We start from the raw sequence: 144,179 nt of genomic DNA on the forward strand, positions 1-144,179 counted from the left end.
GTATTTAAGCTGAACCTCTTCCTCAGAGTTTTGCAAAGGAAAACTTGGTTCTTAGCATTTCTGCCTGACTGCATCCCTTACATGGCTGGCCAGGGTCATACCAAGTGAGTGCTGGACAAAAAAAAGAGATATTAAAATTAGCTCAGGAGCTCCAGCTACACTTTCAGTAAGGAAGTAAAAAAATAGAAACAGGGAGCAAGAAATTTCGTTCTTGTTAAGTTTATTGGCATGTTTCTTTACAGAAGAGGTCTGCCTACGTACTAGAATGCAGACCTCTGGGAAAAAAACAGTAGAAGTGCTCCATTTAAGAAAGCTACAAATGCAAGAACAAGGAAAAGAGGGCAGAACAAAGTTGTCAAGTTTCCATTCCAGGAAATCCAGACTAGTGACAGTAAGGGGGAAGGGGGGAAGGCGGTGTTTAGCCATCAAGAATGCTAAACCACAACCTATATGGAGTTTATTCTACAGGAGTCAGACATCTCATGTTAGATTCCTCTTTACATTTTCCACAGTTAATCATGAAAAGGGGTAAAAGGCAAACAAAGTGATAATTCTGAAAGCCGTATTTAATTTTTGAAGTCCAATAATCCAGTGTGCAAGGTTATGCAAATCCTTTGAAATATTTTAGCTACAAAGAAGCCAGACAATATTTCTCTAGGAGATGAAACTTTTTGGCTCTTAAAATCAATACAAATGTTTACATAATTCTTGCTTCTACTGTACAGAATACTGCCTCTATCTGGACTTGTGTTGCTAGCACACTGCATTCCACAAGTGTCCTGTTCACTTCCTAAACAACCTGTGTTTCAGTACTTAAACATGTAATTCAAGAATTTTACACTAATTTATACATTTTAATTGGTTGCATATATTAACATGTACTATAAGATTTTTCCTAAAGAAGCCATTACATAATACGTGGATACTGTAAAAAGATCTGATTAGTTAAAAGTAACAAGCATTAACAGATACATACAAAACTCAGCCTAGTTGGACCGAGTGCTGAGTCTGCAATGAGCTATGAGTAATCAGCCTTTCCAGTTGCCGCCTTCACAGGGGAAACACAAGACAATTAAAGGTAAAATTGTTACAGATTATCTGTACAGTTTCTTTCCATTGGACACCTGGAAGTAGCTTAAGTTCCAAACATATAGGAGTTTCCTTCTTTAAACTAGAGGCGAAAGGTCTGCTACCATGAAATAATGTGATGGGATGTAGGGGCATTGATGGAGTCGTGGAGAGGAATGAATGGGCTTACAAGTTGTTCATGATAAATGCGTGATTTTGGCCGCTGAAAATGGGATCTTGTTTCTTTTTACACAGGAGAGGGGCCATGTATGTTTGAAGGCCTAAGTGTGATATCGGTTTGTGAAGGTCTGTGCTAACCCCTCCAGCCCCACCTCAGCAGCTGCAGCTCTCCGCAGAAGCCTTTGCTCTATCATTCTTGTCTAGTTTGATAGGTTCAGGAAATTCATTGTAAAGCTCCACTTCGGTTTCCTATCAAGAAAGAAGGAAGATGTCACCAACTACAGTTCAGCCCTTAGTTCAATTAAATAAGCATCTACTGGCGGGAGGGTGAGGGTAGCATAGTACCATTCAAGTATCACTTCCAATGTTTGCCTCCCAAGTCCCATTGCCCAAAGGAAGCAACACCAAGCCTTTCCTAGCTTGGATGGAACCGAGGTATTATCATTTATGTTTAAAAGCCAAGCGCAGCCCACCCTACGGTGCCATGGACTGCAGAACAAAAAGCTTTCTCCAAGTGTTGATTATTAAAAAGGCACCACTGCCTATGGGATGTACACTCATCCCACTATCGCCTTGGAGAGCAGGGTTTTGTAATGTTTCAAAATCCTGCTTAACTGGAAAATAAGTTGGAAAAAATGTCAGGGCGTACAGAGGCACCAGTGCCTCTGTCACCTGTCTCCAGCCATCACTAGTTTGACCTTGCATACAAAATTATGACTGGACTGCTACAGAAAGGACACTAAATAGAACTCATACCTGTTTAAGTGCATTTCGTGCAATTGTCTGGAAAGCTTGTTCCACATTAATGGCCTCCTTGGCACTGGTTTCAAAGTAAGGGATATTGTTTTTGCTGTAGCACCAAGCCTGTGCTCGTTTTGTAGTAACCTGTAACAGAGGCAGGACCTTTTAAGCTCTACAGTTACGGAGAGTCAAGTTCAGCTTACATACTGAAAACAATGCAGTGATTACTCGAAGCCAACATGGATTTGTCAAGAACAAATCCTGCCAGATGAATCTGATCTCACTTTTGGATCAGGTAACCTCCCTTGTGGACCATGGGAATGCTGTAGACATCATATACCTCGACTTCAGCAAAGCTTTTGACAAAGTGCCCCATGATACCTGGATTAGCAAACTAGCTCAAAGTGGGCTAGATGAAGCAACGATCAGGTGGATCCACAGTTGGCTACAGAATCGGACTCAAAGAGTGCTTATCAAGGGGATCTCCTCAAACTGGGGAGAGGTAACAAGCGGGGTACCACAGGGCTCAGTCCTGGGCCCAGTGCTCTTCAACATTTTTTATTAATGACTTGGAGGAGGAGTTGGTACAGGGAATGCTGATCAAATCTGCAGATGACACAAAATTGGGTGGGATAGCTAATACCCTGGAAGACAGGAACAAAATTCAAAGTGATCTTGATAGGCTGGAGTGCCGGGCAGAAAACAGAATGAAATTTAATAGGAATAAATGCCAAGTTCTGCACCTAGGAAAAAGAAACCTAATGCACAGTGACAAGATGGGGGATAGCTCAACAATACTAGAAATGAGACAGATCTTGGAATTGTTGTCGATCACAAGCTGAATATGAGCCAACAATGTGATGTGGCTACAAAAAAGGCAAATGCTATTTGGGGCTGCATTAATAGAAGTATTGTAATGAAGAAGCTCTTTTGAGTGAACGATACTGACTCCATTTTGAGACAGCCAAAAAACCAGGGGTCTTCATCCCCAGCCTCAGCAAAGGTGGGAGAAAGGCACATGAATGGGGTTGAGAGCAATATGCAAGATTAGATCAAGCAATTCAGTTTCTAATGGACTTCTTAAAATGCATTCCCCAAAGGCAAAGGTTGGGGGTCAAAACTCAGCAAAACATGAATGTTCTGGATTGCAAGAGTGATATCTGGTAATTTGCCTAGTTAACTACCTGCAATATGCTCCCATTGTTGAATGTCAGCCTTGGCACCTGTCTTTTAAGACAGTCATTAACATGTAAAGTAATCTTTTGTTAAAAGAGTAAATAGGACTTTTGTTTCCAGCAAATACACACATCATCCCCAAACACCCTCTTTTGTTATATGGGATGGAAGGCCAACTCAGTCTTTATCCCATAGCAGGCAGCACCATTTCCAGTGCCTATGAGCAGCATCTGGCTCATCAGAGTTGTGATGTCACTGCCTTTCTCTGCACTGTATAAGAAGCCTCAGGTTGGGGCACCTCTTCCCAGAAGTGGGGGGCCATGCTGCCGAAATTACTAGGTGCCTCACCCCTCCAGGGGTATGGTGCCACACTGCAGCTGAAATCACTCACAGTCTCTCCTCCCAGGGGAAAGGCTCCATGCTGAAATCGCTAAGCTCTTAGCTTGCCAGAGCGAGGGGCCAACAGTGAGTGCTTTGCCTCCCCAGTCAAAACTCTGCTTTCCTTCCTCTTCACCTGAGACCAGGAATTGCAAGGTGCACTGGTTCCTGTCTGCAGGAAAGGGCTTCAGCCCAATGAAAGGTATAATTGTTTTTAGAAGGTCTTAATACAAGTTGTAGCCTCCACCCCTTCTTTCCCTTCTGTGTGCATGTGTGTGCGCACGTGCAACGTGCACTGCAAGCCTCAGATAGAGCGACTCCTTCCCACAGTCTTGAAAACTACTTTTAGGCCTAGAGCTCAGCTTCACCAAGAACACAGCTAATTTCCCCACCAAAGCATAACCTGGTGAAGGATGGAGCATCCTCAATCGGTCTTAATTGTTAAATCCATTTGCTCAGCTAATTCCCCCAAAACTAGCTTGTGCATTTGAATCTTTTTTGTACAGAGGTCTAACTAGTGCACATATAGCTTCCAAATCCCAGGAAGTACTAGTTCCCCTCTACTCAGCACTGGTTAGGCCTCATCTGGAGTACTGTGTCCAGTTCTGGGTGCCACACTTTAAGAAGGATGCAGATAAACTGGAGAAGGTTCAGAAGAAGGCAATGAAGATGATCAGGGGACTGGAAACAAAGCCCTATGAAGAGAGACTGAAAGAACTGGGCACGTTTAGCCTTGAGAAGAGAAGACTGAGGGGAGATATGATAGCGCTCTTCAAGTCCTTGAAAGGTTGTCACAGGGAGGAAGGCCAGGATCTCTCCTCGATCATCCCACAGTGCAGGACACGGAATGATGGGCTCAAATTACAGGAAGCCAGATTCTCGCTGGACATCAGGAAAAACTTCCTGACTGTTAGGGCAATACGACAATGGAACCAATGACCTAGGGAGGTAGTGGGCTCTCCCACACTGTAAGCATTCAAGATGAATCTGGACAGCTGTCTGTCAGGGATGCTTTGACTGGGACTTCTGCATCGAGCAGGGTGTTGGACTTTACGGTCTTATAGGCCCCTTCCAACCCTACTATTCTATGATTCTATATACCTACCAACCATCTTTTGCTCAATGACAAAACGCAGGGGAACTCACTACTCAAACTGTAGAGCCCAATAGTTTTTGTTAGTTTCCAGCAATCCTTTGACACCAAGAGCTCGTTTCCAAGGCTACATTGTTCCATCTCCATTCTCGGAAACAGCACATACTTCTGCAGACAATTCAATGCAGCATTCTTAAAAGACTCAGGCTAAAAATACTGTTCTTGTAACTTAGACCCACCCGTTGGTGGAGGCTTCAGATTTTTTGCTCTGATAAGGATTCTAGTTCAAAACAGTATTCCATCAGCTTACTTGTCTGTTTTCTAGGTCAATCTTGTTTCCCAGCACAACAAAAGGAAAGTTCTCAGGATCCCGCGGACTGGCTTGAATGAGGAACTCGTCTCGCCAGCTGTCCAGAGTTTTAAATGTGTTGGGAGCCGTTACATCGAACACCAGCACGCAGCAGTCTGCTCCTCTGTAGAAGGCAACTCCCAGAGACTGAAACCGTTCCTGTCCTGCTGTATCCCATATCTGCAGAGGTCACAGAAGAACATATCACTTAAGGGCAGTTCAATTACTCAGATCAGAGTTAACCATGCTAACTCAATTTTCCAATTACCATGAAAACTGCCTGTGTTTGCATCCTTCCAATTGCAATTAACAAGTCAGTACCCTATCTTTTGAAAGCATACCCCTACTTTAGGGCAAGTTCTCAAGACAATCACTGATTGAGTGCATTCAGGTGAGGCAGGACACCCAGAATTATGAACTCTCACTGAACTTGGGAAGGGGGAATTGCAGAAATGCAGTGAACACTTCATGTAATTCATTCCATTTCTATACTGCCCCACAGGCAAAGCTCTCTGGGCGGTTCACAAAAATTAAAAACCATTAAAATACATTATATAAAGTATAAAACCATTCACGTAATGACACAGAACCAGTAGAGCGCGCACACAACACATATCTAAAACAATTTAAAACAATCAGCCAGAGACAATGAAAGAGAAAAGCCAGGGATATCCCTGGCAAGATGCTAGCTGTGGAGAAGCTTGGACTCCCAAGCAAGGTATCCTGCTGCTTTCCAAGTGTCAAGGCCCAGTGTGGCTGGAAGGACAAATCCTGGCTGTCATCCCTATCATGCCAAGCCTCAGAGCATCACCAAAACTCCAACCCTCTCCCTTGAGGAAGCAGCATCGTTGATAGCGTCACCAATGCTGCCTTGAGTTGTTGTTGTTGTTGTTGTTTAGAGAAATCAGAATAGCAAGTAGAAATACCTAAATGTAAGCACAATATGTGGATCTCTGCGAGTTGCAGAAATGCTACAGGTACGATGTTCTTACCTGCATTGTGACTAGCCTATCATCCACCATCACCTCCTTTGTCAGGAAGTCTGCTCCTATTGTAGCTTTGTACTGGTTACTGAATTTCTTGTTCACATACTGATTCATAAGAGATGTCTTTCCCACCCTATGGGAAGAGGAAACATCATGAGAATAGTTGGACAAATTAGAGATTATGTTCCATCTAAGCCTACACTTTTGTGCACAAACTAAATAAAAATACACAGGTTCTCATGCATCAGTTTCTGAAGTGTTTTAATCCTTATGACTAACTGAAGGCTTAAGGTCTAAGCCTTAAGCATACTCCTTATGCTTTGATTTCAACTCATGTAAACAGATCGGCCTCAAATTCACCCCTCTAGAACAGGGGTGAGCAGAAAGCTGATCTCCAGATGTTCTGGACCAACTCCCAGCATTCCTGATCACTGGCCATGCTGGCAGGGGCTTCTGGGAGTAGGGGCCCAAAATATCTAGAGATTGACCTTCTGCCCATCCCTGCTCTAGGAGTGAGAGACTGAATTGGGGTCAGGAATAAGCTATTCCACAACAAGTCATGCAGAAGTACAAAGGCTCCCACTGTAACTAAGGGCCATCTAGACCAGCACTTTTAAGTATGTAGATTGGCTGAATAGATTAAGTCTTCCACATTTTGTTAAGGTGATGCTATCCACCATGTCTGGCAAATAAAAATGGGTCATATCATGCCAAGTTAAGTCCATGTTCATAGAAGGTGATTTAACAGCCAGTGATGCCAGATGATTTATGAACCAGCCTCTCTACATTTCTCTATTAGGCTACATTTAATTATGTTACTATCTTCAGATACTAAGGTGAGCTCTTCCATAAGTCCAGAATCCTGATCTGGCCCAAATAATTGGTAGACTACACTGATTGTTCTTTGCAGCTTTTAATACCCTATAACCAAAGGAAGCAATCCAGAGACAGAATAGCTTTGGTCTTCAGTTACAGCTTCCCTCCAGCTATAGGATCTTATATCCTGCCATTTATCTACTACGCTTGGAAAGGGAGTTTTATCTGGTACACTGTTTTGTCTCAGTGTGGCTGCTGCTGCACAGATAAATACGTGCACCCAACCAATGGGTGCAGGAAGGTTCAACATATTTTCTTCTACTGATGAAGCAAACCTGGTGTGAAGTCAATTAGCAATATTTGCTATTTCACAACTGTGATTTAAGCTGCAAATGCCTTTTGCAGAGATGTACTCCAAGACTGCTAGAGCATCAAAAGCCTGAGCCAAGTGACATCAGATTTGTTTATTAGGAGTAGAATTGGGGTCAGATTACATTCCAGGCAACTAATCTGGGACCATGTTTCTACTGACAGTAGGCGTAGGCTAGCTTTACTCAAAAGAAAATATCAGTCTGCTTTGTGCAGTTATTTAGCATGCCATGACTCTATGGCAGCATGGTTTGTACAATACCTTTTAATGCCTTGAGAGCTGGTGCAGCTTTAGGTTTGAATTATATTTCCGCTCCGTCTCTTGCAGGAAGTTCCAAAATGCCTAAGTGCATTTATCATGCCATGTGTGGATGAAGCAGTTAGAACTGCTTAGCTATCATAACACAGGTAGGATGTTTTAACATCTTATTCAGCACTGAAGGCCCCAGATGGGCAACACTGTTTTGTTGTTTACACATTTGATTCTAGAGATTTATACTATAATTTAAATACACAGCCCTAAAATTCCCCTGGTTTTGTGGTGTTTTAAGGAGTGTACTCATGTGCTTTATATGATTAGAGCAGGGTGGGCAACATGCAGCCCGCACCACCCCGTGGTGTGGTACCAGCCAAATTCGGGGCAACCTCCAAAAAAGTTTAATTTATTATATTGGGGGGATGAAAATGGTGTCCATATGGAGCGCCAAATGGGCCAAGCTAAATTTGACCCTTTGGGCACTCTGTAGCAGCTATAGATGCCATTTTCTTTTTTTCAAAATATAAAATAGTAGTTGCTTTTGGGTTGCCCCCAAACTGCAACCCGGAGCGGGGGGACAGGCTTTGGACCTCCTGAAGTTGCCTACCCCTAGATTAGAGGCTCAAAGTATCCCAGCAGCTATAGGCTGCCTCATTTCAAGTTGGAAGATAAGTTTTAAAAACATTTTTAGCAGCTGGCTGGCCACTGTGTGGAACAGAATGTTGGACTAGATGGATGTTTGGCCTTATCCAGCATGCCTCTTCTTACATTGTATGTTCTTAATGCAAGCAGATATGTAGGCCAAGTTGTCTCCCTTTACCCTTGGTCACAATTCAGTTGCGACAATAGTTTACGTTTCAGTAAATGTTACCCTTCGTGTTTTGCATGGCTCATTGGAATGCAATGCAGTATGGACAACTATTTAAATCTTAGTGCCAGCAAAGCAGGTAGTACCGTAAGGAGTTTCATAGGCAAGACACATAGGCAGGTCCTTGCCCCAAAGCATACAACAATCCCAAATATATGCATTTCAAGTGAGCCTTGTCAGGCACACCAATTATTGTTACTATTTGATACAGCACAGACATGTTCAGGCACCACTTACCCTGAGTCTCCAAGGATGATGACTTTGAGTAATACTTTCTTTCTAGAAGTCATTTTCAAGAGTTTAGATGGACTGTTCAAGTGCACTTACTGGAGAAAGAAATTAAAACATTAAAAAATCATATCCTGCAGTTTATTAGCTGCTCAGTCATTTCAAAACACAGGAGACTTGATTAGCATGCCATGTGCTTGCAAGCTAGGTAAGATATTGCCTAATCAAAATACAAGCCTATTCTACCTGTAGGATTGGGTCCACTCTAAGGATAGAAGTGAGAGGGCCCACCTGGATACTATGGTGCTTAAAATCCAGAAAGTGCTTATTAACCTTAAATACCACAGAAAGAAAAAAAGCATCAGGGCAGGGAGGGAAAAATCCCAATAAGCATCACTACATGGAGGGCAAGAACCATTTCAATATAAGATGCTAGACTGCCACATGCAATCCAGCATTAAAGGCATCCTAATACTTAAAGCTGTACATGTAAAAGCTATTTTACTGTTTCATAGTAACCGCCAACTGTCTATATGCACAGAACTGCCTCACTTGTCTCTGTATTGCTGGTTTATGCTATGATATGTATTATAGCTTTAGTCCTTATTTAGGCTTCAGATTAACTTCAAAAGATTATTCCCTGCAAAAGAATAAATTTTACTCCTGTTCCTATGGATGAATCATGCATTACTGACCAGAGTTTAGATTATGGAGCAAGGACTATTGTTCAAAAGTTCTCATTTCCAAAAAAGAGCACTCATAAGAACCATGGCACAAGTTTAGAAAGCAGTCTGGCTGTCCCAATATTTGTGGATGGGGAAGAGAAGAACACAGCCCATCGAAGTTCATGTTCATAGATATCATTCTCAGTCACAAGCTCCATTAATCCATACTGCAATCCGTCAAGGTACTGTATGGTATTCTAGCCTGCTGTTCCTAATGGCAGGGTAAATGCAATGCCGTGGAATGTTCAAACATTCCAAGCACTAGAGAATAAAATAGCCAGCATGGAAGCTTTTGCAAAGTCCTTTCCCAAGGGAAGCAAAAGGAACCAGAATTAAAGCCTCACACTTGGTGCAGAGACAAGCAACCTGGTGACTTCCAGATGTTTGGCCATGGTGGGAGTTGTGGCACAATCAAGGAGTATGGGAGTTGCAGTCCAAAACATCTGGAGGGAATCAGGCTGCCTACCCTTGCTATGTTGTTGATTGTGGTTTGCAAGTATGTAGAGAAGAATGCTAGGCAGTGAAGGATGGTGGGTGGGAGGCAGTGTGTCTAAAGGAAGAATAAGTTCTTTAAACACTGAGCAATGAAGGCACAGAGCCAAAAAACAGCCAGTGGGCCAACAGCTAGTTAGGACAGTGTCACCTGTAAGAAAAGTATATTAAGCCGCTATAAGGTTCAGCTGCTTTGTCAGAATGGCGACTGACACCAACAGCTTATTATATCTAAGTATTGCTTGCTGTGCAGAAGCAGAACAGGAAAATATTGCAAGGCAGAAGGAAGTTATTCGCTCTACAAGTCTCTAGATGCAATTAATAAACCATCTATTGCTAAACTGCAACTCCAGCTTGACAGCAACCTCTTAAGAAGCACAGCAGCTTCATTTAAAAAACAGCAACACTAAGAGAATGGTTAACCACTGGGCTTAACACCAGCTAGCATTTGTACCAAGTTCCGTAGAATTTACCATTTCTGACACTCAAAGGAACTAGGCATTGTGCAATAGACTTGTAGGTTGTCCCTGCCTAAAGAGGCTTACAGTATAGAAAAATTCCCACTAAGCTCACTGCAATCGCCATAGGCCAGGGCATCTTGCTTAACACCAAGAGTGCACGTAGATGGGCACTCGAATTCAACAACATGGAAGAAAATATCAAGCTACAATTCAACCATTTCTGCAATAACTCAATATGCAAACATACTTAATTGCAAAAGCATTGTGTTCCCTTTGTTGTACAATTTTTCTTCCATATTTGCCGCACTTTGACAAACCTAATGTAGCTCTTATCTCAAGATCTAGGAGCTTAGCCAAGCCCAATAAGTGGATCATATTTTATAAAAGCACCTAAAGTTTCTACAAATTTACTTGTTCCATCTCTAGCTTTTTGGCAACTACTTTGCAGGCTTCCCACTCCTGTTAGATCACCTGCCTTCCAATCTGGTGCCCGCTGGATGTGTTTAATTACAATTTCCGTCATCCCCAGCCAGGCAACGCATCCAGAGGGCACCAGGTTGGGAAAGGGTGGGTCAGGTCTTTAAACCCAATGCAGTCAAGCAGTATGAGCAGTGCACTATCACAGCTGGTATGCTGACATGGTCAAGCATTACTGCCAGAAAACAGAAGACTAGAAGCAACATACAGTATACCAGATGGTTAAATGTCATGTAGAAACCACACCTACATCCCTAGTGGCAGGTACTACCTTTGTAATCTTGACACAGCAAAACAGCCAAGGAATTTGGTCAAATGGTAGTAGCCCAGGCCTCTTGCTCACTATTCATTCTACTGTAACACCAGGTCTGCATAACATTCAGGTTTGCTCAGTAGCTATTCTATTAGATGCCTAAATTCAGTTTAATGGCAATTTCAGGTATTGCCCATTCATTTTTCCTACCACAAAATGCACCTGAGTTAATATGCCCTACAGGTAGAAGGGTTAAAATGTTAAATGGTTGCTCGTTATTCAGTTCAAACAGTAGGCGAGGCTCACACACAGCACAGATGAATACCACCATTGACAAAGAGTTTTGAGTCACTTGTGCTAAAGACTAAATAGGCCCATGTGTGACACAATTTGGAGTCAGTTGTCTAAAAATGGCTGCCTTGTGCTATGTATAGCCTTTGTCACTACTATAGTCCAAGCACTGTTACCACTGAAGCATGACTAAGGATTCCTGAAGGCTCACATGCTTCATGGACACCATCCACAGAGCAAGGGACTCCCAAGATTACATTTCAGTTCCAGGCTCTATGGGTCACTTTATATGAAGTCTCCTTTAACTGCCACAAATCAAATCTCTGATAAAAATCTCACCAGCATAAGAGTGAAGTCAGACTTTTAACTACTATCCAGGTTCTAGTTTTAGGTCAATATGGATTCCGCTTTTCCCAGAGGCCAGAAATGTTTGAAAATAGTCACAGTGAAGGCCAAAGCAATAATGGGTACTTAAATTATATAGCCTGCAATATAGTCATGAAGATTTTTACAGCAAAACCAACTGTGTTATACTTTAAAACACTCAAGATACCTTTATACCAATTAGTACAGAATGAGGGGATAAGTAATGAAATGCATGTTCGGGTAAATACCTGGTATTTTAAGTTCTCTCTGGTAGTCATCACCACTATAGGAATACTATGAATTCACATCATGTTTTCCACTGCAATGGAATCAACTGTCACACTATTAAGTCAGATGTCAGATACTTCTCTAGATTAGGAATGGGGAAATGGGGCCCCTCCAGATTACAGCTCACATCATAGCAGACTACTGGCCATGCAGGTCGTAACTGAGACTCAAACAACATCTGGAGGGCCACAGGTTCCCCACCCCTGCTCTAAGTATTTGGCTTTTGAGGAAAAAAGCAGGACACAAGTTCACAAGGCATCTTTAGCCATTCTTGCTACTTTTGTCTACAACAGCAGCACTTCACCACACAGAGCATCCTTTCAGACCTATAGGTGTACCTTGCAAAGCACTATCATTGCTTTATAGTGGTATAATGGGAAAAGGTTCTTAAGAGCTGGGAGAGGGATTTACAAGCTACTTCTGATCTCTGCCAGATAGTATCTAAATCTCTAGAGCCCTCACTGAAAGCAGCTACTAAGTCCTGCCTCCTCAATTCATAGTGTGTTCCAAATTGTGCATGTTCTACATCTGCCAGAACTGTGAAGCATTTTTGCCGTTTCATAGAATTATAGAGCTGGAAGGGACCTCAAAGGTAATCTAGCTCAATCCCCTACTAAGGCAGGAAATCTGCTGCTACAGCACCCCTGATAGCAGTCTCTGCTTTAAAAACTCTAATGGAGAGCCCATATTCTGAGGCAGTGTGTTCCACTGTCAAACAGCTCATACCCACAAAAGGCCCTTCCTAATGTTTAGTTGAAATCCCCTTTATTACAAAGGTACGTTCTTCGCTTGCACAACTTCCTTAACACTAAAGCTGCAATGAAGAACCATTGCTTGCACTAGTAATTAACTGGTACGTAACTTTTATCCAAAATATTGACACCCTCAGTTTATGGTGCCAGGTATAGGAATCTAGGAAGGTAAACATAGGTCTTTCAACCCCTTTAAATGCCAAGCCAGCTACACTAAATTGCAGAAAGAATATTAGAAGCATTAATGGATATACACAAACATGAATACAGAAGTATATTAGTCCTAAATAGAGTAGACCCAATGAAATGGGACAAGTTAGTTATGACAAACTTAATCCCATTCATTTCAACTGGTGTACATCAAGTAGGACTAAGATTGGATACAATCTACAGTTTGCAATAGTTCACCATTATATTTAGATCTCATGATTTTAAGCGACTGCATTTGCTAAAGTTACACCCCAACCTTTGTCACCAACTTCTAGCAAGGCTCAAAATGCTAGATACGTATTTAAGCCTCCCAGTTAACAGTTCATTTACATCCATTATTCTTCAAGTGTCAAACATACCAAGTAGTCAGGCGTTAGTCAAATGTTTTAGATCCCATAAATAAATACCCTTTTTGTAAGGAAAGGGTCATACAACTGTCCCTTGAACACCTGACATGAAAAAATCTGGGCTGATAAAAGTAGATACAGGAGTGCTACTGTTAAGTGCCAAGACCTAAGCAATCCTAAAATAGGTTGAACAGCAGGTGCTCATGTTCAGCTGTGCTTGTCAAACTCACTTGGTCTGAGCTAAAATGTATGCTTCGGTGCAGTCGGTACAGGTAGAAGCAGTTTACCATACACTGAAGTGTAAATAGATCAGGCTTAGGGATAAACTTTGGATCCGACTTGAAGGCCTAGAGAAATCTAAGGCAGGAGTCTCCAATGCGGCACCAACAATGCAGCACTGAAGTTAAAAAGCCCATGACTCCCAAGTGTCTTCTCAGTAGCATTGAGCAGCAAGTGATTTCATCAATTTTCAAGTAGCCAATGATGCTACCAAGTATTCTACTGCTGACTTATACATTTGTATAAGCATTCCATTACACTGCTGCCAAGTGCAGTCTTTTTTTTTTTTTTTAAGATGTGGGCATCAGGCCAGCCAATTGCCCATCTGGAGGAGTCTGGAAGAAATTTAGTACCATCCACAGTACATTGATCCAGCAGATCTACCTCTACTGCATGTGATGAGAATGTGTGATTACAATTCAAACATGAGCAAAACCTTGCCAAATGTTAACCAAGCTATACTAGTTAAGGCTATCCCTGCCGCACTCTTCTAGAGTATCTCGACCCACCAGTGACATGGGGAGTAGTAGATGTATTTACCCACAGATATCTAGAGCTTTCAGTTCTGTTATGGGTAGCAGGGAGGATACTACTCTAGACACTGAAGCATGGGAGTATTTATGTCTGTTGCTCTGGTTTCCCTTCACTTTTGCTAGACCCACACCATGCTACAGAAAGAAGATTGCTCTTTCAGCATTGAGGCAGAAATTCACCTTTCCACTGGGGAGTTATTTTGTCACAAAATCTAGCAAACTGTGGTAGGTTTGTACTTTTCTTCGGAGACTGGGATTATAAAGGGAGGAGCTAAGGTAGAGAGAGGCTACTTTGAAGTACCTGTGCTGCTTTGAGGATGAGAACCAAGGTTAAAGGAACTGCATTTCACTTTACACATATTAAGCAAGTTCCTACTGCTAACTTCACTTCTTTCTAGCTGTATGTCTTCCCCTCCTGTTTGTGCCTTCTGGTGTCCATAGGAACAGTACTGGGCTCAAGGCTGCACAGTCAGATTATAGCATCATGTGTGGGCTCAGGGTGCTTAATCACTTGCCCTCCCATACTGAGAAAATGCTCCATGTCTGCTTTCTCCCATAAGAATTAGGAGTCTTGCTTTGCAGTAAATATCTTTAGAGATGTGAACTGTACTGAGTTTACAATACAATGGTTCTTTTGGATGCAGATAGGACAAAGCCACACTTAGAGGGCAAGGGGTACTTTACCCATGAACATCCCTTCACAAATCAAACAGCAGATTAATAGCTGAAAGGAGCAGTCTGCTTCTTGGGACTGGACTTGGCTTTACAGTCTTGTGCTGACCACTTCAACTGCTGCCAGACCATGAAGATCTTTAGAATGGTTATTTCACAAGATTGCACTTGCTCTGAAACTCAAGTGCAAGACTGCCAGCACATAAGGAGTCAGGCTTCTATGCAGCTGGGGCAACCTGAAGAGTTATCTCTCAATGGATCGTAGGGTTGATCTATCCTCAAGTCCCTCACCTTGCAGGGTGCTTTCCAAGCACAGAACAGATAAGTTACAGCAATATCCAACTTTGGCACCTCAGCCCTGCTTCTCACTGATGTTGCACTCAGCTTCCACTTAAACATGGCCAGTGCTTTCTAGCTTCTGGCCATTTAGTACAAAGCTAGAGGCACATAACAGTAGATAGACTCAAGAAACAATCAAGGTAGAAAGGCCTCCATGAGGACCCCATGATCTTGTTTTCCACACTGCCCATTTACAGAATGAGAGTTTGCACCCACTATCAGGAATACACTTAAGCCCTGATGAATCTGGGCTAAGTAAAAAAAAAAACCTGAGACAAATCGTAACCCCAGTGAGTGTTAAAAGCACCAAGTTCAGACCCCATGAAGCCTTACAACCTTGCCACATAGGGTATCCACAAGATACAGGAGCAGTGTTGAATACGGACAAGTTTTAGATCAAGTCTTATTTCTTTAATATAAAATATTATCATAAGTGAGCAATCTAGTGCAACAGCTTCCTAGACCTAGCCACAACTTCTCTCAGGTATTTGGCATCATGAGTCTCTTGATTGTTTTAAATTGTTGTAGATATGTTGTTGCTGTGTGTGTTATTTGTTCTGTGTCATGTGAATGGTTTTATATTTATATAATGTATTTAATGGTTTTTAATTTTTGTGAACTGCCCAGAGAGCTTTGGCTATGGGGCAGTATAATAAATTAACGAATGAGCTGTTAACTACCTATTTAGAACTAGAAGGACTGAAGCACCCATATTAAGCAATAAGAAAGGCTCCCTAAAAATGCCACCCTATGCATTTTTTTCCAATTGAGAAATGGAAAAAATACATCTGTATCATCTTGTATGATACAGATGTACTTACACATAAGGCTTTTAATACTAAGGCTGTACAAATTTGTATCGAGGGTTTACTAACTCAACTTGACATATATTGAAATATGTTTTCCACTTTCAGGCCTGAAGTAACTCTGAATTAGTCATTCTTAATATGGCAACACTCACGCAAACAGTGCTGCCTTCCCACAAATTTCACAATGTTCAGTAATTTTATGGGTTCTCCTTTAACTTCACAGAAGCCTCCAGAGGTTTTAGTCAATAGGATAATTATGCTACAATTAATTTTTCCAGGGGCAGAAATGGTCTTTTGCCAAATAGCTGATCAGGCTGGTAGGCTTGACCAGACTTGTTAATTTGGACAGCGTGCATTAACAGAACCACTGAAAAAACCTGCCATATTCTTAGCCATTTATGCCTGACACCTTGGTAAGCCACCTTTTACAGAAGAGACAGGCCTTAAACAGCAAGAATGACATCACCCAAGACAGAGCAGTGCTGGGCAAAGCTTTAAGCACAGCAGCTGCATGAACTCTGCATCCTTGCAAGGAAACCCCTCATCAGCAGATATGCTTGCAGCAAGATTGCCAAGGCTGGATAGCCACTGACAACCGGACTCACCATCAAATGCTATACAAGATATTCCTCATGCATGCAAGTGTTTTAACTCTATGCATTTAGCCACTGAACACCACTCAGCTGTGATAAAGTAACGTAGTTTGGCTATGGAACCTGCCTGCCCTGAACTTTCAGAAAACACAAGAAAGAGTATTCTGCTGGCTGAATATTCATCTCCCACCCCCACAGATACAGATTGAAAGAGTTTCAGCATGGGGAAGTGCAGACTGCACAGTTGCAGGGCAGCCATAAAACTCTTGTGTGCCCCAACTCCCAATACATCTGACAATGCACCAGTTGTGTAAAGACTGTGCTTTGATCTTTGAGTACAGTGGGATATTTGTATGTTGCAGAGTGAATCTTATTTTTATTTCTCAAGTTTAGTATCAGAAATGTCTAATATAGGGTGAGTGAATTTGAATTCAGTCATGTTGAACCTATACATGATCTCTTGAAGCTGAATCACTGATCTTATCTAACATTACATTGAAGGCCGCTTTTCTATATAAAGAGTATGCCATGGGAAGAGTATTTCAGGTCAAGCATTATATAGGCACATAAGTCCAGAACAATGTAACATATATGACTGAATTTTAGGGGCCAGGTACTTGCAAGTCATCCCAAGCATTTGGATCTAGCCCCTGGCTCTATATCACTAGCAGGACCCTGCATAATATACATACATGACTTGTTCCTGTTTATGCTCTTTAAATATTTCTATTTAGAGAGTGAAGCAAACTGTAGAGCTTGGATAGCTACTCTTGGCATACAGAAATGAAGGCCTAAAAAATCTGGAAAAATACTTTTGTTCTCCCTCCCACCTCACTTTGAAAAATTGGAAGATGTGGGAATACTCTTATGAAATATTCTTTCAGAATAAGTAAAACAGTTTTAAGACAAGGTTTTACTCAGAGTGTGTAGGATGAAGGTTTTATGTTAGACAATCTACAGGATTAGAGAATGATAATTTCTGTGTATACTGTAGAATTCAATGTATTCCATTATATAATTTAACATCATATCAAAATATGCTTCTAGTCCTCAATATTGTAATTAAATTTACTATATAATTTGCCGTTTCTATTTCAGCTTTTACTCCAACTTCTCAGATGTCAATAATTAAGATACATCTGCTTTGATAGCATAAGGTGCAGCTCTCTAGCATTGGATATTTGCACAATTGTGCTTGTGCACAACTAAAGCCGCAATCCTATACCCACTTATCTGGAAGTAAATTCCACAGAACTCAATGGGGCTTATTCCCAAGTAGACATTTACAGGATTGCACTGCAAAGCATTTATACTTTTCAGACTGCAGTCCTGTGCACTTACCTGGGAGCTTGAAGCTCCATTCTAATCAAACATGCATAGATAAGTAAAAACCTTCTGAACTCAGCTTATATAAACAAATCCTAAGAGGCAGCCAAGAAAAACATTAAAATACAATTGCTTTGTACATTTTATAATTATATGTTAAGCATTTTTCTGAAAACCCCACTTTCCCCATGCACTCAATGTTTCTGAAAGTTTTACATCTCTACTCTTGATTTTCATCTTTTATAAATTGCTCTACACAGTAGTTAACTTAAGAGGAAAGGGTTGGTGAAGTTTAAGGCCCTTAGTGGTCAAAAGGGAAAGAGAAATGGAGTGCACATGGATTTAAGAAGATTACACAAGTTCTTGGAGAATAAGCCCATCAATGACTACTCTATATGATTGCTATATGTTGTTGTTCAGTCGTTCAGTCGTGTCCGACTCTTCGTGACCCCATGGACCATAGCACGCCAGGCCTTCCTGTCCTGCGCTCTCTCCCGGAGCGTGCTCAAGTTCATATTCATTGCATCCGTGATGCTATCTAGCCATCTCATCCTCTGCCGTCCCCTTCTCCTTTTGCCTTCAGTCTTTCCCAGCATCAGGGTCTTTTCCAGGGAGTTTTCTCTTCGCATTAGGTGGCCAAAATATTGGAGCTTCAGCTTCATTATCTGTCCTTCCAATGAGCACTCAGGGTTGATTTCCTTTAGGATGGACTGATTTGACCTCCTTGCAGTCCAGGGCACTCGTAAGAGTCTTCTCCAGCACCACAGTTCGAAAGCATCAATTCTTCGGCACTCAGCCTTCCTTATAGTCCAGCTCTCACAGCCATACATTACTAATGGGAAAACCATAGCTTTGATTAGACGGACCTTTGTCGGCAAGGTGATGTCTCTGCTTCTTACTATGCTGTCTAGGTTTGCCATAGCTTTCCTCCCAAGGAGCAAGCGTCTTTTAATTTCAGGGCTACAGTCACCGTCTGCGGTGATCTTGGAGCCCAAGAAAGTAAAATCTGTCACTGCTTCCATTTCTTCCCCTTCTATATGCCAGGAAGTGATGGGGCCAGATGCCATGATCTTCGTTTTTTTAATGTTGAGTTTCAAACCAGCTTTTGCACTCTCCTCTTTCACCCTCAACAAGAGGCTCTTGAGATCCTCTTCGCTTTCTGCCATTAGGGTGGTATCGTCTGCATATCTGAGGTTGTTGATAATTCTCCCAGCAATCTTAATTCCAACTTGTGATTCATCCAACCCGGCATTTCTCATGATGTACTCTGCATATAAGTTAAATAAGCAGGGTGACAATATGCAGCCTTGTCGTACTCCTTTCCCAATTTTGAACCAATTGGTTGTTCCATGTCTGGTTCTTACTGTTGCTTCTTGACCCTCGTACAGCTTTCTCAGGAGACAGGTAAGGTGGTCTGGTACTCCCATCACTTTAAGAATTTGCCACAGTTTGTTGTGATCCACACAATCAAAGGCTTTAGCGTAGTCAATGAAGCAGAGATAGACGTTTTTCTGGAATTCTCTTGCTTTCTCCATGATGCAGCGAATGTTGGCGATTTGATCTCTAGTTCCTCTGCCTCTTCGAAACCCAGCTTGTACTTCCGGTAGTTCTCGGTTCGCATACTGCTGAAGCCTAGCTTGTAGGATTTTGAGCATCACCTTGCTGGCATGTGAAATGAGCGCAATTGTGCGGTAGTTTGAACACTCTTTGGCGTTGCCCTTCTTTGGAATTGGAATGTAAACTGACCTTTTCCAGTCTTGTGGCCACTGTTGAGTGTTCCAGATTTGTTGGCATATTGAATGCAGCACTTTAACAGCATCATCTTTTAGGATTTTAAATAGCTCGGCTGGAATACTGTCATCTCCGCTAGCTTTGTTGTTACTAATACTTCCTAAGGCCCACTTGACTTCACTCTCTAGGATGTCCAGCTGAAGTTCAGTGACCGCACTATCATGGCTAACAGGGACATTCAGATCTTTCCTGTATAGTTCTTCTGTGTATTCTTGCCACCTCTTCTTAATCTCATCTGCTTCTGTTAGGTCCCTGCCTTCTTTGTCCTTTATCATGCCCGTCTTTGCACAAAACGTTCCCTTGAGATCTCCGATTTTCTTGAAGAGATCTCTAGTCTTTCCCATTCTGTTGTTTTCCTCGATTTCTTTGCATTGTTCATTTAAGAAGGCCTTCTTGTCTCTCCTTGCTATTCTCTGGAACTCTGCATTCAGTTGGGTATATCTTCCCCTTTCTCCCTTGCTTTTCACTTCCCTTCTTTCGTGAGCTACTTGTAAAGCCTCATCAGACAGCCACTTGGCTTTCTTGCATTTCTTTTTCTTTGGGACGGATTTCGTTGCTGCCTCCTGAACAATGTTACGGATCTCCGTCCATAGTTCCTCAGGCACTCTGTCTATCAGGTCTAATCCCTGAAATCTATTCCTCACCTCCACTGTATATTCATCAGGGATATGATTTAGGTCATACCTGAACGGTTTAGTGGTTTTCCCGACGTTCTTCAATTTAAGCCGAAATTTTGCAAGAAGCAGCTCATGATCTGAGCCACAGTCAGCTCCAGGTCTTGTTTTTACTGACTGTATGGAGCTTCTCCATCTTTGGCTGCAAAGGACATAATCAATCTGATTTCGATATTGACCATCTGGTGACGTCCATGTGTAGAGTCGCCTCTTGTGCTGTTGGAAAAGAGTGTTTGCTACGATCAGCATGTTCTCTTGGCAAAACTCTATTAGCTTTTGTCCTGCTTCATTTTGTACACCAAGGCCATGCCTGCCTGTTATCCCGGTGATTTCTTGACTTCCTACTTTAGCATTCCAATCCCCTATGATGAAGAGGACATCTTGTTTTGGTGTTAGTTCTAGAAGGTGTTGTAGGTCTTCATAGAACCCATCAACCTCAGCTTCTTCGGCCTCAGTGGTTGGGGCATAGACTTGAATTACTGTGATGTTGAATAGTTTGCCTTGGATTCGTACTGAGATCATTCTATCATTTTTAAGATTGTACCCCAGTACTGCTTTTCCCACCCTTTTGTTGACTATGAGTGCTACTCCATTTCTTCTAAGGGATTCTTGCCCACAATAGTAGATATGATGGTCACCTGAATTAAATTCGCCCATGCCTGTCCATTTTAGTTCGCTGATTCCCAAGATGTCGATGTTCAATCTTGCCATCTCACGTTTGACCACCTCCAGCTTACCTTGATTCATTGATCTGACATTCCAGGTTCCTAAACAATATTGGTCTTTACAGCATCGGATTTTCTTTTCACCACCAGACACATCCACAGCTGAGTGTCCTTTCGGGTTTGGCCCAGCCGCTTCACTCTTTCTGGTGCTACTTGGAAATACCCTCTGCTCTTCCTCAGTAGTATATTGGACACCTTCCGACCTGAGGGGCTCATCTTCCGGCATCATCTCTTTTAGCCTTGTGATATGTTCCATGGGGTTTTCTTGGCAAGAATACTGGAGTGGGTTGCCATTTCCTTCTCCAGTGGACCACATTTTGTCAGAACTCTCTGCCATGACCTGTCCGTCTTGGGTGGCCCTGCACGGCATAGCTTATGGCTTCACTGAGTTACGCAAGCCCCTTCACCACAACAAGGCAGTGATCCATGAAGGGGATGATTGCTATATACTATCTCCAATATCAGAGACTGCATATCTCTGAATACCAGTTGATGGGAAACAGCAGGAGAGGGCTATTGCCCTCATGCTCTACTTGTGGGCTTCCCATAGGCATCTGTTGGCCACTATGGGAAATGAGATGCTAAGACTAGCTAGGCCTTTTTGGTCTGAACAGGGCTCTTCAGTTTGGGGACAAGGGTGGGATCGAAGCAAGATAGAAAGAATACAGTGTAGAAAGAAGAGAAGTGAAGGGGCAACATTGGAAGAATACCCTTCTAAATAGGATACCTTTTTCACCTATTACACATGAACTACCGATCGAAGGCTTGATTTACATATGCTTCTTTTTGGCAATTTAGATCAGTTGATACAGCTCTCAAGCCATTTAGAACTTTACACAGAGCTCCCTGAACTGGGTGCCAAAACACTATTTTTGCAGTAGCTTAATATGTTGCTGGGTACTCACCCCACTGAGGGCAGGCCACCATGGTTTGCAATCGTAGAAGCTTCTAGAATTTAAGGACAGCCCTACACAGAGTTCAGTACAGTAACCTAGTCTCAAGGTTGGATAGGCCTGGATGACAGCAACTAGCCTGGATCCAATAGCAGGGGTTGGAACCATTCTACTACGTAGAGCTCAAGTAGTACTCTGGGCCACTTTTAGAACATTACTGTCTAGGCACATCAATAAACACCATAGCTGTGAACCTGAGGGCCCAGGGAAGCTAGAGCATAGCTGGTACGGCTATGGTCATCATCACTGCTCCACACTTCAGGTTTCCGTTTCCCTGCATCTCATCTCACACCACAGCCATTCACAGTCACCATAAAACTGCAGCTCTAGTTCAGAAAGTGAAGTAAAGCCAAGCTACATCAGTATATCAGCTGACCCTTAATTCCATACATCAGTTGCCTCAAACATGAGTCTTGAAATGAGGGACAAGTTAGATCACTGAGCTAGACAGAACAATGCTACCTCCTGACCGGAAATAGATCTCCAGGGCAAATATCTTTTATCTTAGTTCTTGCAGGACCTCCACATGGACTCTTTTAGGAGAGAAGCCCAGAGAGCCAACAGGGTTTAACTGCACCTGCAGCTCAAGGTTAGCCATTGAGCTGGTTTGCCCTGACACAACAGCCCACCGTGGATTAATTTACTCACAGGGGCTGACGTATTGTGCCAGGCACTTAGGGGTGCCATTTTTGCATGGTGCCAAGCCTGCTGTGTTGTGCAAACCCATGCAGCTGGGGTTGTTTGAGAGTTAGACAACCCTCAAATAACCCTAAAACAAGTCATAGCTTATTTGAGGGTTATCTAAACCTCAAACAACCCTTGCCACCTGAGTTGGAATGACATGACAACCCACAGCAAGGTGGATGCCTATGGGCACCATGCAAAAATCACCCCTGCCCAGCATGATGTAACAGCCAATGTGAGTAAATTAACCCATGGTAGGCTGTCATGTCATGCAAACCAGCTCTCGTAGTTTCCAGTAGCTTGCAGAACATAAGGCATCTGCAGGCATGTATATCAGTCACAATGGTTCCTCCACACTGCTCTCATCAATTCAATCATATTAGGTTGTTGATCTCCTCCACTACCTGCATCTTGAGATTACTGGAGGTTGTAGCTCCAGCATTCCCCAGATATGTCGCTCCCCCAGATATGTCAGGAAAGCAGCCATACTCATGGATAGCTCACACCTGTAGATAAATGGGCAGACACCAAACAATTATGGGATCTGCTTGAAGGGAAAATAAATAGCACAGGGCTTACTCATAAATCTAAGTAAGAAAAGGATCACATTTTAAAATAGAGGCAGACCAGAAACAGTGGTCCAGTCCTACTCTGTAGGAGATACTACTAAACCAGGAGATATTCCATTATTGGTCAAATTCACAGGTTAATGTTGTGGAAGAAGAGAGTGGAGCAGAGATGCATGAAGGGGCAGAGTGAGAAACATACTGGCATTGTGGAGGATGGAGAAAGACAAGTGCTGGAGAGCCATTGAGCAACAGCACAGACAGCAGAGGTGTAGATGGATTTCTCTAATGGGATATGGAATATGACAAGTCAGCTAGTATTAGGAGGTGTGAATGTTTTTGGAAACTCATCCCAAATGCAATCACTTTGAGGAGATATGTTTCAGCTACCCAACATGGATGACCCTTCTGCAAATTTTGTATAGCATATTGGGCTGCTCATACCTTTTGCTTTCTGCCCAGACAGCAAGTTTAGCAGCATCTTTTAGCTAATCAAAGCTAAAAGGGGTACAAGACAGCATCAGTGTATGGTTAATCAAAAGGAAGGACCTTGATGTAATAGCTGTGGTCCAGCAAATAGCAGATGGACCACCTACAGCTACTTCACGGAAGGCTTCAGGACAGCCGGTTTCCTCTAAGAATCACACTATGGGTTGGCTGCTAGGAATCACAGTCCCCTGTGGAAGGATCCACTTCACTGTGTACCTTCTGAAGCCATCAGAGCCAAGCACATGGCTAGGCTCTGGAACCGAGGATAAATATCCTGCCAACAAGCTAGTACATTTTCATCTTATTCTCAAAGCTGCTTGAGGGTGAGCAGGTCAGAGACAGCACACAGCCTTATCTGCATCCAAGTCAGTCTGAAAACTAATGATCTCAGTTGACAGATGACTCAGCTTCAAGTCAGAATATTTATTTATTTATTTCATTTCTATACCAACCAATAGCCGAAGCTCTCTGGCTTCCAATAAGCATGGATCTCACCTGAGTAGTCGCCTGCATGCTCTGCTCCTATCAACACTCCCTCCATGTTAACAGTAAGACTAAAACTGGCCCAAACAAGGGTGAACCTTCCATATCAAGCATTTTCAAGGACTACTACACCACCAACTCCAGTCAGGCCATTCGTGTCCACAGGATCCAGGGCAATATGGAATCTAACAACTGAGAAGTCATATACAAGTCAAGAGTTAGGTTTCTGGCACAGCCATTTCCCTAGATGAAAGGAGAATTAGGAACACAGGAAGCTACATTATACCAAGTCAGACCCCATCTAGCACAGTATTGTTTTATATTGACTGGCAGCAGCTCTGCATGGTTTCAGATAGAAGTCTTTCCAGCCCTACCTGGGGATGCCAAAGATTGAACCTTCCGCATGCAAAAAAGGTGACCTACCACTGTGTCACCACCCTTCTCCATCAAGTTCTATTCTACGCAAGCATAGGTTCCCAGAATGCTCTATTTGTGCAGTGATGTCTTTGCCCATCCCCAACAGGAAAAGCCTCAGCCAACCCAGACTAGGCATTGCACAGTTCTGAAGAGAGCTGCATTTCTGGCTGTACCAACTGTACTTTCCCCTTGTGAAGACAGCCGGTGCAATCCTATGCATGTTTAGACAGAAAAGAGTCCTAAAACTCCCAGCATAGCTGGCTGGGGAATGCTGGGAGTTGTGGGACCTTTTTCTGTCTAAACATGCACAGAATTGCACCCTTCATTTACATTTTAACATGAGCTGCTTAGGGTTAATGTACACTGTCCATTAGCAGATATTTTGAGCATGGCCTGAATTCAGATGTGCACATGTATAATTTAACAGTGTTGTTACCTTCCACTGTCATCACTGCCCTACACTACGTCAGACCACTGAACCCAGTATTGTCTACTATGACTGGCAGCAGCTCTCCAGCATTTGGCAGGTATATTCTCCATTGCCTGCTAACCAAGACCCTTTTTAACCAGAGACTACAGGAGTTAAACCTGGGACCTTCTGCATGCAGATTATGTGGTGCACCACTGGTCTACTGCACAGCAACAATTCCAATTACAGTCCATGTTTTCTTTAATTTAAATTGTCCTCAGTCTTGCTTAAGAGCTATCAAGTAATGAAGCAAAACCTCAATACCAATGTAAAAATACATTTCCTATCTTACTGAAGTATTGTTTGGCTGCTTGCTGCTACAAGGAAAGATACATCGGATATACAATTGGGTTTTCGCCTTTCTTCTGTGTCAAGAACCATTGGCTAGAAAATATTACAGGCAGGAAAGAAATACCTTAGAGCATCTTTCCATTACTGATACTACATTTCTACACGTTTTGTATTATTGATATTCTACAAGACTGGAAGTTGTTTTGAAATGACTTCATTTAACCATCTGAAAGCTAAAGCCTATTTGTTTCCAAATTATATTGACTAATTCCAGGCCTAGGCACATGACAAGCTTGTTTTCAGAGAAGGTAACTGCTGCAGAGCCCCCACATTTTTGCATATGCCACATTTTCTGGAGTGGGAAGCGACAGGTTGTATTTGCTAGTTCCCTCTACTCGTTTACATTTCTTTGATCTCTTAACATAGACAAATTTTAGTTAACCATCCATGAATTACATCATGTGCTTAATCAGCTGCTGCAATCACAAGGGGAGAAGTATGCTGTTCTTCCCTACTCAGAGGGCATGGCTTTGAACAGGAAAAGTATCTGGACTCCACCTACAAGTCAAGTTTCACTCCCCAGCAGACAAACAAAAGCAAACACACATTCCCAGAATCTACACAGGCTATAAGAGATACTAAATTTATATGAGGGGCATTTGAGAGCTTACAGCCAGGAATGCTTTGACCACTGCACTGAATTTTAAGCTAGTCATTTACAGCTGACTTTCTGTGCCATCAAAGCTACCTCTCAGAAAGTTGCTTACCTTTTACTGTTAGCTAGTATTTGGTAGCCGTTATAGCAAGATCAGTTTAAAACCCAATCCATTTTTGTTCCTGCTATTTGTATTACAGTTTTAAAAGTCAACATGCTTCCATACTACTATGTCATGCTTAGGTATTTAAAGCCTATCAACCAGAGTAGAAAAGTCAGTCTGACAAAATCATACACAGAGACAATAGTAAGATAAAAACAGCTCCACTCAAGGACATCAGTGAGTCAAGTCTTGGAGGCCACCAGTAGCTTTTGAACCATTTGCAGTCTTGATCAGACTAGTGGGTTTTGAAGTACTTATGGGCAACACTCCAGGAGATCACACTTTTGTTTGCCATCTCCCATATCAGTGACCTCATGTTTAGCCAGTAAGATAACACAGACCTGGCCCCATTGGTTTGCCATTCATGCATTTAGAACAAATTCTTGTAACGGATTGCTATACTTAACTGCTCTTGCACATACCGAATTCATTCCACACAGGCAATTCACCATGAGAAGAATTGTCAAGCAATGCACACACACCCTTCCTTAAGAGCTTATGTGCAGCACAATCAATGGCTGGTTACTCAGAAGCCAGACCCACTGTATTCAGTGCAGCTAACTCCCTGATAAGTGTGTTCAGGATTGCAGCATTAAGCCACTAGAAAAGGCAGTATCTTCCAGCCCCCAGCCCCCCCCCCCCCGCTAAAGTATCCGCCTCTCAAGAGATCGTTTGCACGGGGAGAAGACAAGCGAATGATCCGCATTAGACGGTTCCAGGCTCAAACTATGGGAAAAGTTGTGTTTTTAAGCACTCCTTAAAGACAACGCGCTTCGGCATTAACACGAACAGGGTCAACACACCTAAGAAGTCCCAGAAGCTAAGGCGCCTACGAACTGTTCTGCCGGGAGCTACAGGAAGCGTTATTGTTAAGCCAGCAGGGGCGGGGAAAAGAGACCTGGGCTGGGCTTGTAGCTGCTCATCAGCTTTCTCTCCTTTCAGAGCTCCCGCGGGCCAAGTACTGAGTACTACTTACTAAGCGACCCACACCGCACTAACACAGACAGACAGCAGGCTCCATACCCCACATTTCTTTGTTTCGGGGAGGGCGGCGGCGGGAAAAGAGAAAGAAGGAGGAAGCAACTCAAGGACTTCTCCTACCGACCCCCCCCCCCCAGGGGACAGCCCACCACCGGCGCTCTCCTAAAGGGAGCCGCTTCTCTCCCACACACGCGCCTAAGGACCATCATTAAGCGGCTAAGCCACCCTCCCCTCCAAGCCGGCCCCTAAAGGGAACCACCTCCCGCCGGCCCCAAGGAGACCAGGGCGGGGCCCAGACAGCCGCTCCCTCCACCCTCGGCGAACACAGCTCCGGAGAGGGAGAAGCGTCCTCGCTCCGGACGCCGCTGCTTGAGCCGCGCCCTCCGCCCCGACTGCCGCCCAGGTAGCGAGCCGGCCGGCCGCGTCCCCGCCCGCAGGGCCTCACACCCGAGGCCGGGCCCAGTCGCCGACGAGGGAGGCCGCGCTCCCGGACCCCCACCCCGCTCACCGTACAAGAAGACGCGGCCTCGGCTGATGCGCGGACCCCTCGCCGACACGCTGCCACCTCCTTTCTGCTCCGTGCGGCTCCGCTTTAATGGGGCCAAACACCCTCCCCGCTTTCACTTCCGCCTCTCGATCGCCCCCTTCCGGTCACGAGACCCGTCCGGCGTGTTGATGCGCTGACGCGCCGGAGGGCGGGGCTTGAGGCTTCGGGAAGTCTTGCGCTCTAAGCCGAGGTGGCGTCTCTATGGTGTTTGCTCGTGTCGTCGTCTCACGTGACTCCGACGCGGGGGCTGTGATGACTAGCGGGCTGGTGGTGGGGCGTTTCGGGTGGTCTTGCCACGCGATCCTAGCCGCGCTTACTTGGAAGCAAGCCGCAGGCCCCCCGCCCTTTATTTCAGTGGAGCGTAAGCCCCGTTGAACAGAATGGAACTTACTTCCGAGTAAACATGCGTAAGATCGCGCTGGAAGCGCATATTTATTCGGAAGCCCCGTCGATTTCCCAGCGGCTTACTTCCAGTCGGTGCAGTCGATCAACCTTACTGCCCTGCCCATACTTCACCCGCAAAATTCCTGATCTTGCGCCCCCGGGCTGCTGCATTCCCCGTAACCACTGAACTGAAGCAACGTGTCATACACGAAACGCTCAAAGCAGTGACGCAACGGCTGAAAAGACGAGGCGGGGTTTTCTGAGGAGAACAAAGGCGGTAACGACAGCCCAGGGTTGCGTACCCCCTCGAGATCACCTACGGTACGAAGTGCCCCTTAAGTGTCTTCTGCAGGTGATATAGGTCACAGTCCTCCAAACCGAGGACGTATATCAGGTTCTAATTAACATGAAGTTGCCCCATGGAATAGCGTCAGTTGCTTATTATGGTGTGTACAGTTTTAAATAAGTTATTGACTCAGTCTGGGGGTGCTTCCAGGCGAGGCTTTTATTGTGAAATTGCTCTGCCTCATTCATGGAATTTTACAGGAGGTTGAGACACAGTCGTCTTCAATTTATAGCCCTCCCATGTTTTCCCATCCTGTCTTCCCATCTTTTTTCTTACTAGGAAAAAAAGTCAAGGAAGAAAAGATGGAATAGCTGCACGATGCCTTTTGAAATAGTAGCACTAGGAGCCCTCCATTTGGAAGCACCCCAAAAATCAAAGGTTAGACATCGCCAGTGCACCATTACTAGTCCAATGAAATCAGTGGGACTTACTTCCAAATAAATATCCTCAGGGTTGCACTGTTATGAGTGTGTGCAATCACAAAAGGGAGACAGACTAGAAAGCATTATATTGGTGGCAAGAATCTTGATACCAGTGTTAATCTTTTTAATATGCCTTTCCCCACCACCACCCATATTGTCCATAGTTTGTTGAGAACGGTGTCAATTTATTTACAAATTGAAAGCAAACAAATCGCCAGGTCCAGATAGTATTAATCGGAGAGTTGTTAAAGAAGTCAAATGGGAAAATGCTGGTCCTTGAACAAAATTATGTAACATGTCCCTAAGATCAGCATCTGTACCAGAGCACAGCAGGAGGGGCCAATCTAATGCCAGGTTTTTTTTAAAGGGATCCAGAGGGGAACAGGGAGATTACAGGCTGGTTAGCTTAGGGCACAATCCTATGGCCACTAGTCAGTGGCTAGACAGCCATAGGATACGTCCGTTTCCAGGAACTGACCTCCCCCCCCACCGCACTGCCTTGTAGGCAGCACAAAACAGCCCCATGCTCAGAAGAGGAGTGCAGAGCAGCGAAAATGGGGCATTCGTGGGGGCCTTCTGGGGCAGGGAAGGTGGAACTGCTGGTACACACATGTTGTCTGGCAGCCGCCTCCCTCACTCTGCCTTCTCTTGGCTAGACAGCCAAAATCATCTGTCTAGCTGCAAATGCAGGGTGGCTGAAGCGCAGAGGGGAAGATCCCCTCCATGCTTCTCATGCCCTGCATTGGATAGGCAGTTGCCTCCAAGTTCAGAGGCTGCCACCTATCCCGGTCGGATTGCTCCCTCCATGTCTGTTTTCGGTAAACTGGTGGAAAGTGTTATTAAAGACAAAATTATCACGTATATAAAAGTACTGCTGAAAAAGAGTTGACATTGCTTTTACAAAGGCGTGTCTTGTCTCACTAACTTTTTAGAGTTCTTTGAGAGTGTCACAAGTGGATAGGGATCCAGTAGACTTTATTTACTTGGACTTCCAAAAGGCTTTTGACAGAGTCCTTCACCAAAGACTCCTAAGCAAACTTAGGGTGCAATCCTATGGCTGCTAGTCAGCAGCTAGACGGCCATAGCATAGGTCAGTTCCCAGGAACTGACCTCGGAGCCCACAGGATGAAAAAGGGAGTCATCGTGATTCTGCATTTAAAACGGAAGCAGAAAGCCCCATTTTAAATGCAGGATTTTAGGCTGGTGTAGAGATGGTGTAGAGATGTAGAGAGGGCCGCAGCGGCTTAGTGGTTAAGATGCTGAACTGCAGACCGGAAGGTTGGCAGGACAGCAGTTCGAGACCCGAGTGCCACGTGACGGAGTGAGCTCCAGTCTTCAGTCCCAGCTCCTGCCAACCTAGCAGTTCGAAAGCAAGAAATTGCAAGTAGATAAATAGGTACTGCCTCGGCGGGAAAGGTAACAGCGTTCCGTGCACCTCGGTGTTCAGTCATGCCAGCCACATGACCACGGAAGCGTCTTCGGACAGCGCTGGCTCTTTGGCTTAGAAACGGGGATGAGCACCGCACCTTAGAGTCGGACTCGACTGGTTGGGGACACCTTTACCTTTTTAGAGATGCCCTATACCTCCTAAGGTAGGAAATGATTTGTTTACAGAAGGAAACCTTGCTGCAAAACAATCAGATACATTGCTATATATTGCACGATACTATTTTTTTTTAGTAATTCCCACAATAAATAGACTACACAAATTGCAGTGTGGTTCATTTGTCTATATGTACTACTTCCTTGAGGAAAACATATATTAAAGCTGCACTTATTGGGAATAGTAAGCCCCATTGGATTAAGTGGGATTTGCATCTGTGTAAATATGCATAGGATTGGGCTACATAAGTATTTCTTTAGAGAGATGAGGCTGAAGAACTCCAGTGTTCTAACTCTGATTCTGCTATATGACTCACAAGGTCACCTTAGTCAAGGTATTGCAGTTTTCTGTTTATCAATTTCCTTGTTTTTAAATGGAAATAATACTTATTTACCTCCTAGACTGTTGTGAATATTGGCTATAATTTAACATGAGCTGCATAGGATGAGTGGTGTGTGCGTGCGTGCATGTACATACACAGTATCTGACAATCAGGATAGAAGAACAAACACAACACAGAACACTTCAGAGAATGGGTGGTTCCAGGCAAGGCTTTTATTGTGCAATCACCCTACCTCAAACAAGGAATTTTATGAGCAGTCCAGACAATGACATCTTTCATTTGTAACCCTGTCATGTTTTCCCACCACCTCTACCTTTTTTTTAATCATAGCTGCTCAGTTCCTTTTGATGGAAGGACTAGGAGGTGTCTATCTGGAAGCATCCTTACTTACAATAAGGTATAATGTCCAGGGGATGATTCAGAGGCTTCACCGAAAAGTTTTGAGGAGGGACTTAAAGAGAATAAGGGAGGTAGTTACACAAAGGCATTCTGGGAGGCAGTTCCAGGCAGAAGGGGCAGCAAGAGAAAATAGGGGGAGTCATCTCAGGTACCTTTGGATGGCTGAGAGCTTTTCTACACAAGGCTGTTAATCGGCTGTATCTACTTGGGTTGCATTGCAGAACTGATATCCAAGCACTACACGGGGAGCGTTTCCTTTCCTGCTTTTCTTCTACATAACTTCTAGGTGGCACTGTGATGTAGTGGAATAGCACAAATACACAAGAGGAAATTGTGCTTTCTTTTGCTTTCACAATTGAATGTCCCTTTTCCCCTGCTCTAGAGAAATGCACCAAAAGTGCTGGTTAGACACAGAAGCAAAACTGGAGGCTCACAACGTTGTCTAAAAACCCGTAAACCATGGGGCGGGAATGCAGAGCGCAGAAAAATGCCTTGTGTAGAAAAGCCATGACAGTAGTGAAGTCGGAAGAGCGAAAGTTACAGGAAGGGATGTGTTGGGATTTAAGCACAGTAAGATAAGGAGGGGCAAAGCCACAAAGTGCTTTAAAGGTAAAGACAAGATGCTTGTGCAGGATCCAGCAGTGGACAGGAAGCCGGTGATGCGATCTAAGGAATGGAGTCACATGGTCAAAAAAGGATGAGAGAAGTGGATACACTTGACAGCAGAGTGCTGGGTGGATGTGAGTGGATGAAGGTAAGATAATGGCAGAGAAGAAGATGCACACCATTCTGACATGATGTTAACACTGTGGTTGCCTGGACATCATCAGAGGCTTCCACCCCTTCCTGGCAAACAGGCAAAGGCCAGAGGGCCCTCCTCTTCCACAGTACGTGCCAGACTCCCCACTCTGACCTTCCCTACAAGGACAGAGACTTCCCATTGCAATGTTGCAACATGCTGAAGTTACAACTGAACTAAAGTAACCTGAGATTCATTAAACTTCCTGGTAGCCAAGTATAGCAGCTTTAAGAGCCTTGTGAGGGAACCACAGAACTCGTGTCTGTACTGTATAGCAATGACTGTACCATTTGGACATATCATCCTGAATGGAACAAGTTTCCATCTTGGCTGCAACACAGGCATCTCCAACATGAAATGTACAATTTCCAGAACACCTGGGAAATTCGTGATCCCATTCTCCGCACTGCCACCCTGATGCCCAGAAAACATATTTTGGATCAAATCCGCAAGTGGCTAGTTTATTTGCAAAAGATGATCGTAGTTCCCAGTTTCTTACTTGGTATTAGGGGTGGACGAAAGTCACTTACCTGTCCTCGAAGCTTGTTGCGGTGGGGGGGAGGCGCTTCGCTGCTCCCCCCGCGAAATTCAGGCCGGGGAGGAGGCTTCTGGCCTTGCCCGGCCGCGAACTCCAAAGTTTTTTAAAAAAAACAAAAATGCCCCCGTGATAGGCTACGTGACGATTAACGTAGCCTATCACGGCTAGATCTGCAAAGTCAGCCATGATAGGCTACGTAAATTGTCACGTAGCCTATCACGGGTGACTTTAAAAAAACGCGTACGGATAATGGCGGCCCCCATAGGGAGCCGCCATTCCCATTCCTTATTTGGTCACTGTAGTCTATGTAAATCTTTACGTAGACTACGGCGAAAATAAGGGCAACGCTGCGTTGCCCTTATTTTCGCCGTAGTCTACGTAAAGATTTACATAGACTACAGCGACCAAATAAGGAACGCGAACGGCCGCTCCCTATGGGGGCCACCATTTGCGTACGCGCTTTTTTTTTTTTTTTTAGGAAAAAAAAAAAGGAAGGATGGCTGAAGGCTCATGCACCACAATGGAGAGAACAGCTCTAATAGCACCCAATAATAGTCTTCAGAAACATGTAGGAAGAAAGCCAGACTATGAAGCACATGGTCTTCAGTGTCTACATACTAATGCCCAGAGTATTGGAAACAAACAGAACGAACTTGAACTCTTAATACAGGAGGGAAATTATGACTTGATAGGTGTAACTGAAACTTGGTGGGATGACTATCACGACTGGAATACAGCAATTGAAGGACATAACTAGTTCAAAAAGAACAGGAGGAAGGGAGGTGGAGTTGCACTATATGTTAAAAATACATATCTCTGCACAGAAATACAGGAGGATGAGCTTGGTAGCCCCATCGAGAGCATCTGGATCAAAATAAATGGAGCAAAGAATAAAAGGAACCTGGTGGTCAGAGTCTACTACCAGCCACCCAATCAAGGAGGAGACAAGGATGAAACTTTTGAAAAGCAAATAGCCAAGGTTTCAAGCAAGCATGATGTAGTAGTAATGGGGGACTTAAATTTCCCCAATATTTGTTGGGAGACAAATTCTACAAAACATGGCCCCTCCAAGAGATTCCTGACTTGTGTGGCGGATAACTTCCTCCTACAGAAAGTAGAGGAAGGAACTAGAGGATCGGCTATCCTTGACTTGATCCTAACCAACAGAGATGACTTAGTGGATAAAGTAGCAGTTACAGGAACTCTGGGGGAAAGTGACCATGTTATACTTGAGTAAAGTAAAGGTTCTAAAGGAAGCAAAAGCCGAGTGTACCCAAACATGTACCCTGGATTTTAGGAAAGCTGATTTTAATAAACTCAGAACAATGATCAGTAAGGTCCCATGGCAAGTGACTCTAATGTGAAAAGGAGTCCAAGATGGATGGGAGTTTTTAAAAAAGGAAATTCTCAAGGCACAATTACAAACAATTCCAACAAGAAGAAAAGGCGGAAGACAACAGAAGAAGCCAGTGTGGCTTCTGACATCAATCCCTGGGAAACTTCTGGAGCAGATGATAAAGGAATCCATCTGTAAGCACCTTGAAAACAATGCAGTGATTACTCGAAGCCAACATGGATTTGTCAAGAAGAAATCCTACCATAGTAATCTGATCTCATGTTTTGATCAGGTAACCTCCGTTGTGGACAGTGGGAATGCTGTGGACATGATATACCTCAACTTCAGCAAAGCTTTCGACAAAGTGCCCCATGATATCCTGATGAGCAAACTAGCTCGAAGTGGGCTAGATGAAACAACGATCCGGTGGATCCACAGTTGGCCACAGGATCGGATTCAAAGAGTGGTTATCAATGGGATCTTCTCAAACTGGGCCCAGTGCTCTTCAAAATTTTTATTAATGACTTGGAGGAGGAGGTGCAGGAAATGCTGATCAGATTTGCAGATGACACAAAATTGGGCGGGATAGCTAATACCCTGGAAGACAGAAACAAAATTCAAAGTGATCTGGATAGACTGGAGCGCTGGGCAGAAAACCACAGAATGACATTTAATAGGGATAAATGCCAAGTTCTGCACCTAGGAAAAAGAAACCAAATGCACAGTTACAAGATGGGGGATACGTGGCTCAACAACACTACAAGTGAGAGGGATCTTGGAACTGTTGTCGATCACAAGCTGAATATGAGCCAACAATGTGATGTGGCTGCAAAAAAGGCAAATGCTCTTTTGGGCTGCATTAATAGAAGCATAGCTTCCACATCCCAGGAAGTACTAGTTCCCCTCTACTCAGCACTGGTTAGGCCTCATCTGGAGTACTGTGTCCAGTTCTGGGCACCACACTTTAAGAAGGATGCAGACAAACTGGAGAGGGTTCAGAGAAGGGCAACAAAGATGATCAGGGGACTGGAAACAAAGCCCTATGAAGAGAGACTGAAAGAACTGGGCATGTTTTGCCTTGAGAAGAGAAGACTGAGGGGAGATATGATAGCGCTGTTCAAGTCCTTGAAAGGCTGTCACAGAGAGGAAGGCCAGCATCTCTTCTCGATCATCCCAGAGTGTGGGACACGGAATCATGGGCTCAAATTACAGGAAGCCAGATTCCAGCGGAACATCAGGAGAAACTTCCTGACTGTAAGAGCAATACGACAATGGAACCAATGACCTCGGGAGGTAGTGGGCTCTTCCACATTGGAGGCATTCAAGATGAAGCTGCACGGCCATCTGTCAGGGATGCTTTGACTTAGATTCCTGCATTGAGCAGGGGGTTGGACTCGACGGTCTTGCAGGCCCCTTCCAACCCTACTATTCTATGATTCTATGAAGTTTAAAGAATCATAGAATCATAGAATAGTAGGGTTGGAAGGGGCCTACGAGTCAACCCCCTGCTCAATGCAGGAATCCAAATCAGAGCATCCCCTACAGATGGCTGTCCAGCCTCGTCTTGAAGACCACCAGTGTGGGAGAGCCCACCACCTCCCCAGGTAATTGGTTCCATTGTCGTATTGGTCTTACAGTCAGGAAGTTTTTTTGATCTCAAAAAATGAGATCAGATTTGTCTGGCAGGAATTGTTTTTGACAAATCCATGTTGGCTTCGAGTAATCACGGCATTGTTGTCAAGGTGCTTCCAGATGGATTGCTTTATCATCTGCTCCAGAATTTTCCCAGGGATTGATGTCAGACTGACTGGTCTGTAGTTCCCAGGTTCCTCCTTTTTACCCTTTTTGAAGATAGGGACAACGTTAGCCCTCCTCCAGTCATCTGGCACTTCCCCCATCCTCCATGATTTCTCAAAGAGCATAGACAGCGGTTCTGAGAGTTCTTCTGCCAGTTCCTTTATTACTCTAGGATGCAGTTCATCTGGCCCTGGAGATTTGAACTCATTCAAAGTAATTAGGTGTTCCTTGACCATATGCCTATCGATCTCAAGCTGCAATCCTGCCCCTTCAGCCTGTACTTCGCCTTTGCCAGGGGGGTCATAGACCCTCTTTTGGGAGAAGACTGAGCCAAAGTAGGAATTGAGCACCTCTGCCTTTTCTTTGTCATCTGTTATCGTTTTGCCATCCTTATTTAATAGCTGAACTACCATTTCTTTCCTCTGCCTTTTACTATGCACGTAGCTGAAGAAAGCCTTTTTGTTGTTTTTAGCATCCCTTGCTAACCTCAGCTCATTCTCAGCTTTAGCCTTCCTGACGCCATCCCTGCAATTCTGTGCTATCTGCCTGTACTCTTCCTTTGTTACTTGGCCTTCTTTCCACTTTCTATATGTGTCCTTTTTTGTTTTCAGGTCATCCCTAAGCTTTTTGTGAAGCCACATTGGCTTCTTCTGTTGTCTTCTACCTTTTCTTCTTGGTGGAATTGTTTGTGATTGTGCCTTGAGAATTTCCTTTTTTTAAAGCTCCCACCCATCTTGGACTCCTTTTCTCGTTAGCGTCGCTTGCCATGGGACCTCAGGATATCTTCAAGAACCTCAGGATATCTTCATTTAGACCAGCCTTCCCCAACATAGTGTCCACCTGATGCTGCTAGCTGGTGATGATGGGATTTGTAGTTCAACACATCTGGACACCAGGTTGGGGATGTCCAGTTTAGACATAACATAAGCATGTTGCAACAAAGGCTATTTCCAGACATGGGGTTGTATCCAATTTAGTCCTACTTGGAGTAGACCCATTGAAATGAATGGGACTAAAGTTACACTTACATTGGATACAACCCAAGGCATTTATCATGCAATCACCCTGCCTCTTGTGTTACCTTGTGTGAGTGTACTTCATCAGTGGACTATAGTCCACGAAAGCTTATGTCATAATACATATGTTAGCTTTTAAGGTGCTACAGGACTGTGGTTTTTTTGTTGCAGCAGACTAACATGATATGCCCTCTGGAAGCCCCCCGCCCCAACAATCAGTGATAATGAAAAGTAAAGAAAGCAAATGTACAGTTAAGAAAACTGAAATATGAAAAGGCAAGCAAGCCGAGCAATTCTGGCCCATATTGCCATGGTAGCCAGAACTGTACTGTGATGTGATGAGGTAAAGGAATAAAATCTTCTACAAAATTGATAGGACCAGTGGTGAAGTGCAGGCACACATCATGACAATCCCCATAGCCATGACCCCAAGGAGAGACCAAAAATTCAGGGTGCTGTGCTGATCCAGGTCAACAAACCAGCCCTAGCAGTTTTCATCTCCACCAGGAACAAGGAGCAGGTCTTTTATAAAGCTAATGGATCTTAACTGCCCATTCAAGAGTAAGTCACCCCCAAATACTTTGCATTACAACAGGGAGCATGATATTGTTGTTGGGGGAAATTACCGCCCCCTCCACTTCTGCAAAGATTGCAGCTAAGCTCAAAGGAAACAGGGAATCCTGTGTGTGTGTGTGTGTGTGTGTGTGTGTGTGAGATGGCATCAGCGTCCCTGTGAGCCCTGGCTCCACCACACCACCGGATGGGACACCTACCCAACAATCACGTGAGAAATGTGAAAACAACAGAATAATCCTGTACATGCTTACTCAGAAATAAGTCACATTTAGTTCAGTGGAATTTACTCCCAGGCAAGTGGGCAGAGGGCAGCGGCCTTAGTAGAGCAAACAGTAAGAGGGAAATACCTGAATGTAGAAAATGGCAACAAAGGTCCATGGTGTATGCAAGTCTGTTCAATCTAAGGTTCCTGATGCATTTCAAAATCAAAGAAGCAAAGCTAAACCAACAGATGTCTCTGGTAGCGTGCGATCAAAATGAGCTGAGAAATCCAAAGCAGGTTTACTTAGAAGTCCCACTGAGTTCCATGTAGTTTACATCCAAGTAACTGCACAGGATTCTTAATTTTCTACCCACTTATCTGGGAGTAAGGGTCACTGAAATCAATAGGACTTACTTCTGGAGTATGTTTAAAAGTTGGTGGATTGTGCCCCACAGAACCAGACTTGGCTTTATAAGTAAACCTCCAAGTTTTATTTAAACAAAGGCTTCTCTACAGAGCTCTCTCAGGCTGTGGCCTCTCTCTCCTCAGGCCAGAAGCAGTGGCTGTTGCCCTCATCTGCTTCGTGGCTCCTCCCAGGAAACACCCCACTAAGCCAAGTGCAGAAGTTCTTTCATATAGTTAGCATGTATAGGAGTAGCATGTATAGGATTGCACTGTCAAAAAGTGTGTTCATCTCAGGCGAGCAGCTCTCAGCCCAAGTCTCTGTGAGCGCTTACAAAACAGAATGAACTGTGAACGGAGGGCACACCCATCCAGTCGTCTTGACACGGACAAATCTAGGTTGGTGTGTGACCTACAGAAGTAGCTCCTGTGTCGTGTTGCATCCTCAAATTCCTGTGTCATTACAGAAAACTGCCTTTTCCTTTTAGCAACTTTCCCTCCACTTTTTCTCCATGCAGAAGGGAAACCTCACTCATTCAGTCTAGAAACACTGATGTGGAACACAAAACAAAAAAAGGGTTTTCATCGGCTCTGGTTGTAAGATTCTCATTATTCTGACAAATCAGAACTTGTGCCATATAGGGGCTGGGACTGAAGATTTTTGCAGGACTTTGTTTGCCATATCTTTTGTTCTTCAACTTTGAATTGAGTTACCAAACAAATATTACTATTGGCTGACTAAGAATGTAGCCATGCTGTCATTGGTGGAGATTTCAAAACCTCAAAAAGCACCCCTATAAGCAGAGGATGAGACTTCTATGCCATTGCAGATGACAGACCAAAAAGACTCCTCAACTTGTTACTACTTTAAATAGCAATAAGGTATTAAAGTGGAAGATTGCTTTCTTCTTTGCTCCTGAAATCAGGTTTTCCATTTGTTTCTATACTTTTTGGATCAATTATATATACTTAAGAAGCTTGATCCTATGTAGATTTACTTAGAAGTAAGCCCCTGTGAGTTCAATGGGATTTACTCCCAAGTAACTGCCTGCCTGCCTGTATGTTTCCAAGCCCAATTCAAGATGCTTGTTTTATCGTTCATGGCTTGGGACTGTAATACCTGATGGAGTGTGTCTCTTGATATTAAGCTACCTGCACACTATGCCCATTATCTGAGTCCCTCTTCCAGGTGTCTCCTCTGAGGGAGGTTTGGAGGATGGCGACAAGGAGTGGGTCTTCCCGGTTGTCCCCCCCCCCATTGTGGAATGCTCTCCTCTCTGAGGTCTGCCTGGTGCCAACATTGGGTGTTTCTACATTAAGCAACCCCCTCCCCCGCCCCGCAAAAATCCACATCCTTCTTGGAGCTTTCCGTTTCTTTGTGGGATTAGGAAGGGCTCCTTTACATGGCAGACACATGGTTTGAACTGAGGGAGTGCCTCCTTCCTTCCCTGGCATGCGTGCAAAGGAGCAGGGTGTGTGTGCGCGTGCGTGTGCTTGTTTTCATAGCTTAACTTCTGCTGTACTCTTTTCTCGCTGACCCCAGGAAACTTCTGACTTACTTCTGAGTAGACATAAAATGTAAGAATGTGCCATTAGTCTGCAATGTATGTGGGAGTAGACCCCACTGAATGCAGTGGGACTTACTTCTGGGTAGGCATAAGATTGCCCTGTAAGTCTGCAACCCTCAGCACACTTAGTTGGGAGTAAGCCCCATTGAACTTAATGGGGAATCAACAGAGGACGTTGCTTCTGAGCTTGGTGGGGTGGAGGATCAGATGTGTCTCCCTTCATTGTAGGGAGGCATTTTACCTTCTTCTCCCTCCAACTGAGAAATGCGCTCAAACGTTTACATGGCAGACACCTGGGAATCGAAGAAAGTCCTTCCTCAGCAAGATTTGAATGGAGGTAGGACTTGCAATTGGTGGGTGATTCTTGCCCTCGCATCTGTCACATTCTGCTCCTGCATGCCCCGCTCCCATCCTCAATGCCTTCATCATCATCCTGACCATGCATGCCCCCAGTAACTGAAAACAAATGCCCACAGCAAGCGGACAGAGCAGTTTCTCCCACTATTGGAGAATTTGACGGGGAGGTCATGGCGCTCCTGTTCCATGGGCTAGAAAAAAATCACATTTATTGCATTTGGGGAAAGCATGGGATAAGCTGGGGGAAATTGTGGGAGACACCCTGGAGGGTAACAGTGTCATCTAAAGAGCCCGCAAACTTCTGTGACAGAGCCATCTCAATAGCAGGGCGAAAGCTCTGTGTGATGAACCCCATTGTTTTGGTACCAGGTTAAGTCTTTCCTCTACTCCCAGGTGATTGGTGACATATGATGGGGCTTTTAATCTCAGCTGGTTTATTGGGTCTGGGTATTTTATTGTAACTTTTTTTTTTTTTTTTGGCTGTTTTAAGTTGTTTTAAAATTTTGTATGTTAAAGATTTCATAGTATGCTTTATTATGGGCTCTCACTCACCTTCGCACACAATGGGTATGTTTACACCACAGAGAAAATGATTTAATAGTCATTTCCTCTTTCCAGGGAACTGAAGTTCTATTACTGGGGCTAGGGACCATTAACAAAATTCTTACCCCCCTTACCCAGGACCCAAGCACAATTACTTGGGGCCCAGTACAAACTTGCCGCATAGGCTTCTCCCACACACATCCCACGATCCCATCCCATAATACAATCTCATCATAAAGGAAAAGTTTCTATTTTAAATCTGAAATCACTTTTTTTTTTTTAACATTTCAGAAATCACACCATGGCCCACACTGGGGCTTTTCTACCATGCCCCCAAACATGCCTCTTTCTCCCCAATTTTGTTTAACATAACAACCAGCATGAAGAAGAGTCCTATAAAGCTTGCTGAGTATTTTGTAACTTTTCAGTTGGTCCTAATAAAGATATCCCGTTGATCTCAACATTTTGTAAATAAAGCTTTGTTTTTCTGGCCTTTTTCATTGCAAAATGATGAATGATCTTTTACATTTTTAGCCACAAGCCTGGTCCTTAAAAAAAAGAAAAAGATTGGATAATGTACAACTACTCCCACTTTTTGTAAACCTTCTTCCAAATATGGTTGTGGCATTACCTGGCTGTCATTTGGTCATGATATTACCTCGCTGTCTTTTAAAAGCATTAAACTGGAGTCCCAGGATGCATCTGTAACTTTTCTTTATCACTTGCTGCATACACAGTTTCTACACTAAAATTATATTCATCTTGTTTTTAGCTACTTCCCTAATTAGTGTATTGCCTGGGCCAGACTGCTGAAAGCCTTTATCTGTTTTGAAAAACAGGATAGGAGGACTGACTATTGTCATTTAGCTCCTTTTAGTACCCTTTGTTTAACCTCCTTACAGTTCTGGCTTTCTGGTTTGTATTTATAGCCAGACATGACAGCATTGTATGTGTGCATGTTTTTGTATGAACTCACACTTACTTTGGGCCTGTATATCCTAACAGCAGTGCTGGCTTCCACTGTCACTGGGATCAATGTTGGTGCTTCGTCCCTCCCACCAGTTGTCTCTCCCTGCTGACTATGTACAAGAAATGCTGGAGCAGGTAGTTCCTGAGAGAGCATTTGATATAGGGAAACTCAAATCTTTCTCTCTCAAAATACAAGTCCTAGTTTAACTGCACTAGCACACTCTATTGGTTCTTGAGAAGGACAGGGACCAGCAATTCACTCTTCAGAATATTGCTTGTTCTGCTTTAACACTGCTTCTGATTGGCTTCAGCAAATCTAACAAGATAAGTATCCTCAAGCAAGACCTACAATTTGGTAATGGGGTTGCAGCGTGGATCTCCAGGTTCCAGTAAAGTGTATGCTCGCCACCCCCCACCGATGCTTAGAACCTGTCCTCACCAACCTAAAGTTCCCATGGTTCTTTGGAGGAAGCCATGACCATTCAAGTGGTATAAGCAGCCCTTGTTACACAAAGTCCTCCCCCACCCCAAAGGCTGTGCTTCTGTTTTAGGGATGTACCATTGCCCATGCTCTCACAAGTACAATATTTTGTAACTGGGGAAATGTGATACTCCCCCACCCCCACACATCTGATAGTTCTTGCTACATGGTAAATGGTTACCCAAGTGTAAATGGACATTTATTAGACATTGTTTCATTTATTAGACATTGTTTCTAATGCTATTAGTGACTAGAAACACCACACCCTCCTCCAAACCTCTGTTATTTTATGAACCTTTCAATGTTTGTTATGTTTCAGTTTTTTTGCTTAATTCTTTGGAGGATGCCTCCTATGCAATTGCTGTACAACTTCCCTTTCTGGGGGTGGGACTGTCACCCGGTGCTTCAGGATGGAAGGCTCTTCACGCCACTAATCAAAAGACATTGTACAGCTATTCCATCTTTTTCTACTTAATGGATTTTTTGCAGAAAGAAACAAGATCGCATAGGATTCTGAATCGCATGGAAGCATATATGCATATAGCTGTATGCGCAGAGGCTTCCCCACAGCACTCGTTCGCACTATATCTGTGGATGCCTATGGGTAGGGCTATGATAGGATGTGACATCAGGGGCTGGGCACTTGGAGCAACTGTGTTCCTGCTCATGTGTTGGTTTTCACTACTTTTTATAACACCTGAATAGGGCTTATGCAATCCTTGCTTCTAAGATTTCTAAAAGTAGAGCTATCAGTGTAGATACTTGACTCAAGACAGCTGATAGTGGGTAATATTCTTTGTATGTGTTTTAATGGGATCTAGGATGGCTCAAGCAGAGATAACTCATTTTTTTTGCATTTCTTCCCCCCTCTCCCCCAAGAAACGTGTTAACAGAAGCAAGCTAAGTCAGTGGGGCTGTTCGCACGTAATGGTGGCAAATTGTGGATTAATTAACCCAAGATTTGGTGTGTCATGTGCTGGGCATGTTCCACAGCCTTTTTGAATAGTCAACCCTGATTGCTGGTAGATTATGTCCACACTTGGACGCTATAGGTTAATCATGGGTTAAACACCCCATAGTTAACCTAACTATTAATTAATAAACAACAACAACAAACTGTAACCTACAATTAACTTATAGCATCAAGGCTTGGAAGTCATACAGCAACCTCAGATTGGTCCAATCGGGGGTTGAATATTCAAAATGGCAGCAGAACGCGCCTGGCACATGCCATTTACTGCCATTAGGTACAAACAAGGTCTGTGTGTATAACAGCCAGTCTGTGGTGGAATGGGGTCTGACCACACAGAGCTGACTTGGCTCTTTGTGGGAAATCTTATAGCATTATGAATTTCCCTACAGATCTGATGGGACAGAAGAATCTATTGGGACTGTTAATGCTGCAAACCCTCATCTTTTGTTCAGTCTGTGTAGGCGTGTGCAAATAAATCTTATAGCAGTGAAATTCCATAAGTCCCCAGGGTTGTCCTAAGAAAACTGAACCGTGAGTAAGTGCTGGAAACCCTGAAACTTCTCACCACTTGGAAGTGGGTTGCACCTGTGTAACAATATGTATTACATATTTTCATTTATTATTTATTTATGTATCATTTAAAATATAATAGAAATATAATCAATATGTAATATATGAGCAGAATTAGTTTGATTCCCATCAAAGAAGCAAACATTATGGAATTGATTTAATGGAAAAATTATGCTTATGACTATAATTAGTTGGCCCACCCATTTCAACCCGTTTTATATATTTTTAAAAAAATGTTCCGATAGTTTTTCCTTAATGATTTGCATATAGCTCAAACAGCTCACCATTCCCCACCCCAACAAGTTAGTTTAGGGTGCAATCCTATGCATGTTTAGACAAGAAAAAAGCCCCACAACTCCCAGCATCCCCATCCAGCCATGCATAGGACGGCAGCCTTAGTGATAGTTTTGCCTTTTCCACTTTGGAAGGTGGGACGCTGTACAATAGAAAATAATAAGCTCCCTGAATACCAAAGTTGTGATTGGGAAAACTAGTTTCAATCCATTGTTGTTGTTGTTCAGTCGTTCAGTCGTGTCCGACTCTTCGTGACCCCATGGACCACAGCACGCCAGGCCTTCCTGTCCTGCGCTCTCTCCCGGAGCGTGCTCAAGTTCATATTCATTGCATCGGTGATGCTATCTAGCCATCTCATCCTCTGCCGTCCCCTTCTCCTTTTGCCTTCAGTCTTTCCCAGCATCAGGGTCTTTTCCAGGGAGTTTTCTCTTCGCATTAGGTGGCCAAAATATTGGAGCTTTAGCTTCATTATCTGTCCTTCCAATGAGCACTCAGGGTTGATTTCCTTTAGGATGGACTGATTTGACCTCCTTGCAGTCCAGGGCACTCGTAAGAGTCTTCTCCAGCACCACAGTTCGAAAGCATCAATTCTTCGGCGCTCAGCCTTCCTTATAGTCCAGCTCTCACAGCCATACATTACTACTGGGAAAACCATAGCTTTGATTCGACGGACCTTTGTCGGCAAGGTGATGTCTCTGCTTCTTACTATGCTGTCTAGGTTGGCCATAGCTTTCCTCCCAAGGAGCAAGCGTCTTTTAATTTCATGGCTACAGTCACCGTCTGCGGTGATCTTGGAGCCCAAGAAAGTAAAATCTGTCACTGCTTCCATTTCTTCCCCTTCTATATGCCAGGAAGTGATGGGGCCAGATGCCATGATCTTCGTTTTTTTAATGTTGAGTTTCAAACCAGCTTCTGCACTCTCCTCTTTCACCCTCAACAAGAGGCTCTTGAGATCCTCTTTGCTTTCTGCCATTAGGGTGGTATCGTCTGCATATCGGAGGTTGTTGATAATTCTCCCAGCAATCTTAATTCCGACCTCTGATTCATCCAACCCGGCATTTCTCATGATGTACTCTGCATATAAGTTCAATCCATACCACTGCCATATATATATATATATATATATATATATACACATACATACACATACATACATATATATATATATTAATTAACTAACTGCATTTTGAGCATCTGGGTTGCTAGTAATATACTGCAATCTGACCCATCCTCTCAGCATTCAATTTGACGTCCCATTTGCACTCAGGCAACCGCAGAGATGCCTCGATCGCCTGAGGCCCGCGCGACGGGAGGGTCAGGCCCCGCGTTGCACGCGCGGCCATCTTGAGCGCGGGTCACTGCCGGGTGTCGCCATCTTGTCTTCCCCTCAGCGTGGGGGGCGCCATCTTGTGCCCTCCTGATGAATGAACGGCGCCGCGAAGGAGTGAGTCCATCCGGTTTGGGCCGCGGCTTCGTCTCTCAGCGTGGTCGGTCATGGAAACCCGCCTCGCCTGCTTTTCCCTCTTTCTCTGCCTGGGGAGCGCCCTGGCGGCCCCGGAGCTGGTCAATGAAGACGTAAAGCGGACGGTGGACCTCGGGACGCACCTGGCCAAAGTGACGGCCGAGCTGAGCCTGGCCAATCCGGCGGGGGGCTCTGGGTCCGCCAGCTCCTTCCTTCTGGCTTTGGACCCCGGCCTGGAGAGCCACCTGGCGTACCTGGGGGTGCAGGTGAGCAGTTGATGGAGCCCCCTCCGCACGCCCCATAACGGCTGTCTCCAGCCCGGATCCCTCCTCCTGCTCTGCACGGAGATGCCGATGCCGGTCTCGCGCTTCTTGGCATTTCTTCGTTCACGCGTCTCCGTTCTGCACCGGCTACGCGATTGTAACGTTTTTGGTGCCTCTGCTAATATTTCTAGCAGTGAGACTTCAGCCCTCTCGCATTGTTCCTCTTTTTCTTCCAGTTTTCGATGGCGATAAGTTTCTCCGCCCAGTGCCGCTTCTTATTGGTGTCGCGTCCCTTCTCGCCCACTTTTCCAGTTTCCAGAACCCCGTTGCTATTGGGACTTGAAAGTATTGTAATGATTCCTCCCCCCCCCCCCCGCCTCAACTGTGTTGGACTGTTGATTTGATTTTTAATTGTGATGGTTGTGGTGTGTTTGGCTCCTGTTGTCTTACGTGTGGAGGGTGGGCTGCAAAATCGCACTTCGTGCGTGAGTGGGAGGAATATATGCCTATAGAGATGCACGAGAGGAAATCTGCATATTGTGACAGAGATGTGGGCTGCGAGCAAACCCATTATTTTATGGATCTACTAAAAACTTCGACTCCTCTGGGCTGACTGTGTAATGCTGTGTAAGCTGGGGACAAAGTGTAACCAAAATATATTACCGTGGGAAAGATGGAGGGCTATCCTAAAATTGTTTGTAAAATCTCCTATGTGGATTTGTCAACGTGTCTATCCAGGTAATGTACTGGGAAGCATTGTCACTTTGTAGCAGTGTTCACCACATCTTAAACACTAACACCAATAGGTACTTAAAAGCCACTTAAGTTCACATGCCAGCAGTCTGTGTATGCAGCTAGGCAAAGGCCTTGCACATGCGTACTATTCTTCCCGGCTGTTGATTCCCCTCAGAGTTGGTGGTGTGGCTCGGCAAATGCTGACACGTAAGCACAAGTGCTTCAATTGGAGAACAACCTAGAGAGAGGGAGGGAGGCGTGGATCTCAAAGCATGTCCATAAAACTACATACGCATGTGCAAGGCCTTTGCCTAGCTGCATACACAGACTGCTGGCATGTGAACTTAAGTGGCTTTTAAGTACCTATTGGTGTTAGTGTTTCCTGGCTAATCATAACAATTGGAAGTGTAGGGTATTTGAAAGCCTTTGTGAAGGGCATTCTTTTAAGCCTTCTGTCTTAACATGTAACAGAAAGTGCTGATGGAAACTTCATCCTGAATCTTTGTTGTTGTTCAGTCGTTCAGTTGTGTTCTACTCTTCATGACCCCATGGACCATAGCACGCCAGGCCTTCCTGTCCTCCGCTCTCTCCCGGAGTGTGCTCAAGTCCATATTCATTGCATCGGTGATGGTATCTAGCCATCTCATCCTCTGCCATCCCCTTCTCCTTTTGTCTTCAATCCTGAATCTTAAATGGCTACAGATATTACATTGGAGTGTCTCTGCTGTTAGGAAGTTGCCTTGCAAAAGGAATAATCAGCGGTTTGCAGATTATTCATTTGCAAGGCAGCTTATTTTTAAAGAATGTGTAAGGAGCTAGGAAACCTAATTAAGCTAGTTCAGCTTATAGGGGAAAATGGATTGTTTAAACAGGAGTGATTCAAGATGGGGGAAGGATATGGCAAGGACAGTGAACAGGGCCTTTGGCACAGTATCATCGAATGGCCAATAGTAAGCTCAGGTTGTCTGAGAAGCGGCACCTAGGTTCCATTCGTCTTCCTATGTTCTGGATTTGTCATGCTATTTACAGCCCTATCATAAGTACTAAGTTGCTCTGAATTCTGTGGGACTTGTAAGTATATGCATAGGATGGCTGCAATTGACTTGCTTTGCTTCATGACTGCTTGCTCATTTTGTAAAATGGAGATATTGCTGGCCTGCAGGTTAGTTGATAATGCTGACTACAGACACTGAAACCTCACTTCACTCTCATACATGGATTCATTGACAGTCCTTCTGCAAGCTATTATTTCCTAGTTGTAGGTCCTGGTAATTTTGATCTACCATAGAGCTGTGGTGAGGTCTGTAAAGTCCTTTGTGCATTAAAAATGCAACTAAATGATTTTTAAAATATTTGGAGTAAATATAGGTAACCCCCATATTGGACCTAAACATGATGTGAAACCAAATACCAAGGATCTCTGCTCCCTTGTCACTTTTCTAATTCCTTATGATCCTTTTTCCTTTTGGCCTGTTTGCCCCAAGAATTAGAATAAAAGTGGGTGTCGCCAAGTGCATTGTCTGTGCTTGTAAGCTTTGGGAGGCTCAGACAACTATTGTCAGAAAAATTAAAACCAGGAGCGAATTCAACAAAGCAAGGTCAAAATTATGCCATGCATCACTTGTCTGTCCAGTTGGTGGCTATCCAAGGAGCTCTTTCAAAAGATTTCCAGTGGGATAGAGCCTTTGAATGAGAACATGCATCTCATAAATATCTGCTCTTCTTATTTGAACCTAGTTTCCTCCTGCAAAATCCCAGGTAGAAGGGGTAGTTGCTTTCCCTTCTTTCCTCCCTGGAGAGCTTGCTGGAAGAAGGTTGGGGGATAGTTTTTCTCCCTTACTCTTGGGATTTCGCAGTAGCGAGTTGCTGCTTGCACCTTCTGCAAATGCCCAGCACAAGGCATACACCCCTTCATTCTCCATGTTCTATGCACATGCCTCCGGATCCTGGGAAGGGAGTGGTGAATGGCAATCACAAGTATTGGGTTTGTCTGGTAATTAGGCCAAAATGTGGGTCTCAGGGGTTTAAGACATTTGTCAGTTGTTATTACATAGCACTGCATGGTTTATGGAATTGGCCAACCGTTTGATAATGATTGGTTGGCTAATTATTGGTATGTGTCTCAAATTAAAATGTATCCTAGCTTCTCTGCTGACTTGCTTTCCACTAGTAGGAATAGGAGTTGTTTAACACTTCTGATTAATTCAGCCAGGTAAGTCTTATATGGGAACTATAACACTGACCAGACTTTAATGTCATCATTTGGAATAGGTAAAAGGTGAGGAAGAAGAGGAGAATACTTTGGAGGTGAAAGAGACAAAAGTAAAAGGTAAAAGGTGAGTCTTGCTATGGGAAACTAAGGGCTAGTTCACCCTCAGGTTTGCCCCCAAATGTACACTCAACAAGGAACTGAACCCAATCCTGATGAGTGTACCCATATGATGCATGTGTTTACTATATTCATACTCTTTAGGTGTACAGTTAAAAAATGTAATTTGTGAAGTAGTCCTAAAACATTGTATTAGTGTCAGATGTTTAATTCCACAAGATTGGAGCTATAGAAAGGCCAATACTATTTACAGATACTATTTTCTTACTGGCTGTCAGTTTTTATTCCTGGAAATCTTTTTAAAAGAAGAAAAATCCAGCCTGATCATTGTGATACAACAAGGTGGTCTCCTGAAACTATAAGGGAGGGGTATGCATCTTGTAGCTCGCCACATGTTGTTGGACTGCAGCTCCCATCAGCCCTAGCCAGCATAGCCGATGGTGAGGGATGGTGGGAGTTGCAGTCCCAACATCTGGAGGGCCACATGTTGCCCACCCCTGCTGTAAGGTGTAGCTATTGATATAGTGATTTGCTTGTTTTTTTAGACATCTAAACCTCCCTATTGCAGGCAGAAAATAATTGTTACTTGGTATTTTTGCATTAGCTTTTAAGTTTAGCTTTCTGGCACTTAAGTCTAACCATTTTATTTTAATCAGCTGAGATCTTAGCTTCTCTAAAATAGCAACTGCTCCTGAGAGTCTGGCACAGCCTTTCCCAATGAGGAGCCCTACAGATGTTCTGGCCTGCAATTCCTATCAGTCCGAGCCAGCATGGCCAATTATCTGGGATTATGGCAGTTGTAGTCCCAAACACCTGGATGTAGAGATGTGCAATTTCCAGTTATGTTGAAGCCATGAAGAAAAAACAGTTTTTTTTCTTGTTTTTTGGGTGTGTGTGTGTGTGTGTGTGGAAATTTTGAGGAAAATTGAAAAATAAGCAATGCTTATTTTTTTAGCACTGCTTACAGATCTGAAGTCACTTTGTTGCTTTAGGACAACCTTCCCCGACCTGGTGCTTTCCAGATATTTTGGACTTCAGCTCCTATCACCCTCCTGGCCACTGGTCAGGAATGCTGAGCATTGTCCAAAACATCTGTAGGGCACCAGGTTGAGGAATGCTGCTTTAGGAATGTAAAGCAGGCTTTATGTTCCTAAAGTTATATTATGTATAACTGGGTTTGCTCATATAATTAGTGTTATATTTGAAAACTTTAAAAAGTCAACTCATTTAGTAAATTTGTAATGTCTGAATAAACTATACTTTAAAATTTTAATATACTAAGCCTGAATAATTTTATGAGCAAACCAAGTTACACAACATATTTAGGTTCCTAATTTATGTTTGACTGGAGGGAACTTCAGCAAGTAGTCCCTGAAACATCTGGATCATCCTAGAAGCCTGAAGAATCAGGAAGAAAGTGAGGCAGAGGAAGACAAGTCCAGAAATACAGGACTCTGTAGAACTAAACCCAAACTGTCAAGCATGTACATTTTCTTCCATATTATGATTTCATGACTCTATTCACATGTTGGGGAATTGAGCATGACTTGGAGCATCCCAAAATGTTTATCAGTAAAAGATACGTTGGATCAATAAGAAATGGAAGAAAAAACTATGCTGAGAATCTTACAGAGAGGACTAAAAAAACATTTTCCCCATGGCTTCATTATTTCCAGACATTTTACATCTCTAGTCTTTCTATAAAAGTCTTATTACATGGGTTTAAAAATAATTTAAGTTGGTGAGCAACAGCTTGGTAACAATATATAAACACCTTGTCCTAAATTCTAATAAAGGGAAAATATTTCATAATCCAAAGCTGTTCAGTTTTTCCATTAAAAAAAAAGAAAAGAAACAACCAAAAACAGTCCTTGGAAAAAAACGGGGAAAAGGTGTTTTTTCCCTGAATTTTCCCGCTTTTTCCCCAGCCTTCACATCTCTACTTGGATGGCATTAGGTGAGGGAAGGCTGGTCTTGACCATGCATTCTAATGCTGATAGCTGTGTGTCCAGTTATTGATATTTTGAATAAAGTTTATTCAGTAAACCCAGACAAGTAGCTCTGAGGTAGGAATGAATGGGTGGTGTAGGTATCCATAATGGGACTCATTCAAAACTGCAGGAGGGATAGGGAGTGGGAGATTAAAAAAAATTAAAGTGAAGATCTCTGTTGAATTTGTGTCCCATGTTTCTGGGTGTCTGTCAAGCCAGCAAGAGCCTGACTGATTTTCTATTTTCCCCCCTCTTTTTAGTGGCAAATTCTTCACAGTGAAATTGCCATCTCCTCTGGCTCCAGGAGCAAAGATCCGCTTATCTGTTGAAACAGTTTTTACACACGTCCTGCAGCCATACCCTACACACATTACCCAGGCAGAGAAGCAATTTGTGGTTTTTGAGGGTAATCATTATTTTTACTCTCCATATCCAACCAAGACCCAAACTACTCGTGTAAAACTTGCCTCAAGAAATGTTGAAAGTTACACCAAACTAGGCAATCCCAGCCGGTCAGAGGATATAATTGAATATGGACCCTTCAAGGATGTACCACCGTACAGTGAGGTAAACTCTTAATCTCAATTTAATGCTCATTGAAGAGGAACAGTGTCTGAAGGGCGTATGTCACTCATATAGAATTAAAATACAATTCAAATAAGCCAGCCAGAAATGTAATTAGTTTAAGGGTGCAATCCTATGGACGCTAGACAGCGGCTAGACAGCCATAGGATTATCCAGTTTTCGGGAACTGACCTCCGAGCCAGTGCTCCAAGGTCAGTTCCCAGAAAATCATCTCCCCACCTCTGTGTAAGAGGCATGGTTTGTCCCTGGCTCTAAGCTCGTGAGAGCAGCGGGGGAAAGGGGCCACTCCTGGGGGTGTGGAGCGGCGGGGATGGCAGAAGCGTCATTATGATGCTTCCTATGCACTGTCTAGCCGCTAATGTGGGGTGGCCAGAGCACAGAGGAGAAGATCCCCTCTGCTCTCCACCTGCCCTGCGTTGGATAGTAGGTTGCCTCCAAGTTCGGACGCAGCCGACTATCCCTATTGGATTGCGCCCTAAAAGAACCTAAAAAAATGAAAGCAGGCTTTTATTTAATGATTTACCTGTTCACCATGGTGACAGTTCCATGCTATGTACCTGGAATTCTATGTAGGTGAGTGAGCAAACTGATGGAGTGTTCTGCCCCTTTTTCACCAGCCCTCTTGGTAGAATGCGGGGATTTTTTAGTCTGAGAGGCTAGGAGCCTGTACTTCCACGTTTTTCCAGTTGGTGACTAAACACACAGAGTTGCCATAATTGTAAGTGAGACGAGCCAACAGTTACAATTATGGCAACTCTCTGTGTTCAAACAATTGCTTTTGGGGGCATTCACCTTAAGAATCTGAGGATTAAGGCTTGTTGTAGGTGAATGCAGATGTAGTCACACCCATGTTCAGTCAAAGTCATTTGTATATGCAGTATGACTACAAAAAAGAGTGGGATTTATGAAACAGTCCTTGCAATGGAGATGGTCACCCTCTTGCCTTTTGTACATCCAAGCTGACAGCTTTTGAAAATAAAAAACTTTGCTTCCCAGGAAGCTGAAAAAAACACTCACTGATTCTTTGGTCATTCACACAGTGCCTGATTATTTTTATAGGGAAAAACATCTCAGAGTTCTGACTATGGATTTAAAATACCCATTTTAACTCTGGGTGCCTCCAGCCTTCATGATGGTGTTTGATAGAGATACTTCTGATTCTAATAATTATCAATTCTCCCATAAAACACCCTACATGGATGTCTGTGAGAACTTTGGCCTAAGACATGGTTGTCCTAGGGTGGGCTGGAACAGGGGAAACAGGAATTTTCTATACTTTGCTTGTCCTCAGTATGTGGAAGATTTCAGCTTGTCATTCCCTCAAAATAGAACAGTGTTAAAAAGGAAGTGGTGCGTTGTGCAGACATTCAAGGTATTAAGGGTATGAGGAAGTGATGTTCTGTAAACATGAAACAACTCTCCTGTGTGTGCTATCTTTGGAGAAATGGTGACACTGCGCTGACCTCTGGGTCTTCATGGAATGAGTGACTGCATGCTAAAATGAGCATAAAGCCCTCAACTGAGTAACCTTTCAGCAAAAAAGCATTTCAGTGTGACTTCCTAATAGGCTGTGCTGTAAATGAAATGGCCTTTTCTACAAATAGGTTGGGGAACTATTAAAAAATGTTCAGTTTGTTCACTATATTTTCCCCCTTCATAGGATATCCTTAAAGTGCATTATGAAAACAACAGCCCATTCCTGACTATCACTAGCATGACACGTGTCATTGAAGTATCTCACTGGGGCAATATTGCTGTAGAAGAGACGGTTGACCTAAAACATACCGGAGCTGTTCTCAAAGGGCCTTTCTCCAGATATGACTACCAGAGACAGCCAGACAGTGGAATCTCTTCTGTGAAATCATTTAAGGTCTGCACTTTCAGACTTACTTTTGTATTTAAAATAGCCTGGTTCTTTTGTTCCACTTCCTCTTAGGCGATGGCATCATATGTAAACAGTTCATCCTTCGCTTGCCGGAATTGGATCAGGCTGTTGGGGTGGGGAAGGGGATAGTGAGGGAGCAATGCCACTGGGCTACTTTGAAGAGATGAGGCATTATTGAGAACTTTCTCTGTCTCCTCCATCCTGATTCCTTTCCCTCCCACGAGGCATCTTATTGCTGATATTGAAGTAGGGGCATAGGGAGGTAGTTTGCATTCTCCACCGTTCTTGTACCCTTCTATTTCCAAGCAAAGACAGAAGATGAGTTGGGAGAGAGGACTCCCAACCCAGTATCTGTAAGGATTACTGGGATAATGTAAGTACAGCATTTTAAAACGGTAACATGTGTTAAGTATTAACAAATGTGTATGCTGCTCATCTTGGACAGCCCCTCACAGGATAATGCAGAACTACTTGATACCTAATACATTTTGCAAAATGTGAAGCAGTGCTGAATAGAGACTTACTGTCTTTTCCTAAGTGAGTTTATTTGCAAGTAAGTCACACTGAGTTCAAGCATGCTTAGAATCCTTAATAGCATAACAAATGAGGGGGGAAGGCTTTATTTAAGTAAGTAAGGATTTATTTATTTATTTGATTTCTATTCCACCTGATAGCCAAAGCTTTCTGGGCTGTTCACAAAAATTAAGGATACGCAAGGCAGGTGTCAGGGAGTACTTGTATGCTATGATGTCATGTCAGTAGGACCTGATGGCATTTATCTAAACACCTGAAGAAGCATTGCCCCGTTTGCCCAATCTTCAGTTGTTTCCTAACCAGCAGAGCAGTGGAGCTTGGAGAAAGATTAGTTTAAACCTCCTCTTCCCACAGTCTCTCTCCTCCTCCCTCCCCCCACTCTTATTTGCTGCCAATTGGGAACTGCTGCTCCAGGTGCCTTGTGGTGGTTGGCCCGTAATGGGAATGGTGAGGGAAGCCTTCGGAAACTGATGCGTCAGAGTGCTCCACCTGCTTTCATAGAATCATAGAATAGTAGGGTTGGAGGGGGCCTACAAGGCCATCGAGTCCAACCCCCTGCTCAATGCAGGAATCCAAGTCAGAGCATCACTGACAAATGGCTGTCCAGCCTCGTCTTGAAGGCCTCCAGTGTGGGAGAGCCCACCACCTCCCCAGGTAATTGGTTCCACTGTCGTATTGCTCTTACAGTCAGGAGGTTTCTCCTGATGTTCAGCCAGAACCTGGCTTCCTGTAACTTGAGCCCATGATTCCGTGTCCTGCACTCTGGGATGATCAAGAAGAGATCCTGGCCTTCTTCTCTGTGACAACCTTTCAAGTACTTGAAGAGTGCTATCATATCTCCCCTCAGTCTTCTCTTCTCAAGGCTAAACATGCCCAGTTCTTTCAGTCTCTCTTCATAGGGCTTTGTTTCCAGTCCCCTGATCATCTTTGTTGCCCTCCTCTGAACCCTCTCCAGTTTGTCTGCATCCTTCTTCAAGTGTGGTGCCCAGAACTGGACACAGTACTCCAGATGAGGCCTAACCAGTGCTGAGTAGAGGGAAACTAGTACTTCCCGGGATTTGGAAGCTATGCTTCTATTAATGCAGCCCAAAATAGCATTTGCCTTTTTTGCAGCCACATCACATTGTTGGCTCATATTCAGCTTGTGATCGACAACAATTCCCAGATCCTTCTCGCTTGTAGTGTTGTTGAGCCACGTATCCCCCATCTTGTAACTGTGCATTTGGTTTCTTTTTCCTAGGTGCAGAACTTGGCATTTATCCCTATTAAATGTCATTCTGTTGTTTTCTGCCCAGCGCTCCAGTCTATCCAGATCACTTTGAATTCTGTTTCTGTCTTCCAAAGTATTAGCTATCCCACCCAATTTTGTGTCATCTGCAAATTTGATCAGCATTCCCTGCACCTCCTCCAAGTCATTAATAAAAATGTTGAAGAGCACTGGGCCCAGGACTGAGCCCTGCGGTACGCCACTCGTTACCTCTCCCCAGTTTGAGAAGGTCCCATTGATAAGCACTCTTTGAGTCTGATTCTGTAGCCAACTGTGGATCCACCGGATCGTTGCTTCATCTAGCCCACTTTGAGCTAGTTTGCTTATCAGGATATCATGGGGCACTTTGTCGAAAGCTTTGCTGAAGTTGAGGTATATGATGTCTACAGCATTCCCACGGTCTACAAGGGAGGTTACTTGATCAAAAAATGAGATCAGATTTGTCTGGCAGGACTTGTTTTTGACAAATCCAGGTTGGCTTCGAGTAATCACTGCATTGTTGTCAAGGTGCTTACAGATGGATTCCTTTATCATCTGCTCCAGAATTTTCCCAGGGATTGATGTCAGACTGACTGGTCTGTAGTTCCCAGGTTCTTCCTTTTTACCCTTTTTGAAGATAGGGACAACGTTAGCCCTCCTCCAGTCATCTGGCACTTCCCCCATCCTCCATGATTTCTCAAAGAGAATAGACAGCGGTTCTGAGAGTTCTTCTACCAGTTCCTTTATGACTCTAGGATGCAGTTCATCTGGCCCTGGAGATTTGAACTCATTCAAAGTAATTAGGTGTTCCTTGACCATATACCTATCGATCTCAAGCTGCAATCCTGCCCCTTCAGCCTGTACTTTGCCTTTGCCAGGGGGGTCATAGACCCTCTTTTGGGGGAAGACTGAGCCAAAGTAGGAATTGAGCACCTCTGCCTTTTCTTTGTCATCTGTTATCGTTTTGCCATCCTTATTTAATAGCTGAACTACCATTTCTTTCCTCTGCCTTTTACTATGCACGTAGCTGAAGAAAGCCTTTTTGTTGTTTTTAGCATCCCTTGCTAACCTCAGCTCATTCTCAGCTTTAGCCTTCCTGATGCCATCCCTGCAATTCTGTGCTATCTGCCTATACTCTTCCTTTGTTACTTGGCCTTCTTTCCACTTCCTATATATGTCCTTTTTTGTTTTCAGGTCATCCCTAAGCTTTTTGTGAAGCCACATTGGCGTCTTCTGTTGTCTTCCACCTTTTCTTCTTGTTGGAATTGTTTGTGATTGTGCCTTGAGAATTTCCTTTTTTAAAAGCTCCCACCCATCTTGGACTCCTTTTCTCGTTAGCGTCGCTTGCCATGGGACCTTACTGATCATTGTTCTGAGTTTATTAAAATCAGCTTTCCTAAAATCCAGGGTACGCGTTTGACTACACTCAGCTTTTGCTTCCCTTAGAACCAAGAACTCAAGTACAACTTGGTCACTTTCCCCCAGAGTTCCTGTAACTGCTACTTTAACCACTAAGTCATCTCTGTTGGTTAGGATCAAGTCAAGGATAGCCGATCCTCTAGTTCCTTCCTCTACTTTCTGTAGGTGGAAGTTATCCGCCACACAAGTCAGGAATTTCCTGGAGGGGCCATGTTTTGCAGAATTTGTCTCCCAATAAATATCAGGGAAATTGAAATCCCCCATTACTACTACATCATGCTTCCTTAAAACATTGGCTATTTGCTTTTCAAAACTTTCATCCTTGTCTTCTCCTTGATTGGGTGGCCGGTAGTAGACTCCAACCACCAGGTTCCTTTTATTCTTTGCTCCATTTATTTTGATCCAGATGCTCTCGATGGGGCTACCAAGCTCCTCCTGTATTTCTGTGCAGAGATGTGTATTTTTCACATACAGTGCAACCCCACCTCCCTTTCTGTTCCTCCTGTTCTTTGAACAAGTTATATCCTTCAATTGCTGTATTCCAGTCATGAGAGTCATCCCACCAAGTCTCACTTTGAGGTGGTGGCTCCCAGCAAAGCAGGCTTCCCACGACCTTCACCTTTCTCTGATGGCACAGGACTTCAGAGCGGCGGTGGGGTCTTGGCCGGTCCTTGGCAGGCCAGATAGGAAGGCTTCACTGTTCAGAAATGGCTCACAGGCTAAAGGTTCCCCATCCCTGCCCATAAAGATTTGGGAAAAATCTTCTTCTCCCATATTCACGTGAACCTTAAGATCCTCTTTGGAGGCCATGTGCCAAGTGAAGTGAAGCAGGCAACTTCCGCAGAGAAGGCCTTCTTGGTTGTAGCATACCAGTTAGAAAATAGCCTCTCCAGAGAGGCTAACTGGCTACTGTCTTTATGTTCTTTTTCGTGCCAGGTGAAGACCTTTATTCACCTAGGCTTCTTAAAAACTCCTTGGGCACTCACAAGTTTTAGTATGGCTTTGAATCCGAACTGCTAATTGTTTTGTGCTGATTCTATTAGAAGGGAAATTTTGTTTTTATGTTGCATTTTTCTTTTCCTAATTATAGTATTTTGTATTTTTAACATTTTATTTTATCTTTATCCGTAAGCCACCCAGAGAATATTTGTTGATGCTGTCTGCATAAATTTAATAAATCAAGGCAAGTCTACTTATACTGTGGCCTCTGCCCCTGTATAATGGAGGGATGGAGATTGCAGTTCTTAGTGTGAATTGATGATACCAATAGTAATAACTGGGTTATTTGCTACTCACCCTGGGCTTTTGGGGGGGTGAAAATGTACTAAGTGTTCATTGTCTTTCTTTTCCTAGACTATCCTCCCTGCTGCTGCTCAAGATGTATATTACAGAGATGAAATTGGCAACATATCTACCAGTCACCTTCTCATTCTGGATGACTCTGTAGAAATGGAGATTCGCCCTCGTTTCCCACTATTTGGTGGTTGGAAGACACACTATATCATTGGTTATAATCTGCCTAGCTATGAATACCTCTTTAATCTTGGTAGGTTCCCTGTCAGAGTATTAGCATCTGGAACATTGTGTGTATTTTTAAATTTTTATTATCAATTTTATTACATTTATATCCTGCCTTTTTTCCTCTTGCAAAGGACGCAAGGCAGCTTGCAAGGTCCTCTTCACCATTTCATCCTTACAACAACCCTGTGAAGTAGGTTAGGCTGAGAGTAAGTGACTGGCCAAAGTCACCCTGTGAGCTTCATGGCCGAATGGGGATTAGAATCCAAATCTTCCTAGTCCCAACACCGTAACCACTATACCACATTGGCTTTCTAAATTAAATGTGAACAACCCAAGTTATAAGGCAGTTCACAGTCTGTATTTCTGTATGGATATTTGGGATTCCCCAAAATCTCAGCTTGTATTATTTAGATAACTCAAATTATCCACTGTTCTATTTAAAAGGTACATCTCTAGTCTTATGTCAGTATTTGAAGAAAAGTGTCTTGCAGTTATGCCTTCCAGGCCTTCAGATTTATTCCTTCTATCCCTCCAGCTCCCCTCCCCTCATTTCCTATTATTCCTTTGCCACCATCCTGTTCCTTTCCCAAAATGTACAAAATGATACATAGTGTATCCAAAATAAATCTGTTTCTGAGGGATTTGAGGGGTAGTTTTGTATTCTGCATAGCTTATATTAGGTGCAGAATTTTAATTGTGTGGATGTCTCTTAACTTAGCTTTACTGTTGGAATTTACCTGCACTTTGCTTACCAAAATGAGTTCCAGTGGAACTTAATGTCTTCTCTGAGTGCAATCGTTTTATCCAACATGGCCTCCATTGCTTGCATGCTGAGATATAGAAAAGTCTCATGCTTGCATGCTGAGATATAGAAAAATTTATGGTAGCCTGTTGTCGCTGTTTCCCAGGTGATCAGTATGCCTTGAAGATGAGATTTGTTGACCATGTATTCGATGAGCAAGTTACAGATTCACTAACTGTAAAGATGATCCTTCCAGAAGGTGCCAAGTAAGTAACAATATGATTGAGAGACTTAATCCAGACACTTGTGTGCTCTTAATTTGTCAGTTATAAAACTGCTTGGGTATGAGGATGCAACATTTTCTGGAAATCAGCCATTCTTAGGTTGCAGCATGGGGGAGGGGTGTTTGAGGTTGCTTTAAAGCACTTATATAGTGTCCATCTCTCTCGGTGTATGTGTACTAGTTATGTTTTGGCGGGGGGGACAATTAATGTTCTTGCATGCAACTGTCTGCAGGAATATCCATGTGGACAGTCCGTATGAAATCAGCCGGGCTCCTGATGAGCTTCACTACACCTATTTGGACACATTTGGCCGCCCAGTCATTGTGGCACATAAGAACAACTTAGTTGAGCAGCACATCCAGGATATTGTGGTAAATATAATCCCATTGTTTGGATAGCATCAGCATTAGAAGCATTGCTCCCATCTTTGCAGCCCAAATTGTTTTGTATTTGTAATGCGTTATATGTCATGTGAATAGCAACAGCCCATGCTTCAGTTGGTAGGCCAGTAAAACGATTGAGTCACACATGTGTTTAGGCCTGGGTCTGATGAACCTGCAAGAAGCTTTCTTTTGTTTTTTAGGAATGTAAACTGGGTAGAGCATCTTGAATAATAATGATTTTCCCTCTGTCTCATTACTTGCCCTCCTTTTTCTAGGTGCACTATACCTTTAACAAGGTCCTGATGTTGCAGGAACCTCTGCTAGTAGTTGGAGCCTTCTACATCCTATTCTTTACAGTGATCCTTTATGTGAGGCTGGACTTCTCTATCACCAAGGTACCTCAATACAGGCTTGTGAGGGAGGATATGACAGGAGGGTTCATCTCACCATTTTTCGTGGGATAACTCTTATTTAGGTGTTAAATAGCCTTGCACTGATGGTGTTGGAATACTAGATTTGTTGCTATTTTTATGCAAGGTAGTACTTCTAATGTTTTTGTAAAATAAAGCCACATTGGGAGAGCAGGCTACTACACTATATTTATATAAGTGGTGTTCTGAGGATATTTAATAGTAGATAGAGAAATATATATTAAATAAATTGTTTGAATCAGTAAATGAGCATATTTACAGTTCTGTTAAGGCTGACTTTCCTCCTTACAGAGGACTGCTCAGATCCAAATTAGCCAAAGTTCTTTAATCTGTGGTAGTGATCTTTTAATAGTGCTTTCAGTCCTAGTTTGGCTCAGTGGATATCTTGATCTATTCTTGAATAGCACTCTATTGTGAGCAAATGGGACTCCTGTCTGCTCCTAATTTTTCTACTTTGCTCCTGGCAATTTATTTGGTAAAACCTGTTAATTCTGTGTGATGCTGCTGTGCCACATCCAGCCTAGTGGGAAAAGGACTGAGCTGTGAACTATGAATTATTACAAGGACTACTGAGAGAAGATGTGAAGCACTTTGAACACTTAAAATGCACTATATAAATTAATAATAATAATAATAATAATAATATATTGAGTCTTTGCTCCTGGTAAACCTTCCTGTTCTTGCAGGATCCAGCAGCAGAAGCTAGGATGAAAGTTGCCTGCATTACAGAGCAAGTTCTTACTGGAGTGAATAAGAGATTATGTCTATACCGCCTTTTTGACGAAGCTGTGAATAAGTACAAGCAGTCACGGGATATTTCCACCCTGAACAGTGGCAAAAAATCTCTGGAGACTGAACATAAAGCCTTAACCAGTGAAATAGCCTCATTGCAATCCAAGCTGAAGGCAGAGGGCTCTGACCTATGTGACAAAGTAAGATCCTGTTGCCTGTGTTAGGTTTTGCTTCTACTTGCTCTAAACTGCTGATTTCAAATTATAACTTCTTCTGTTATATCATTCCAAAGACAAATGTCTTTCTGCTTCACCCAGGAAACAGAGTTAATTTTGGGTGCATTTTGTTTTTAATCCTCAGTTGATAGTTAGGGTCAACTGACAATGCTTAAAAAATACATAAAACTTTTATGTAACTCTTCCACTATTCCATGTTCCAAATATTCCTCAACCATGATGAAGTTTTTATTGCTGTGTGGTGTTCCAGGATCCAGCCCCTAAATCTAATGAAAAACTGATGAGCTTACTTTCATAGCTTTGAGGGTCAATTGGAACAACTGAGAACTGAAAACTATGCACACAAAGCACTTTAAAGTGACCCCACAAAACACTGTTTGATTTTTTAGTCAGTCTTCATATCTACAGAGTACTTAAACCAGAACTTGTTCTTTCCATTTCCTATGAGAACGGACCACAGAGGGTAAAAACAATATGTTGTCTATTTTCTTAATATCATACAAATGGTGTTAGGAGTCTGTAATACCCCTCAGGTTTATAAAACCCATTTACAAATCTGAATTTAAAAAATTTAGCTAGAACTTCCCTTGTAACCCAACAAAACTGGTTTTGTTTTTAAATTATGGCTGTTTGCGATATTCATGTTGTCCCCAGTTTGTGATACTCTCCTACAGTGCTTTGTGCCATATGCAAACATATAACATAGCCATCCCATTGGCTAGGACACATTGGCCTGGATTCACTATCTCATTCTGCCAAGCTCTTCCCTCAGTGAGAGGATGTGAGTGAGCCCTGAAGGCAGAAATCTTGCCCAAAACATTAATCTTGTAATGCTAAATAGGGAGCACATTAGGCCCCTCTCTAGCTGCATTAAGCCTTTTGGCTATCATTTGTCTAGCATGGGCACTGCTTTGAAATGAAATGTTTTCTATACACTGCTTCTCGCCATTGGCAAGTGAAGCTTATTAGGCATCCCTTCCTAATGATTTTAAGTTGCATTGATACCCTGACACAGCAGGTGGTATTTACTATGCTTTGAGAGGGAACCTGCACCCACTACAGGGTGTTCAGTGGACCTGCCTGAACATCATGTTGAACATAGCTGTCCTGAAAGAGGCCTAACTGCTGAAGAAGCTGGTCACTTCTGCCAGTATATGGAGGCATAACTTGTAAACTGGAGGGCTATTAATTAGTTCTGTTTATTATTTCTGCTGCAGTTAGCGGAGGAGATGGACTCTTTAGTGGAAAGCTCCTGTGAGTAGAGGGCAGGCTTAAACTGTGTTGCTGGGTACCAACATTGTTGCTGTTACATATCTACAAATTCCTCTGTTGCTGCTCTGCTATAAAATCGAAGGGTTACAAGGCACTTTGTGTCTCAAAAACAAAACATGAATGGTATATAGCATAATAACCCACCACTGAGATTATTCTGGAAGTCACATAGACCCTGATACCATGTTCGTCGCAGTGAGTGTTTATATTCAGACCTATTAACTAGTACTGTTACCAGTGTGCGTAGTTTCTAACATCAGCTTATTTTGGGGACATATGGTTGTATCCAATGTTATTCTAACTTAAGTCCCATTCACTTCAACGGGTCTACTCCAAGTACAACTGGATATCGCCCATACTTTCTGTTTTGTTTTTGTCATTGTACAGTTTGGGATGTAACTGTTCGATAAATTCTGCAAATCTGCTGCTGCCCATAGAGGGACCCTATGGGCTCATTCATACTAAGGAATGGTCTCCACTGTAATGTAAAATTCACTTCCCCTGCTCTATTTTTTTTTAATCAATATTGTTTATAAGATTCAGTCCTCCTAACGTTTTGTCCTGTGTTTCTTCAAGGTCAGTGAAATTCAAAAACTTGATGGCCAAGTCAAGGAGCTGGTTCTAAAATCATCTGTGGAGGCAGAACGGCTGGTTGTTGGCAAACTTAAGAAGGATACATACATAGAGAATGAGAAGACCAATTCCAACAAGCGGCAGGAGCTGATCACCAAAATTGACAACATCCTTGATGCACTATAAGTTAGAAGCAAAAAGTTGTGGGGGGGGGGGGTACAAGGCAGTTGAATGGGCATACTGAGCCACACCAAGTTGGGAAGTGGGGATTAGGGAAATATGTCTGACCTACAAAATTGGGGCAAGGGAGAATTCATTTTGGAAATTGCCTTCAACATTTTGGGATTCATTATTTTAGGGCCTGCTTGCTCTGTGATACTGTCTGGAAGAGATGTGTTTATAGCATGTCCTGGACTTAATATAACCATGGTCCTTCCATAAAGCTCAAACAGTTAGTAACATGACTTCAATGGTTCCCTAGTTACCAGTAGGGAAGCATGGACACAGCTCTACTGGCACTGAATGTCTCAATGGGAGAGAATAAATACAACTGACTTGTTCAAAGGTTTGGTGGCGAATCTTTCCTTCTGCCCTACACCTTTGATTTATACTTCTGTATTTTGGAGATGGGTGTGTGGATAAGTAACTTGAACAAAGGATTTTTGTACTATTTGTCGCACAAATTGAGATTCTTACATGTGAACTTTCTGAGCCTCTTGAAACGACAGCATCGGCTAGAGTCCAGTGCAAGCAAAGAGGGTGGGTGACGTTCATTTGCTTATAAGCCTGCACATTTCCTCAGATGGTTTGTTCCTTTTAAAAAAAACAACTTTGTAGGAAATATCAAACTGAAATAAAGGCTTGTGGATGTTCTGCTTCTAGTTTTTAAAATTTCTTGTCTGAGTACCTTAAGCTTTTTGGATTCCTGAGTTGAGGAGTAAGTTAGGTTTGGTTGGCAATCTTTTTATCTCATGCTACCGATTGTGTAAGAATTACTAATCCCTAACTGTTGAGAGTTTTTAAAATGATGGTTGCAGCTGACAACATACTGAATTGTTATGCTCACTGAAGGAATAATCAAATCTTTCTTGGATAAAGGATAGGTGAAGCGCAAGTTCCTTTTGGCCTGTTCAAAGGTGCCCAGGATATGGCCCTGGGTGCTAGATTTGCTTACACGTCTACTGTATATTTTCTCTCAGCCCAGCACTTTTAAAGCTTCTTTGAATGTCAATCCATCTCTGCAAGGCTACAGCATTTTTAAAAAGGTGTAGAGAAACTAATCTCTAGTATAACTCACCACATTAGTATGATAGGATCTAGAAGTAAACTCAATTCTGGAGTCATAATTAAAAATTGAGGAACTGGGAGTAATTACACTAGTCCAGCTCCCATGCCTTCCCTAGTAACCAAAGGCACAAGCAGCCCAGTTGCTTGTAGTACTAGTCTGAACAACCCCCATGACCTTGTACCAGTTACTTACAAAGGGAAATACTTCTAATGCTACTACAGGGCTTATCCACAGAGCTGCAGGTCAATTTATGTAGTATGTTCAGAATTATATATAAAGCAGTGATTCCTAAACTCTGAGCTGGGATATGTTAGTGTGTGCAACAAAGGGACAACAATGTGTCCTGAAGTCGCTATGTATGCATCCACTATCGTATGCCCCTCACAGTGGATTCTCCCCACCACTCCCAAATATATGGGCAAGGCCATTGTCCCAAGGGAGGAAGGATGTGTTCAGATTCCCTATTGCTGCAGCCCAAACTACAGTTCAGAAGTTCCTCCCTGTCACACAGATACTGAAGGTGTTGGCGCTTTGGCTCGGCCTGGATCTGACAGCCTCGAGCAGAAAATACTGGCACAACTTTCTTTCCATTGCCCAGGAAAAGCATATTAATGTTACAAACACCTTTATATAATTCAGAGTGCCTCTTCCTAATTTCTGCAATGTTTTACTCTGTAGGGTAAAAGAGCAGGGCTTCCAGGTAAGCCAGCCCTGAACCCTCTTTAGATATTAAGCACTGGAATGTCCAGATCACTCCAAAAGGCTCATAGTCCTTCCTGTGAAAAACCTAATGGAAGGTGCTGTTGAGAAGCAAAAGTGTTGGTAATACATTACAGGAACCAACTCCTTTGCTCAGATCATTCTCCAGATCCATGCAGGACTTTCTCACTGGCAGTGCTGACTGCTTATGAGAGCATGCCATGATATAGAAAGGGGAAGCGAATGTAACAGCAGTCTAAGCTCCAAATCAGCTAAAATGGAGATTGCAGCCACCTGCAAAATAAATCCCTTTACAACTGCAGACTTGTGTGCTGATCCAGAAATGAATTCCACTGGGGAGTATGGGAGAAGCTTTCGTGTAACTCAGCCATGTCCTGGATGTGAGAGGGGAAAAGGACAGCAACAGTGATTCAGGTTGCTGGATGTGGATCAAGACTTTGTCCTTGTTATAAAGAGAGTTGCAGACGTCTTGGTGACTGTGTGCCCCTACGTATCCTCTGTGCAAGAGTAACTACCAGGAGTAAGGTTTTGTCTTATTTTTGAATGAACCCACACACATTTTTTTGCTTTAGCCAAATCAGCCTCAGTAGCAAGCCATCTTCTTTCATTTTCTTTCAGACATTTTCCCTGCCACAAGTCCACGCTCATCAGGCTCCTCTTAAAGGTGGACACGCCTAGTTTTCATCTCCACTTTCTTGAAGGAGTACTTCTGGTTGGTCCTCTTATCAATCAGAATGTACCATGTCCCCCAGTAGATGCCGTTGGTCACCCTGCTGTAGCATCCATGGTGGTATTTGCCATTAAGGTTGGCTGCCAGGCAAGAGTCAAACCATCAGCCCGCACCATAATATGCACCACAGTTGCCTAGGGGGTAGTTGTCATTGTCACTATCCCAGGTGGTAAAGCATTTGTGATCATGATTGTAGTTGCGGCTGTAGCTCGGAGCGTTGCCTGCACTGCCTTGATATTCCCGGGCTGTGAAGCGATACTGGTGGGCCTCGCTGGCCACTTTGAATTTGCGATAGATGGCGTGCTGCTTGACGCCATACCAGTCCTCCAGCCCTACTTGCAGGGCATGCTGACCCAGGCGGGTTAAGCTGTGGAGGTACTCGTTGCCCAGCCAATGCTCACCTTGTAGGCTGCCAAATCCCTGTTTGTACTCCTGCCACGTGTGGTTGAAGTCCACAGTGCCATCCTGCCAGCGCTGGATTATGGTCCAGCCACCACCGTCTGTCACCATGTCACAGTATGCCTGGTAATACAGAAGATGAGGCTCATCAAGAAGGAGCAGAAGCCTCTAACACTGCCCTCCTCAACATGGTGCTCTCTAGATGTTTTGGACTTCAGCTCCCATCAGGCTCAGCCAGCATAGCCAATGGTGAGGGACGATGGGAGTTGTAGCCTAAAACATCTGGTGGGTACCAGGTTGGGGAAGCCTGTTCTAGCATCCAGAAAAGAAACCCCTTTCTCTGATCTCGCCATGCCATGACATCATATCCTGGGCTGAAGACAGTTTTCTCCTGCCGGTGCTCATTCTGAAGGAATTTTCTTTCTAGCCACATCACATGTTTAAACAGGGTCCTGCTCCCAGGAACCCTGGGAACTGTAGTCTTGTGAGAGGGGTTACGGATCTCCAATAAAGGATTCTCATCTCTCACTAAGCTACAGTTCCCACAACCTTTGCAAAACACACCTAAGTTAGCAATAAGTGGCGCAATTTATTCTTCATAAATGCACTGGGGATGCTGCGATTCTAATGATGCAGTCTTCTATAAAGCACTGCTGCTTTTAATCTGAGTTTTTAAATTCATCCTCCTGAAGGAAGGCTCCAGGGGAGCCTTGCTCAATCACTTAATCACTGATTGCCTTCTGGTGAGCAGTGAAAACATTTCTATTTGGAAAGACACTTGGAGTGAGCTGGTACTGGGCTGCTGCTGGTTGTGCTGTCATTCTGTTCTGATTGTTGTTAATGTGGTCCTTTCTGGGACTGAGAACATGAAATAATAAATGCATCAAATAATTGTTTATTTTATTGCTGCTCCTTTTCATTTGTTACTTTTAATGTGATTTTGATATATCAGAATATTTTGTAAGTTGGATATTTTATGGAAAGGCTAAAGATGAATACACAGTACAATCCTATGCGAGTTTACCTGGAACAAAGTAAGAAAGGAAAGGTTCCTCCTGTGCAAGCACCGAGTCATTGCTAGCTCCTAGAGGGACGCTGCTTTCACTGGCGTTTTCATAAATTGGCAGTAAATGTCAGAGTAAACATGCATAGGATCGCTCGGTAAAAGTTCTACCAATAATGATGCAGAGGAGAATGGATATGTCTGCCCTGGGGACATAATGCAAATCCTATGTATGTGAATGGGTACAACCTAAATGTGTCATAGCACGCAACAGTGGACTAATGAGTTGAATATGTACTGCAGTTGTGCTACCTTGGGTAAGTGGAGACCTACTTGGGTGTGTGTGTGTGTGTGTGTCTTATTTATTTAGGGCACAATCCTATGCATGTTTAGACAAAAAAGTCCTACAACTCCCAGCGTTCCCTAGCCAGCATGGACGTTTTTTTTCTGTCGAAACATGCATAGGATTATGCCTCTAATTAGATACATACCTCAAACTACCTACCTTATCTCAAAGGGTTGCCGGAGAGGAACGGGCTGGATGGTGTACATCTCATTGTCTTGGATGCCCTGTTTGTGGATCTCTGCACAATCTCGGGGGTACACATGCTCGGATTTTTCAGAGTGGTCCACTGGAAGTAGGTGGCATAAAGTGTGATAATAAATAACAGGTGCCTGGCAATGGGAACACCAGATCCTGCCTTTATCACCTGCTTTGCAGGAACCATGCTGTGATATGAGAACACAGTAAAGGGAACCTAGTAACTATTACAGTGATGACACAGGGCAGAGAAGCATCCCATTGACAGGAAGGTAAATACAAAATGCACTGCAAGATCAGCCCCTATGCAACCAAAGCTGAATAGCAGAGTGGTTGGAGAGCAGGTCTGTACCCACTGTTCAGTCTTAGGAAGGGCACTGCTCTCTCCCTCACCTCACTATTGCAGTCTTCCCCAACCTGATGCCCTTCAGATGTGTTGGACTAAAAAGGTAAAAAGTAAAGGTGTCCCCAACCAGACGTGTCCGACTCTAGGGTGCGGTGCTCATCCCCGTTTCTAAGCCGAAGAGCCAGCACTGTCCGAAGACGCTTCCGTGGTTATGTGGCCGGCATGACTGAACACCAAGGTGCACGGAACGCTGTTACCTTTCCCGCTGAGGCGGTACCTATTTATCTACTTGCAATTTCTTGCTTTCGAACTGCTAGGTTGGCAGAAGCTGGGACTGAAGACGGGAGCTCACTCCGTCACGCAGCACTCGGGTCTCGAACTGCTGACCTGCTGACCTTCCGGTCTGCAGTTCAGCGTCTTAACCACTAAGCCACCGCAGTCCCGCAGAGTGTTGGACTACAACTCTCCTAATCCGCAATGACCAGGCTGGATGAGGATGTTGGGAGTTGTCATACAATGCATCTGGAAGGCACTAGGTAGGAGAAGGCTGCACTACTGGTCCAATGATCAAGGGAGGCCTCACCTAAGAGGTAAGCACCATATGGATCAGGCTTATGGGTACTGGACACTACATGCTTGTACTGTATTTCAGCGGCTGGGTTCAGACAACACAATAACCCACACTCAAGGTTTGAGTGGTTTGCTAACCACGAACGGTCCATGAAGAGAACCCATGGTTTGTTGCTGGGTTGTGAACGGTGGGTTGTTCATGGTTAACAAACCATGGCTTGTTAGTGCAGCTGGGTTCAGACAAGTTGATAACCCACAGGTCAACAACAATCCACACTCAAGGGATTATCGTGTTGTGTGCACCCAGTCAATATGATGTCCAATGTGTGGCTGTAAGGCAGGGTTGGGGAATGCAGACTTTGCAAGGCCATGTGAATAGAGCATCATTTCTTTCCTGTGACTATTCCTCCCTTTAAAGCACCATACATATTGATGGTGCTATATAAATAACATAAATCCAAGGAGCATGAGATGACGTAGGTGTATACTAACCCAACAGTGCTGGAGTCTTTTCAGTCTTGTGCTCTTTCCTTAAATCTGAGAAAGTATTTAGAGTCTGTGAGGTTACTGCCAAATGCTTCTTGTGATAAGCCATCATCCACCATTCCCAATAAGTTGTGACTCAGTTATTCTAGTCCTGCCTTCCCCAAACTGAGGGATTATGGGAATTGTATTCCAACACATCTGGAGGGCATCAGGTTGGAGGAAGGCTGAAATAATGTCTTATATACAATATGAGTTCTTACACAGATTTGGTAAATATTTGGAACACAGTATCTTATGTATTTAAACTGCAGAATCTAACTAGTGTGCACTTTACCACTTTGAATGCTGTTGAGATGGGTGAGAATTTATGCAACTCAGTTGCCAGTTTTCTTTTTTTTCTCTTTCGGACAGAGGTTCTGCATGACAGGCAGATATTCAACAAGAGCATCTTTTCTCTGCAGGGAGATGGAGAGCTGCCCCTGCTGAATGTTTGCCTGTAACACAGCTGTTAAAGGCAGAGGCTTTAAACAAGCTATAAATTACCACAGCAGAAGAAGCAAACAATGGGATACCCCTAAGACCATGATGAGATGAATGCTATGACTTGGAATTACAGATATTTTAAGGAAGCATGATGTAGTAGTAATGGGGGACTTCAATTTCCCCGATATTTGTTGGGAGACAAATTCTGCAAAACATGGCCCCTCCAGGAAATTCCTGACTTGAGTGGTGGATTACTTCCTCCTACAGAAAGTAGAGGAAGGAACTAGAGGATCGGCTATCCTTGACTTGATCCTAACCAACAGAGACGACTTAGTGGATAAAGTAGCAGTTACAGGAACTCTGGGGGAATGCGACCATGTTGTACTTCAGTTCTTGGTTTTTTGTTTTTTATTAATTAATTCCATTTGTACCCCGCTTTTCCACAAAAAGTTATGCCCAAAGCGGCTTACAGGAAGATAAAACAAATAAAACCAATAATCAATAGAACAGTTGAAATGTATCAAACACACAATTTCAAGATCTACAATTAAGACAGTTAAAAACAGCAGTCTCAGACTTATACAAAACTTTAAACTACCAAACATTAAAGGCCCATCTAAACAAGTATGTTTTCAGAGCCTGCCTAAATGCAGGCAATTTGGATTTTAAGCACCAAACGTATAATCCTTTCCAGTATAACGTAGAAATCAGCGCTTGTGATTCAAGTTTGAATATTCAGTGCAGGATTCCAGTATCCCCCGGGACTGGACCCAACATGGCTACACAAATATATCTAACAATGCCCTTGACCAGAAGGTCATATAATATATAATGGAAAAATCGAAGACACACAAAAAAAAGAGACCACACATAATCACACAGTCAACTCACAGTAGCACATGATTAGTCCACCCATGGACAGCCACTCAACTGTTACCTTTCTTAGACAGCCGTTCCACTCGTTGAGCCTCAATCTTGTCGCACTTCCGATACACACAGCACTGCTTCTTGGTGTTTGGCCCGCCAAACTTTGGCTTGTCTAGGCAGTTGATGCACTCCCCGCAGTCCTGCAGCTTCAGGCAGCCCTTGCACTTCCCACAGCGTGTCATCCGGTTCTTCTTGCCGTGGTGGTGGTGGTGGGAGAGGGAGACATGGTGGCACACAGGGGGTGGGGCAGCAGTATCTGCCTTCACTTGCTTCTGATGGCCGCTCTCACTCTCGGAGGCCGAGGAAGTCTCCTCTACAGCGGGTGATGCGGCGATCTCCTCCCTCTCCCGCAGTGGCAGAGCACTGAGGCGTGGCACATCCTCTGGCACCATGGCACGGGACTGCCCCAGGGCCACCGAGGCATGCCGACACACGTGCTTGATCCGAGGGCCCTGGACTGGGGACTCCTGGCCCTGCTTCCTGGCCTCTTTTCCATCTTCTCCAGCCACTTTTGAGTTCAGAAGTTCCCTCTTGGTTGGCTGGGACCTTTGGAGCCTCAAATGCCTCTGCCTTGATGCTCTGGCACCCAGGAATAAATTTGAACTGCTTCTGCTGGTTGATCTTGTAGAGCTGTACCTTGGCACAAGTGAGTAGGCTGTATACTTTATCCATGCTTGACAGTTGTGTTATAATGAGCTTTGGCTCCTGCAGAGGGGGCTTCCGTTCATCTGAGCACAGGCTAGCTGGCTCCACCTCGCTCTCTGAACTATCAGCTTCCTCCTCCTCCTCCACTCGGACAGATGGAGGTAGAATCCTTCGGATGGCCACTTTGTGCACTACACCAGGAGAATTGATATCCTCCATGGTGATCAGCTCTTTGTCCTGGGCCTCACACAGTCTAGGAACCTCCGTGAAGAGAGGCAAAGCAAGGTGGTTCATCCTTCCCAATAGCCTCTTCCCGCTGGCTCATATGGGAGCATGGGGACCTCTTGCTGTGGTGCCGGGGGGTTCCTCCTGACCTCAGGGGAAGCTGGCACCAGTTCGGATTCCCCAGGAGACACTGTCAGCGATTCATGGATTTTAAGGTGTGCCAAGCTGGGTGTGAACTGAGGCGCCTGCAGCAGAGGGGTTTGCTTGGCTGGGGGAGAAAGGATTAACGCTGGAGTGCTGGACAAAGGAGATGACTCTTCGCAAGGAAGCTGAAAGAGGGCCTTGCCCATATCCTTGGGGGACAAAGTGGGGCTCAGCGAGGTCCATCGGAACATGGGCTCTCGGAGGATGAAGCGGCGTTTCTCGGGCAGGGCAGGAGCAGAGGAGGTGATGTGGGGCGCACCAGGGGAAGGTGGGGGTGAGAGAGCCCTAGAGGAGCCTGTCTCAGGAGATCCAGGGGCTGGGGAAGTCAGCTGCAGGGGAGCCACCTGCAATGGCACTCCTGGGGCCTCCTGCTTGTCTAGACAAGGCCCTTCAGCTGCAGGGCTCTCCATGGGCTTGGCTGTCTTCTGCGGGATCTCGTCCATAAAGCGGCGCAGGGTGTGAATGAGGCACAACGAGCGGGCACTCACCACGGGCATGATGAACTGATAAATGTTCTTCAGGAAGGTGGCTTTGTGAGCTGGCGCCTCATCGGGGCCAGGGATGCCCAGCGGCTGAGCCAGAGTTGCTTCCTCCCTGGTTTTGGCCGGCAGCTGCTGAATAGCCACCCGCTGGGCCCACTGGGTAGGGGTGAGGGGTGGCTGGCCATGGCCCCGTTTCAAGCACTGTGCCCGTGTGGAATGGGCAATGCTAGCAGGCCCCTCCTCAGAACGGGCTTCTGTCCCATCTCTCTGTGGGCCGGGCTGTTGGAGCCCTTGTTTACAGGATACCCTTCTGGGTGAAGCGGGAATGCCACCGCTTGGCGCCGGAGCCTCTGGTTCCAGCTCAGAGGCCTCTGGCTCCAGAGCCAGAGCTTCTAGTGGTTCTTGGGCAATCACCTCTGGCTTTGGGACAAAAAGCTGCAGCTCTGGCTTTGGGAGAGAAAGTTCTGGTTGTGGCTCCGGATCAGGGGCAAGACCCTCCGGCTGCGACTCTGGAGTAGACGACTCCTCTTTTTGTTTTGGTTCTGGGGCAGATGCATCTGACTCTGATAAGGGGGCCTCTGATTCAGAGACAGACTGGGAGGGAAGGGGGGAGGCTTTCTTCCTTGGCACTACACTCCATTTCCTCTTGCGTCCCCTCCTATGACCAGGGGTCTTTAGCCGGACGTGGGTCACCACCAACTGGCCAGACTTGTGCCGCCTGGCCTTTGAGAAGAATTTCAGGATAAGTGGTGGTTTCTTCAAAGGTTCGGGGGCCGGCGAGGGTGGCCTGACCACTTGGCATGGCGAGGGCGACCGAGTGCTGCTGTTAGGTTCGGGGAGGGAACATGGAGCTTTGGTGCTTGGGCAAGGAGGCCCAGGATGTGTGACAGTTCTCTTTGTGAAGGAGCCCCGTGGCCGGCCTCGTGGTTTGTGGTGGGAGGGTGGGAGAGATGGTGGGTTTTAGGGAATTGGCAGGCTTGGGGCCTGGTTTAGACTGTTCAGGAAGCATCCTGCCAACTTTGGGTCCAGAAGCCGGCAGCCGGCCCATGCTTCCTGGAGGTCTCTTGTTCCTCTGAAGCAGCTCAGCCAAGGCCTTCACCATACGCTCCCGCTGGGATTCCACAGCCTTCTGCTTGGCCAGCCTCTTGGAAAGAGAGTCCTCAGCAAGTGCCCTCTTCTTCCTGCCACGTGCTGGCAGAGCTGCACCTCTTTTAGACCGCAGAGCAGCACGGAGCGAGTTCTGAGATGCATCAACCTCCAAATGGAAGCCTAGGAACTCCTCCGGCTCCTCCTCGCCACCGCTGCTGCCGCTGTCACCCAGCAGGCCCTGCAGGCAGCGCCAGCTCCGGCTGAGGCCCAGGAGGCTCCCCAAGGTGGTGTCCCCCGCTGCTGTGACCCGCTCTTGGTTCTAAGGGAAGCAAAAGCCGAGTGTAGTCAAACGCGTACCGTGGATTTTAGGAAAGCTGATTTTAATAAACTCAAAACAATGATCAGTAAGGTCCCATGGCAAGCGATGCTAACGAGAAAGGGAGTCCAAGATGGGTGGGAGCTTTTAAAAAGGAAATTCTCAAGGCACAATTACAAACCATTCCAACAAGAAGAAAAGGTGGAAGACAACAGAAGAAGCCAATGTGGCTTCACAAAAAGCTTAGGGATGACCTGAAAACATAAAAGGACACATATAGGAAGTGGAATGAAGGCCAAGTAACAAAGGAAGAGTACAGGCAGGTAGCACAGAATTGCAGGGATGGTGTCAGGAAGGCTAAAGCTGAGAACGAGCTGAGGTTAGCGAGGGATGCTAAAAACAACAAAAAGGCTTTCTTCAGCTACGTGCATAGTAAAAGGCAGAGGAAAGAAATGGTTGTTCAGCTATTAAATAAGGATGGCAAAACGATAACAGAGAACAAAGAAAAGGCAGAGGTGCTCAATTCCTACTTTGGCTCAGTCTTCTCCCAAAAGAGGGTCTATGACCCCCCTGGCAAAGGTGAAGTACAGGCTGAAGGGGCAGGATTGCAGCTTGAGATCGATAGGCATATGGTCAAGGAACATCTAATTACTTTGAATGAGTTCAAATCTCCAGGGCCAGATGAACTGCATCCTAGAGTCATAAAGGAACTGGTAGAAGAACTCTCAGAACCGCTGTCTATTCTCTTTGAGAAATCATGGAGGACGGGGGAAGTGCCAGATGACTGGAGGAGGGCTAATGTTGTCCCTATCTTCAAAAAGGGTAAAAAGGAGGAACCTGGAGTCTACAGACCAGTCAGTCTGACATCAATCCCTGGGAAAATTCTGGAGCAGATGATAAAGCAATCCATCTGTAAGCACCTTGACAACAATGCCATGATTACTTGAAGCCAACATGGATTTGTCAAAAACAAGTCCTGCCAGACGAATCTGATCTCATTTTTTGATCAAGTAACCTCCCTCGTAGACCGTGGGAATGCTGTAGACATCATATACCTCGACTTCAGCAAAGCTTCCGAAAAAGTGCCCCATGATATCCTGATGAGCAAACTAGCTCAAAGTGGGCTAGATGAAGCAACGATCCGGTGGATCCACAGTTGGCTACAGAATCGGACTCAAAGAGTGCTTATCAATGGGACCTTCTCAAACTGGGGAATGGTAACGAGTGGGGTACTGCAGGGCTCAGTCCTGGGCCCAGTGCTCTTCAACATTTTTATTAATGACTTGGAGGAGGAGGTGCAGAGAATGCTGATCAAATTTGCAGATGACACAAAATTGGGCGGGATAGCTAATACTCTGGAAGACAGAAACAGAATTCAAAGTGATCTGGATAGACTGGAGCGCTGGGCAGAAAACAACAGAATGACATTTATTAGGGATAAATGCCAAGTTCTGCACCTAGGAAATAGAAACCAAAGGCACAGTTACAAGATGGGGGATATGTGGCTCAACAACACTACAAGTGAGAAGGATCTTGGAATTGTTGTCAATCACAAGCTGAATATGAGCCAACAATGTGATGTGGCTGCAAAAAAGGCAAATGCTCTTTTGGGCTGCATTAATAGAAGCATAGCTTCCAAATCCTGGGAAGTACTAGTTCCCCTCTACTCAGCACTGGTTAGGCCTCATCTGGAGTACTGTGTCCAGTTCTGGGCACCACACTTGAAGAAGGATGCAAACAAGCTGGAGAGGGTTCAGAGGAGGGCAACAAAGATGATCAGGGGACTGGAAACAAAGCCCTATGAAGAGAGACTGAAAGAACTGGGCATGTTTAGCCTTGAGAAGAGAAGACTGAGGGGAGATATGATAGCGCTCTTCAAGTACTTGAAAGGTTGTCACAGAGATGAAGGCCAGGATCTCTTCTTGATCATCCCAGAGTGCAGGACACAGAATAATGGGCTCAAGTTACAGGAAGCCAGATTCCAGCTGAACATCAGGAAAAACTTCCTGACTGTTAGAGCAATACAACAATGGAACCAATGACCTAGGGAGTTGGTGGGCTCCCCCACACTGGAGGCATTCAAGTCAAGGCTGGACAGCCATCTGTCAGGGATGCTCTGACTTCGATTCCTGCATTGAGCAGGGGGTTGGACCCGATGGCCTTGTAGGCCCCTTCCAACCCTACTATTCTATGATTCTATATACAATGAAATAATCAAATTTGTAATTGAAACCAAATTATTCAGGGTGACAAAACCAACCATGAAGCAAAGCCTGTCGTTAATTTTATAAGGTCCAGATTAGAAAAGATAGCAACAGATCATCACTTTGAATATGAGGCTGCCCCAAACAACAATAACTGGGGGCATGGGGTGTACAATTTTAAAGGGGAAAAGGAGCATCTGGATGAGGAGTTGTGAAACCTCCTCTCACAGTCATCCTCCCTGGCACTACTCTCCCAGCTCGGTTTGCTTCTGTTTTCAGAGCCCAGCTGAGAGAATATCAAGCCACAGTCAGGGGAACCTTAATTGATGCATTCCTTTTGTCCTTAAAATCACCTAACCCCAGCTTCTATATGTTTGGGTAGACTTGCATTTAAATAGACAGGCCTGCCACCACTGCACCTGTTCTGGCACTTATAAATTAAACCCGCCCATGAAGGGATTAGGTGGCAAAATACACTTTCAGCTCAACCATGAGGGCTAGAAACCTATGCCATTTAGAAATTAAACCATTAGTTCTCCAGATGGCATTTGCTAGGCACTAGACTGGGTATCGCAGCATATTACTTTTCTCATGGACGGTTATCCTGGATCAGGAAAAAAAATGGCAGGAGGAAGGAAGCTATTTTGGGTAAGCGGAATGCAGTTTCCTGTCAAGAGCCCCTGAAACATGTGTTTAGGGCTCTCTTCACACCTGAGTTTTTTTAGCAGGATCGTTCCTCTTTAATCACTGGTTTTCATGGGAGCTTTAGACGATGCCACTGTTCTCCTGCTGCTATCTCACAACTTCCGCTACCTCTTTCCATGTTATCTGAGAACGGGGAAAACCTGGCATTTTCTGTGATTGCAACGGAAATCACCATTTTCTCCTTGTGTATTTTCCCTAGAGTGCTTTGTCCCGCTTTGTGTGGGCATGCGCTAGGGGCTATTGCTGAGCGGTGTTGAATAACATTGTAATGACAACAAATTTGTGGGAAGGGGGGCAGGTCACTGACTGGGCTTCCAGTGATCATTTCTGCCTCTTCACATTCCACTACAGGCTCCGAGATCCCCTTGAACACAGCAATGCTTACTTATGAGTAAACTCATTAGCTGTAAGGCTTTCCTTTCCTGGGAGTAAGTGCCATTAAAATCTGTGTGGCTTGCTTCTGAGTAGGCACGCACAGGAGTGCATCCCCTTCAGTGCATTTACTTGGAACTTCCTCCTCCCATTGACTTCACTGAGTGCTTCTTCTCCCTTCTGCTCACCAGCTGATGGGCTTTTTTCCTCCCAGGGTGGATGGGGAAGTCTCCCTTCTCAGCCAAGCAGGAGAAAGGCTTGACAGTTAGGATTTCAATGGGTATTAAAAGTGCCTTCTCCCCTGAATAAATTCATCATGCAGAGCTTAGAATGGTCATTTTAATCATTTCCTTTTTGAGTGTGATGTTTTAGATAAGGCAGTAATGCTGAGGGGGTTTTCTATAGTACTCCCTCCCACCTAGCCAGCCAATATCTCTTCTCCTAGCTCACCTTGGAGGGTTGTTGGGAAGCCAGAATAAGGGAGAAGAGCAACAACATGGGGGGGGGGAAGCAAGCCGGGTCTAATGAAGAAGGTGTCCCCCATGAAGCGGTCACGTGAGGGGGGGCTGCTAGGAATGGCTTGGTGCATTGACTGTATATAAGTCCGTTTGTGGATTTCTTATTTCCGTAGTTGGGAACCCGGAAATCGGCATACCCTTCAAACTCAGTAGTGCAAGCAATATACTGCATTTAATTCCATCACACCCTGACATATTTAGCAGAGAAGGACTAGAGGCACCAGCAACCTTGGGGTAAGCCACCGAGAAGATTCTCTCTCCCTTGGAGGAAGGAGAGGACCAGCTCCCATAGCCTGCTGTCCAGATCACTAGAAGGGCTTCCAACTTCCCTTCTGCTGTGGAGGAGTGGAGGGATGGAGTGGAGCCATCAATCATGTTACAGGAACCAATGATCAGGGGAGGGGAGGGGGTATGGAGCCAGAATCTGTCCTGATTGTTCCGTGCAGCTCGGCCCAGCCATGAAAAGATATAATGCGGAGGGAAGCACTATGAGAGATGGCTGTATACAGTGCTAGTGTAAATACCAAAAATGAACTGGAATCAAAACGAATGGTTTGTAGTGGAATAAAATGCTAGATGTGAAGACAGCCTAGTACAATCTCTTACCTTGAGACTCTACTAAAGGATCTTCCTTGGTTTCCAGTGTCTTGAGGTGTCTACTTTCTGAAAAGAAAGGTCACTTGAGTGAGGATTAGGCACACTGTACAAAAGCTTTCCACTCTTGATATTGCATTTAAACCAGAAGATTTAAAAATCTCATAGAAAATGGGTGAGGGAGAGGTCTGATTTAAAAAGCATTGTGGAACTTTTCCAGACTCACCTCTTAGGTTGGTTCTCTTCACGCAGCAGATTGGAATGAGATGTCAGAATGGACCGTAGCATTTTGGCCTAGACACAAGGGACACCACTTTTGCATGCCGTACCATGTAAACAAACAAACAAAAAACCCTCCCTGCAAATAGAAAACTAGCACATCAGGGAGAACGGTTGTAGCCTTTGCCAGCTGTGCAGGCTTTCTACTTGCAGAGAGTTTTTAACATAGGGGAACATTCAAAAACATGATACCCCTACCTGCTGCAGCCTGAAGAAGTGCAATCCATTCTACCACCTCTGTGTGCTACTGCCCCATCCTCCTTTCTTCCCCCACCCCCAATTTTTTATTGTTTTAACAAAACAAAACAAAAACATAACAAAACCAAAAAAAAGAACAAAATAAAAAAATACAACAACATATTCTAAAATCCTCAGTTTCAAATAGTACAATATTCGAGAAGAAAAATAAAAGGGAAAAAATAGGTTACACACACACTTCAGTAAAAGCAGACCAAATATCCAGATATAAGTCCATCTGCAAGTTATGCCTATATATCACTCTTTCAAATGTTGCTAGTGTTATTAAGTCATCAGTCCATTGCATTATAGGCGGTGGGCTTTTATCCTTCCAATATTGTAATATCAGTCTTTTAGCAACCACAGTGGCATGAAAAATCCATTTACGCTGACTATGTGTTACATTCCAAGAAGCAGATAAGTAATTTAAAAGAACATTTACATCAGTAAATATTAAAGAGCGTTCCAACACAAAATGTATCCGTATAATAACTTCCTCCCCAAAAGAGGCAGCCGTTAGGCACTTCCAAACATATGAACAAGAGAAGCATTGACTACATCACACCTCCAACAATTAGCCAAATTTGACAAGCCTTTATTAGAAAGACATTGTGGCGTCCAATAGACCCAAAACAAAAGTTTTTGCTGAATAAGGCGTAACCAAAGATCCACTGAAATGTCTGATGCACACATCAAGATGGCAGTCCATTGATTAAACAAAATAGGACATTCCAATTCCCTATTCCATTCCTGCTGTAAACCACTTGTATCATATTTATTCATTGATAATAAATGTTTGTAAACATTAATTGTAGGTCGATATATCTGATCAGCTTCAGTAAGTATTTCCAGTAATGAAGGAGACTCTGAAGCAGTAAAAGTAGCAGGACTGAATCTAGATACCAACAAATCTTTCAACTGCAAATACTGCCATTCCGTTGTAGCAGGCAAATCAAATTGATCTCGCAAAGTTGAAAAAAAACAACTCATCATCAACCCCCATTAATTGATCCAGGGTAAAGATAATTTTATCTGTCCAAGTCTGCCATAAAAACATTTTCTTACCAATTCTTAAATCTGGATTTCCCCATAAAGTCAGTTTAGCATGGGAAAATGGATCAAACTGTAATTGACATGACATTATACTCCAAACTTCTCTAATTGCCAAAATTGTGGGAGGAGCTCTGTCTACCTTGATATGCTGAGAACCTAATGCCATCTATTTAAAGAGAGGCTCCAGACAAGAAGATTCCAACACTGACCAAGGTGGAAAATCTAATCTGAGTGGAAAAGACCAAAATTTAGTAAAGGTCAGCAAATAGGCCCAATGGTACATAGTTAGATCCAGAAAACCGAACCTGCCTTCATTAACTGGAAGTTGCATCCTTTTAAAATATATTCTTAGTGGAGAGGAACCCCAGAAGAATTTACGAAACAAAGCAGTAAGTTTTTGGAAATATTTGCCAGGTATAAGTATAGGGATCCCACGTATAACAAAAATAATTTGAAGTATGGTATTCATCTTAAGTGTATTCACCTTACCCCACAAACTCAACTTTAAAGATGCCCATCTATCTATATCTCGCAAAATATCATTAATCAACTTATTTAAATTTAACCTAATCATTTGAGATATATCTCTAGGAACAATTATTCCCAAGTAAGTAATAGACTCTGGGCACTGTTTAAAATGTCAATTGGCTAATACACCAGAGTATACCCTATCTCTAATCGGCATTATTTTTGACTTTGACCAATTAATTAAATAGCTGGACAGTTCACCAAGGGTATTAATCAGTTTCATCAAAGCTGGAACTGACGACTGGAGTCTTGAGATAAACAGCAAACGATCATCAGCATAAAGGCTAATTTTAAATTCTAAACCAAAATGAACAAACCCACAAATACTATTATTTTGTCTAATAGCACACACCAGGGGTTCCAATCATAAATTGAATATCAATGGGGGAAGTGGGCAACCTTGTCTGGTACCCTGCCCAAATTAAAAAAAAAAGCTGAGAATCATTACTCTCGCTCTAGGAGCTGAGTATAAAAATTTAACCCATTTCAAAAATTCTATAGGAAAACCAAAATTAGTCAGTGTAATAAACATAAATTTCCAATGAATTTTGTCAAAGGCCTTATCTGCATCCAAGGAAATGATGGCCGCCTGGTCAGTTCTTTCAGAGTTTAAAGCAACTAAGGGCATAATCCTATGGCCACTAGACAGCGGCTAGATGGCCATAGGTTACCTGGTTTTCCAGGAACCAAGCTCGCACTCCGAGGTCAGTTCCTGGAGAACCAACCTCCCTGCACTTCCACACTGCCTCGGAGGCAACGTGGAACAGCCCCATCCTCTGAGCTCTCAAGAGGAGCGTGGAGCGGCCGAAAAGGGGCATGGCTGGGGGCATTCTGGTGTGGGGAGGGCAGAAATGCCTGTATGACACATCCAACGTGTCATACAGCAGCCTCCTCCCCCGCTCAGCCCTCCCACCATGTCTAGACAGCCGCAATGGGCTGTCTAGCTGAAAATGCAGGGCAGGAGAAGTGCAGAGGGAACATGGTTCATGCTTCTCCTGCCCTGCTTTGGCTAGGCGGTCGCCTCTGAGTTTGGCGGTGGCCGCCTATCTGAATAGGATTGCGCCCTAAATCAACTACTAATCTAAGATTATCAGCCCCCTGTCTATTTTTAATAAATCCCACCTGGTCTGGTCTAACCAATACAATCATGACTTGTTGTAATCTATTCGCCAAGATTGCTGTTAATATTTTGATATCTACATTAATTAATGATATAGGTTGATAGTTAGCACAATCGGTATGATCCTTTCCTGGCTTAGGAGTCACAGTACTATAAGCATCATTTAATAATGAAGAAAGGTAGCCCACTTCAAAAATATGATTGTTTTGGGGCCCATACAACTTTGGAGCTAAAAAACTAGAAAATGTTTTATACCATTCAATTGGAAATCCATCCTGTCCAGGTGATTTCCCAGTATTCATTCTCATTATTGCACTCATAATTTCCTCTAAACACAGAGGAGCTAAAAGGAACTGTTGTTGTGAAGAATCTAAATGTGGAAGATTAATTTGAGGAGGGGGGAAGCATCCATATCTTGCTCTGATATCTTATTACCAGTACTATACAGATCAGAATAAAATTTTTAAAAATTGTGAATTTATCGCTGTGGGAGAAGTATATACTTTGCCACTCTCATCTTTAATAGCTGAAATGACATTCTGAGGTTGATGCTCTTTAAGATGACGTTCACCACTTTCCCAATATTTCTGTCATAGACAGGTCAGAGCAAATTCCGCCTGTTGTGAAAGAATATTATTCAACTCATGCTTAGTATTCTGTAGCTCTTGATAAAGTTGTGCTGTGGAGGAAGTGGCAAACTGAGTTATAAGAGATTTCAGCTTCTTAAGTATTTCTGTTGAGTTTTTTAAAGCTTCTTTTGATAAGAAGCATCAGAGATAAGTCGACCCCTTATAAAAGCTTTACTAGCCTCCCATTCAGTGGTACATGAACCTGCTGTACCCTCATTAATATCGAAATACTCAGTTAGTTCAGCTAACATCTGGATTTTAAACTTCTCATCATTAAGAAGAGAAACATTAAAAAGCCAGAGTCTGGGGGCCCTAGAAGTATCAAAATTGCAGTTCCAAACATACTGGGGTATGATCTGACACTACCAATGTATCAGTCTTACAATCTTTTATTTGACATACTAAAGTTGTAGAAATCAAAAAATAGTCTAATCTAAAGCAGTTATGGTGAACTGGTGAAATAAAAGTATACTCTCTATCAGCAGGATGTAAAATTCTCCAAGCATCAGTTAAACCAAATTCCATTATATGAGCCTGGTGTGCCAATCTCACAGCAGACTGAGTCTTAGGAGAAAGTGTACTCCTATCTAACGAAGGATCTAAGAACTCGTTAAAATCCCCACCCACAATCAAGTAATCATAGTTAATATCAACCAGTTTAGCAAAACAATCATGAAACATAGCTGGAGAATCAATATTTGGCCCATATACATTAATCATAGCAATTAATTTAACCATATACTTCCTACCAAGATAAAAAAAATGCCCCTCAGTTTAAAAAATCACCTGTTGAATTGAAATAGAAAGTCACTTATTTATTAAAATTGCAACCCCTTTACACCGTATTGAAGTATCCGTGACATAGGCCTCACTAGCCCAGTCCTTTTGCAACATCTGTCCATCTGCAGCCATCAAATGGTAAAAAAAAGCCATGTCAGCATTAAGCTCTTTTAACTTAGTAAGAACTCTTTTCTGTTTGTTTACATTTCGCAGCCCCTTGACATTCCATGAAATCAGTTTTAGCACAGAAAAAACAAAAACAAATTATTTGCCCCTCTGCCCAAAGACATCTTTCCAAAGACATCTTTCCAAATTTGCAAACATTAACTAAATTTTTATACCATAAATGGCACAACAAATACCTCCTTGGTTTGCATTTAGGACTAACCATTTCAAACATCATCAAAGTAGTTCTGGTTATGTAGAAACTGAGAAGAAATGTAAAATTATTCAGAAATATGAACAATGGTTGAAAATAAAAATATATAAAACTAAAACTTGAATAATCCAATTTGTATCCACATACCATGAAAAAGTGCCAAAAAAACCCATAAGAGACAACCCCCCCATAACAAAAGCAAAAACTAAAACTAAAAACTTTTGCCTTCCATTTGGATCAATGTGCAACTGCGATGCTCAGCTAGGCCCTCCTGCAAATTAGCAATAATAGCATTAATAAAAACAAAAATTAAAAGCCAACTGGGTATTTTAACTAATATTTTATCTAGAGATATACACATACACACACATACACAAGTGCATATGTGTACACATATGCGCACACATACTTACACAGATATGTGTACCTACATAACCCTATTAAGCTAAATTTTAATATGGTAGTTACATTATAACCTGTATTTACTCAAAATGTGCAAATTAATACACTCAAAAACAGAAATTATATATATGTGGTTATACATAAGCAACAAGAGAAGAAGAAAAAAAGGAGTGGGGGGAGATTTATTTATTTTTTTAAGGGAGAGGGGAAGCACTAGTATACGATAAATTTGATCTTCCAGTTGGAGATGGTGTGTGTGGTGATCGGCTCTTCGCTGCATCTCTCCTGAGTTTCAGCTTTAAAATTACCTCTTTGAGGCTGTTGTGTTATCTGGGTATTTGCAGTTAAACTTGCTTAAGCTTTTGTTTTCTGTTTCGACACTTATATTTACTTGTTGTGCTTTCGGAAGTGAGAGGAGGATGGCAACACTGAGGGGGAAGAAAAGCTTGGGAACGCCGCCTACCCCCCCCCCCCCAAATCTGCCCCTACAGCAAAGGTTTCTAAAGAAGGGAGAGAGGGGGAGGAGTAGCTTGCTTTGATAAAAAAAAAAATGTCCTCGTAATTATCAGTGCAGTCAAAGAAGCTTGAAACAATTCAGGATTCCGTCACTATTCTTCATGGGTCTGTGGACTTGATGAATATTTGTCTTCAAAAGATGATGTTGAAAGTTAATGAGCTTGAAGACCAGGTTACTGCTCATGAAACTGCTATGGATGCCTCTCATAGTGTACCCTCTGCTCGAATTTCTCAACTGGAGGCCTTCACTTGGAGACCTAACCTGCGTGCGTATTCTTGGCCTCAGAGAGCTGGCTACAGATCTCTGTCTTGCTGAGTTTAAGGATATATTTCTGCGTGAGTTATTGACTTTGCCTTCTGATTTTCCACTTGATATTGAGCGTGCCTATCGTGTTCCCTGTTCTACACGAGTTCTAGAGCAGGGCCTGTTATTGTTCAATTTCTATGTGTTTCCATGAAACAATATCTCCTGCATTTAGCAAGAGAGAGAGGGGAGCTCTGGTGGAGGCCAGCCAACGACAATATTATGCTCTTGCCTGATTACACCAAAGAAATCACTGATAGAAGAAGACAGTTTACTAAGGTGAGAAATTTGGCAAAGCAAATTAACTTGCAATATCACATCAAATATCCTGCCTCATTTCGCATTTTTTTTGAAGGCCAGATGAAGAAGTTTTTAAGTTCAGATGCTGCAGAATCATTTCTCACTGGCATTAAAATTAAAACACAAGAGCCATCTTCTTCAGCTTCTTGAGTTGGAATCCAGCTATTTTCTATCCCCCCCCCAGCTGTTCTCAGCATATTTGTTTGAAGTTTGTAGCTGATAAGAAGTCTGGGCGACATGCTACTACCCCATCCTGCTACATTTGTAGACCAAGCATTACTGTCTTGCAGCTTCAAGGCCAAGTGCTTTTCTCCCAGCTGCCTTCACTTCCAGTATTAGAGCCTATTAGAAAAGTGATATTGGGGGGGGGGGGACTGTGGGCAGGAGGAAGACTGAGCAACCACCACCCCTTGCATCCCTCTGTTTTTTACATTGGACACACACCGCATGCTCCACATTCTACAATAATAGGTGCACATCCAGATCTAACCACATGGATCTGCTGCAGTTACATCAGGTTTGGCCCTTTCAGGTTTTGACTGAAAGCAGAGCTGAGGCCATGAGCTTTAACCAATTTTGGAGAGTTTAATTTCAGGGGCTCAAGTCATATGACCTGCTGTTTCCACAGAGGTCTCCCTCTGGGCCATCCTTGGGTTTCCATTTTAGAATCCAGGGCTTTCTCTAACCCTCTCATGTGACTCAAGGGTTTGCAAGGAAACAATGCTGGGGCTGACCATGTGCTCAGATTCATTTGAGTCCTGTGTGCAACATGGCACCTCACGTTTCTTTCCTGTCCTTGCCACACCCAAACTGCATACAAAACGCACATGTGTTAGATGCAAAGTGCACATGGAAGCATTTTTCACAGTTTGTCTCTATTTAAATACCTATACAAAACAGAAAAGACAAGGCCTCTAATATCACTACAAGTGTAAGAAACCTGACAAAACTGCACTAGACCAGTTAAATATTTTTATACAAAATGTATAATTCTTGATACAATCATGCCAATTATGTGGCCGCATCTATTGTGTGTTTGGTGACCAGTCCTGGGAATATCCACACATCTTTGGAATGATGAGCGAGAGAAAATTAGAGGGATTATGTCACTGTTAACCCACAAAGATAGTGGGCTACTTTGCCTTTATCAACTGGTATACACCACTGAAAGTATTTATCCACTCAGGAAAGTGAAACTATTTCTCAACCTGATCAGTTACTGTAAATTATTATTAGAACATGTTATGTCTACAGGAGTACCCGATGAAGACTTTTCACAGTCAAAACGGAAATACACTGGGGTTCCACAGACTGCCAGGTATAACTGATACAGTTGTTTTGAAAAATTGACTGTCTATAATTGATATGGCTGTTTTGGAAAAATTAATTGCCATGATTGTACCATCAAGTATTACAAATTTTGTATAAAAATATTTAACCAGCCTAGTGCAGTTTTGCCAGGTTTCTTACACCTAGAGTGTTTATTTTGAATCTATTAAAATACCTGCAAGTAGCAAAGGATCAGCTGCTGTTCCCTTTCCTGGGTGTGTTTTACAGTGAGAAGTACTGAAAAATATGTGTGTGTTTATTTCATGCCTGAGAACCCAAACAGAAGGTCTAGTTGTCTAAGGCAGGGGTGTTGAACGTGTGGGGTGCTGCACCTCAGGGGTTCTCCAGATGGCCATGGTCTTTTCCCTGTCCCCCGCCCCCCCCGCCCCCCATTTGGTTTCCAGGTTTTTTCTTTTTTCCCCATTCTAAAAAGGTTGAAATGCTTCTTCTAAGGCCTGGCTACTCGCAGCAAGCTAAAATATGCTGGCATTTTTTATATTTTGGCTTTTGCCCCTTTTGCCTTTGGCCTCGCCCATCACTGCAATGTGGCCTCCAAGAGCTCCAGAATTGACATCATCCCCTCCCACAGGCATTTCCATCAGGCCCCCCTCCTTCCACCAGAAAGAGGCAGGAGCTGTGGCCTGTCCGGCTTCCCTGCTGACAAGATGCCCTGCCCCAAGGGAACAAAACCTCTGCTGCTACCTGGCCCTGGGTGTGCCTTTAGGGCTCTGCTTGAGGCAGCAACATGTCTTGAGACCTGCATTGGACTGCTTCCCAGCTCATAAAAGCATCTTCACCTTTCTGTTGTGGTGGTCTAATCAGAAGGGAGGATGTAGGTTGTGGGGAGGCAGGCGAAGGCAGTATTGGAAAGCCCTATCTGGGGAAATGCTGAACAGTGGGGGGGGACTGTTCAGCATATAGCTATAGAAGTCAGCAACAAGCCCCTCAAACATATGAGCAATCCAGCTGTCTGGAATTCCTGCCAAGACACACACTGTTTGGATGTCAGACATCAAACCAAAGACGAGTGGGACATTTCAAACAGTAGAAGAAGTGGGGACGGGAAGGATTTTTTTTTAAAGTAGAGCTGGATTTATTTATTTTAAGATGGCAGATACTGAATGAGGACTCTGACGTTTGAAAGCATTGCCTGTTCCCATTGAACCCAGCATATGAAGGGTGCTGCCAGATGGAGGGCGTCTAGTGTGAACAAACAAAAGGCCTTGTGCACCTATTCTTGTGCACCTATTCTGTCTTTTCCTCCTTAACAGATTTATTTTTCTGGAAAGAAAAAGGGCAGGAAAACATGGGAGAATTATAAATTGAAGGCGTCATTGCCTGAGCCTCCCATAAAAATATGTGAATGAAGTGATTGTACAAGCCTCATCCGAAAGCACCCTAAGAGAAAATGGGTCAACAGTGATTTTCATTCAGCATGTGCTCTGCTGAGGTGTGTTCATGAGGCTCATGCGCCCTGCCGACATGTGCAGCCACTGGAATTCGGTCCATGGCCAGATCTACACCTCATGTCACAGAGACACAATCCCATCATGGTGATGCTATATACTTCCTGCGTATTTATACCTCCTAGCACACACAATGACATCTGTTGTGGTATTTTGGATAACACAGAATAAAAAGCTGGAAATAATGCTAGAAAAGTAGTACGCGGAATGCATAATAGGCCACAACGGTTATCAGTGCACTTCAATACCGATAAAAAGGACTGGTGTAAATCTAGCCCATGTTTTATTCTGGCCAGAAGGGTGGTTGATTAAGCTACACCAGGAGTGTCGAACCTCTTTCAGATTCAATTTCGGAGAAGCTTTGAGGAAGGGGGTGACATTCCAGTGGTGGGCAGGACCGAAGGCAAAACGGGTGTGGGCAAATTACCAGCGTATTATGAAAACTCTTATTGCCAGCAACTAAGGCTTAAGAGAGGCATCACAAGCTTTTACAATGAGAGAAAACCACACCACAGCTGGGAAGCCATCAAACAATGAGTGGGCAGGGACAAGTGATTGGGGAGAGGGGAAGGGGGCGTGGCTATCTGGTGGGCTGGATTTCATCCCCAAGCCTGAGGTTCACCACCCCTGCCTTGGAACATTGCAAAAAGACACCCGTTCCTCTCTGTTCCCTCGGGAAACACTCCAGTTCAGTCCTTATGTCATCTTTCACCTGGACTACAGCAGTTTCCTCCTCTCTTGCCTACCATTGACTTGACTTGATCCCCTCACGTCCACCTAGCACTCATGTCTGTCTAGCACTCGCCTTGGTCCCCTCATGTCCATCTAGCATTCACATCTATCCAACCAAAATCATTCACCTCTTTTGTTGCTCTGGTCACATGATGCCCCTCCTTAAATCCCTCCACTGGCTTCCTGTTCATTCCCAGATCCAGCACAAGCTCCTTGTCCTTACTGTCAAAGCCCTCCATATCCTTGCTACCCTTATTTCTCTTCTCACAAATCCCTTCCCATGATCTTTGCTCTTCCAGGCCTCCTACTCCCTCAGAAAAGGACTCCACCCTTTTTCTGTTGCTGCCCTTTATGATGGAAACTGCTTCCCAGAACACCTCTCTCACTTCCTTCAGATCTCTCGAAACCCATTTTTTCTGTGAAGTCTTTGGCACAACACCCTAGTTCCCATGTCCTGCTGCAATTAAACTTGTAACTAAGCCTATGTATGTGCAACTGCATATTGCGTCCCTGTATACCCCTGCCTGCCTTTTTTCTGTTGTTTCCCTTATGTTGCATTTTAGAGTGTAAGCTCCTTGGGGCAGAGACCTGATCTTGTAGGCCCAGAGAGAGCTTTATAAATATTATAAATATTATCAGTATTCATTTATAATGAATATAAATAAATAAGGCTGCACACTGATGGCTCTTCTTCTTCTGGCTTTGCAACCACCTGTGAACAGGCATTTGAGTATAACAGCCTGCCTGACTCACTGACCTCTGTGATCTGAAAGCACCCTTCCCCACCCTGGTGCCCTCCAGATGCATTGGACTGCAGTTCCCATAATTCCCAGCCAGCATGGACAATGTTGGCTGGGGCATGCTCGGAGTTGCAGTCCAACATAGCTGGAGGGCACCAGGATAGGAACAGCAGAAGCAGAGAATGGAAGTGGAGAGAACCCCTGTGTACTCACCAAGAACGGCTGTCTTCAGGCCTGATTCACTGCAAGGCAGCTTGCAGCCCAACAGGATCCCCAGCAACAGGGCCACCAAGGCACTGACGTGCTCCTCCAGGCGGCTCACATGAAGCCTGCTCTCCTCCGGCAATTTCCGCAGGCTTGATGCCAAGAAAGCCATTCTGGTTTCCACCAAGCTCAGCAGGTCCATCAGGGTCCTAGTCCTGGAAGAGCTGTGTTTCTTGAGAGCACCCATGTGCTTCAGGATTTGCTTGAACTCCATCTGCTGCTCTCCAGGAGGAGCATCTTGCACCTCCTCTGGCACAGCCAGCTCTTCAGGCACGAGGACGCGGAGCCTGCAGCTGCCTAACCCATCACAACCACTTTCTGGAGAAGGAAGAGGGACGGCCACTAGCGACCCCAAGCATGCAAGGTCATCTCCCCTTTGGCTGCATTCTGACTGTTGCAGCAGAACCATTGCGAAGAAGCTGAGGCAGAAACACTTGCTGAAGGGGGGAAAGAGTTTCGTTTTTCTTGCTACTGCCTCCAGAAACGCACCCAACTTACGTGGAGGAGGCAAGGGTCCCAGCTGCAACAGGGCTCCTTCTGTCTCCACAAATGAGCTCCTCTAGGCTGGGCCGGAGCAAACTGCTCACAGAAATTGGGGAGCTGAGAGAAAAAGGAGGCGGGAAAGGAGGGAGACACACACACACATATAAAGGAGTGTTTGAGACCGTCCAGCAGATTAGCATGTCATGGGCAATTAAAGCCCGGCTTTTGTGGGAGCCGGCGATGATTAGTGTTCTGCTTGTGCAAGTGCCGCTCACAACCGAGAGGGCTTGACTTGAAAGGCCTGTAATTTGTCTTGACATTAAAGGCACAAGGAAATGGCCCAAATGCGAAGCATGAAAAGCCTACTGAAAGGAGCTGTAGTCTCTCACAGTGATTGCTGGCCTTTGGCACTGCATGGCCACCCACGCGGCACATTAAGCATGGGATGTGCACACAGTCCTCTTTGCTTGCCAAGACCAAAGGCTTCGTAGGTGCAGTAGTTACAGCGCTTTCAGTGCCAAGCTGACTGGATTCCTTTTTAATTCCCTTCGTTATTTGTACAGTTGCACCAGCTCCCAATAAGAACATAAGAAGACCCATGCTGGATCAGGCCAAGGGTCCATCTAATCCAGCATTCTGTTCACACAGTGGCCCACCAGCTGTCGACCAGGAACCAACAAGCAGGACACGAGTGCAACAGCACCCTCCTGCCCATGTTCCCCAGCAAGTGGTGTACATAGCCTCACTGCCTCTGGTACTGGAGGGAGCACATAGCCATCAAGACTAGTAGCCACTGATAGCCTTTTTCCTCCAGGAATTTGTCCAACCCCCTTTTAAAGCCATCCAAATTGGTGGCCATCACTACGTCTTGTGGTAGCGAATTCCATAGTTTTAACTATGCGGTGTGTGAAGAACTTCCTTTTACCTCTCCTGAATCTCCCACCAATCAGCTTCATAGGATGACTCTGGGTTCTAGTCTTTTGAGAGAGGGAGAAAAATGTCTCCCTATCTGTCCAAAGGACACAATCTGTCCTTTGGGATACCCTCACCCCATGCTCGCCTCTCTCGAAATCCTGGTTCCAGGTCCAGACAGGCCCTGCTTGTTTTTTTCAGGTTATGCTTCAGACTGAGACACAGGTCCATTATACTCCTCACCTGTCTGCAGGGCCAGCATCAAGGGTTGGCATGGCTGGGCCCTTGCTGAGGGCCCACACCCCAGCAGGGGCCCACTGGCAAGAGCCCCCTGGAGTTGCTCCTCCTCTTCACCATGGCAACCTGCTTGTTCTCCTGCCTCTCGCTTTAGCCCAGGCAACAGTGGTGGCGACAAGGAGGAGGAGCAAATGCCATTGCCTGCATGCTCATTGGCTCTCTGCCTGTCAAGCAAGCAAGCAAGCAAGCGGTTGGTGGCAACGTTGAGAGAGAGGATGAGGAGCAAGAGCAGCTGGTGATAATGGCACTGAGGAGGTCGACTCACCGAGTGAGAGGACTCCAAGAGCCTGGAGCCAGCACTGCCTGTCCATTACACTCCTCACCGGCTAGCCATCCTCACCCTTCGGCCTGCTGCCTTGCCTTCTACTGTGCCTGAACATAAGAAGTATATGCACCGAAAGAGCAGGTAAAGCCCCAAAGATTTCTGCTGTAGCAGCAAAAGTGCTGCCTCTGTCATCTATGGGTGCTTCCCGACAAGGCTGTTATTGCGTTGTCGCCCTGCCTCGGCCACGGAATTATACAGGGAGGCCAGGCCGCGACGTCTTCCGCTCGTAAACCTCCTGTGTTTCCCCACTGCTGCTTCTACCTTTTTTCTTACCAGAAAGCAACAGAGGAAGGGGGAGGGAAGAGGAGGCAGGGGAAAACAAGCCAGTGATGGGTGGTTGTTTCCATTGCACTTCCTTCGGCTGAGTGACAGGGCGAGTCCAAGACATGCTGTGGCCTGAGGCAAAGGCCAGGATGCCCCTCCCTCCCTGCCATTGTTCAGCCATTGCTCCTTTGCCCCAGAATGCTGGGTGTAACCAGACACCTGCGAGGCCGGGCAGCATCTATTTTCACTCGGTCTGCAATCTCCATCTTGAGACTGGGTCTAAACTGCAGACTTTAACATCTGACCTAACGTTTGTACTTTTTGTTGTCCCCTGCCCCCTCTCCAACCCCTCTTCTTTTTCTTACCACCTAGCCTGATGAAGAGTTCTGGGGAACCTGAAAGCTCGCACACCCTTTTGTGACATTTTGGTTGCCCAAGGTATTGCCCAATTGTGGATTTTGGAGGGTTTTTTCTCATGAACCAGCACAGCTATCTTTTGCTTTATAGTAAAGAATAGTAGTTTTGCACCATCTAGAGGCCAGAACGTCACATGGTTCCCCTAGTTTACCCTCCACAAGCAATTAATTGTACAGAGGGACCTCGGGAAGAGTTTACTGAGTAATAATGACTGAGAGCAGCTCCTAGTTTTTCATTTTTTGCAGCTCTCATTTACAGTTTGGCTTTCACCTTTGCTGGCATTTGTCATGAAATGTGAAATGGTGAAGGCATTTCGCATCTTCATTTTCCCACAACACATGGGTCGAGAAAAGCATCATTGGAGCAGGTCTTGCTGGTTGTACCATGACCTGGAGATTGCCATCTGGTGGCAACCTGGAAGTGGGTCTTCTCTATGGTGGTGTCCACCTTATGGAATCCCCTTCCACCTAATATTCAGCAAACACCAACTGTGGTGTACTTTAGGCACCTCTTAAAGACCTCTCTCTTTGCCCAAGCCTTTCCTGAATGGTTGTGCTGCCCAGGTAGTTTTGCTTATTAAGTGCTGTGCTTTTAGCTTTGGTTTAAAACATTTTAATTGACGAATTTTAGTATTTGTAATTAATTTTAGTCCATTTCTGTAAACTATCAGAGATATCTTCTGATATCTTATGGTAAGCAGTTTATAAATTGATTAAATTGATTAAACAATACAGTGTCTGGGCAGTCAGAATGTTGCTGAGTAAAAGTGTTGGAAGCACCCAGCAGACCCCATTGCAATAAGACGTTATGGCTCATGAAGGAAATGAGGCACAGACAACAAGAGAAGGTGTTCAGAATCGACTGCTAGGGCTCATTTATCATACCCCTATGACTTTTGTGGAGGACACAGCAATCCATGGCATTACAGGCTGGGTCTAAGCCCCTGCAGCTTAGTTTATTGGGTGATTCAAGTGCCAAGAAAAGGAATCTTAGGGTACAATCTTATGCATGTTTAGACAGAAAAAAGTCCTACAACTCCCAGCATCCTCCACCCAGCCCCCAGAGATGTAGGACTTTTTTCTGTCTAAACATGCTTAGAATTGCACCCTTAGGGTTTCAGCTCCATCCTAAAATGGGAGTGGGGCAGAAATTCATTCGGTTCACATTTTAATGCAACTTTTCCTCACTTCTCCGAACCAATGCACAAACCAAAGCACTCGTACTTTGATGTTTGCACTTCTCTGAACGTTGCAATGCAATTCTCTCGGTCAAAAAAAAAAAAGTGCATGCAGACATGCTGGTTGGGGGCAAAACTGTGTACAAAAAATGTGTTTATTAGGAGAAATGCACATGGAAATGCATACGTGGGAAAAAAGTTAAAGTTGGGGGGGGGGGAGATGAAAAGAAACCTAAACTGAGAGATTCATCCACCCTTATCCTAAAACTCAATATAAAAGTTTGGTCCTAAACCCTCTGATTCATTCCCCACTCTTCATGCTTTTAATTTCCTTGTTGACTAGACCTAGTTGAGCAAAGCTCTGACACTTCCAGTATTGGATTTCAGTATACTCTAAGCTTTGCACTTTTGCTTACTGGCCCAGAGACGAAAGGTGACTTGTCCTGTGCAACCAAGTTGTAAGTCATCATCTTCTGTGAATTCAGACCCAGTTTTGTGATTTGCAGGGTTCTGCCTGCTGAAGCAGAAGGGGTGAAAAAGGAGCTGTCGTGCTGCCAAATGGCTCCTTCTGTTTCTGAACAAGGTAGAAACAAATGCCGCCAAGTGGATTTTGTTTTGTACGTGCACGTGATGCGAATGGAATCCTTGGTGGTATCTTGTCAACGCCCATGTGTGCAGCATGACTTGCCACACATGCAGTGCTTCAGCTTCGTTCTTGCACATCACCCTTCTCCAATCTGTTGCCCTCTGGATGTTTTGGACAACAACTCCCAGCATGCCTGACCATTGTAACTGGGGTTGATAGGACACTGTTGGGGGACACTGTTGTACATTGAGACAAAAGAGCTAAGGGAAAGAAAGGATACTGTGCTCACTCCCTCTCTGGAGGTGTGAGCACAGATGTCCAAGGAACATGAAGCACAGCAATTAAGGATCAGACCCTTATGTGACTGGGAAAGAGGTGGTTAATGGAAAGTATTGAGATTGTACAGCTAAGCCTGTCTGGCTGTCTGAGAGGGACTTGCTCCCTTGAGTCTGAGTATATAGCTTAATGGCACTATATTATTCCTGGAGAAGAAACATTCAGCCACTTTACCATTTAGTGCAGTTTTCCTCAACGTGATGCCTTCCAGATGGACCGCAGCTTCCATCATTGCTGGCCTGAAGTTGCGGTCCAACACATCTGGAGGAGACCAGGTTGAGGAAGGCTGGGTTAGTGCAAGCAGTTGTGGCAGTGAAACATCTGTCACATCTGGGCATAGTCCATCATCCACCTAAGAGTAGGAGACCCTGCTGAGATAGGAAGTGCTATGCAGCCCATCCCATAATAATGCCAAATGTTGCCTTTTCAGTTCTCAATTCAGTACTGGATTTTTAATTAAACAAGAAGACATTTTGTGCAATGAATGTCAGGCTATACCGGAAGACCCACTGAACAGATCCAAAAAGGAAGATGGAGAGTCAAGTTGCATCTTCTCATTTGTCACTCAAGAAACATTGTCTGAGTCAGTCATTACACTAGGGGCTCAAAAATATTTTTTTCTTGCCTGCTCTACAGTGCTGAAGTTTTGGTCCCTGCTCTAATTTTCCAAAACCATGAGAGCCAGAAGATGTAATGGCTCCCATTTTACCACTAGGGGGACACACACATAATCCAACATGGTCACACGCCATGTTGGGAAAATTTCTAGCCCTTTCGAAGCCTAGCTGATCAGATTTCTCCCAAATTTCAACCCATAACATAAAGCCGCTTGGGGGACTCATTGCTTCTTTTCTGCACATGCAAGAGGAAAAACAAGAGTGAATAATAGGCAGTGACAAGGCAGGGCATCTTTTCTTTCTCTCTCTCTCTCTCTCTCTCCACTCTCCCATCCAATTTGTCTTCGAGACTGACATCGGAGAAAACCCCAAATTGCCGCTCATGCCCTGCACAGTTTCACCACAGTATCCTGAAAAGCATCTGGCGTGGAGCTGATAGCACGGGGGGTTCGGGCTGGAGCCCCGGCCGGAAGCCTAAGCCTATGCAGCGGTTGGGGACCCACTGCCTCTGTCAGGACGTCAGACAGGAAACCTGATGATGTCTCTGATGTGAAGGCTCTCTGGATCTCTGCCACTGTCTATGCAGACAGAGGCAGACATGCTGGCCTCCCTACCAGGGACAACAGAAGCCACCCAGAACCATTCCCTGAGGTGCTGGGGCCATTTTGTACGTCTCCTCAAGTGAACCATCGAGGTAACATGAAGATCCTTCAGCAGGGCCAGCACAAGACATTTTGCTGCCTGAGGCAAAGGACAAGATGGTGCCCCCTCCCATTCCATGTACAAAAGCTGACTGGACTGGCCATTTAATATTTCTTCAATGCTGGCAATGGGACAGCATCCTCCACCACACCTGAGTGCAGCAGGCTAGCTTAGGGGGCATTGCAGCTCTCTCTTCCAACACTTGCTGCTGCCTTCCAGCATCTGCCGCCTGAGGCAACTGCCCTGCTCTGTCTAACGGTAGGGCCAGCTCTGCCCTTAAGGGAGCTGGAATAATAATTGTCCTCCCTATCTCGGCCCCTGACCCATGCTCCTATGTTCATAGTGAGAGCCTATGCAAGGAAGCCATGAGCACTGTGTAAGCTGTTCTCCCCATGCCCAGCATGTGTTCCTAAGAGAGGCTGTGCATACACAACCCCATAGGAAGGTTTCATTCTCTTCTCTTCTCTTCTCTTAAACATTTGTATTGGGTTTCATATGTTTAACTGTCTGTATAACATTTTAGTCTTTTAGGGCACAATCCTATGCCTGCTAAGACAGAAAAAAACTCCTAAAACTCCCAGCATGTCCCAGCCAGGACTTGTAGGACTTTTCTGTCTAAACAGGCATAGGATTGCACCCTTAACTGTTTGTAATCCACCCAGAGAACACTGGTAATTGGGAGGATTCAAAATATAATAAATAATAATAATAAATAAATCCTGCCACTGACATCTGTCCAAGAGAAACTTTGAAGAAATGGATCTTGTCAGGAAAAGCCCATTCCCTTTAGTTCTTCCACCTCCATGTATTTCTCCATGTCATAAACAGAAGAGCAAACTCTTCGAGGGATTGCCAAATATGCTTTAGTGCCTTGAGTAATGGCACTGAACTTGTACCAGAGCTCTACGGGACATTCCTGTATTGCCCACATATCTGTGGGTAGGAGAACTTGTTCACACACAAAAAGGACCTGAGAATGGTTTCCACTTTTTAAACAATGTTAATATGATGGGGATTGGGCATCCCAAAACTATGACGATGACAAAGCACCTTAGTGATTAAGCCATTGCAATAGTTATTTCCTACACTTAGATTAAAACAGTGTAATTAATATACATTGTAATCACTTTAGTGCAATAGGGACAGTGACTAAATGCTAGATGCATGTTGCCTATGATGGCTGAATGCCGGCATATCACTGTAGTGTTGCCAAAAGGCAGATTTCTTGAATAAATTAACTTTCCCAGCATAGAAATATAGGAAGCTGCCTTGTACTGTCAAACCATTGGTCCATCTAGCCCAGTATTGTTGACATTGACTGGCAGCAGCTGTCCAGGGTTTTAGGCAGAAGTCTTTCCAGCCCTACCTGGAGATGCTGGAGATTAAATCTGAGACCATCTACATGCAAAGCAGGGGCTCTCCCACTGAGCTATATCCTTAGCATCCAGGATCGTCACACTACAGACTGCTGTATCAGCAATGGATAACAAACCATATTATGTTGAATGGTCAAACCCTGATCATGACTGATCTAATATTTCCTAATGGTTTCTATTCACTTGAGTCTATCAGTGGGGCTGTTCACACAACACACTAACTCACACTCAGTGGTTGAGTATGGCTAGTTGTTAAACCATGGGTTAGCATGTTGTCTGAACCCAGGACATTTTCCGCGGGGTGGCTTGTTAACCACCCTGAACAACCCAACAACAAACCATGGGTTTTCAAGGTGCCGTGTTCGAGAAAAATAAGCCACACTGCATGGTTAACAAGCCACCCTGTGGAAAATGTCCTGGGTTCAGACAACATGCTAACCCATGGTTCAACAAACAACCTATGGTTCAACAACAACCCACACTCAACCACCGAGTGTGGGTTAGCATGTTGTGTGAACCCAGTCATTCTGTTTCTATCAGAAACATTTGTCCTCTAGTTTTGAGGAGTTTGGCCATGGAGATAATGCCAGTATTCTGTTTAATCTACTAAAAATGGGAACATCAGGGAAGTTCTAGCCTTGACATCAATATCCTCCCTTAAAATTTGGCCTCACAACTTTATTAGCTCATTCCACATTATTGCAGGTACAAACTTAGCGTTGCCTGCTCCAGATTCTATTTTTTAAAAACATTATTCCCTATCTTAATATGAAACTCCAAACGGTCTGATATTTTCCAAGGCACTGGTCTTACCATGAAGAGCAATGTAACAGTCACAATAATATACAATGGTTGGAATTATAGACCATCAGCCCCAAGTAGCATGGACAATGGTCAGGGTTGATGGTATGGTAGTCCAGCAAAATCTGGATGGCCACAGGATCTCCACCCCTATTATTGCTTTTTTTGTGTTGATTTTCCTCTATAGATCTTATGTATGTATGTATGTATGTATGTATGTATTTCATTTCTATGCCACCCAATAGCCGAAGCTGTCTGGGCAGTTCACAAAAATTAAAACCAAAGAGCACACAATAAAACAATATAAAATATATAAAACATTAAAACCATGGTATAACAATACAACCAGAATAAAACCTAGCAGCAGTGCAGGGATTTAAAATACAGATTTAAAACAGCAACGCTAAAAGTCTAGAAAGTTAAAATGCTAAAATGTCTGGGAAAATAAAAAGGTCTTCACCTTTCATCTGACTTACTGAATTACTTCTCAATTTATACCTTTTTTGATGTAGAGATCAGAAGATCTCAAAAGCTTGCACATTTTTGGTGATCTTTCAGCTGGCCTAACATTGGTATTACGCTATATGTATTTTGGAATTCGCCTTTTTTCTGTTCATGTCAGAGAAGATGTTTGAAGCACCTTCGCACCGTGCCACCCACTTTTGGACTGTGCTTCTGCGACTTCATTGATTTCTTTGTACTTGATGCAACATCTTGTAATAAATGTGCCCTGTACACCTTTCCTACTATTGGCTGGTCAAATAAAACACAGTGATGGCATACACATCCTCTTACCACTCTCATTAGCCCCAGCCATCTTGGACAACGGTAGGGTTGATGGGAGTTGTCGTCCAAAACATCTAGAAAGGATCAGGCTGGGGAAGCCTAGCTTATACGGTCATGTCTGAAGTCAACATTTTCTGTAGGGTTCCAGATTTTTGTATGCAGATCAAATGTTTAACATACCCATAGTGCTCTATGCTTTCCTGTGCTTCTAGTTGGACTCTCAGTTGTGATAGTTGTAGAGTACTGGTAGCTGCCTCAGCATTTTCATTTGGACCTTCTCATGCTCTTCGTGTAGTTGCATGGTTTCTGTCTGTTTTGAGACACATGCTGAATGGCAATTGCAATGCATTGGTTCTGTCCAAATGGCCATAGGAAATCACTGGTTGTTTCTAGGGACCATCTCGAAATCAAAATAGTTGCTTACATTGTGATCTTAAGGAAACAGCTCCAAATGGCTGCCTACATAGTTTTTAGCGACTGTTTCCAAATGGTTAAACCCACTGGAATGCATTAAACCAGGTGTACCCGGAGGCTTACATGGCGGTCCTTTGGCAAGTCTCCAAATGGACGAGAATCACAGGGGTTTCCCAAGTTTTGGGGATGTTTAGGGGGGCTCCCTCAGTGATACTGTGAGCAATACTGGTCCTCCTGTTGTTTCCTGTGGGGAACTGTGAGGCTGGTGGTATCAATCCAATCTCTTCCTATGGCCATTCAGAAGGACAGACTATTCCTATGGAGTGGTTGGGGACAGAAGAGCTGGCAGAAAGCATATAAAGAATCCCAGAAAATTCCCACCTCACCATGACCATTTGACGATTGTACCGAAAGACCACCGAGTATGCCTCCACGATTGCAGCTGGGAAAGGAAGAGTTAAATTTCCCTTCTCCGTGCACCCAGGTCCTGATGAAAATTGTCTTTCCATGCCTATAATTAAACTAGGACACTTATGATAGCCACTTATGAATTGCCCCCAAAGTGGAAATATATCATAAAAAAGAGAGCATAAATTTGCATATGCTAATCATATGGATGGACACAAATTTAGAAATAGTTGTTATAGTCTAAATAGAAATACAGTACATCTCACCATAGTGTGAAAGACTGTGATGAGGTGACCTGTGTCTCTTGCTCAGTCTGCTGTCCAGGTGCTGTGGATGGGCGACTTCAAGGCCTGGCTCTTCCTTCGGATGGTTCTTTATAATGGACTTGGACTGGACAGCCCTTCAAAAAGAAGACACCTTCAAAAGAGAGGACAGTCCTCTGACAGCCCTTCAGATAGAGGACTGTATAAGAGAACACATGGCCACCCTACGGTAATGTGTGTGTGGGGGTACTTGAGCTCCCTAAGGTTCCATGCATCAAAACAACCAGTAAATTTACAATTCCAGAAGGGAGCAAACAACAACGCACCCCCACCCCCCCACCCCAACACACCCCAACAACATCAGACATCAATGATGAAAGAGGCTGAAAAGCTTTTCCTCATCCTGACAGCCAGTGCAGCCCACTGGACTAATGTTATGATCCTATGCACTCTTACCTGGAAGCAAGCCCCACTGAAAATGGTGGGACTTAATTCTGAGTAAGCATGCATAAAATTGGGCTGGAAATGTCAAACTTGGATTTGGGAGGTTTGGGTTGAACTCTGCCGAACCATAGATGTCTTGTCTGTCAGTCTGGCCATTAATTCCTACTATGCAATATGGAAGCCAAAGTAGAATTGTTATGAGCAGAAATATCCTAAATCTCATAATAATGTCCCTTGGATTAATTGTTCTCTTTCCAGCTGCTGCCTCAACTTCCCTTTTCCTTACATTCCACCACAAGAAGCTGCTTTATACCAGGTCAAACTATTTATCCTTCTAATCCAGCATGGTCTACACTGATGGGTAGTAACATAAAAACAAGTTATATTGTTTTGATGATGTATGAACTTTGATTGCCTGCAATCTCCCTGCCCTCTGTCCTAGCTTTCAGAAAGCATGTGAAGGCACATCTTTTTTATGTAGCCTTTAAAATTATGCAGTTTTAATGTTTTACTGTTTTTAATGTTCTTGGTGTTTTTTTAAAATAATTGCATTGATTTAAATTGTACACTGCCTTGATTGCTTTTTAGCAAGTAAGGCAAAATATATATGTAAATAACACTTTTTTAAAAGTATCGTGCCTTGGGACTGTAAATTGAAGGGCAGGTTATAAATGTTAACAGGAGGAGACCAAACTGGAGAACATCTAAAATAACCAGATAGAAAAAAAGAGACAAAGTCTCAGGATGTTGAAAATCTGTCTATTTATCCATCCGTCCATCTGTCCGTCTGTCCGTCCATCCATCAATTATTTCATTCCTTAGACTACTTCAAGGAATAAAACTATATACATTTGTTCAACATCTTGAGACCTTGTCTCTTTTTTCTATTGGTATAAATGTTATTGATCAATCAACCAATCAATCAACATTCTCCAAAGTCCCTGGGTGCTTTCAGAAGAGGCTTTTATTGTGCCTTGGTTTTGCCTCATTCACAAAACGTTATGCGTGCGGGGTCCAGACAATGGAGCCTTCCATTTATAACCTGTGTTTTCCCACAGGGTCTTTTGACTGCCTGGCACTAGGAACCATCTGTCTGGAAGCCCTCCCAGGTGGAGGGCTTTCCCATTGGAGATCTGTTAACTAGAGATGCCTGGCATTGAACCTGAGATGTTCTGCATGCAAAGCCGCTATCATCCCTCCTCTATTTTGAGGGCACTATTGGAGACTCTATCTCTCCTGTCTCCCAGGCACCTCCAAAGTTCTTGCTTACGAGACTCCTACTTTGCTTCTTGTCAACCAACTCATTAGCTCATCTGAACCTGCTTTGACCCTTTTCTTTTTTTAACCTTTTATCTTGACCTTCCTTTCACACCCTTGATCTTTCTAGACTCTTTGGACCCCTCTCTTTCTTGGGGTGCTTCCAGATGAGCCTTTTATAGGGCCATCGCCCTGCCTCATTCATAGAATTTTACGGTGGGTCTTGATATCGTCTTCTACTCATAACCCTCCTGTGTTTTCCCATCACTTCTTCCATCTTTATTCTTACTGTAGAAAATCCAATAAGGAGAGAAAAGATGGAGTAACTGCACACAGTGCCTTCTGTTTGGTAGCACTGGGAGCCTTCCATCTGGTAGCACCCTTGGACTTTTATTATACTACTCCTTTCTCATTGCTCTTCTCTTCCTTGAAAGCATTCTTCTATATCGCCCAGTTACTCACATAAAGTGGGCTTCAGCTTTTGTTTTTATATGGATGATTCTCAAATCTAATTCAGCATCCTGACATCTCGCCTTGTTTACAAAACAGTATCTCAGACTCTCTTTTCTTGTGTTTCCTCTTGGTGTCCTGCTGACATTTCACATTGAAAATGCTAAAAATGGAGCTCCTCACTCCCAACTCCCACATTTCTCCCACATTTTGTTTTTTCCTCAATTTTTTTTATTGTGAGTTTTAGCAAAACAAAACAAATAAAAAATAACAAAACCAAAAAAATAAAAATAAAAATATAAAAACACATTCTAAAATCCTCTGTTTCAAATATTACAATATTCTAGAAAGGAAAAAAAATAGACAAAGAATAGGTTACACGTAAACTTCAGTAAAAGCAGACCAGATATCCAAATATAAGTCCATTTGCAAATAACGCATATATACCACTCTTTCAAAAGTTGCTGGCATTGTTTAGTCTTCAGTCTATTGCATTATAGGTGGTGAGCTTTTATCCTTCCTAGTATCATAATATCCTAGATATTACAGATATCCTAGTATCATAGTATCAGCCTTTTAGCAACCAAAAGGGCATGAAGAATCCATTTATGCTGTCCATGTGTTACATTCCAAAAAGCAGGTAAGTAATTTAAGAGAACATTTACATCAGTAAATATTAAAGAGCTTTCCAATACAAAATTTATCAGTATAATAACTTCTTCCCAAAAGGAGGCGGCCATTGGGCATTTCCAAAACATATGAATAAAAGAAGCATTAACTGCATTATACCTCCAACAATTAGCCGAATTTGAGAAACCTTTATTAAACAGACGTTGTCTCTTTCTCCCACATTTCATGAGAAACAGAAACCGTTTTCCACCCTGCCTCCCAGGCACACAATCTCTGGTCATTCTCGGCTTCCTCCTTTCCTCCTTCTCTGAATCCAGAGCCATTCCTTCCTTGTCAGTATTTCCAAAATGGGGCCCCTCCTCTCTGCACCTCTCTTGCCTGTGTCCTGGTCTTCTCTTCAAGACTTCCTCAATCTCTTCCTTATGGCCTTCCCTCCTGCGATCTCACCACCTTCTAGACAGTGCAATTTGCCTTTGCTAAAGCAGCCACATTTCTCTTCCAGAATTAAGATTATTTTCACCACTTGTCCTTAACTGTCTGCACAGTTGCAGACAGTTGGTGGTGGTGAAAACTGCCAAAACATTTCCCTCACCTCTGTCAGGAGCACCCTAGCTGCCTCTTACAGTCACCTCCAATAGCCAACTCAAGACACAGACAAAAGGATTCTTTTCAAGGCTTTAATCCTTTTACAACTTAATGACTCTTTCAGATGCTAATCACCAGCGACTAAGCAAGGAACAGCACTTGGGAAAGATAGCAGAGTAGCCTAAGCTCCAGGTAAGGCAGTTGGTCCCTGTTTGAGGGAGAATCACGGGAAGACCCTGAACTTATGGTCTAGGGAGAGATCCTCCCTCTTTCCCTTGGGTCCTCGGGATGCAACCGTTGCTTGTGCGCCAAACGAGCGCTACGCCTCCTTTCTGCGCCCGCCATCTGTCGTCGCTCTCTGCACCGGCGCCGAGCATCCAGCAAGCCCCCCTCCAGCACTCTCTCGCTGCCAGGGTCACTATCTAATCCCAGGAATGCTGGCAGGAGGAATCTCTGCCAGCTGCTGTGCCTGTGAGAGATGAGCGCGCTCCTCTCCCACGGATTGCTGTTCCTCCTCAGAATCAGAACTGCTCTGGGGTACTATCGGCTCAGTTTCCACCCTGACAACCTCCTTCAAATCCATCTTCACCATCTGCTTTTTCAGTAAACGTGGCAGATATACCTTAATTGTACCTCCCCCACCCCCGGACCCTTGTACAGGTTCAGAATAATCTCTTCATCCAGCAGGAAAACTGGTGCTACCCAAAAGAAGGATAACAAAATGAGAGAACTGACTATTTAACTGGGCAGTCACTTTTAGATGAGCTTCAACAAGTTTCACTTACTACGTAGCGTGTAGCACTTCCGCTCTCTCTTTTAATTGATTGCACATGCAGGGGGTTTCATGGATCACAGCACATGGGAAGGCTTATCCCGCTCCTCCCCAGCCACCCCCAAAAACTCATTTCCCCCACTTGACTACGAACAGTAATTAAAAGGCCCCCATTGCCAACAATGAGAGGGTATTTTGTTACTATCACTCATAGCCATATTGGGGGCAGGGGGGAGTTTGGGGTGGTGATGGCTGCTGGGGAGGAAAGTCTGTTGTATGTGGTGAACTAAGTTCACGCCTACAAAATCTCAGGCTAGGAAGGTGCCATAGGTCTTTCTGGGCTGGACAGGACAAGATGTCTCCCCAATCTGGCGCATAAGCGTGGAGGAGAGCACAAGTGTGCCTGCCCTCCCTTCTCATTTGGCCTCCAATGTGTCTTGAGATCCCTGCAGGGCTATATCTTAAAATATGGCCTACATGTGTAAAAGCCAATATGTGTGGGGAGATTTTTCATGGCTCAGTTTCCTGGATTAAATCTGCTAATTGGCCATGCAATCTGGGGCTGTTCGGTTTGGATATTATGCATGTAGGGTTGTATTCGAACGTTACGCCTCCATGTGAATGTTGAGACATGTTGAAGGTGGGGCAGACGCACCAGGTGCGTGCTGTAGTTGCCCTCCACATGTGTGGGCTGGATCAGAGAGAGATATCTCTGTCTCCTTTTTAATGTCTGGATGAAAACCTTAGGAATTGATCCTAGTCAATATTCTGCTTCCTCCTTCCTTCTTTCTGTCATGCTCCAGGGAAAACCCTTGAAAATGTCTTAGAGTTTGCCCCCCTCTCCCCCAGCCCAGTATATGGACACATGCCTTGCTGTGCCAAGTTGGTTCTTGTCCAACAAGATTCTGTGCTGTTTCTGTGATTACACACGAATCATGTTAGTTCTTTGCAGTGAGGCCTAGCAGCCACTAGATGTCCCTCCAAGACAGATAGTAAGAATACAGAGCTCCAGAGCTGGTTGTTTTGTAGGGCTCACTAAATAAAAGCCAAATCTTTGTAAACTGCCTGGAGAGCTTTGGATATTGGGCCATATAGAAATGTAATGAATGAATGAAAAGAGCCAAATTATATAATGCACATAATTAATTTATACTCTCATAACACTAGAATGAAATTGATTGGCAGTAGGTTGAGGACTGTCAACAGTAAGTTCTCCTTTACACACCTTATTAAATCCTTTTACACATTATTAACTTCTAGAACTCATTGCCCACAAGATGGGGGAATGGTCACCAGCTTAGATGCCTTTGAAAGGAGATTAGACAAATTCATGGTGGATAGGTTGATCAATGGCTATGAAATATGATTGTTAAATGGAGCCTCTATGAGCAGAGACAGTATATCTCTGAATATCAGATGCTGGGGTCATACAGCAAGGGAGGGCTATTTCCTTCATGTGCAGTTTTTAAGCTTCCCAGAATCATCTAGTTAGTCATCACTGGAGACAGAGAGCTTTCCTACACAAGGCTGTTAATTTGCTGCATCTATTTTTGGTTTTGTTGCAGAATTGAGATCTGAGCACTCCACAAAGAGCGTTTCCTTTCCTGCTGTTCCGCTACATAACCTCTAGGTGGCACTGTGGTATAGCAGAATAGTACAAATGCACAAGAGGAAATCCTGCTTTATTTTGCTTTCACAATTAAATGCTGCATTTTCCCTGCTCTAAAAAAAACGCAGCAAAAGTGCTGATTAGACACAGAAGTGAAACCGGAGGGTCACAACATCATCTAAAGAACCCATAAACAACCGTGAGTAAGGAATGACAAGTGCACGATAAATGCCTCATGTAGAAAAGCTCAGAATGCTGGTCTCAATGGACCCTTGATCTGACACAGCAGGGCTCTTGTTATGTTCTTAGGTTCTCACTGTTCCTGCGTAGGTGAAAGTACATTACAGTTATAATATAAAACAACTGAACCACTACAAAATAACAGGCTCAGCAATAAGCTCAGGCATTTAAACAACAAGAACATTAAAAAGCGTTTAAACTCAAGGAGAATGGCAAGTCATCACACTTTTCCCACTAGCCTCTTAAATAAGAGGCTTTTACATTTTCTTTTGAATGCATCAAGTTTGGTCTAAGGGGCCTTCTTTAGGCAAGGATTTTCCTCTCTAGTGTATAGGACTTTTACTTCCACAATAGCACTGAATGCACTGATCTTTGAGACAACCCTTTTTCTCAGACAGCAAATCAGCCAAATAGGTTTTGTGATTTTTTGTTGGTGCTTCAAAAACCTGCAGAATGTGTGTGATCAGAGATGATAGGAGAACAAAAGAAATCGGCAACAAGTATTGTTGTTATACCACCTTCTGGGGAAAAAAAAGCTGTTCCAGGAGTTGGCCCAGGAAATGAGAGGTCAGACACTTTGTCTGGTAATCAATGATACATGTTGACCTGGTTTGCATGATCACAGTGGCTTAAACATGCCAGGGTGGCTTATGCCACTCATAAGCGCATGCCAACACGTCCCGGGCACCATTCACCAAATTACCTCTTTGTCATGTCATTTGAACCTAGGTGGTATGGCTTGTTGGAGGGGGAAACAACCCATGGCCTCTTGTTGGGTTATTTGAAGGTTGTTTCCCCCTCATACAAGCCATGCCGCTTGGGTTCAATGACAAGCTGCACCTGGGCAGGTAATTAAGCAAATGGCACCTGGCATGTGCCGCACCTTAAACAAGCCACCATGGTTTGTTTCAGCTGAGGTGATCATGCAAACTGGGCCTTTGTCTCTCATTGATTCTCCAGCAGACCTGTCTGGTACTAGAACTCATCTTTGTTGTGTGCCTTGAATGAGAGAGGGGGCGGGGGGAAGAGAGATTGTTCAATGAGATCAGGGTTGAGTATCTGCCAGAAAAGGAAGTGCACTGCATGGGTAAAAAGTAACTCTTGCATGAGCTTGTTTGCATGAGGGGAGGAGGATGGAAGCTAACCACTAGCCAAGGATTGCCAGTTGATCCAGAATAAGAACACAGTGTGTATACGGTGCACCTTTGGAACATGGAAAGAAAGAAATGGCTAGATGCAAATGTACTAGATTGATACAAATGTGGTTAGATGCAAATGTGGTTGGTGGATGACTAAGGCCTGCTAGGACTGGATGTTTCTGTTGGCTGTGTGAACACTCAGATGAAGCAGTTTCTGTCATGGGTTTAGCATTGCATTAGAGCTGAGGTGAGCCTTATTCCACACTCGTTTCTGTGAATGTTGAAAAGCATCTTCCTTTGGGGTGACTGTCTGCACTCTTGTGTGGACACGTTTGCTTTGATTCTGTGCTGTTTATTGCCCTTCGTTCAGCGAGGTCTTCCTCCTCCTCCTCCAAATCATGTTTTTCCTTCCATTTCTCCCCACACTGTCTTCAGCCTTGTTTCCTTGCACTGCTGTTCATGGATGCTCAAAATGCTGAAATCACTAGGAAAATGAGAAGAAAGCACAGCCAGGAGAACAAAAAGGCACTGACCAGCACCAAAACAATGTAAACAGCCGAAGGGCCAGGTTTTGCAGGGCCCATATTGGGGTGTTCTGGGGACAAAAGCAGCCATGTCATTTTCAGGGAAGTTTGCGGCATGTCCAACAGTGTGGGAAACTGCTATGCAGAGGCATTCCAAGAGGGGAGCACAGCTGACTCTCTGGACTTGTCTACGCTGCAGTTTATGACCACTCAGATGCGCACTGCATTCCCACTGACCATTTGGCGGTTTCATGGCTGTTACATCCCACCTCCCCTGCCCCATTCTAAAACGTTGAAATGCCTCTTCTAAGGCTTAGACTGGCAGTAAGAGCTTTACTTGAAAATACACTGGTATTGTTGGCATTTTGGGCTCCATCCCCTAAGATCATATCCAAAATCATATTTCGCCTTTGGGTTGAAAGGGTTCTGCAGCCCTGCCATAGCTAGGGCTGCCTTTTGTGCTTGAGCTTCTGCTCTTTTACTGGCTGCCAAACCTTGGTATTCCTTTTCACTGGGTTATTTGTGCCTCTTCAAAGATGTAGAGGTTGCAATGTAACTTCTGATGCACCTACATAATTTCCCAGATGTTTTCTGTGTGTGTGTGTGTACATATATATATCTGGATGCTACAGATCAGCTGCAGGATATATCAGCTTTCACTCACCCCAGTAAACTGGTAGCCCACAAACTGGTAGCCCAGTAAACTGGTAGCCCACCCCACTAAATTGGTAGCCCACAACCTTGCCAGTTATGCATGTGTAAAAATGAACAAGAGTGGTGGACAGAATCACGGTTGACAGTGTTCCACCCCATTACATCTTTACTCCTTAATAATGGCGCTTTTAGACTAGGGGCTGTTCCTGCATGGCTGGTCTGTGTGTGCAAAACTACTCACCCCATACTGAACACAACGCACAACTGGAACATTGGCCAGAGGGACAAGCGCAAAGCTCTAGAATTGAACTGTGGGGGTATTGCTGAGATGTATCAGTGAAACACCAGCTAATAATAATTTTTTAAAGTTAGCATTTGGGTGGCATTATTGATTAGAAAAGCCTATGGAGAAATGTGAGTGAGTTTGATCAGATAAGCAGGAAATCAAAAATATGCACAAGCAGAGAGCAAAAGTTCCTTAGGAGACTCCATATCGTCCTCCCCCGCCCCCCGCCCACTTTCATGCAACTGACAGTGCCCAGGAATACTGTGGAGGCAGAACATTGTGGTGTCCGTTGGAGGGTCAATATCATCCTTGGAGTGTCTGTTTGATTCCCATCACTCCTTCGTTTCCTTCATTTGGTGACATGCCTCCCCACCCCACCCCACTTCTCCCTCTGCCTTGTTGACACTTTGGACATTAATCTCTCTGGTTCTAGTCATGTTCATTTTTATCACAGTTCCGTTAGGGCAGGTCGAGCCTTCCGGTGCTTCAGAGGCCCTCAGAACAGTCTCTTGGCAGAAGCCCCTCTGGCTTTTTTGGCAGAGGCCTCGCAGCTTCTGCTGCCACTTAGCAGCCTTGGTTATTCCCCCCCCCCTCCCACATATGGGCCTGAGCTTCTTACCACATCAGGATACAGAACACTGCATGAATTCCGGCCTCAGACTCTGGTCAACCGCAAGCTCAGTGTATTTCACAAACTGTACCTCCTTATAGTGGGGGGAGGGCTGGGTCCTGAGCACCGGCACATAACGGATTCTCAGAGGCACTAACTACCAACTGGATTTCCAAAGGAGAAAAACAAAACAAACACAAAGAGCTCTTCTCCTCCTTTATCAACCCAAGCCCACCTGTTCAGCATGGAGATTTTCTTTTTTGCCTACTGCTTTTCCTAGCCCAGTGACTTCTGGGACAAATTATGAACAAAAAGGAGGTGTCTTGAATCTGCCCTGCCCAGGCTCTTAAAAAACATATGACCCCCCCCACACACACACACACATCTCAAATTGCAGCACACGTGTAGACAAAGGACATCTCTATTGTCTCTAACCACGTGTCCTTCTTCCTGGTGGCTTCCTGTACTCCCTCCTCAGGCATCAACTCTGCTGAAGCTAGTGGGTCACACTGATATCGATGTCTGGCTTGCCAAATGATCAACACCAACCATGCTCACAGCGCAGTGGATTTCATCAACTATGTATCAAAAAGAATCCTCATACTGTACCCTGAACAGTTGTCTCTTTTTTCTTCCTGATATCTTCTATATCAGGGTGGGCAAAACGACCACTGATCACCAGCGATGCTCAAGGATTTTGTTCAGTCTAGGATTTGAAATGAACCGGCCTGATTTTCACCTGCCTGACTAATGTTTGGATCAGAATGCAATTATCCTTCCAATGTCACACTTCTCCAAATTTCACAATGCAGTTCTCGTCTCATAAAAATACCTAAATGCATATAAAATGTGTATTATTATTATTATTATTGCTATATTTATATTAGGATAAAATGTGTTTAGAAATGCACACTTTGAAAGAAAGGATGTCTAGAAATGCATATTTTGGGAAAAAGACTTCGAAAAATGTGTGTTAAATATGTATTTGAATGCGATTTTTAAAAAAAATAACTGATTAATGGGGTAACAGGGCACGACTGTCTTATGAGTGAATGCAGGTGAACTGACCTGGACCAGAAGTAGACTGATCAATTAATCCCTACTGACCAAGAGGGCCTGGTTTCATTTTGTTGTTGTTTTGCAAAGAATGCGAAACCAGCTGTACCTTGATCTGATTCGGTAAGGCATTTTGTATGTCCTTAAGCAACAGGGCATACTTGCTAAACACAGATTCTGAATATGCTCTCTTACTGAATATATTTAAAGCACATAAGTGGACAATGAGGAGTCTAGCTTTTTTTCAAATTAATTTTAAAGTAAACTGTGCAAGACTAAGGAAGTCCCAAGCTGTTCTGCAGTAACTGCAGTACTGCTGCCTTGCTCACTGCTCACTATAGCAGACGATGTGAGAATGGCCAGTTATCACCACAGTGGTTACAACAGCCTAATGCAAGCTAGTATCACACTTTATGCTAAGGGAGCAAGTGTTCTTCATGAGTGAATTCTGCACCTCCTGGATAAAGGAGCCCCAGGAACTCCATATATGCTGTCTCAATTCCAGTACCATTCTGATGAGTTATTTGGGGGGTGAGGGGTGGGATAAAAATTCCTGAGCAGCCAAAGATAGCAGAGAGCACTGAGCAGTGAGGCAGAGCATGTGGTCACCTGGATGGTGCTTCCCTGAATGGGAGCATCCAGAGAGGCTTGAAGTGCATCCCATATATATCTGATCCAGATGCACAGGGAATGCAGCTCACAGGGCAGGCATGGCTGGGCACCTGCTGAGGGGCCACACCCCAGCAAGGGCCCCTGCCAAGAGCCCCCTGGATGTGCTCCTCCTCTTCACCATGGCAACCTGCTTGTTCACCTGCCTCTTCCTCTGGCCCAGACAACAGTGGTGGTGAGAAGTTCAATGGGGCTTACTCCCAGGTAAGTGTGTACAGCAATGACCATGCTGGCTGGGGATGATGGGGGTTGTAGTCCCCCATCTGGAGGGCACCAGGTTGGGGAAGGTTCATTTCTAGGATTGCAATCATATATCCAGTGAGATAAGCCTTTGTCTATGGGGAAACCCCCCCCCCCCCCGACATTGCTTAAAGGTCTCTATAGATGGGTGGCTGGCTGGAAACCAACCCCTCTGCTGTGGAGCTCATGCCTTGTTATTTCAGACATGTTTGCATGGGCTAGGCTGTGCTGATTTGGGGGTGGGAGAAAGGCAGTCTGCACATGCTTAGAGGTATCTTTTTATTATGACCACACAGGTTCCAGAGCACATCCCTGGGCTTTGAAACTGGTCCTGGGGCTTAAATCAGGTGCTTAAATTATAATAATATATGGTCCCTAAATGGTGCCCCTAGGTGGAAGGGGGACAAATGGCCATGGCAGCATTTTGTGGGGTGCTCTAGGCTTAGCACAAAGAAACTCATAGTATAATAAACCCTAACGTGGCTAAAATTGCCTCTTTGTTATACCCAGATGACGAAATCGCAGGTAGTCTCAGTGATAGACAGGCTGCAATCCCAAGCACACTTCCTAGGCAGCAAGCCCCTTTGAACATTGTGGGACTTGCGTTGAAGTAAACATGCATCAGATCACACTGTTAGGATCCTACTGGCAAGCAGGAACTAAACTCAGATTTCTCAGGCCCCAATTCACTGCCATAACCACAGGACTTATATTCTTCCTCTTCTTCAGTGAGATGCAGACCTAGTCAGTTGAGTAAGAAGTGGCCATGTTTGCATAACCACTCTCCTTTTAATAGCAAGGCACCTTTGTTGCCAGAGAACTCTTAACCATGCTTGGGCCCATGATGATGACTGCAGCAGGGTCCTGCTCAACAGACGAAGGGCTTTTCCTCACAGAGGCAAGAGTGTAACTTGAAAAGTAACTAAGGGACAGCTGCCGGGAGCAAGGGAGCAAATTACCAATGCTGGGAAATAAGGCCTGCTGACAGTAACACTGTGGCCAGAGGTTGCTGAGGGAGGCTGCTTTACTGGAACATGCCCTGCGTGTCTGTCATCCTTGCAGCATCTCCTCTTTAAGGTACTATTGTCTCTGTCAGATCAAGGAGGGCATGAGGGAAGCTGAGGGGGAAAGGGGGAGAGATTCCACCTGCTTAATCCTGCCAAGTATTCCTCTTTCTAGGACCTTGAAAATTACAATTGCAACCTTTAATCACCTAATCCCCCAAAGCTCAGGAGGGGAGACCCTTGCTTTGATATCTCCGCTCATCAGCACATCTCTGGGGCCAGGCTGAGAGGCCTCATGTTCCTGTTGTCATCTTCTGGTGTCCCCCAGGACCCTCCAGCTCCACCCTGACCTGCAGAGAGTCTATATGGGGTGGGGAGCATTATTATTATTTACTGAACCACCACCCTTCTTGATGGGTGGCTCCTGCCTGAACAAGGCCTGGAGTCCTGGACCATGTGTGTCTTCCATGTCTGTGTGAAAGAAAAGGTGACCAAGGAGACCTGTGTTCTCACTCAAAAGATGAACATGATGTCTTCTTCTAGGTCAGTGGTAGGCAGCGTGGTGCCCTTCAGATATTTCAGACTACAACTCCTACCATCCCTGCTGTCATGCTATCTGGGACTGATGGGGGTTGTAGCCCAAAACATTTGGAAGGCAACAGGTTTCCTGCACCAGTTTTAGGCTGAAATTCCTTGATTGTTTAATAATAAGTGGGCTACTCTGGAACAGAACAAGTAGATTGCTTGCAGGGTGAAAGAAGGCCCCCACATATAAACTTTGGGACTTGGGATTTATTTATTTATTTATTTCACAGATTTATATCCTGCTTCTCAGCTGTAGTCCTCAAAGCAGCTCACAGCATATATGAAATGCATTAAAAACCGCACATTTCAACAAAACAAACCAGCTCAGCTGGAGCAGGACAGGAGTCTGATGTTAATTTTCACCTGCTTCCCTCTGTTTCCTGGATTCCTTCCATAGGGCAGTCAGTGTTACATACAAAGGTTTGATATGCTGAATTCTGGATGGCTAATCTACCCAAGTGACATTCTCAATGGGCCAACTGACCTGGCCACCAAGTTGCCTGTACAACCCCACCCCACCCCCAGGCTATGCCCCCACCCCACCCTACCCCCCACTGTTAGAATCTGGCTGGAAGAAGAACCAGTAAGAAAAAGATAGCCTGGAAGGAGAGGGGAAATCAGCAGGCATAGAACGCGGTAAAGATAGCTATGAGTTCTCGCCTGCCACCTGTCCCTGCATTAGCATGATGTGGAAACATAGATTTGGGACGCCTACACTAATAAGGTGTTGTCCATCCTCAGATGGAAACCTTTGAGCCTGGTTATGACAGTGCTGCTGCATATCATGTGATGACCTTGGTCTCCTTCCCAAAAGTGGGCTTAGGGCCCACATGGAGCCTTTTATGTGAATTTGACATTTGATCTATAGTACCTGAATTGGATCCTTCTTGGCTATTATAAACTTGGCCTTTCTTACAGCTGCTGTAAGCTGGGACTCTTTCAGATAGTGCCCATAGCTTTGAATGTCACTGGAGAAGAGCACCCTCATTAAAGCGAAACTCCACCCCTGTCCCCGAATTCATTTCTCCTTTTGCATGATGGAGCTCAAGTTTGGTAAGGACTGTAGCTCAGTGGTAGAGCACCTGTGTTGCATGCAGAAGCTCCAAAGTTTGATCCCTGGTATCTCCAGGTCAGGCAGAAAAGAGTCCTGCCTGAAATCCTAGAGAGCTGCTGCCAGTCAGTGTTGACAATACTGGGCTAGATGGAGCCATGGTCTGACTTAGTATAAGGTGGTTTCCTATGTTCCTGTGATCAATGGGCTGATGGTGCTGCCAGTCAGAGAGCTCCTGGAGCTACCAGTCAAAAGACATTGTGCAACTATCCCCTTTTTTGCTTCTTAGTGTATTTTTATGGAAAGAAAAAGGATGGAAGAAGGAGTGGGAAAACAGGGGAGGGTTACACGTGGAAGACAACATCACCTGGACCACCACCACCCTGCAAAATTCTCTGAATGCAGCAGAGCAATTTCCCATTAAAAGCCTTGTCTAGACGCTCCCTGACTTGGTATAAGGCATCTTCCTATGTTCCTACATTTTCTGAGTTCAAAGTAATGGAATGAGGAGGCTCTTGATGTTTGCGTTTAACACAGCTTTAGTAGGAAAAAAGAGAATGTTAGCATGGGATGATCTTGGTGAATTGCCTCCATGTTCTTCTTCACATGGAGCTTTTATCCAGCTATTGAGATTGGTTACTCATGGAAATTTGCAGGTCCTTTAGATGATGTCATCAACCTCCAGGGTGCTTCCCGCACTAAAGGACCTTTATTCCATTTTTTAAAAGATTGGAGATAGTGAGCTGTCAACTTATAGTGCTTGAGTTCTGCTTGAGTTCCCTCCATGAAAAGAGGAAAACCCACAGTAAGAGGAGCTGGACCACAGCACCATCTAGCCGCTGTATAATGAAACATATGGAAAACTCAGATAAGGGGGGGGGGAAGGAGAAGGGAAAGGGTGGGGAGAAGGAAACACGTGTAAAGGAGTCCATTGTGATCCTGCATTTAAAATGGAAGCAGAAAGCCCTGTTTTAAATGTGGGATTTTAGGCTGGTGTAGAGATGCTCCATGTTAAGGAGAACAGGGTATTCTTCTAGCATTCACCCCCAATTAGGTTTCATTGCTGCTATTGCCCCCAGAAGGAACAATAACACTGAAAGGATGCCATTCCCCTAGAATGCGTTTTGGCAAGATCTAGCAATGAGCCCAACAACAATACGCATCTCCTATCTGCAGGTGCTGTATTCTTGGACAACTGACCTAGGTCTGTGTGACCTAATAGCAAGGTTGTGAAGAAGAGCTGCAGAGAATCAAGGTGGAACTGTTGCACCAAAGCTTGACTCCCCTTGGTCCAGAGGAGAAAGCAAGGTAACAACAGAGATACCCAGTCCTGATGTCGCTCCTTTGACATGTAGAAAACAAGTGGGTTGGGGAGTGGAGGATCTGATAGGTGGAGTGGAGCCCCTGGAAACAGGTAGATTCTTGGGACTTCAAAAGCCAGTTTTCCAGAGCTGTCTGTCCCATCCTATGTTCCTTCCCCACCCTAAATGAGAGGGCGATGCCTAACTGTGCATTGAAAGAAGCATGCACACCATCCTGACATTTTGAAAACCCTCCTGTCACTCCAGGAGGAAGAAGGAGGAGCGGGCTTAATGAAATTTACAAGCTCCGTCTCCTGCCTCCCTCCACACTTAGCCAAGGCATAGAATCATAGAATAGTAGGGTTGGAAGGAGTTTATAAGACCATCGGGTCCACCCCCCTACTCAGTGCAAGAATCCCAGTCAGAGCATCCCTGATGGCTGTCCAGCCTCGTCTTGAATGCCTCCAGTGTAGGAGAGCCCACCACCTTCCTAGGTCATTGGTTCCATTGTTGCATTGCTCTAACAGTCAGGAAGTTTCTCCTGATGTTCAGCCGGAATCTGGCTTCCTGTAACTTGAGCCCATGATTCCGTGTCCTGCATCCTGGGATGATCGAGAAGAGATCCTGGCCTTTCTCTCTGTGACAACCTTTCAAGGATTTGAACAGCACTATCATATCTCCCCTCAGTCTTCTTCTTTTAATGCTATACTTATATTAAGTCATGTCTGCCATAGCTTTCTAAAAACAGTAGCTAAGGGGACTCAGTACAAATGGTACAAAGTGTGCACATACTTTGAGAGATGAAATTGCCTACAAAAATGCTCTCCCACAAAGTAAACCAACATCCTAAGGATGAGAGAATTGGAAATAATAATAATGACAACAACAATAATAATAATAGGTTGAGATGCAAGAGATAACCAGATCTGTCCCAAACAAAAACAAAGTTCTGCAACTAAACTACTGAGATCCTCATTAAGCAGGTGCTCAAGGCATAGAACTTGGGCTATTGGGCAGTTTAAAACTATAATATAAATTAATTTTAAAAGAACTGCTAGAGCTATGGGAGCATGTGGGTATTGGTAGTTAGGAGAAACAATTATTATATGGCAGAAGGAAGCCTAACCGCCCCTGTGTCTTAGTGTTTGATATGGTAGACAGAATGTACTCCTTACCACAAGAACATGCTAAGGGTCTAATGTAATAGGTCAGTAGGGCAACATTTCAAGTTTGGCGGCCTCCTTTTATTACTGGTTCTTATAATTTAAAGTCATGATAAATACAAGATGGTGTGCTTTTGAGAAAGCCAAGAAGAGCTTGCCAATTTCTTCATACGCTTGCAGTCACAGTGGAGAACACGGCAAACATCAGGGGAAAGAAAGAAAACAAATGGGAGTTCATAAGCAAATAAACTAGGTTCACTGAGAACCGTCTAGCAAAGTTGAAGCAGAAATAATTCTGTTTAAAAAGGATGCTTTGGGAATGTTCCTTATTTTGATGGTGTAGACACTATGATTTACCACTTGGGGGTGCAATTGCCTAAATTATTTTGACTTTTCCCTGAGCCACCAAGCATAGGGGACAGACATCCTTGAATATTCGTCCTGTAAACAAGGGGATGTGGCGTTGCAAGCAGCTTCCCTACATCGCCTTCACTTAAAAGGGATTTTAATGAGCCAGGGAAAAGAAGAAGTGTATTAGCTGATCTTCATAACTGCCATGTCTGGGAGATGATCCACAAACCTCTTGAGATAAAGTATTTAGATATGGTGGAGAAAAAGTGGCTGCTGAGAATCTCCTGGGAGGCTCCGCTGCTATTTTGGGGGCTCTATAGCATGGATTCTCAAAGGGTAACAAGAACTTCCCCAGTGGAGTGTGGAGGGCACATGCAGGTTCCTTTGTAACCTTTCCAGGGGCATCTCGATGGCTCACCGCCAACTGAGCGCCACACACTGCTGTAGCTCCCGCTCCCAAGTGGTGAGGCACAGTGTCTACGCAAACTAATAAAGAACATGGCAGAATATGCCTCATCCCTTGTCTTGATCATCGATGCTGGGGTTAGTGAGGCAACAGCCCTCTGTTTTTGGTATATGCCTCGTTGGGCTAAGGACCAAGTGAATGTTCTCAAGCCACTGGCACTACTGAGAAATTGGGTAGAAATCATGGTGTCTGCGCATATTTTATTATATATTACTGTAAGAAGAAATCCTAAAGGAAATCAATCCTGAGTGCTCATTGGAAGGACAGATACTGAAGCTGAAGCTCAAATATTTTGGCCACCTAATGCAAAGAGAAAACTCGCTGGAAAAGACCCTGATGCTGGGAAAGACTGAAGGCAAAAGGAGAAGGGGACGGCAGAGGATGAGATGTCTAGATAGCATCACCGATGCAATGAATATGGACTTGAGCACACTCCGGGAGAGAGCACAAGACAGGAAGGCCTGGCGTGCTATGGTCCATGGGGTCACGAAGAGTCGGACACGACTGAACAACAACAACAACTGTAAGCAGAACGGATAGACTCCCTTGTCACAACGGGCTTTGCTACATGAAGCTTTTAACAAGCCACTTTACTGAGGCTCCTGCTTTCAGATTCTTTGTAGAATTAAGATGGATCCTCTACACATTTTTTTTTCCCCTGGGGGCTTTCCTTCTCTGCCTTTCTATATGTTCCAGTACATAAACTCTAGGTGGAGCTGTGGAAAAGCAGAATTGTGCAACTACTCTAGGGTTTCATTCCATCATGCCCAGATATTCCTGACTTTTCCTGATCAACCCTGCCCCCCCCCCCCATGGTTGCAAAGAACAGGAGAAGCACTGGAGGACCCACAAACTTACCGTGAGTGAAGAATGACAGCCGCACGTGTAGAAAGGCTCCACAGCTTCTCTGGCTATTGGTCTGTTTCCAGGCACAATTCAAAGTGACTTATAAAGCCCTTTACAACCGGGGACCAGACTATCTGAAAGCCCATGTTCTCCCATATAAGCCACGTTTTGAGATCTTCTGGGCATGCCCTTCTCTTGGTGCTGCCACCATTGGAGGCACATTTGGTGGGGACGCAAGGAAGGGCCTTTTTAGTGACTGCTCCCAAGTTCTGGAACACCCTGCTGAGGGAAGCTAGGTTGACCCCACTCTGTTTTCCTTCTGCCAGCTGGCAAAGACATTTTTATTCAAGCAGACATTTGGTATATAAGCTGGTTTGTTGCTGAAGAGGGTTTTAATTGGTTGAGTGCTGGTTATCTCTTTTATTGTGTGTTTATAATTGTTTTTAAAATGTATTTTATATTATGTTCTAATTAAGATCTTGGTTTTAATTTGTATTTTATTTTTATCCACCTTTAGCGCCATTTTTTTGGCAGAAAGGTGGGATATAAATTAAAGAAATAAATACATAGAATCATAGAATAGTATCATACAATCATAGAATAGTAGGGTTGGAAGGGGCTTATGAGACCATCGAGTCCAACCCCCTCCTCAATGTAGGAATCCAAGTCAGAGCATCCCTGACAGTCGGCTGTCCAGCCTCACCTTGAATGCCTCCAGTGTGGGAGAGCCCACTACGTCCCGAGGTCATTGGTTCTATTGTCGTATTGCTCTAACAGTCAGGAAATTTTTCATGATGTTCAGCCGGAATCTGGCTTCCTGTAACTTGAGCCCATGATTCCATGTCCTGCACTCTGGGATGATCGAGAAGAGATCCTGGCCTTCCTCTCTGTGACAACCTTTCAAGTACTTGAAGAGCGCTATCATATCTCCCCTCAGTCTTCTCTTTTCGAGGCTAAACATGCCCAGTTCTTTCAGTCTCTCCTCATAGGGCTTTGTTTCCAGTACCCCGATCATCTTTGTTGCCCTCCTCTGAACCCTCTCCAGCTTGTCCGCATCCTTCTTAAAAGTGTGGTGCCCAGAACTGGACACAGTACTCCAGATGAGGCCTAACTAGTACTGAGTAGAGGGGTACTAGTACTTCCTGGGATTTGGAAGCTATGCTTCTCTTGTTGTTGTTGTTATTCAGTCGTTAAGTCATGTCCGACTCTTCGTGACCCCATGGACCATAGCACGCCAGGCCTTCCTGTCCTCCACTCTCTCCCAGGGTGTGCTCAAGTTCATATCCATTGCATCGGTGATGCTATCTAGCCATCTCATCCTCTGCTGTCCCCTTCTTTTGCCTTCAGTCTTTCCCAGCATCAGGGTCTTTTCCAGGGAGTTTTCTCTTCACATTAGGTGGCCAAAATATTTGAGCTTCAGCTTCAGTATCTGTCCTTCCAATGAGCACTCAGGGTTGATTTCCTTTAGGATTGACTGATTTGACCTCCTTGCAGTCCAGGGGACTCGTAAGAGTCTTTTCCAGCACCACAGTTCAAAAGCATCGATTCTTCGGCGTGCAGCCTTCCTTATAGTCCAACTCTCACAGCCATACATTACTACTGGGAAAACCATAGCTTTGATTATACGAACCTTTGTTGGCAAGGTCTCTGCTTCTTACTATGCTATCTAAGTGTGCCATAGCTTTCCTCCCAAGGAACAAATTTCTTTTAATTTCATGGCTACAGTCACCATCTGCGGTGATCTTGGAGCCCAAGAAAATAAAATCTGTCACTGCTTCCATTTCTTCCCCTTCTATATGTCAGGAAGTGATGGGGCCAGATGCCATGATCTTAGTTTTTTTAATGTTGAGTTTCAGACCAGCTTTTGCACTCTCCACTTTCACCCTCAACAGGAGGCTCTTTAGATCCTCTTCACTTTCTGCCATTAGGGTGGTATCATCTGCGTATCTGAGGTTGTTGATAATTCTCTCGGCAATCTTAATTCCGACTTGTGATTCATCCAACCCGGTGTTTCTCATGATGTACTCTGCATATAAATTAAATAAGCAGGGCGACAATATGCAGCCTTGTCGTACTCCTTTCCCAATTTTGAACCAATCGGTTCTCTTAATGCAGCCCAAAAGAGCATTTGCCTTTTTTGCAGCCATATCACAAAAAAATTATAAATTAATTATTATGATAAATTATATATAAAGGAAAGCTGAAAGGAAAGGGATCTGGAATATGGCCAGACCCTCATATCTCCTCCAGTGGCTAGTTACTGCCATAGTTAGGGAGCAGAACTTGGAAAGGCAGCGCCAGGATCGAATCGGGAAGATCATGAGACAGGCTGAATCTGGCAGATAATGGGCAAGAGATGGTGGCATTTGACATGGCATGGCCAGAGCCTTACTAGCTTTTCACACCCTGATACTGGGTACCTGCCAGAATACAGTTTTACTAGTTGGCAACCTTGAGTGTTGGGGGAGGGAAATTTTGAAAGTTGTTTTTTCAGGGGAGTAGCCATTAAACATGTTGCCATGTTAGACAACAGTTGTACAGCTTCAAAGATGTTGTTTTGTTTTGTTTTGTATTTTATTCCTTTAAACGTTTGCCTTGTATTTTATTCTTTTAACCATCTGTATTGTATTTTATTCTTTTAACTGTTTGTAATCCTCCCAAAGAACACTTATTATTGGGTGGATTAGAAATATAATTATTTTAAAATGTTCTTTCTTTAAAAAAAAGAAAACACCTTACACTTCACAGTTCCATACCAGAGATTATTGGTGACCTTTGGACATTTCAGGGTGTGTGTTTTTTTAATGAAATGTTGAAATCCAGAGAAAAGTACCAGGTTGAAACAGTTGAATGCTTGCACTGAATCTGGTTTAGCTCCCCACCCCCCACCCCAGTACTTCCCAGGAAACTCTGGCTAAAGCCCTTGTGGTCTCCACCCCCTCAAGGAAATCCTGGGAGATAAAGTTGTGTAATGACTCAGAGAATTCTCAGGGGCCCACTTGAGAAACTCATTTAAAATTGGCGTATGTTTGATGGTATGCACATATGTGGCCACTGTATGCATAATCTACACAGGGCCATAGATAAGCCTTGTCTAACCAGTACAGTCTGATTACTTTGGGAAACTTATTTTGGGGGAGGGGATTAGAATGAAATTTGGAGTGACAGTCTGGAGGGACGACATCATTTCCAGCTGAACTGCTCAGGATGGTGCAGCTGTGTCACAAGCTTTTCCTGCCTTTTTGAATAAGATGATATCAGACCTCACTGGCGTGGGATCACCACCAGCCCGCTCCACTCCCTGCTGGTCCCTGTGCACTTTGGCTAGGGATGAACTGCCCTCCCCAGGCTGAGGAGCCCTCCCAGTGCTGTAAGAGTGGACACCTCCGAAGCCCCGGTGAGGGCGCAGGAGCCTCTCTGGGGCATGCTTCCATTCAGTGCTGGGAGGGGCACTGACACGCCTGGAGGGATGTCTACACTGTCCTTGCCCTGGCCAGCGCTGCTCTCAGGCTCCCCTCCCAGCTGGCTCAGGATGGCACCTCTCCAGGCACGATGCAGGAGGGCAGGACAGTGCTGAGCCAGGAGCAGTGCTTTGCATTCCGCCATGTGTCTTAGCCAGCCTTCCTCAAGCTGGCGACCTCCAGATGTGTTGGACTGCAACTCCCAGCCAAGGGCTGGCACCAAGGGAAGGCATGTTTGGGCACCTGCCAAGGGCCCACGCCCCAGCAGGGGCCCACTGAGAGAGCTCCTTGGAGTTGATGCTCCTCTTTACCGTTGCAACCTGCTTGTTCACCTGCCTCTCGCTCTGGTCCAGACAGCAGTGGTGGTGAGAAGGAGGAACAGCAGATGCCCCTGCCTACTTGCTCACTGGCTCTCTCTGCCTGTCAAGCAAGCAAGTGGTAGCACTGATGAGAGAGAGGATCAGGAGCAAAAGCAGCTTGTGGCAATGGTGGAGGAGGTAGACTCACTGAGAGAGGGGGCCCATTGAAGGTGTCTTGCTCAAGGACCCTCAAAAACCTGGGGCTGGCACTGCTCCCACTGCTGGCTGGGGGATGCTGGAAGTTGTAGTTCAACACATCTGGAGATCACCAGCTTGGGGAAGGCTGGTCTTAGCTGAGCAAAGATAATCTCACATGATTACCTAAACCCAACTTCTTATCTGCTGCACTGTGCGTGTGCACAGACTTCCCAGTCTTCCAGCAGCCATGTCGTCCTTATTCAAGGAGGCATCGCAGTGAAAAGCAGGGCCATGATACAGCTAAGGGTCCGTCCACCCATGGGTGGAAGTGGCTTCCCATGCTTAATAGGGATGGTATATGCAAATAGCTATTGCACATGCGACAATCCCAAACCCAGTCCACAAGCTGGAGCTGCGCATGTGTAGTGCCAGTTAGATACTCTCAATAGCTGATTGAGACAGGGAGCAAGGGCTGGATTTAGTCACCCCTGCCATTCTCCCCTCCCAGCCAAAGAGCTGGTTGGCTATTCCGACTGGAGCTGTGCACATATGCAGCTCAAGCTGGTGCCCTTGAATAGAGATGGATCAGGACCCATGTCCACTGGCCTGACATTATCAGAGAGCTTATTCAGACATGCAGATGAAGCATGCGGCACGATCCATCTGGGAACGGGCCACTTTAGAGTTCAGGCAGGGGATAGCATGTTTGAATGCCCCCTTAATGGAACAATTCCCTGCAGACAGAAAGCTAGCACATTAAAGAGTCAGCTCTCTCCTTGATGTGCTGCCTTCCATGTGCAGAAAGTTTTTGACCTGGGCTACATGCAGACATGCATTTCCCTAAATGTTCTGCGACATTTAGCTTGGGTCTGAGTCTCTCCCACTAGTGTCAAGAAGAATTGGAAGGCTGTGAAGCAACAGTCCTCTCTTGAGAAAGTAGTTGCTGAAAGACAAATTCCCAGCTGCATCCAGGCCTTACAGTAAAGGCCTGAACAGAGAATTCCCCACAGACTGCTGAAACTAAGGTTGAAATCCTCTACACCAGGATTGGGCAACCTGGTGCTTTGGACTGCAACTCCCAGAATCCCTGGCCATTGGCTGTGCTGGCTGGGGCTAATGGGAGCTTTAGTCCAAAACATCTGGAGGGCACCAGGTGGCCTACCCCCATTCTACACATGTACCTGGGTGTAACTCCCACTGAACTCAGTAGGACTCACTTTTGAGCAGGAGTGCATAGGACAGCATTGTACTTGACGCGATGTCAGCAGGCTGATATATCAGGATTGGGTCACTGCTGAATCCCTACAGTGGTGGATGTGGTAGTGGTAGTGCTAGGGGGAGAGTTAAGCATACCATGAGTAGGTGAGTGTGAGGAGTGAATCTTTCCACTGTCTGTGCTTGCCCCTCCCCAAGTTACTTTTTTAAACCAGTTTTTCCCCTGGTTGGGCTTTGTGACCAGAAGCCTAGTAGAAGGGGGGAGCTTAAAAACAAACAAACCAGTTTAGGGCAGGAAAGCACATACATAACACGCATACCATTGGACTCTGGTGTGACCCATGCGGCAGTGCCAGCTCCAGGTTTCTGAGGGGCAAGACCCCCTCCATGGGCCTCCTTCCTCATTGAGTCTACCTTCTTACTGCCATTGTCACCAGCTGCTATGGCTCCTCATCCTCTTTCTCATCTTTGCTCCCACTTGCTTGCTTATGAGGCAGAGAGCCAATAACCAGAAAGGCAATGACATCTTCTACTCCTCTGTTTTCACCACCACCATTGTCTGGGCCAGAGCGAGAGGCAGGTGAACAAGCAGGTTGCCATGGTGAAGAGGAGGAGCAACTCCTGGGGGCTCTTGTCAGTGGGACCCTGCTGGGGTGTGGGCCCTCAGCAGGTGCCCGACCATACCAACCCTTGGTGCCAGCCCTGTATGTTGGGTTGTGCTGCATTCCGTCTAGTGTCAGCCGTGTATCACCTGAAGTTCTATGAAAAGAAGCATGCTCAACTCCCCTGACCGACTTATACTTGCTTACTATTGGCGGAGCGACGAGCGAAGTGACCGGACCAATCAAAGAACAAAGCCGTCCCGTGCCGAAGCGGCTTTCAGGTTGGCTATCATTGCACCAGGGCTTTCAACTGTGTGTCAGTGGTGGTTGCCTTTGATGTGACTCAAATAGCCTTTTCTCTCTCTCTCTCTCTCTCTCTCTCTCTCGTCCCCCGCTCCTCTCCACTGTCCCTGGCACTCACAGGCCTGCAGCACATTTGAGGCAAAGAATGTACCCTGTCACCATGGCTGCTTCCCTTTATTTGAAGTGTCTCTCTGAGCTATCTCCCAATGACATGCTTCTTTCAGTGAGAATTATTTCCCCCCTGCTTCTATCTGTCAGTGTGCCCCCCCCCACTCCCCACAACCATACGCCTTTAGGCCTCCATGCTCCCTGTATGTCCAAGCAGGTGTGAAGACAGGCCGGCCCTTTGTGCAGGAGCTTCTTCCTCCCCCTCCCTCCTTTGGACTCATTCCAGGGCTGTCACTTTTCTCTCTCTCTCTCCTCCGTCTTGTTTTTCAACAGTGCGTAGGGCTCGCTTCTCCTGTCATTTGGGCCGAGGCTGTGCAGCCGTGCGCTTGCTCTAATCTTGCCTTCCACAAAGGGCATTCCTGTCACTCCAGGGAATTAGAGACATACCTGAATCTAGGCCTAAGCAGATCGTGCAGCCACGGCTAGAGGGAGCCTGCCTATCACATCACTGAGAGGACCGGCATCGAAACCATGGCGAATGGGTAGGGGAGGCAGAAGGCGTCCCCTTCCTGTTCATTTCCAGCCAGGGTAGAAAACATCTCCAGTGGCTGAAGAGCAGATTCAACCTGGGGTGGAATTCTAACTCAAGAAGGACGAGGGGCCCTGGGGACGATATAATAACGTTCCTCCCTTGCCATTAAAGGACTGGCTTGCCTACTCTAGATTGAAAGGAACAGACCACCAATTCTGACATTTTACCTAACGCAATATGTCAAATTGTGACCCATTGCAGGTCATCGTTCAGCATGAAGCACCCAAGCCAAGAGATGAACTAAAGAAACACACAACACAAACTCTGAGGTGTTCTAGAGCCTGCTGTGTGCATAACTTTTGAGTAATTTTTTTTAAATTAAATCTGTAATGAAATGTTCTAAATATTTCTAGTTTTGTTAACCAAACATAAGTAAAAGGTTAAATGCCGAGACCCCAAGAGAATAATAACTAGGTAAGCTGGGCTTGCCCTTTAAAATAACTAGGTAGGCCCAACTGGGCCAACCCGGGGTTCCACGCCTGGATATACCTTCTGCTTTCTCCTCTCTCTTTGGCCTTTGATTGCTTTGTCAGTCTGGTGTGCTGTTTGTTTGCAAATGTGAAAATGTCTTAGGGCTTCAGGAGAGGGAATCAGAATAATGGTCAGTGTTTGAGATGGGAAATGGGACTAGAAAACTCTCTGGAACAGTCTGTTCAAGGTCTTTCTCAGGGCCAAACTAGACATGGCATTGGTCATGTGTCCACTTTACAGAGGGCAGAGTACAATTCTCTGCCTCGAAGGCATCCTCTGTTTGAAGTAAAGATAAAGAACAATTAGAAGGAAGAGCTGGGCCTTGAAGTTGCCCATCAACAGTCTGCCGCTGCACGGCAGACTTGAGCAGGAACACTCAGTCTTCCCCACTATGATGAGATGTATCTCTATTTAAATTATAATAATTATTTTTAGATTTGCATCTATACATATAAATTTGCATAGTCACATTTTATGCGAATCGGTATCCTCTTTTTTGTAATGCATTTTCTTTTTCTTTTGCAATTCATAAGTGACTACCCTACATGGGGGACAGGGAAGCAAAGCTAAACTCTTCCTCTTCCTCTCACAGTCCTGACAAAAATTGCCTCTCCAAAGCTGCTATTTGCATTTCAAGGGAAACTCCCTTCAGAGAGGCGATTTTTTGTCTGGATCTTCCAGGGAGAGAAAGAGTTCAACTCTGTCTCCCTCTCCCCACCCCACAGTCCTGAGGCTGCTTAAGCTTCCCCTCAGCTGCTATTTACATTTTTTAAAACGTGCACATTAACTGCATCCATGGAATTAACACCAAGCTATATTGGCCCTCAGCTGTGAGTTTGGTCAATCTCTGCATAGTTATTGCAGGCTACATTTCCACAGGTCAAAAGCAACTGCTGAAAGTTGTAATCTTGGGATGGAACTAAATGTTATAAGGAAAACAGGGCGACTGCTGAAAATGGCTGCCCTATAGAGCAGGGTGAGGGAAACACCCACCCACAAAGACATCAGGGTGTGCGGTGAGTCATACTGTATGTAACAGCAGGAGTGGGGGAAACTCAACATAAAGCAGCAGTTTTCAGCATCAGCAGCCTCATTTTTCTGACTCAGCTTCTTAAGTCTGTGATCCTAAGCATACATCTTGAGATGTAAGCTCCATAGAGATCAGTGAAGCTTACTTTCAAATTAACATGGCTAGGCAGGCTGGGCTGCAACACCTATTCTCACCCTCCCTTGCAGCAGGCCTGTGTCAGCTGTGAAAGTTGCAGAACAACAAGCCCATCCATGATCATGTTCTACCTGCCCTTGGGGTGAACGGTGGAGGCAGTTCATGGGAAGCCACCCCATGTCTTCCCACCAATGCACTGCCATCGTTCCCTGCCTGCCTCCCATCCCTCCCTCCATAACTGGATCACATTCTGTGTCCTATAAAAGTTTGAAATTGTCCCTGACACAGCTAGTAACCTTTAATAAATAAATAAATACATCTGCCCGTTCCTTCCACAGGACATGTATAATTGGTACGATAACATCTTGCGCAGAAAATATGCAGACTTCTGAACTACACAGAGCCCCTTATTATTCTCCTCAAGAAGCAATCCTGTGTAGCTCAAAGCTATTCATACCCTTACACCAGGAGTGGGCAACTTCCAGAAGTTGAGGGGCTGCATTCCCCCGGCTGCTGTGTTGCCAAAAATGCTGTTGAAATTTGGCAGTGCGGTGAGAGGAAAAAACCCTCCTTTTAAAAGCAGAAATTTGTGGTTTACCATAGAAACAGTGGAGACTGGTAGCCCTGATGTCAGTGGGATTGTGAATCTGTTCTGGGTTTCAGTCAGAACGCTAAGGGAACCATCCAAGGTGCTGAACCCCCCCTCCCCAAGGGGTTCAGCACCTTGCATAGATCCTTTAGTGTTCTGACTGAAACCCAGAGTAGATTCACAGCCTCACTGACATCGGCGTCACCAGCCTCCACTGCACAGAAATTGGGTGGAGGGACTGTGGGTGGGGAAAGGGAGTCCCCCCCCCCACTTTCTGCTGCCCCACCACCAGATTTTGACAGTATATTTGGCAGCACAGTGTGGGTAGTGGGGGGGGGCACATAAAGGCCAGGGGGGCTGCATGCGATCTGCAGGAGGCATGTTCCCCACCCATGCTTTACACCATCAGAACTTAGTCCAGTATAATCACTTTATATTTTCTGTTTTTATATATGGATTTATAACCTGCCTTTTAGAAAGCATTGCATATTTGATATCTTCTGCTGTCTTGCACAGCACAGCAACAAATGGTGTTCCATGTCCGTTTGATGTCACAGTAAAGGGGTTGAAAGGGACTAGCTCACACACTCAATCTCTATTTGTACCTCCTCTTGAGAACAGGGGGACGTTTGCCAGGTGGCAAACCTACCCAAAGCCCTGTCGATGTCAATGAGCTCAGGAAAGAGATTCTCTCTGTTAAAAGGCTGGGATATTGTCAGTGGGTCCTCTCATTACCTTCAAGTCAGGACCCAGGATGTCCCCTCTAGCAATCTGCTTTTAACAGCCTGCATACTTGGCACAGGAAAAATAACCAGCCAGAAGATGCCAGTGGAGTGCTAGTGGCATTTTGCGGACAGCTCCTTTATCAGCATTTCCTTTGTGGCTTGCCTTGACGTCTGCCCAGGATGGGATTATTTGAAAGTGTTGATCTTGCTTGATGAGTTCTTCTGATGTCTTCTCCGCTAGTGGTGGTTTATCCTTCGTTGGCTTGGGCTTCTCGCCCCCAACATCGGCAGCGCAGAGGGTTCTGAATCTGGCGACATCGCTGGCAGGAGCCCCGGTGCTTCGATCCTGAAAGGTTAGGTGTCTTCAAATGCCACAGAAGCAGCATGTAAACATGGCGGTCTGCATTGCCTGCTAAAGACTAAGCAACTAAGGTCATACAAACAGTTATTTTCCCCAATTTAACCACCATTTATTTATTTATTTGGAGGGTTTTTACCCTGTTCCTCAGCTAAAAAACAAAAGTTCCCAGAGCAGCTTACTCAGATCAGTAATAAAACAGTGCCTGCCCCTCAGGCTTACAGTCTAAAACATATGACACAAAAGGAAAACGGATTGGGAGGGAGGAGGGGGTGGAAGCAAAAGCAGGTGCCAGTTCTTAAGTTACAAAGTTCTTCTCACAACCAGCCAGAGTGTATACCATTCGAGGGAGGGAGGAGCCAATGTTTTGGGGCCTCTCAGCAGAGCCGATGGGGAGACCCTGCTTCCCTTCCCTCGCTCACCTCAGCCTGATGGAATAGCGGCTGGCAGGTGACAGCTGATGGAGGGAGGAGCCTGATAGCGCCAACCTCTCCACGGAGCTGGTGGTGGCTCCTCTCCCTTTCACTCCCTGCTCTGCTGCAGCCTAATGTCATGCAGTCTGTTGTCACTGAGGGAGGAGTGAAAATGAGGAAGGAGAAGGAATACTATTTGTTGTTCTTGTATTATTATCATTGGCATTATCAATGATAATTGCTTAGGAAGGCCAGTCCTTCTAGGCCTCAGAAGGGACGCTACATCTGCCGCAACTTCTATTTCCTGAACAATGCCCATGGGCTCAGCTCCTCACGGGCCTCAGAGCTGTCTTTCCTCCACCCACTAAAACCTCTTTATCTGTCCCAGTGGTCATTCCCTGCACTCTTCCACCTTTTGGCCTTGCTGATCCACCACAGGCTTAAGGTAGCTATTTGGGCACTGCTAAAAAAGAGGACACAGATTTCCATAAAATTTGCATGTGCTAATGTATATGTATAGATGCATGGCTGGAAAGAATTGCCATCATTGAAATGAAAATACAGTACATGTCACCATCATGGGGAAGACTGTGACCTGGTGACCTGTGTGCCTTGCTCCATCTGATGTCCAGATGCTGCTGGTGGGCCACTTCAAGGCTCCCAGCTCTCCCTTCTGATGGTTCTTTATCTTTATACCAGACTGGGGGTTGGATACAGATCTGTTGTTCTTCCACTGGAAGCATATCACTTGTGGAATGGGACTTCTGTGCCCTCTCCTCCCCCCTGCAGCCCCTGCATGCACTCCAAATCTGCTTTGGGGGGTTGCAGGATGCTGGCAGAATGACAGATGTGGATCCAACCCTGGGACTGGAAAGCCCTTCAAATAGAGGGCTTTCCTTCAAATAGAGGACTGTCCTCTAATGAATCTCCAAATAGAGGGCTGTCCTCTGTAAAGTAGGACACATGGCCACTCTATGACAGGCCTGCTTCCAGCCTTCAACCCCACCTCCAGCTCACATCCTTTCTCCCATCCTCCTCATGGAGTAAGTGACTCTTTCTTTGCATGGATGAACTCCTCACCCTTCATCACCCAATTCCCCACATAGAGTAAGGCCTAGCCCATGCCTTCCCACAGTGCCTCTGTACACCATCAAGGGGCACTCCCTTTATTTCGGTAACAGCAAATGCATTAGATTGCATGTGGACACCATATTAAAACACTTCCCAGGGTCACATAGGCTTGGTTCCAGGCATAAATGAAACTTCACACTGTAGATGTGCAGAAAAATAAGCTCCCACAGATTACAAAAACCCAGACGTTCTCTCTGAAAGGCTCTGGCTTCAGTTTCTTTTTAAAAGGAGCACAATTCTGAGCATGTTCCCTTGAACCAAAATGGGAGAGTTCCAAAGTGAGGGAAGAGGTGACAGACTGAGTAAGAATGCCGACAGTTTAGGAGTATCAGCTGGGCCTTATGCAGGAGGTGGTGATAAGAGAAGCATGATTGGGATGAACAAACAAACAAAACCTCTTAAACAAGTGTCAGGATAAAACCATGCCATGCCCTCCATGATGAGATGCTCAACTCTACAACACTGCTCCACTGGAAAGGGTCAGAAGCTGGACATACTCAGGAGACAAGCCTGGCTGGTAAGCAGAAGCCAGAAGGGGTGGCAACCAGTGCTGCCTCAGCTGAGGTAAGCTGCACCAGGGCTGGCCCAAGACATTTTGCTGCCTGAGGCAAATGATATTATGGCACCACCCTCATCCCTATTCCACATGTAGAATCCTACTGGACTGGCATCTGAATCTTAGTTCAACCCTGGTGACAGGACATGGTCCTCCATGGCACCTGGGGGCAGCAGGCTAGCTTTGGGGGCTCAGGGCAAATGGCAGGTGGATGTCGCCTGACATCCCCCCTGCCCCCCTGCCCAGCATTTGTCACCTGGGATAGCTGCTTCATTTTGCCTAACAGTAGGGCTGGCCCTGAGCTGCACTGAGATGTGAAAAAGAGGGAGTGCTCCAGGTCTCTGCACATTAAAAAAGGATGACGCACTTTGCCAATCAACTGAACTTCTGGATCTGTGAGGGGAAAGAGTGATGGTCAGGCCAGCTGGTGAGCTCTTCTGTTCCTTGTAGCTCTTTAGCCTCTCTAGGAACACAAGTCAAAGCCAAACCACATGAACAAATTGTGGCAGCAGGGTAAGTAGATATGTGTTGGATTGGGTGTGCCACAGAGATCCTGCCTTTGGAAGCTTTGCAGTGCTTCTGGAAATATAGTTGGGTGTTTTACATGGACAGTGGACCTATTCTGTGATTACCACCTGTCTGGTATTATGAATGGGCTTACAATTGGTTTCTGACATTCTCTTCATCCTAGGCAAATTAAATATTTCTGGGATCTAGCAGATCTATGTGTGTGGTTATTAATATCAAAACACTATTACCAGCTTGAGCGGACACAGTCTGACTTTGCAAGATTCTTTTTTAAATGCACCAGCATTCTACAAGCATACAGATAACCAAGGTGCACACCAGGTATGAATCCACCATCTACATCATCATTAAAAGGACTGATTGGTAAATGGAAACATACATTTAGCCCCAAATAATGTCCTCAGGAAAAATCCTGGGAATTCTAATTCTGTGAAAGATTCTCCAGCTGGGAATTCTCAGCACCCTCATAAGATGGCATTTTCAGGAAAAGCATGATCAGTGAACCAGTTTGAAAACTGGTGTATATTAGGGATGGATGAATTAGTCTATTTCTGGCCCATGTCATTTTTGCATGTATTCAGTCGTAAGTCCATTCTATCTAATTTATGCATTAGCCTGCAATTTAAAACAAAAACACAAAAATGCACATTTATTTTCATAATCAATTTCTCCTAATGTGCATTTTGTATGTAATTTCCCCAAATACATGAATTTTGTATGCATCTTTCCCTAATATAGTCATTTCTGAGCTGAGAACAGAATGACAAAATTGGAGGTGTCCCATCCGAAAGCTCACTGTGTCCCAATCTGCACAGTAGTCACTTCAAATCACTTAAAAATGAGGACCAAATGAAATTCTCCCCCATCCATTGGGTCTGATCTAGGGTCATCCTTCCACGAGAGGAGGAGATCCGCTTGCAGAAGGTCCTTCTGTATGATTTGGGGGGATCCCCCTCACCCATATTTCAAATAGTGAAGGAGCGGGAAGTAAATTTCTGCCAGCACAGCTGATCCAGCTTAAATCTGGATCCAACCCATAGTTTATATACTTGTAAAAAGGTAAAGGTAAAGGTGTCCCCAACCAGTCGTGTCTGACTCTAGGGTGCGGTGCTCATCCCCGTTTCTAAGCCGAAGAGCCAGCCCTGTCCGAAGACGCTTCTGTGGTCATGTGGCCGGCATGACTGAACACCGAGGTGCATGGAACGCTGTTACCTTTCCCGTCGAGGCGGTACCTATTTATCTACTTGCTATTTCTTGCTTTCGAACTGCTAGGTTGGCAGAAGCTGGGACTGAAGACGGGAGCTCACTCCGTCATGCAGCACTCGGGTCTCGAACTGCTGACCTGCCGACCTGCCGACCTTCCAGTCTGCAGTTCAGCGTCTTAACCACTAAGCCACCGCGGCCCTTTATATATATACTTGTACATTACTCCATTTTTTAATACTTATTCATGCTTTCCAAATAAATATTTCCCTTAATTTTGGTTTGATACAAAATCGTCTTCCAGTAAATGATGAACATTTTATAACCTCTCTAAGACCTCTATATGTATGTAGACTACAAGTGTATTCTTTAAATAAATAAAAAAGTTAATGGGACAGATTTTCCAAAACAAAATGATGAGAGCCCAATCATGACCAGACAGATTCCATTGGAAACAAACTTGCTAGCTCTGTCCACAGGGGGCGCCAGTACCTAATTTGAGGATCTGGATGAAGAACAAGGATTTTGCATGCATGGAAGGAGAAGAAAAGGGATGATGTACAATAAATTTGCGGAGATATTGCCTGCATTTTTCATACAGCTAGAGAAAAATGCTCCTTGGGCCATGTCTTGGCAATAGGACAACTGGAAGATTTCTTCATTGGCCTTGGGAAATTGTAGCTGGTGTCTGAGATCCAGGAGGCAGGAGGGAGGCACAAGGGACTGAACAAATGGGCAGTTGTCAACAAATGGGGGAAAGTATTCCAGCCTCTCTGCTGTGTTCCAGTAAAGGGATTTCTCAGGGCTGAGAGGCTCCGGCTCATTGGGAGGAGGGCTACAGGTGCCAGCCAATGCAGCATCCCACTCAGTTTGGGCATCTAAACAGTATTCGCTTGAGCAATTGGACGCAATGCTAGAAGAGCATTTCCTGCTCCCAGGGAGGAGAACAGGCGATACACCGGGGCCAAACTCTCTCGCCTTCTAACCTTGGATATATTATAAAGTGCCTCCTTCCCTGAGGCCTATTTATAGAGCTCAGCTAGGGAGGTGGGCTAAGCAAACGGGATAATCATAGTACAAAACCTTCCCCCACAAACCCACATACACACCAACATTTCATATATGCTATCAGGCATGGAGTCTGAAGGTTTTTGGTTAACTTCGCCACATTATCATTCAGGGCTATTCAGGAAGATCAACTCCAGGCAAGCTCCCGTGTCACGACTATTCTGCTGTGTCCCAGACCCAAGTTGGATGCAAACTCATTGCGCTTCTGAAACATGGGCAAGGCAATAATCCTGCTTGCCATTGCAGGGAGCTCTGACACTGGGGAGCTTCCAAGACACCCAAAGCCCTGCCCTGGCATGAGGATAGCAGGGCAGGAAAAGGGAAGAGCAGTATTTCTAAATCTAAATTGTTCAGATTTCAACATCAAAATTATTGAAAGTTTTTAGATATATGTTGTCTCTGTGTGTGCTATCTATCCATCCATCCATCCATCCATCCATCCATCTATCTATCTATTGGTTTTTGTACATTGTATAATGAATTTTAATAGTTTTTAATTTTTGTGCACCCCCCAGAGAGCTTCGGCTATGGGGCAGTATAGAAATATAATAAATGAAATGAATGAAATTTCCACTCTTCCCTTCCCAGGGCTGGTCTTTCCCATTTTTAGCTGGGTTCCCTCCTATGGGAATTCATGGCATGGAATTAATTTCTGCCATCTCCAGGTCTGGCATATATCATTGGCCAGTTTATGGGGTGTCCGAAGGCCAGTAGAGCTGTGAATCCTGTGGATCCTGACATGCCTCCTTTTATACCTTCCCAGCGTCGGAATTCCAACATCAGAAAGGAAATGTTGGAGATGTTTCTGCACTGGCTGTGTGTGTGTATGTGTATGTGGGGGGAATCTGAGGTCAGATCTCCCCATGAGGGCAGACCTCCCTCTCCACCCTCAGAAGGGGAGATCTGACAAATTCCATGGGAAGGAAGGGCCATTTCAGAAAACCGTTTCTCCTGAAATTACTGGGTAGATTTCATGAACTTTTGGTGGAATCATTGTTTCTCCCCAGCCCTATGGACCCTTGCAAGATGCTTGCTTCCATCAGGCTGTCCTGTTTTGCTCAGTGTTCTTAGCATTAGTTGTGGGGAAGCATTGTTATCACAGGACTTAACCGAGGCGTAGTAATCCGGGAGGTAGGAAAAGTGGTGCCCATGGCATCAGTGGGCCCCCAGACGTCTTTTCTGGTTTGTGAGTGTGTGCGCGCGTGCGTGTGTGAGTGTGTGTGTGTGTGTGTGTGAGAGAGAGAGAGAGAGAGAGAGAAAGAGAGAGAGTCTATGGGTGGTGATCGAAGGAGACAGAAAATGAGATGGCAGGAATGTGTTTGCTGGCAGAGAGTCGGGGGAGAGAAAAAGGTTTTTCCTTCTGTGAAATAAGTTTCTGTTGGCACTGAAAACTGTGGATTCAAAGGAGTTGTTTAGTGTGCTGAGGCTCAGACTCCCTCCCCTTTTACTCAGTCTTATGGGAAGGTTATTTGTCCTTGTGACTAGCTATACTTCCCATTGCAGCCATGTTGTAGTGGTGCCCAGGACAGTTTCTCAAATTGCCAAAGGTCTCCTTGGGCCCCAAAAGTTGCCTACCTCCACTGTAACCTATAGGCCACGAATCTCGTGGTTTCTAAACTGGGGAGACTGTAATGGGGGAGGTGCTGTTGGCTCTTCCTGGCAGCCTGCTTGGGCATTATATATGGGAGAAGTTATGGAATGGGCTGAGTGGCATAATAGAGGTGCTCCTGCCATCATCATGTGTTGATTGGTGCTTTCCATGCATGGTTAATACCAAGGCATCATCAGTGAGTGACACTGAGGTGACCTTGCTGCCAGGGATTCCATGGGAGTGGCTGTCATTGCTGCAATCGTAGGTCTCCCGCCCGCCCCTTCCTCCCAACGCTTTTGACTGATCATAAGATCCTGGTTATGTTGCACCAGCATAAGTGCAGGTGTAACAGCAGTCATCTTCTCTGAGCCATAAAACAGCAATGCCCCTTTAACTAGATGCCTTAGGGAAAGTCTAAACTATGCCACAGTTTTTGAAAAGACTACACCAATAGCATAATGGAATCATAACCAGAGAAACTATGTGATGGCTAATAATATACTTATTATTTTAATTGTTATTTTAATGATACGTTTATTAAATTGTTGATTGAAATTATATTTTATGGGGCCAGTTTTGTCATCTAACAGTGTGACAGTTAAACTTAGGTGTGGGAAACTCCAGCTGAGATCCCTGCTCAGTTATCCCTGCTAATGCTACATAGCATTAGGCAAGTCGCTAGCTCTCAAGCCTAATTTACAAGGACGCTGCGAAGTGAATCTGCAGCTCTGAGCATCTTGGAGGATATATGTGATATATTTAAAAATGGTCAGTTCTGAAAGCTTTCAATCTCACAGGAACATCATCAGACCTTAATGTGGATGTAAATATTCACAATAAAAAGGAAAATAGATTTTGTTGCATCAGCAGTATTGTGTATATTCACAATTTTGCTTGTATAAAACGAAGGTATTTCTATTTTAGAAGATGAAATCCTAGGCATCCTTGCCCAAGAGTAAGGTCCAATAAATGGAGTAGGTCTTACTTCTGAAAAAACATGAATAGGATTATTTTATGTAAACCATTTTGAGAAGGCCTTTACCCTAAAAGGCAGCCTTAAAATGTTTAAATGAAGAAATAAATAACATTGCTCGAAAATTTCATAAATTTCCCAAGAGAGTACAGTTTTAAATGCTAAGTTATAAATGATGCCACCAGTGAAAAGGCCCTGTTCCATTAAAAGTACAACTGAATAAAAAGGTCTGAGCCTGGTACTTAAAGCTTATTAAACTAGATGCCAGGCAGTCAACCCTGAGGAGAACAAAGTTGGGTGCCTCTATTGAGAAAGCCCTGAGGGGGCCCCTCAGATGGGGGGCACCTGGAGAAGGGCCTCTGAGGATGAACTTAACAGATGGGCAGGTTCATGTGGGAGCAAGCAGTCCTTTAGATACCCAAGTCCCAAGCCTTAGAATTCTACAGGTTAAAATCAGCACTTCGGAGTGTGCCCAGAAACAAATGGGGAAGCCAGTGAAGCTGTTCTAAAATTGATGACACCGAGATGTGTTCTGGCCTTCCAATTCCAGTCACGAACCTTGCTGCTGTATTGTGTAGTTTCCACACAGTCTTCAAAGGCAGCTCCAGATGCAACATATGGCAGTAGTCTAGTGTTGATTTGTGAGGAAGGAGCCAGGTGAGATCTCCAAAGGTATTACAGAACTTCCTTTCTCAGTAGTGTTCTATAGATTTCATTATACGGTGCCATCTAGTGGCTGTATTATAGCACAATGCCATCACGAATACCGAACCAGTGTTATTCATGTGTTGCCTTGACCTGAAAAAGTCACATATAGGGTTGGATCCAAGAGCGTTGTTCTGCCAATGGAACAAATACTGCTGGTGGAATTGGACTTCCCATCCTCTCCTCCCCCTGCCGCCCGCTGCACACCCTCCAACTCTGCTCCAGAGTGCCCCCCACCCTCTGGAGCAGATTTGGAGGGCACCCAGGGGGCTGCGGGGGCAAGGAAGGACAGGGAAGTCCAGTTCCGCCACTGGTATCCATTCCACTGGCAGAACAATGAGCTTGGATTCAACCCATTGACTTTTAGATAAGGAAACCCAACTCCTGAAAAACAATGTTGTTTATTTGGGTATATTAGTGTATCACTTTCACAAAAAATCCACAAATGACTCCATGATTCTTAACAACTTGTTGGCACAATAAAAGTCATCGTTTTACTCAGTGCCGTTCCAGGTGATGAAATACAAGTACATTCATTGCTGAGTTGTTGTGGGGGAGTACCTGTTGCTCGGAAATTGCATTTCCCCCAGCAAACTGCAGTGCTGAGTTACAGGGAAAATGTGATCCGTTCCTTAGCAAACGCTTGGGGCCTGTCTATTTTACAGTCAGCAGAATTAAGTGCATTTGATATTACATGTGAATACTCTCCTTAAAAAAGCCAAAACTCCTTGCCTGAAGACAGAAAAATAGCATGGCGGGAAGAAAGCATTTCTCCCTGACATGCCCTTTTACAATCACATGAATGAACATCTGTTTAACCATGTATACCAGGAGTGCAGTATCTCAGACCCAAGGACCGAATCCAGCCTACCTGGGCACCCAATCTGCCCCTCTGGTGTTCCCCAGATGGCCACACCCCCTTTCCCTGCCCCCACCCCCTGCCCCCCAAACACCAACTGTTTGGTAGTGTCCTGGCTTTTCTGTGGGGCTTCCCCCCATTATGAAGGTTGAAACGCCTCTCCTAAGGCTTGGTCACTGGCAGTAGGCGCTTTAAGCTACAATATGCTGGTATTTGTTTTCATGTTGTGGACCTGCTCCATTTGCCTCTGGCCCCTCCCCATTTTGCCAATGGCCCCTCCCCATTTTGCCAATGGCCCCTCCCTATTTTGCCAATGGCCCCTCCCCATTTTGCCAATGGCCCCTCCCACCACTGGAATGCAGCCTCTGAGACCTTCTCCAAAATTCAATTTGGCTCTCAGGCTGAAAGAGGCTCAACACCCCTGATGAACACACACATCCGGAAGCCACTGCACAAACATAACCTATTTATGTATTGTTTCATTTAACAGTCGCCCAGTAACTGTAGTTCTTTGGACAATGTTCGTAAGGCAAACTGAGTGCTTGTTTGTTGCACATGAAGGTGCACATGGGCAAAAACATTCTTTCTTAGAACTGGGTGCTCCCTGCATAGATGAAATTTTGTCTGTGAAGCAACCTGATATATCTCATGATCTGAGGGGCAAGAAGTGACTGTCTTACATTAGAGCCTTTCGAAAAGCCATAATTAATGTAGTGCAGTATTAAGGCCAATTCTTTTCACATCAGAATAAATGGTAGAAATTCTCTCCAACTTCAAATGGCTTGGGCTGTGTTATCACTTGAAATTGCTCTGCGCTGCCATTGAAACTGGCTGTATTGCACTCTTGTTCCCTTGCTCGCCATGGTATTGTCTGATGCTGGGAGATATTGCATTGTATTGAGTTAACATGGCATTCTGCACTATTGTATTGCATTTGATTGTGTTGCATCGCATTGTCCTGCAATGTCTTGCATTGTGCTGAATTGCAGAGCATTGCAATCTATCATGCTCCCATTACGTACTGACATGAGCATCATTAATATCTGCCTGTATTTATGGCCTTTACGCTGTGGCGTTCTGTGACGTATGCACAGCAGAAAACAATTCACAATGTGGCAGCCCACTCATCTTCCATGGGCCTGTTGTAAAGTCATAGAAATCACTGGGTCAATTTCACTGCTGGTGTAAGTGTGTAGTTTTCAATGGACCTTTGGTAAGAGAGTTTTAAGGTACACACAGACAGTACACCTGAAAATGTAAAGTGTGAATACGACAAACGTGTGTTTCCAAACATGTATTATATTTGTTAGGCAACTGTAATAATTGGCTGCGGAGCCTTGCTGAGTGGACACTCAGTGGGAAACCTGAGTTTGCTACCCTGTACCATATCAGGGACTTCCAACCTTTTTGAGTTGGTGGGCACATTCGGAATTCTACAAGAGCGTCATGAGTGCTCTCACAAAATGGCTGCCATGGAGGGAGCTTGCCCATTCACAAAATGGCTACAGTGGTGGTCATGGCTAGCACTAATTTCCCAGGCAATGTGTGAAGGCAAACTTTTGAGAGTAAAAGAAAAGTAACTTACCCAAGAAGCTGAGCACAAGGCAGAAGTGGGGTCTGAGCTTCAAAATATGAAACTACTCTTTTGAATCCAAATAAAGAACATGTTGGAGGGCAACAGTTCGCATTGCACCATGCCAGCTACCTGTTGTTTTCTAAATATGTTTTCAATTAAAAAATTAAGAACTAAAATAAAAATCAGGGGGGGCAGGGAGCCAGGCAGGCACTCTGGAGTAGTATATAAAGTCAGCCAGATGGCAAATTCCTAAATATTCTCTGGAACAACTGCTTTCCAGTCTTCCAGCCTGCATATTCGCCACTAGTTTTTCTTTAGAATACATACTGTAGTGTGTGCCTTTCCTTTCCTTTCCTTTCCTTTCCTGTCCTGTCCTGTCCTGTCCTGTCCTGTCAGATTAGAATATTAGTTGCCTGCTTTGTCTGTCTGTCCGTCTCTCTCCTCCCCCCCCCCCTTTGAAGGTATCAGACTACTGGAATCAAAGAGGCATTTCAGTGACTCAGGCGTTTCCCATTGCCCTATTCCAGCATCCTCTACTCTTAATGCTGAGAGCTTTTCACGTCCTATTTGGAACTGATAGGAAGCCCTTTCATTGTTTCGCTACATGGATATTAACACTGATGAAGGAAATGCTCCATCTGATAACAGGACCGTTGAAAAGAGCACCACTTCCAAATGAGCAAACACAGAGACACAGGATTCCTGCTGGACTCTCACAGGCTTAGCTACCATGGTCTTCACAGGGCCCCCATGGCACAGCACAGGCAAAGCTTTCCTATACCACATTCTGGCCTTTATATCCTATATCTCTCTGACATGCTAGTCTATGCTGAACAGGACCAATCCCTCACATTGGATACAGAGCTGAACACTCCAGTGTTTCATAACATGGGATCCCCCCATTGTACCAGCAGGAGAGAAGAAGGTGACATACACCAAGTCAAACCACTGGTTATTTAGCCCAGTATGGGGAGCAAGATCCCCAGGTTTTGGACAAGAGTCTTTCCTGGTCTTACGTGGAAAGGAATGCCAAGGCTCGAACCAGAGAACACCTGCATTCAAAGCATGTGTTACAGCCCCTCCTAGCAGCCCTTCCATGGTGGCCAAGGACTTGGCCATCAGGGTACATCTCTCATTTGAGTCTCATTTGGGGGGCTTGTGGACATGCTGTGCTTTTGTAGCCCTCACCTTGGGGAATATTCGTTTCCCCCTGAACATTCGTTCTGGTGCTGTGGGATAAAGAGACTCTAGTCAGGCTCTGGCCTGGACATTTTGAACTTCATCTTCAATGACTGCTTGTCTTGGCGCTTCCTAGAGGTAAACACGGTTATGCATGCCTGGGTGGAGCAACAGCCAGGTTAGTCTTTCCCAACCTGGTGCCTTTCAGCTGTGTTGGACTACAATGCCCACCATTCTCAGCCAGCATGACCATGTATTGTATTTTAATTGTCATTTGAATGAATTTTGTACACTGCCATGTGATTTGATAATGAAGGATGGTGTATAATTATTTTAAATAAATACTGTAATGTGTTATACATGAGGCTTCTTATGAAAGACATTCAGAAACTTCATGTAGTTCAGAATATCGCAGCTGGGTTATTAAGAGGGCTCCACTGTACTGAACAAATTTGAGCTGTACTTCACTGGTTTCCATTTGGTTTCTGGCCACAATTCACAGTGTTGATTTTGACCTATGAATCCCCAAATGACCTCGGACCAGGTTATCTCAAGGACCACTTTCTCCCATATGAACCTTCCCATTTACAGAGATCATCCGTTAAGGCCCTGCTCCGGATGTCTCTAACTTCAGATATTATATGGGTTGCTACTAGGAACAGGGACTTTTCTGTTGTGGCTCCCAGATTATAGAATACCTACCCCAAACACATTCATCTGGCACCCATGTTTTAAGTATTTGGTAAAAGCTATTTTGTTTCCCCAAGCTTTTGAGAGAATATGAAGGTGGAGCCATTTTTGACTACTGTTATTATATATGCTGCTTGCTCAGTGTATGCTACTCTGTTGCTGCCTTTAGATGCTTTCATTGTTTTGTATTTTATTCTTATATTGTTTTTAACTCTCATTTGTAAGTCACGGTGGGGATCATTTTGATCACAAGGTCAGGATATCAGAGCTTTGAAATAAATAATAAAATAGAATGTATAAAAATGCCACACTTGAGTTGAACTACAGAAATCATAGCTCGTGTTTACAAGCCCACTGGCTCACGCTTGTGTGGCCGCATCTGATCTATTCAGCTGTGAATGGTGACTGGATCTATTTGGTTGCAGGAGTCAAAAGAAGTCAACTGCAGTGCAATGTTAACTTTAGTTCCTTGTTTTCTGAAAGCCACAGAAAAGTATGTGCCCATCCTTAACCATGGGGTAGATTTTCTGTACAATTGGAAGGCACATAAGGGACTACCTGGCGCTGATTTTTTTCTGTATGCAGCAAGATAGGAATGGACAGTGTAGTGGGGGCGGGTAGTTTGTTCCACAAAAATCTGAAATCTGATTGTGGTCAGAGTCAATCATCAAGGACAGAGGTCAAGATCAGTCATTGAATCAGTAAATTATGGAGGCACAGGTCTGTGGTACTACGGAAATTGGATCTGGTATGGCTGCAAAACGAGTGTAATTGGAGAGTTTCTGGGTTGACAAGTTGAGGGGTAAACACAAGTCTTTGTCTTTGTGTCTCTTTGCTTACATATTTCTTTGCAGCAGTTTTAGAGTTCAGTCTAATGCAATATAGTTTCCATACTAATGCTTCCCAGTTCATCAGAACTTTTAGGTCAAGGATCATAAAGCTTCTGGCAATGTTTGATGAACCTCTCCTGGAAGATGGAAGGTAGATGAGCAACAGCTTTAATGGAAATGTTTGTCTCTTTTAAAATGATACCAGCACCTGAATGCTTTCAGAATAGACCACAGGTTAGGAACTGGCTAAATCAGCTTCAACACAGCTGTTCAGCTACCTAAGACAAAAACAGTACAAGACCTTTTTCTTCCTAAGGGTCCTTGCACACAGGCAAAAATGGTCCTCTACACATTGCTGGAGCAATCTCAAAGTGATCTCATTAGGGTGGCCACTTGTGCACCACCAGAAAAAGAGGAAATACATCACCAAAAATGTTACTTGCATAAAATTTGCATGGGCTAATTTATACGTATCAGTGAAACCTGGAAATAATTATTATAGCTGAAATTGGAAACCAATACATCTCACCCTAGTGGGAAAGACTGTGACCAGGTGATGTGTGTGCCTGCCCAGTCTGTTGTCCAGGTGCTCACTGTGGATGGGCCACTTCTGGGCCCCTGCTGCTCTCCTTTCTTAGGGTTCTTTATCTTTAAACTGGACTTGGACTGGACAACCCTCCAAATAGAAGGCGCCTTCAAATAGAGGGCTCTGATCACCATTCAAAGAGACAACTGTCCTGTGTAAAGTAGGACACATCCCCCCCCCAATCTGATGAAAGAAATGCTAGGAAAGTATGGAACCTCCATGTATCATGGCAGTGTACTTTGGAATACCAGATGCTGGTGACAATCAGTGGGAGAAGGCCACCACCTTCCTGGTCTCCAGAGGCATCTCTGGCTGGCCACTGTTGCAGTAAGGCTCTTCTTCTGTCTTCTTTTATATCCTTAGCTTATTACTTGTTTTGAGGACCCACCTGGTAGTTTCTCTTTTTTTAAAAAAACCTCTCTATTCATTAGAAAACTCAACAGAGAATTCAGGGCAGCAGATGAGCAGTGCACAGGTGAAGAGGCCGAATATCAGGTGCTTTTCTTGCATATCAGGCGCTTCTCATGCACAATTCACATCCTGCCTCCATTGACCCTTATGGGGTTCTGCCAGAGGATGTGGATTGATAAGGATGGCTTCAGTCTTTCCATGTGCCCGGTGGTGCAGCTGAGTAATTTTAGACCCTGAAATCAGTGGCCTTAAAGGGGGAGGGGGAGAGGGCTTTAGACATCTATGTGTATGACTCCAGTTCTGAAGCATACAGCTTACATTTCTCTTTGCCCTGCCATTCCATGCTTCATAACTGCTTCTACATTCCTGATATGCTAGAACAGGGACAAAACTGTTTGCCAACCCTGTTTTTTTTTAAAATAGAATACGCTGAGCACATGCAGTTTTGTATTTTAAACTCACTTCAACCATAGCAGTAGCATGACTACACAAATAAAATGGAGGTCTTTTTCTGCTGCCCCAAAGCTTTCATCACCGGCCATCATCTGGGGGGCCCCTCGGCTGCAGGGCCCTCACTTTGGCCCCAAGGTGCTACTGTGTGTGTCCAAACCTTGCATTCAAAGTGAAGACGTGTAAGGAAGGGCCTCGGTCAGGGCCAGCTAGCCAGATCTGATTGTCCTCCTCGTTTGTTGCTGGACTTTGTTCACCCCAATAGTCTTTCTTTCAAAAACCTTCAGCTTTCAAGAGTCTGAAAGGCACTGATTGCTTAAAGGTCCCTATCCGAAATGCTCCACAGCAGGCTTCTTCTCTTGTCAGTCCTGAAAGTCATTTCTTCTGGCTGCTACCACCCTAATCAATTAGCTGCCTATAAATAGCCTGGCTGATTTTGCCATGACATCCTCCAAGTGCAGTTGCTGCCAGCTGCCTTCATTACCTGGGAAGCTCAATTTCTCAGACAGACAGACAGACAGACAGACAGACACACACACACACACACACAGATCAGAAGAAGCTCCAGGCAGCGGGGGGTGGGGGAGGTTGAGGGAAAGGACAGGAAGAGGCTGCTGTGGGTGGTGGCCAATGTTCTATCCATCATAATGGCTTTGACCTCCGGTGTTCCTTTCCACAACATACGATTCACCATCCTTTCTCACCATTAAACTGCAATGTTGTGTAGATTATATAGCACTTACCACTAAAGATCATTGGCCTCTACCCCCATTCAGTGTATTATGTACACTGCTTGTCCCCGAGTTCTCTGCAATGTTTCCTTAGGAACTGAGGATATTTTCGAGAGAAACTACAGGGTGTAACCTTTGCTTGTTCTGCATGTCCGCTGTTGGCCATGATGGTAGTATGTCCAATCTATGTTGTATGTAAAATTCCACTCTCGTGAAGACTCTTGAATGTAAAGCCTACAAATGCTCTTTACCAAATAAAAATCTAGGCAGTGATGGGCCAGATAACACTAATGAACATTGAGGGCATATTTTGCAGAAGAAACCCTTTCAAATTACTGCCCCTCACTTGTCTTCTGTTACTTTTTTGTAATTCTATTCAAATCACCAATATGTTAGACTCACCCTGGCTACTGATGACCTTGCCTCTTTCTTCTCTTTTCTGAAGGGTTCAAGGCAAACCACAGTATGGAATGAAAACAGCTTAAGGCTGCAATCCTATGCACACTTACCTGGGAGCAAGCCCCATTGAAGATAATGGATGGGATCCAGATTGACTATTCCGTTGTTGTTGTTGTTGTTGTTGTTGTTTTATTTAGAATATTTCTTGGCTGTGTTTCAGGGCAGGAGCCCTCCCAAGGCAGCGTACAACAATAAACCACATAATAAAAACCAATAGGGCAGTAAAAACACAGTAAAAACAGCAGTCAACATTCTAAAAAACAGCAAACATGATCATAAAACAAATCTTGCAGCAGACAACGGGAGCTACAACCCAGTCCAATAAAACATAATCAGGTGAAGGCCAGAGTAAAATAGCAAGTTTTGAGGGCATTCTTAAAAGCCTGCAATGATGGGGCCTAGTGGACTCCTGATGGCAACTTCTTCCAGAGGTGTGGGGCCACTGCAGAAAAGGTCACAGTGTGGGGCCACAGTGGAAAACTGCTTTCATTCATAGAAGGCACTGGGATCTAGTGGAGGTGATCTTCACCAAATTCCCCTCCCCCTGCAGCCCCCTGCATTGTCTCTCATGCTCCTCTGCAAGATCCTTATGAAGCTAGGAAGCCAGCACAGGTGTCGGGGCTATCGACTGTATTGTACTGGGTGCCAATGTATGACTACCTGCGAGCTGGACAGAAGTCGTGAGTGTGTGCTCGGTGTAAGCCAATGTTGCCAACCTAGAGAAGCTGAGAGAGGCAGAGAGCTTGGTGGACAAGACCTTCAGAGACCTAATAGTGGTGTCTTAGGCCCCATCTACATGGCACTGCCTTCACTTCTTCACAACTGCGCAGCATTTCAGCTTCGAATTAGCTTCTGTTGGGATACACTCGCAATTTACTGTGCACTTCCCTAACAGACTCCGCTGTCAGGGTGGACACTGAGCCCATAGAATCCCAGAGTAGTTCTGATGCTGAGGAAGAGCAGTCGCTCCTTCGGGAGAGGAGCGCACTCCTTTTTTCCCAGGCCCAACAGCTGACGGAGCTTCCTCCCACCCACAGTCCTAGTTTAGAAAGCAGTCCAGGGAGTAACTCAGCACAGATAGCAGACTGGGGGGGATGCGCGGCGCAGACGCAGAGAGCGGCGCCAAATGGTTTGCGCTCAAAGAACGGTTGCGCCCAGAGGATCCAAGGGAAAAGGGGAGGGATTCTCCCTAGTCCTTATATTCAGGGGTCTGCCAGTAATTGCCCTTCAAATGGGGACCAACTGTTCTAACTTAGGGCATAGGGATGCTGCTGCTCAGATCTAGTTGCTACCTGTAGAGCTGTTAAGTTGTAAAAGAAGAATAAAGCTTTGAAAAGAATCCCTTTGTCTGTGTCTGGACTTGGCTACTGGATTAGACTGAGAGCCCTCCAATGAGCCCTTGACATCCGCCATGCCCTCTTTTTTTGACATTATGTATTATTGCGCAGCGGTGCAGGTCCGTGAGTGTGGGGGTGCGACACTTCATTGGCTGTTTTGTATTGTAGGGATTCTGTTGTTTCTTTCCGTCCCTCATTAGGTAAAAAGTGGGTGTTCTGTGCTCCTTCATTTCCACGCCATCTGTTTGTCAGTTCCCCAGCCTGAGACTCTCGCAGTGGTTCGCACTCACCCAAAGCGTGAGAGGTACGTGCCTACCCATTGCTCCAAAATGGTGGCTAGGGCGAAGCTGGTCCTCCCCCAAGACCCCTGCCCCCGGCCCTTGGGCACTGAGTCCAAAAGCAGCCGTTGCAAAGATATGAAGCTGCATGAATGTGCAAATGTGTGATTCAGTAAATGAAAACGCCTCTCTGTGCCTCTGTAACTGCGCAGCTGCGAAGGGACGGGGGGAGTAAAGGGGCATCACAGAGCGACACAAGCACTACACACGCCTACAACACGCCCACTGCAAAATGCAACGTTGGTTTGGGGGAGGGACAGATGGCTCACAACTGTGGGGAAACCCTCAGCAAACGAGAAACATCGCAGCAAAATGCCTCCTTGGAAAT

At 44.6% G+C, this 144,179-nt stretch overlaps 2 protein-coding genes, 1 long non-coding RNA gene and 1 pseudogene across 3 annotated transcripts; 2 read left to right on the forward strand and 2 right to left on the reverse strand.

Annotated features, from left to right (window-relative positions):
- Positions 1-200: 200 nt before the first annotated feature.
- Positions 201-27,697, reverse strand: RAB7A (RAB7A, member RAS oncogene family). Its single transcript, XM_084840152.1, has 6 exons — positions 27,571-27,697; positions 8,518-8,606; positions 5,978-6,104; positions 4,947-5,165; positions 2,005-2,133; positions 201-1,497 (listed from the first exon to the last, which is right to left on the reverse strand). The coding sequence occupies exons 2-6, from the start codon at positions 8,568-8,570 to the stop codon at positions 1,402-1,404; spliced, it is 624 nt and encodes a 207-aa protein (XP_084696278.1). The 5' UTR covers positions 8,571-8,606; positions 27,571-27,697; the 3' UTR covers positions 201-1,401.
- Positions 27,698-44,946: 17,249 nt separating this feature from the next.
- RPN1 (ribophorin I) lies at positions 44,947-63,026 on the forward strand. The gene is made up of 10 exons (XM_084840153.1): positions 44,947-45,255; positions 48,259-48,323; positions 50,568-50,874; positions 52,553-52,762; positions 57,330-57,522; positions 58,406-58,505; positions 58,756-58,894; positions 59,182-59,301; positions 60,024-60,269; positions 62,154-63,026. The coding sequence occupies exons 1-10, from the start codon at positions 45,022-45,024 to the stop codon at positions 62,334-62,336; spliced, it is 1,797 nt and encodes a 598-aa protein (XP_084696279.1). The 5' UTR covers positions 44,947-45,021; the 3' UTR covers positions 62,337-63,026.
- A 1,790-nt stretch (positions 63,027-64,816) lies between these two features.
- On the reverse strand, positions 64,817-88,464 carry LOC146354906 (fibroleukin-like; annotated as a pseudogene).
- Positions 88,465-89,952: 1,488 nt separating this feature from the next.
- On the forward strand, positions 89,953-108,394 carry LOC146354907 (uncharacterized). Its single transcript, XR_014787434.1, has 4 exons — positions 89,953-90,153; positions 98,269-98,448; positions 101,710-101,777; positions 107,898-108,394. It is a non-coding gene; the product is annotated as an uncharacterized LOC146354907 (long non-coding RNA).
- The last annotated feature ends 35,785 nt before the right edge of the window (positions 108,395-144,179 follow it).

Source organism: Heloderma suspectum, chromosome 2, assembly GCF_057233095.1.
Source record: "Heloderma suspectum isolate Gila_16-S chromosome 2, 16-S_ref, whole genome shotgun sequence".
In the NCBI taxonomy this organism is placed as follows: Eukaryota; Metazoa; Chordata; class Lepidosauria; order Squamata; family Helodermatidae; genus Heloderma; species Heloderma suspectum.

Bases quoted from the DNA above. Each gene is read 5' to 3' on its own strand.
- RPN1 (XM_084840153.1), top strand. From the start codon at position 45,022: ATGGAAACCCGCCTCGCCTGCTTTTCCCTCTTTCTCTGCCTGGGGAGC. The intron at 58,506-58,755 runs GTAAGTAACAAT...AACTGTCTGCAG, and splicing joins ATCCTTCCAGAAGGTGCCAA to GAATATCCATGTGGACAGTC. The intron at 59,302-60,023 runs GTACCTCAATAC...CTGTTCTTGCAG, and splicing joins TGGACTTCTCTATCACCAAG to GATCCAGCAGCAGAAGCTAG.
- RAB7A (XM_084840152.1), bottom strand. From the start codon at position 8,570: ATGACTTCTAGAAAGAAAGTATTACTCAAAGTCATCATCCTTGGAGAC. The intron at 6,105-8,517 runs GTAAGTGGTGCC...CTCTTCCCATAG, and splicing joins ATCATCCTTGGAGACTCAGG to GGTGGGAAAGACATCTCTTA. The intron at 5,166-5,977 runs GTAAGAACATCG...TGACCTCTGCAG, and splicing joins ATAGGCTAGTCACAATGCAG to ATATGGGATACAGCAGGACA.